The sequence below is a fragment of the Hyla sarda genome, chromosome 4 (genome assembly GCF_029499605.1).
Source record: "Hyla sarda isolate aHylSar1 chromosome 4, aHylSar1.hap1, whole genome shotgun sequence".
In the NCBI taxonomy this organism is placed as follows: Eukaryota; Metazoa; Chordata; class Amphibia; order Anura; family Hylidae; genus Hyla; species Hyla sarda.
In genome coordinates, this window is record NC_079192.1 from 28576197 (window position 1) to 28699915 (window position 123719).

The window sequence follows — 123719 nt, forward strand, 5'->3', positions numbered from 1 at the left end:
TGACCTCCAGCTGTTTCAAAACTATAACTCCCAGCATGCCCGGACAGCTGAAGGCTGGGAAACACTGGGCTAGATCTAAGGATGAACATTTCCCAACACCCCTGCTTTACTGCCGGGTGTGTCAACAAAAGCTTTTCTTTGCACACCACGTGTAACACACGACATCTATTTGCGTATAGACCAACTCAAACAGGAAGATGGAAGTTTCCATTGACAGAGATGATAGAACAGAATCTCTCGGAGGATGTAAAAAATAAATAAATAAATAAAAAAAGAATAAAAATTTAAAAAACATAATAAAATTTAAATACAGCTTATTGTTTCCATCAATGACCGGTATGGAGAACAGAAAAGGGAGTGAGCACAGAGGGGGACAACATGTGCAATGGCCTTATGGAATTTATCTGGATAACCACCATTTTTTTAAATATAAAATAGTATTTTTATTTTTCCACAATATTACCGTATATACTCGAGTATAAGCCGACCCGAATATAAGACGAGGCCCCTAATTTTACCCTAAAAACCCAGGAAACGTTATTGACTTCACTATAAGCCTAGGGTGGGAAATACATCATTCCCCCCATGTAATCATCCAGACCCCCGTCATCATCCCCCCCCCCTTCATCATCACCGCCTATCAATCCCTTCATCAGTGGTCTTCAACCTGCGGACCTCCAGATGTTGCAAAACTACAACTCCCAGCATGGGTGTTGTAGTTTTGAAACCTCTGGAGGTCCGCAGGTTGGAGACCACTGCGGCCTTCATCATCATTGATGGGCGGAGAGTTCACGCGAGTATAAGCCGAGGGGGGCGTTTTCAGCACGAAAAATCATGCTGGAAAAACTCACCAATTCCGCTTCCTCTTCCTTGGGTTGCTTCTGGCTTGTGCGGATTTTGTGTGGTATTGAGTCGGAATTGGTGCGGAAATTCAGAAGTATGGATTCCCATACAACAGTGGTTCTCAACCCAGGGGTACTTAGCAGTTCTCTAGGGGGTACTTGAAAAAAAATCTGTAATGGCAGCCACAACCACTGGTTACTTGTCTGGACCACTTTGAAACAAATGGTAGCGGAGCGGAGCAGGAGGACAGCAAAGGGAAAGGCACAGGCACTGGGCTGCTGTGGGCAGTAACTACCATCAGATTTGTTGCTCCACTGTCCCTGCAGACCGGGGTCCTACTGCTATGAGACCAGAGGAATAGGTCCCCAGACCGGAGGAGCAGTGGAGCACCAAAGCAGGACAGTATGGTGGCCTACAACTATATATAGGGGCAGTTTGGGGGCCTAAAGCTATATTTGGGGGCACAGAGGGGGAGTAACAACTTTATGGGGACGCAAAGCGGCTACCATTACTGTGTGTGACTTGTACTGCAGAAAGGAGCCGACAATGTTTGTTTGGCTGGTTCTGTGGAGACATCTTGTATGGGAGAAATCTTAATGGCGGTCTAGGCCAAATAATGAAGAAAAGTAAACAACTCCGGTTAGAAAAGACGTCACCTGTAAATCGGGGGACTGGGGAGAATGGGAGAGGAACAGGGGGGCCTGTTATAGAGGAAAGTAAAGCATATGAATTCTACTATAATCATTAGAAAATGTCTCTAATATGGGGGTACAATTTTTTAAGAATGGGCTGCCAAGGGGTACTGAGGCAAAAAAAGATTGAGAACCACTGCCATAGAAGCCTATTGGGCTATTATTTGAGGCGGAATTCCGCAAGCAGAAATTCCCCCCATGTGAATACACCCTAAGGGTCTATTTACACGGCAGAATTTCCACCGGCGGAATCCGCCGACAGAGTTCCACCTGAAATGAAAACCCCATACACTTCTATGGGTTTCTGCACTCCCGTTCACACTTTGGAATTTCTGCTTGCGGAATTCTGCTAGTGGAGAGTGCGAAAACCCATAGTATATGGGGTTTTCATTTCAGGCAGAATTTCACAGGAAATTCTGCCGTGTGAATAGACCCTTAGGCTACGTTCACATGGTGGAAATTCCGAGCAGAACCCGGCGGAAAAATTCCACTTGGAAGATCCACTGCAGCAGAGTCCCATTGTTGTCACATTCTGCAAAATTTACGCCATGTGAACTTGACCTGAAGAAGAAGATCTCAATGTGACGACCACAGCAAATTCATCAGATCTCTACTGCAAACAACCTTCTTATTCCACCAAATGAAGACTGAGGTAAAGTACCGTCCCATGCACTTTTATGGGTACCCTGTTATCGCTTTGCACTACACAGAGCTATAATATGGCTGTGTGCATGATGTCCAAGATTGATATTGATCTGATCAGTCACATAATGGGGTAGAATGTGTATCACGGCGACGCAATGGATTCTGACGTATAATGGAGTCGATCAGGATCCTGTCAAGATTTCAGTAAAGATTTCCATCATATTAGGTGTATTATAGTGAATTTATGAAAAATTTCATTTGAGCTGCGGGGATTACAGTCTACGTGGCCCCATATAATACCGTCTTTCTGTGTGCACTGTGTATATAGACATGACTATGGGCCTATTATACTGACGGGATATTATACGGCCCAGGACTCGCTGACACATTGGGCCTGAAGCTGCTGTGACAGGACATTCCAGGACGGGGTCATCCTCACAGAGACAGCTGCAGCTTAACGCAACAGGGGCTGGGAAATGTGAGGCTCCGGCGCACCCTGGAGGACACAAAGGAGAACGTCACGTCATTATGTTACAGCTCTATGGGGGAGATTTATTAAAGTCTGTGCAGAAAAAAAAAAGTTGACCAGTTGCCCGTAGCAACCAATGAAATAGCTTCTTTCATTTTCAAAAGGGCCTCTGAAAAACGAAAGCAGCGATCTGATTAGTTGCTATGGGCAACTGGTCAATTTTTCCTTTGCACAAGTTTTGATAAATCTCCCCCTATATGGGGGAGATTTATCAAAACCTGTCCAGAGTAAAAGTTGCTGAGTTTTCCATAGCAACCAATCAGATCGCTGCTTTCACTTTTGAAAAGGCCTCTGAAAAATGAAAGAAGCGATCTGATTGGTTGCTATAGGCAACTTAAATCATGTGGTCTCAAATTGTGGCCCTCCAGATGTTGGAAAACTTCAACTCCCAGCATGCCCGGACAGCCGTTGATGCCGGGAGTTTATATTTTCCAACATCTGGAGGGCCACAATTTGAGACCACTGACTTAAATAGACTTTTACCTTTTGATCAACACAACATGTATAGAACTTTTGTAAGCGCAAAATACCTTTTATTGTGACACAAAGAAAAATGGGAACAAAAAAAAGTTGACATCTGTTGGATGAAAAATTATTCAGCAAATCCCCCCCCCCCCCCCCCCGAGTCAATACTTGGTAGAGCCACCATTCTCTAGACTTAGGCTGGGTTCACACCACGTTTTGTTCATATGGGGACCAGATCTGGCTGGGGGATGGGAAAACCAGGCGCTCCAGTACCCCAGCCGGACCCATCCCGCATCTCATTAATTTGAATGAGCCAAAGGGGGGCCAGTTAGTGACTCTGAACGGCTCATTTTTGCCCTCTATCCGGTTTTGTGACCGGACCTAAAACCGTAGTATACGGATCCGGTGACCGTATGAACAAACCGTGGTGTGAATGTGTACTGTCCCAGTACAGGACATAGTTCTGTACTACCCTTAGGCCCTGTCAGGTTGAGACCCTCAGTGACCTGGGGGCTACCCTGCAGGGTCTCCCCCTGTTGTTCCAGAATGTTGTCTATATCACTTTAATGCCTAGACAGTATCCTTATGTATAGGTAGTACAAAGGACCTGTGTAAGTCTGTCACATGTTATGTTATGCAGTCACATGATTTGTTGTCACATGTTCTCCCAGAGAGCACCAGCTTAAAATATGACCCGCAGCTTAACCAATGGGCTTTAGTCCAGCCCCCCACTATATAAAGGGGCGGCCATTACAATTCACTCTCTTCCTTTACTGAGAACCAGCCACCAGAGATCTCAACTCATCTTATTCCAGTGATCAGCATCTGGAAGACCCCAAAAGCCTAAGTCATTCCAGTATGTCAAGCTAACTACAAGTATATTGGTCCAACAAGCTGCGAGGTCCTCTGGGTCCTGGCCTCCTCTCTATGAATTCTGACCTTAGCTGTGAAGATAATTCCATCCGTCTTATACTCAGTAAAGCCCCCGTTTGACCATAACTGGTTGTGGACTCTCATTTCACTACTAGCAACTGGGATAGCAGAGGAACCGGGCGTGTGGTGTTCCGGAACCCTAAAACCACACTGGCATCATGAACACTAGAGGTTAATAACATATTGCCCCTGGGGTTAATACCATCTGATCCCACCACTCACACCACTACACCCGTAGGTCTCCACAACCTTGGCGTCACGAACAGGATATGGGTGTGTGCCTTAACCACTCAGCCACCCAGTCAAATCAAGTCAGGCCACCCATCAATAGTATGGTGTGTGCCATATGCAGGTTGCCGCATGTCCTACCCCCCAAGTCTGAACTGTGTCTAATTGAAAATTGCATGCCTTTGCAAAAAAGTGTGCACCAGCAAAGTGTACAGGACTGTGTCATTGAAATAAGATATTGTGTTGGCGCTGAAGAAGTAGAGGGGGAGGTGAAAATTACAGTATTGTCAATGGTAAAGAAATCTGCAAAAGTTGGATTTACAATGTGCAAGATTAGAACAGAAGCCATGTTGCGCGCCAAAATGTCTGTTGTACCTGCAAGGGTTAAAGATGTGCTGGAAAAGCATGCAAAAGGTTCCTGCCAGAGCCAGCGTCCCGTCCCCGGGTGTGGAAACAATGTCGTGGTGTCCAGCCCAAAATGGAGCTTGAAAGGTCCGCCCCTTGTTGCCAGGGGGGGCGGATGAAGAGGTCCTATATTGTGTTATCAATGTCAAATGTCAAATAAAATGTATAAAGTTATTGTACACTAAAAGTCAATGTGTACAGTCATTTATGATGTCTGGTTATCTCCTTACAGGGGTTTGTCCTGATACGGTCGGTAGGAGCACATGTCACCTCTTCACCAGCATCTTGTACATGTATAAAATAGTATGTATAGTACACTAAATTACACAGTCGTGTACACAATAAATGTACACATAGTTATGTACACACAAGTCAAGTATACCTCAGTCACATACAGTAGTACTGTATCACTCACAATACACAGTCTACTAACAGTCATATGTCAAATGTATACAATGTCATGTATCATTATGTTCGTGTGCAGGATACTTTCCTGGCCAGAAAGTACTCCTGATACTCACCTAAATGCAGGTAGTCAATACAAGGTAACGTGAATGTCAAAATGTTATCTAGCATAAATATGTCTAGAATAAACTAAAAATAGTGTTCTGGGGAGATGTGTTTTAAATGCCAAGGGACCCCAGTAGTCAAGGCATTGGGCAGAGAGCCTCAGGCAACCCAATCCAAAAATGTCTAAGTCTAAAGTTCTAAGTCTAGTCATGTATACAATGTCTAGTATATAGTCTAGTCATGTACAGTACATCATATACATTGTCAAAATGTTATGTTATGTCTAGTAAATTGTTATGTAATTCAGTAAGTGCAAATTCAAAGGTCCTTACAAGTAAAGTAAACTTATATGCACAAGTTGAATGTCATCTCTAATCCTGTTCAACCACAAGTCAGAGCGTGTATGGACAATTTATACAAAGACTCTAATGTTATCCGTTATTTCACCAGCCTGAAATGGACGTTTGTGTACTAAATGCCTCAGGACTGCATCTGGTCCTGTGGCCACTTTGTTCCTCAACCCTGACAGAACCTAGGTCAAGGACGACTTATGTTAAGTAGGGGGCTTTGTAATGTCCCAGTACAGGACATGGTCCTGTACTACCCTTAGGCCCTGTCAGGTTGAGACCCTCAGTGACCTGGGGGCTCCCCTGCAAGGTCTCCCCCTGTTGTTCCAGAATGTTGTGTTTATCACTTTAATGCCTACACAGTATCCTTATGTATAGGTAGTACAAAGGACCTGTGTAAGTCTGTCACGTGTTATGTTATGCAGTCACATGATTTGTTTTCACATGTTCTCCCAGAGAGCACCAGCTTAACTTATGACCCACAGCTTGACCAATGGGCTTTAGTCCAGCCCCCACTATATAAAGGGGCGGCCATTACAATTCACTCTCTTCCCTTACTGAGAACCAGCCACCAGAGATGTGATCAGCATCTGGAAGACCCCAAAAGCTACAGTCATTCCAGTAAGTCTCAAGTCTATGTCTGCTGTCAGTGAAACTAGTCAAGTCCTGCATATAGTCAAGTCCAATCTCGAGTCAAGTTAATTACAAGTATATTGGTCCAGCAAGCTGCGAGGTCCTTCTGAGTCCTGCCCACCTCTCTGGGAAATCTGGCCTTAGCTGGGAAGATAATTCCATCTGTCTTATACTCAGTAAAGCCTCCGTTTGACCATAACTGGTTGTGGACTCTGATTTCACTACTAGCAACTGGGATAGCGGAGGAACCGGGCGTGTGGTGTTCCGGAACCCTAAAACCACACTGGCGTCATGAACACTAGGAATTAATAACATCTTGCCCCCCGGGGTTAATAACATCTAATCCCACCACTCACACGGCTACAACCGTGGGTCACCACAAATGCACCCTTACAGCTGACGGTCTTTTGGGGTATGTTCTCCTCCAGCTTTATACATCCTGAGATGGAATTGTTTGTCCATTCTTCTTGGGAAACAGCTGAAGCTCAGTCAGATTGGATGGAGATGCCTTAGATTCTCAATTGGATTCAGGTCTGGGCTGTGACTGGGCCATTTTAGGACATTTCAGCATGCTTTGATGTAAACCATTCCATTATAGCTTTTTATTTCTTCGACCAAAACTCCTTCTTCCAAAACAAAGTGATGTCCAGCACAATCCTGATGCAATGCGATTTAAGGTTCAAACAGACATGGACGGTGCACAGGTGACTCGTTTCAGCCGCAATGGGTATGACTAAGGCAGCACATTGCGGCCGAAACACGTGACCTGTGCACCGTCCATGTCTGTTTGAACCTTAAATAAAATCGCATTGCATCGGGATTGCGCTGGACATCACTTTATTTTGGAGTTTATTATCCTGTGGAACTTAGGTCTGGTTCCATCCGAGTCGCAGCAAGTGGCGTATGTGGGTGAGCTGATTGACTCCTTCTTCCACATGTTTGCTGTGTTGGTCGTGCCACATTCTTTCTTTTATTCTTTTCACTCTCTGGATGAATTTTATGTTGCTCTGTGAGATGTCCAAAGCTTGGGATATTTTTTTTTACACCCTAATCCTGCTTTATACTTCTCTAAAACATTATGCCTGACCTTTTGGTGAGCTCCTTGGTCTTTGTGCTGCTAATTGTTCAGTATTGCTCTCTACCAAACTCTAGGCCTTCACAGTTCTTGTGTATTTGTATTGAGATTAAATTGGAGACAGGGGGACCCTATTTATTACTTAACGTGACTTGTGTAGGTAATTTGTAAGGGGTTTCACAGTCAGGTTTACAGTACAGAATTTCCGACCAGAATTCCACTCAGGAATTTCGGTCAGTAATTCTGCTACATGAAGGTTAACATGCAGGTGAATAGGTTTTCCATTAACCCATTCACATTGCGTAATTTTCTGGCCGGAATTTCCGATCTAATAATTCCGCCAAAACGTTGAACCTGCTCAATGTTCTGGCAGAATCCGCACCACAGACTTTGCCGTCTATTGGGACGGCAATGTCCATGCGTTCCTAGCGCATTTGGAATCTCAAGACATATTTTGTCCAGCCGAAAATTCGGAAGTGTGAACCCGGCCTGTGTATGTTCACACTATGGACTCTCCACCAGGTGATATTCTGAACAGAGACTGCTAAAATTCATGGGTGCTAGGACTGTGCAGACCAACATGTAGATTGTTTTGTAGGATCCAGAATTATGAATTTCTGTAATTCCAAATTGTTAATGAGTCAACGTAAAAAAAAAATCTTTTCACACCAATACTAAAATTATGCAAGAATTTCCAAGTAACATACATAATGTACATAACATATATCACACCAGCGATCTCTAGAGAACTTTCCAGAATCTTAATGACAAAAATAGCAACAAACATTTGAGTTATTCATTGTAAAGGATATGATGTTTTCTTGTATATGGGTGTGAATTTGCCACTGCGGGATATGTGGTCTAAAAGAGAGGAATGCTGTGGATGATGATCTTTGTACAGCGCTCCAGAATAAGTTGTCCCTATATAAACAAAGAAGGCATATATGGTAAAAATTTGATTTCTGTGGGAGACGCCACCTGCTGGTTCTATGTGGTAATTCTTTTTGAAATTTCTGCAATTCTTTTTGCTTACTTAATTGCTGTAAACTCGTGTTCTACAAATAAGGGGTTAATCCCAAGAATTACAAGACGTCCACTATCCATAGAGGCGCTGAACTTGGCTATCTTTGGAACTCCCTTAGTAAGCGCTGTGCTGCATGCTAGCTGGGAGTTGTAGTCCGCATTATTTGTCACATGGCAGGGTGGTGTAGCTAACCCGATGTTCTCTGTGAACCCAACAGCTTTCCCTGCTGCCCTATAAAAAGGCTCTCAGAGGCTGTTTTTGGGCAGTGTACCTCTTGGTGAGAGGTCGTTGACTGCTAGACATTCCTATATGATGCACTTGAAGACATCTAGTCAGTTCTGACCTCGCTGTTGAGGTGTTGGGGGCAGTGGTTATGGGAGGGCCTGCATGGCGAACAAGCTTTGGACAGCCCAGACAGACCACCAGTAGAGAGGATGGTTTAATCCACTGACAAGCACAAGCAGCTCTCACAGTTTCCTTGTCCACCATCCAGACACAGGTGAGCCCTTCATTTCACACCTCAGTGTCTTCATTACACCCCCCCCTGTCTCTTCTTTACACTCTCCTGTCTCTTCATTACACACCCCATCTCTTCATTACACTCCCCTGTCTCTTCTTTACACACCCCGTCTCGTTATAACACCCCACTTTTTCTTCATTACACCCCTGTCTCTTCATCACACACCCCTGTCTCTTCATTACACACTCCTTTCTCTTCATTACACCCCCATCTCATTATTACACCCCCCCCTTCTCTTCATCACACACACCCCTGTCTCTTTATTACACCCTTGTCTCTTCATTACACACACTTGTCTGTTCGTTACACACACGTTTTTTCATCACAAACCCCTGTTTCTTCATAATGCACCCCTGTCTCTTCATTACACCCTCTCTCTTTATTACCCCATCTTTTCATTACTCACCCATTTTTTTTCATTACACACCTATGTCTCTTCATTACACCCCCTGTCTATTCATTGCACAACCCAATCTCTTCATTACACACCCTTGTCTATTCATTGCATACCCCTATCTCTTCAATCCTCTTGCGACCCCCTTAGAGTAGTGGTCGACCATGGTGAGAGCATAAGTGTACCCGGACCGGGTAGGAGACAACTTGACATGGTCTAGGGCGACCAACTGGTTAGGCCTTTCACTCTGGATGGAATGGAGGGGGGCTCTTGCCTCTTTGCTCACGTTCTTGGTGATGTTGCAGACTGCATACTCACTGCACCATTGTTACGCCGAGCGCTCCGGGTCCCCGCTCCTCCCCGGAGCGCTCGCTTCTCTCTCGCTACCGCAGCGCTCCGGGCAGCTCCACTGACCCGGTGCGCTGCGATACCGTCTCCAGCCGGGATGCGATTCGCGATGCGGGTAGCGCCCGCTCGCGATGCGCATCCCGGCTCCCGTACCTGACTCGCTCTCCGTCTGTCCTGTCCCGGCGCGCGCGGCCCCGCTCCCTAGGGCGCGCGCGCGCCGGGTCTCTGCGATTTAAAGGGCCACTGCGCCGCTGATTGGCGCAGTGGTTCCAATTAGTGTGTTCACCTGTGCACTCCCTATTTATACCTCACTTCCCCTTCACTCCCTCGCCGGATCTTGTTGCCATTGTGCCAGTGAAAGCGTTTCCTTGTGTGTTCCTAGCCTGTGTTCCAGACCTCCTGCCGTTGCCCCCGACTACGATCCTTGCTGCCTGCCCCGACCTTCTGCTACGTCCGACCTTGCTTCTGTCTACTCCCTTGTACCGCGCCTATCTTCAGCAGTCAGAGAGGTTGAGCCGTTGCTAGTGGATACGACCTGGTCACTACCGCCGCAGCAAGACCATCCCGCTTTGCGGCGGGCTCTGGTGAAAACCAGTAGTGACTTAGAACCGATCCACTAGCACGGTCCACGCCAATCCCTCTCTGGCACAGAGGATCCACTACCTGCCAGCCGGCATCGTGACAGTAGATCCGGCCATGGATCCCGCTGAAGTTCCTCTGCCAGTTGTCGCCGACCTCACCACGGTGGTCGCCCAGCAGTCACAACAGATAGCGCAACAAGGCCAACAGCTGTCTCAACTGACCGTGATGCTACAGCAGCTACTACCACAGCTTCAGCAATCATCTCCTCCGCCAGCTCCTGCACCTCCTCCGCAGCGAGTGGCCGCTTCTGGTCTACGACTATCCTTGCCGGATAAATTTGATGGGGACTCTAAATTCTGCCGTGGCTTTCTTTCCCAATGTTCCCTGCACTTGGAGATGATGTCGGACCAGTTCCCTACTGAAAGGTCTAAGGTGGCTTTCGTAGTCAGCCTTCTGTCTGGAAAAGCTCTGTCATGGGCCACACCGCTCTGGGACCGCAATGACCCCGTCACTGCCTCTATACACTCCTTCTTCTCAGAAATTCGAAGTGTCTTTGAGGAACCTGCCCGAGCCTCTTCTGCTGAGACTGCCCTGTTGAACCTGGTCCAGGGTAATTCTTCCGTTGGCGAGTACGCCGTACAATTCCGTACTCTTGCTTCAGAATTATCCTGGAATAATGAGGCCCTCTGCGCGACCTTTAAAAAAGGCCTATCCAGCAACATTAAAGATGTTCTGGCCGCACGAGAAATCCCTGCTAACCTACATGAACTCATCCATCTTGCCACTCGCATTGACATGCGTTTTTCCGAAAGGCGTCAGGAGCTCCGCCAGGATATGGACTTTGTTCGCACAAGACGTTTTTTCTCCCCGGCTCCTCTCTCCTCTGGTCCCCTGCAATCCGTTTCTGTGCCTCCCGCCGTGGAGGCTATGCAGGTCGACCGGTCTCGCCTGACACCTCAAGAGAGGACACGACGCCGCATGGAGAATCTCTGTCTGTACTGTGCCAGTACCGAACACTTCCTGAAGGATTGTCCTATCCGTCCTCCCCGCCTGGAAAGACGTACGCTGACTCCGCACAAAGGTGAGACAGTCCTTGATGTCTACTCTGCTTCTCCACGTCTTACTGTGCCTGTGCGGATATCTGCCTCTGCCTTCTCCTTCTCTACTATGGCCTTCTTGGATTCCGGATCTGCAGGAAATTTTATTTTGGCCTCTCTCGTCAACAGGTTCAACATCCCAGTGACCAGTCTCGCCAGACCCCTCTACATCAATTGTGTAAACAATGAAAGATTGGATTGTACCATACGTTTCCGCACGGAGCCCCTTCTAATGTGCATCGGACCTCATCACGAGAAGATTGAATTTTTGGTCCTCCCCAATTGCACTTCCGAAATCCTCCTTGGACTACCCTGGCTCCAACTCCATTCCCCAACCCTGGATTGGTCCACTGGGGAGATCAAGAGTTGGGGGCCCTCTTGTTTCAAGGACTGCCTAAAACCGGTTCCCAGTACCCCTTGCCGTGACTCTGTGGTTCCCCCTGTAACCGGTCTCCCTAAGGCCTATATGGACTTTGCGGATGTTTTTTTCAAAAAACAAGCTGAGACTCTACCTCCTCACAGGCCTTATGATTGTCCTATTGACCTCCTCCCGGGCACTACTCCACCCCGGGGCAGAATCTATCCTCTGTCCGCCCCAGAGACTCTTGCTATGTCGGAGTACATCCAGGAAAATTTAAAAAAAGGCTTTATCCGTAAATCCTCCTCTCCTGCCGGAGCCGGATTTTTCTTTGTGTCCAAAAAAGATGGCTCTCTACGCCCTTGCATTGACTACCGCGGTCTTAATAAAATCACGATAAAGAACCGCTACCCTCTACCCCTCATCTCTGAACTCTTTGATCGCCTCCAAGGTGCCCACATCTTTACCAAACTGGACTTAAGAGGTGCTTATAATCTCATCCGCATCAGAGAGGGGGATGAATGGAAAACGGCATTTAACACTAGAGATGGACACTTTGAGTATCTGGTCATGCCCTTTGGCCTGTGCAACGCCCCTGCCGTCTTCCAAGACTTTGTTAATGAAATTTTTCGTGATCTCTTATACTCCTGTGTTGTTGTATATCTGGACGATATCCTGATTTTTTCTGCCAATCTAGAAGAACACCGCCAGCATGTCCGTATGGTTCTTCAGAGACTTCGTGACAATCAACTTTATGCCAAGATAGAGAAATGTCTGTTTGAATGCCAATCTCTTCCTTTCCTAGGATACTTGGTCTCTGGCCAGGGACTACAAATGGATCCAGACAAACTCTCTGCCGTCTTAGATTGGCCACGCCCCTCCGGACTCCGTGCTATCCAACGTTTTTTGGGGTTCGCCAATTATTACAGGCAATTTATTCCACATTTTTCTACCGTTGTGGCCCCTATCGTGGCTTTAACCAAAAAAAATGCCAATCCCAAGTCTTGGCCTCCTCAAGCGGAAGACGCCTTTAAACGGCTCAAGTCTGCCTTTTCTTCGGCTCCCGTGCTCTCCAGACCTGACCCATCTAAACCCTTCCTATTGGAGGTTGATGCCTCCTCTGTAGGAGCTGGAGCGGTCCTTCTACAAAAAAATTCTTCCGGGCATGCTGTTACTTGTGGTTTTTTTTCTAGGACCTTCTCTCCGGCGGAGAGGAACTACTCCATCGGGGATCGAGAGCTTCTAGCCATTAAATTAGCACTTGAGGAATGGAGGCATCTGCTGGAGGGATCAAGATTTCCTGTTATTATTTACACCGATCACAAGAACCTCTCCTATCTCCAGTCTGCCCAACGGCTGAATCCTCGCCAGGCCAGGTGGTCTCTGTTCTTTGCCCGATTTAATTTTGAAATTCACTTTCGGCCTGCCGATAAGAACATTAGGGCCGATGCTCTCTCTCGTTCCTCGGATGCCTCGGAAGTTGAACTCTCTCCGCAACACATCATTCCTCCTGACTGCCTGATCTCCACTTCTCCAGCCTCCATCAGGCAAACTCCTCCAGGAAAGACCTTCGTCTCTCCACGCCAACGCCTCGGAATCCTCAAATGGGGTCACTCCTCCCATCTCGCAGGTCATACAGGCATCAAGAAATCTGTGCAACTCATCTCTCGCTTCTATTGGTGGCCGACTCTGGAGACGGATGTCGTGGACTTTGTGCGAGCCTGCACTGTCTGTGCTCGGGATAAGACTCCTCGCCAGAAGCCCGCTGGTTTTCTTCATCCTCTGCCTGTCCCCGAACAGCCTTGGTCTCTGATTGGTATGGATTTTATTACAGACCTACCCCCATCCCGTGGCAACACTGTTGTTTGGGTGGTCGTTGATCGATTCTCCAAGATGGCACATTTCATCCCTCTTCCTGGTCTTCCTTCAGCGCCTCAGTTGGCTAAACAATTTTTTGTACACATTTTTCGTCTTCACGGGTTGCCCACACAAATAGTCTCGGATAGAGGCGTCCAATTCGTGTCAAAATTCTGGAGGGCTCTCTGTAAACAACTCAAGATTAAATTAAACTTTTCTTCTGCATATCATCCTCAATCCAATGGACAAGTAGAAAGAATTAACCAGGTCTTGGGTGATTATTTACGACATTTTGTTTCCTCCCGCCAGGATGATTGGGCTGATCTTCTACCATGGGCCGAATTCTCGTATAACTTTAGAGTCTCTGAATCTTCCTCCAAATCCCCATTTTTCGTGGTGTACGGCCGTCACCCTCTTCCCCCCCTCCCTACTCCCTTGCCCTCTGGTTTGCCCGCGGTAGATGAAGTGACTCGTGATCTTTCCACCATATGGAAAGAGACCCAAGTTTCTCTTTTACAGGCTTCATCTCGCATGAAAAAGTTTGCCGATAAGAAAAGAAGAGCTCCCCCCATTTTTGCTCCCGGAGACAAGGTATGGCTCTCCGCTAAATATGTCCGCTTTCGTGTCCCCAGTTACAAACTGGGTCCACGCTATCTTGGTCCCTTCAAAGTCTTGTGCCAAATTAATCCTGTCTCTTACAAACTTCTTCTTCCTCCTTCTCTCCGTATTCCTAATGCCTTTCATGTCTCTCTTCTTAAACCACTAATCATCAACCGTTTCTCTCCCAAATTAGTTTCTCCCACTCCTGTCTCCGGTTCTTCTGACGTCTTCTCAGTGAAAGAGATACTGGCCTCCAAGACGGTCAGAGGAAAAAAGTTCTTTTTGGTGGATTGGGAGGGCTGTGGACCTGAAGAGAGATCCTGGGAACCTGAGGACAACATCCTAGACAAAAGTCTGCTCCTCAGGTTCTCAGGCTCTAAGAAGAGGGGGAGACCCAAGGGGGGGGGTACTGTTACGCCGAGCGCTCCGGGTCCCCGCTCCTCCCCGGAGCGCTCGCTTCTCTCTCGCTACCGCAGCGCTCCGGGCAGCTCCACTGACCCGGTGCGCTGCGATACCGTCTCCAGCCGGGATGCGATTCGCGATGCGGGTAGCGCCCGCTCGCGATGCGCATCCCGGCTCCCGTACCTGACTCGCTCTCCGTCTGTCCTGTCCCGGCGCGCGCGGCCCCGCTCCCTAGGGCGCGCGCGCGCCGGGTCTCTGCGATTTAAAGGGCCACTGCGCCGCTGATTGGCGCAGTGGTTCCAATTAGTGTGTTCACCTGTGCACTCCCTATTTATACCTCACTTCCCCTTCACTCCCTCGCCGGATCTTGTTGCCATTGTGCCAGTGAAAGCGTTTCCTTGTGTGTTCCTAGCCTGTGTTCCAGACCTCCTGCCGTTGCCCCCGACTACGATCCTTGCTGCCTGCCCCGACCTTCTGCTACGTCCGACCTTGCTTCTGTCTACTCCCTTGTACCGCGCCTATCTTCAGCAGTCAGAGAGGTTGAGCCGTTGCTAGTGGATACGACCTGGTCACTACCGCCGCAGCAAGACCATCCCGCTTTGCGGCGGGCTCTGGTGAAAACCAGTAGTGACTTAGAACCGATCCACTAGCACGGTCCACGCCAATCCCTCTCTGGCACAGAGGATCCACTACCTGCACTTAAAATGTTCTTTATCTCAATATTCATTCATATACAAACTTGCAATGAGATATACAGAACATAATCACCCGGTGCTCAATGAACTGTTCAGAGATCAATCCACTCGGTGTCTTCAGAACTCTCCATCCGAGACTTGCTGCTTGTTGGACGGTAAGTTCCTGGCCATGTGGACGATCATCCGAAACAGTACATCGGTGTTGGCATTTGACTTTCCGCTTCTGTACTTGATGGTAAAGTTGTAGTTGGCCAATCTGGAGGTCTAACACTGCTTAATGGAACCCAATTTGGCAGTATTCAGATGGGCCGATGGGTTATTATCCGTGTAGACAGTGAATGGTGGGGCAGCCAAATAGTCCTTAAAATTTTCAGTCACGGCCCATACAAGGGAGAGGAGTTCCAGCTTTAAGGAGCTGTAGTTTGCATCATTCTTCTCTGCTCCTCGCAGGTTACAACTAGCATAGGCTATCACTTGCTCTTGCCCTTTTTGGACTTGGGACAGGACAGCTCCCAGACCTTCTAAGCTGGCATCAGTATACAACCGGAACGGCTGACTGTAGTCTGGATACGCCAGGCTGGGTGGTTCTATCAACAGGTGTTTAAGAGCTCGGAATGCTGTCTCTTGCTCTTCAGCCCCTTCAACAGGTAGTCTTCCAATGTAGTTCTCCTTTGCCATACCCCTGAGGAGAGCTGTGAGCGAAGTGGGGAATGAAGCGCCGGTAGTAGCTGGCAAATCCCAGGAAGCTCCTGATATCTTTCACCGTGCGCAGGGTAGGTCAGTTCTTGATGATCTCCACCTTCTCAGGATTAGGCTGGACTCCCTCAGCGCTGACAACCTGACCTAGGTAGTGTACTTGAGGTTTAAGCAGATGACACTTTTACGGTTTAATCTTCAATCCATGCTTGATCAGGACTTGGAAGACGTCTGACAGAAGACTGAGGTGCTCGTGGTAGGACTTGGAATACATAATGACATCGTCCAGGTTCAATAGGGCACTTTGAAAATTTAGATGGCCTAGGCACCGCTCCATCAGACGCTGGAATGTAGCAGGGGTATTTCATAGCCCAAACGTTATACTCTTAAACTCAAACAGTCCCATGGGTGTCACAAAGGCGGTCTATTCTTGGTCGTCCGCGTCAATAGGCACTTGCCAATATCGACTGGTTAAGTCCAGAGTGGAGAAGTAAGCAGCCCACCTGAGGGCTATAAATGACTCTTCAATTCTGGGTAGAGGATAAGCATCTTTGTGGATGACATTGTTCAACTTCCTGTAGTCAATACAAAAGCCAATAGTTCGATCTTTTTTCTTGACCAACACGAGGGGCGCCGCCCAGGGATTCTGACTCTCTTGAATGACATCCGCCTCTTTCATGTCGGCCAGCATCTTCTTGACAGTCTGATACATGCCTGGTGCGACTGGACGGTGTCTTTCTTTAAAAGGTGAGCTGTCCCTGGTGAGAATTCTGTGCTGGATCATGGATGTACGCCCAAAGTCCGTGGGGTGTTTACTGAAAGTCTCGTGGTTCCTTCTAGCAATGTTGATGACTCCTTTGACTTGATCCCTTGGGGTAGTCTCGTCTCCTACTTGGAGTTGCGCCCACCAGGGCTCAGGAGTACTTGCACCGGATACTTCAGCTACTTGGGCCGCACGCTGTCGGGCCACCTTGCGTTCTGTTAGAATGTCCCTTGACTCTAGAAGACACCCGGGCAACTGGGTTGTACTTAGGTAACACAGTAGCGGCGTCAGACAGATAGACCAACCGGACGGGGACTCTCCCGTTGGTAACCGTGACAAGACTTCTCGCAGCTCGTACAAGGGGATGATCTTCCAGCTGCATAGACTCCAGCAGGGCTTGATAGTCCTTGTCCCTTACTCCAGGATGACCTGGGCACCAGATGATGGTCTCGGTATTGGGTTGTAGGGTCACCAACCTGATATCTTGGACTCGTACCCTGCAGATTTTACCTTGTTGGTTGGCAAACTTCTGCTCCCCAGTAGAAGTTTCAAGTGGTGCTGCGCAGCCCTTCTGACCTGAGGGAGACATGTATGGGAGAGAGGCATGCAAGGAATCTAGTATGTCAGAGAAACAGTTTTTCATGATATTCATCCCCAGTATAAACTCAGCAGACCCTTTATCAGACACATTAGTTACAATCACTCCCTGCCCTCTAAGTTAATGTTCTCCCAACTGAATGGTTGGTTCCCAATATCCAAGCCTGGGTATTGGTTTCCCGTTACCTGTCAATACTCTAAAATCAACATCATCGGGTTCACACAATAAATTGTCATTCCAGTGCGTATAGAAAACACTTTTAGGTATAGTAGACAATTGCGACCCTGTATCTATCAGCGCCTCCAACTGTACACCTTCTACAATAATCTTTACATAGGGGTAGGAGGCGACATAAAGTGAGAGTCCTGTCTTAGGTCGTTCAGGGTTTGGACCTGATGACTGTTTTCCTGAGGGCCGGTCCGCGACCTCAGGGGAAACCCGTTTAAATCCCAACACTGCATTTTCCAATGTCCCGGTTTATTGCAATAGGTACAAAAGAGTCTTTGAGTCCCCGAGGGCCTATTAGATGGAGGATTGCTAGGGGTTAAAATTGCGGGGAGCAGGAGCGGGTTTCCTAGGCATGGGCGGTTCATGGTCAGGTGGAGCTGCCCGGGTTGCAAGCTCCTTCACCGCCTTAGTCAATTGTTCGATGTCCTGCTTCACACTGTAATTCTGAGGTTGTAGTTGTTACGTTATGCGCTCCGGCCGCACAAGCTGGCCGTGAGCGCATGGTCCCCTTACCTGCTGTAGCCCCAGTCCGTCACTCTCTGGGTGTTTCTCCTGCCTCCGCCTCTGTTTCTCTGCTCCAGCGTGTGTGCCCCCCGTCCCCTAGGGCGCACACGCCAGGACTTAAAGATTTAAAGGGCCAGCAGCACCTTAGACTCCGCTCCCTGGTACGGTCCAAGTCATCTGCCACACAGGTCCAGCGGATCCACATCCACCGAAGTTCCTGTCTTCAGAAACGTGAGTGTTAGTAACCGGCAAGGTAGGTGGCACTGGGACGGGGTATGGTGATGGAGGTGGTATGGGCCTAGCTACCGCACCTAGTGGCTCTGGGACAGGTGCGCAAACTCCCTCTGACTCAGTCCCAGACTCAATCCCTTGAACAGCTAGTCTTAAAAGCAGGGAAGGACAGACTGCGGTTTTGGACTGCTAACATTCTCAACTGGGCTTTGTCCCACTTATTATGAGCTCCATCAATAAATCTATCAATCAATACCTTGTTGCCCTGCTCGGGAGTTATGCCAACTAGTTTTTGAGCAGTCTCTAGGGAATTCTGTAGGGCTACGGCATAAGCTCTTAAAGTCTCACCTGGCTTTTGTTACCTCTTGTCATACAACCGGAGATGTACCTCTGATGGCGAATGTGACTCAAATACCTGGTAGAGTCCTTCAAAGATCTGCGCTACAGTCGCCTTCTCGGAGGCTGGCCAGGTGCGGACTTTCTCCAGTGCTGGTCCCTGTAGTTGTCCTGTGAGCAACTGTTGATTAGGAGGGAGAGAATAAAAGACAAACAAACTATGGATCCTCTCCTTGAAATCCCTCAGGGTGAAGTGGTCTCCATTATAGGTAGGGAGGACAGGATTCCCCATGAATACCGGTGCTGATGCTGGAACACCCAGGTTGTTGATGTGGACTACAGGCAGGATTGGTGGCATTTCGGCCACTGGGGCAACAGATGATCCAGCTGCTGGAGATGAGGGGGCACTGTCGCCTGGTTGATCTGGAGAGCTGGGTGCCGACATCTTGTAGACTTTTTGAGTGAGCTGTCACCTTAAGAAGAATTGAGTGCGCTGTCACTTTAAGATGAATTGAGTGCACTGGCTCTTTAGGATAATTTGAGTGTGCTGTCACTTTAAGATGATTTGAGTGCGCTGGCCTTTTAAGATAATTTAGTGCGCTGTCGCTTTAAGATGCTTGGTGATATGCTGCAGTGAGTTAAACTTGACTGACTGGGACCTCTGAGTGGCGCTCCTCCACTATGTGGCACGTACCCAATAAAGCTACTGGGCACTAGGGGGTTAATGTGACTCGCCACCAGTTGCTGAGGGAGATTGTTGTTTTTTGCAGAGTCTGCGCTGCAACGGGTGCTTGACTATAAACCGCAGAGCCGGACGCAGCCGCCGGACTTCCAATATGGCTGCGCCCAGGGGACTACCTGTTTTGGTCCGGTCGGGAAAGTCTTCTTCTGTGCAACAGATCCTTAGTTCCTCCTAGCAACACTGAAGAGGCGTCACCGCTGGGGACTGATGGAGCTGCGATCGCTTGCGCGCGCGGGAAGACCAGATTAACTCTTTCAGGTACTGATTTCTCACACTGCACAGTGACACTTAACAGTCTTTCCTTCACCTCCCCCCTATTTCACAGGTGCCGCTAATAAATGCTTTGCAATGACAACAGTCCTGTACACTTTTTCTGGCGCAAATTCTATCACATCGGCATGTGACTATTACAGACACTCTAGGACACTTCAGACTAGGGGGGAGGACTTGTGGCTTGTGGTAAATGGCGCACACCCGTATCCTGTTCGTAGGACACCAAAAAGTTATGGTGTCGGGTGTGAGGTGCAGGTAGATGCAGGACAGATGTTATGGCCCAAGGGGCAGATGGTATTAACCCCTTTTTGTCATGATGCCAGGGCGTGGTTTAGCTGTAACCACCCAAAGGTAATTCCGCTGATCCTGGGTTAGGCAGGGGCAATAAACACACCAACACCAGATTAAGGGTTACAGCAGCTTTACTGAGGTAAAACAGGTGATACAGTCTTTGCAGTACAGTCAAATATCCCAGGGAGGTGACCAGTGACACAGAGGGACCTCGAAGGCTTGCTGGGACTTGCAGTAGTTAGACTGTCTTTAGTGCAGGCCACAATGAATACAGATGGACTTGACTTGACAGAGACGGTGACTAACAATAAGATGACTGAGGACCGACTTGTGGCTGCCGGACTTTAGGCTTGAGGCCTCCAATGCTCTGGACACAGACACTGAGATGACTGCACTGGACCTCAGCATACAGCAGAAGAGGGAGATTGCAGCCCCTCCCCTGGTAATATATGAGGGGCTGTTTAAGGAGCCCATAGGTCACTTGGGGGTCACCTGGCCACTGGAGCAATCTGGGTAAAAACCATGTGGTACAAACATTAAAGCAACAGTACATTAAATGAGGCAAACCTATATACATAATGGGGGTATGCTGCAGGGGAGCCCTGGGGACATGCAGGGACTCTGCCTGACAGGGCAGGAGGACAGTACAGGGCCACATCATCCTGTACTGGGACATCACATGATAGTGTGAGGTAAAGTATAGGTGCAGCATAGGAGAAGTCTAGAGATGGCGGTGAGAGGTTGTGATAGTCTGAGGTAGAGTACAGGGGCAGCACAAGAGAAGTCTAGAGATGGCGGTGAGAGGTTGTGATGGTCTGAGGTAGAGTACAGGTGCAGCACAGGAGAAGTCCAGAGATGGCGGTGAGAGGTTGTGATGGTCTGAGGTAGAGTACAGGTGCAGCACAGGAGAAGTCTAGAGATGGCGGTTAGAGGTTGTGATGGTCTGAGGTAGAGTACAGGTGCAGCACAGGAGAAGTCTAGAGATGGCGGTGAGAGGTTGTGATAGTCTGAGGTAGAGTACAGGGGCAGCACAGGAGAAGTCCAGAGATGACGGTGAGAGGTTGTGATAGTCTGAGGTAGAGTACAGGGGCAGCACAGGAGAAGTCTAGAGATGGTGGTGAGAGGTTGTTATAGTCTGAGGTAGAGTACAGGGGCAGCACAGGAGAAGTCTAGAGATGGCGGTGAGAGGTTGTGATAGTCTGAGGTAGAGTACAGGGGCAGCACAGGAGAAGTCCAGAGATGGCGGTGAGAGGTTGTGATGGTCTGAGGTAGAGTACAGGGGCAGTACAGGAGAAGTCTAGAGTTGGCAGGGAGAGGTTGTGATAGTCTGAGGTAGAGTACAGGGGCAGCACAGGAGAAGTCTAGAGATGGCGGTGAGAGGTTGTGATAGTCTGAGGTAGAGTACAGGGGCAGCACAGGAGAAGTCTAGAGATGGCGTGAGAGGTTGTAATGGTCTGAGGTAGAGTACAGGTGCAGCACAGGAGAAGTCCAGAGATGGCGGTGAGAGGTTGTGATGGTCTGAGGTAGAGTACAGGTGCAGCACAGGAGAAGTCTAGAGATGGCGGTGAGAGGTTGCGATAGTCTGAGGTAGAGTACAGGGGCAGCACAGGAGAAGTCTAGAGTTGGCAGGGAGAGGTTGTGATAGTCTGAGGTAGAGTACAGGGGCAGCACAGGAGAAGTCTAGAGATGGCGGTGAGAGGTTGTGATAGTCTGAGGTAGAGTACAGGGGCAGCACAGGAGAAGTCCAGAGATGACGATGAGAGGTTGTGATAGTCTGAGGAAGAGTACAGGGGCAGCACAGGAGAAGTCTAGAGATGGTGGTGAGAGGTTGTGATAGTCTGAGGTAGAGTACAGGGGCAGCACAGGAGAAGTCTAGAGATGGCGGTGAGAGGTTGTGATAGTCTGAGGTAGAGTACAGGGGCAGCACAGGAGAAGTCCAGAGATGGCGGTGAGAGGTTGTGATGGTCTGAGGTAGAGTACAGGGGCAGTACAGGAGAAGTCTAGAGTTGGCAGGGAGAGGTTGTGATAGTCTGAGGTAGAGTACAGGGGCAGCACAGGAGAAGTCTAGAGATGGCGGTGAGAGGTTGTGATAGTCTGAGGTAGAGTACAGGGGCAGCACAGGAGAAGTCCAGAGATGACGGTGAGAGGTTGTGATAGTCTGAGATAGAGTACAGGGGCAGCACAGGAGAAGTCTAGAGATGGCGGTGAGAGGTTGTGATAGTCTGAGGTAGAGTACAGGGGCAGCACAGGAGAAGTCTAGAGATGGCGGTGAGAGGTTGTGATAGTCTGAGGTAGAGTACAGGGGCAGCACAGGAGAAGTCCAGAGATGGCGGTGAGAGGTTGTGATGGTCTGAGGTAGAGTACAGGTGCAGCACAGGAGAAGTCCAGAGATGGCGGTGAGAGGTTGTGATGGTCTGAGGTAGAGTAGAGGGGCAGCACAGGAGAAGTCTAGAGATGGCGGTGAGAGGTTGTGATAGTCTGAGGTAGAGTACAGGGGCAGCACAGGAGAAGTCTAGAGATGGCGGTGAGAGGTTGTGATAGTCTGAGGTAGAGTACAGGTGCAGCACAGGAGAAGAGATGGCGGTGAGTAACACAGACTAATATTAGTTATATTTCAGACAGGAGGCTCGTATCTTGTGCATTAATCTTTCTTTATTAATGCCCATAGCAGAAACTCAAACGTTCATTTTTTAATGTATTTAAACAGAAAAACTTTCTCAAACTACAACTCCCAGCAGTCCCTTGGAATCTCTTTGGCCAATCCTAGCCCAGATGGCTCCTATAAAAGGGACTGCATTAGAAAACTCCTCCTCTTTCTTTCTGCTCATAGCTACAGAGAAGTATATGTTCATTCATCTCTTATTGATTGTGGTATATTCATACATTATATTCATTTCTACATTGTTTTGGGATACCCTGGGGTATTCCTCTTCTATGTACACACTCTCGCAGCAGTGCCTGTGCTCCCACTGATTGTAGTAGTCAGCGCTGAGTCCAGAATCCAGCACGGACATTGCGCTACTACTGCCCTTGTTCTCTAGTTTACTCGGGCGCTCATCCGGATATATTACCGGTCACCGCGCTCGCTTCCCCTCACGGCAGGCAGCTTCCCCACCCTTACACTTACTCCCAGGCGCCATCTTACCTGGGCGCCATCTTGTCCCGTCCTTCTTTTCCTCCTTGCTCCTTCCCGCCGCGTCTACTTCGCGCGCGACTTACGTGCTGAGGGGCGGGCGCTCCAGGAGGCGCGCTCGCCGTTCCTCCAATTACAGCTCTTAGTGACGTTGTCTAGCGAGACTACGTTGCTTAGCGCTGAGGCTCGGCTGATACCTCCCACCGCATCGCCAGTTCAGCGAGAGATGTGTGGAGGATAGGAGCCTGAGCTGTGAGGAGCGATTTTTTACACGTTTCAAAGTTCTATTTATATATCATCAGGCAGGATTTATTCCTACCTGTGTGCCACAAAACTTATACGCTATATATAGTCTCAGTCTAGTTGCAGTTAGGCTAGGCTGACTACCCGCCCATTACTATACTCTTACTATTGTAATATCTACTAGATTTATGCCTTCCACCTTATTGGTAAACATGTCTGATGAAGGTAATACCTCAACGCCTGGACCTTTATCTACCCCTGATACGGCGCAATGTATGAGCGCTGCTCAAATCCAAGACCTCATCAACAAATCTGTATTTGTATCCGCTGTACTACCATCTGGCTCGCAGCAGTCATTACCCCGGTTGCCAGTATCATTATCACACAGTACTGAGCCTATGGGTAAGAGAGGTAAAGCCTCACAAAAGCGCAAGCACACTGTGCCTACATCCGACTCCCTGGCAGGGGAAGTACAATTCATGCCCCAGGCAGTACCCAGCACGGACTGCCAACCCACCCATCCTCCAGACTCACTCCGACCCTCGGGCCTTGAGGAGTTAGCTGTCAAGAGGCACAGGTCCGCCAGGCGGACCAAACCTAATTCTTTTGTGGATTCATCGGAAGAGGAGTCATCCGCGGAATCTGTGGCGACTGACGTCACTGAGTCTGCTTACGTAGAGCAGGATGGTGGGACTATGGCGTTCTCTACCGACGTTACCCCTGAAACCCAGGGCGATATCATACTAGACTCTCTCGGAGAGCCCTTCTTTGACCCAGACGCGATTTCACATCCTCGTTCTGGAGACTGGGCACCCCTTCCACAAGTGTCAAACGTTATCGAATACTGGATTTGTAGATCCCTCGGGAGGTCCAATAGAAACAAGCTAAGGGTGGAATGCCCCAGACCCTCGATCCCCAAAAAGGTGGCTACCACCCCCGAGGTTGATCCCATTCTAATGAAGTATCTCACGAAATCTGGCAAGTACGTCAAAAAAGGAATAGAGCGGTCCTTTAAATCCATCAAGGACCGTATTCTTGACATCCTCGGTCTTCTAACAAAAATTCTTAACCTGTCTGAGCAACCGGCTGCAACCAACCAGCCGGTGGATTTAAACCAACTCAGGGGTTGGGCCCAATGAGCAGTTTGTATGCTAGGGTGTGCCAACACCTCGTGCTTGACAGAAAGGCGTAGGTCGATACTCAGGAGGCTAGACCCTCAACTATCGCACCTAGCAGAGACCGAAGATATTAATAAATTTGTAGGTCTTTTCACCAGTTTGGATAAGGCCCAAACGTCTTTGAAGAAGACTGGTCTCTCAAACAAAATTTTTTCCAAGGCCGGCAGAAGTAGGGGCCGATCTGCCGGCCGTTCTACCTACTATAGGCCATCACCTAGAGCTCCTGCACAACAGTACGTTCAGGCTCCACCATCCTACCCACTACCAGTGGTGCAACCCGCGCCGTTCTTTACTCCACGAGGTAGACCATGGAGAGGACGTGGCGGCAGAGGCTATCCCCGCTCCCGACCATCTATTGGTGAGTACTCCAATTCACACACATTCTCACATTCCTGTGGGGGGCAGGTTGAAGTGTTTTACCCACGCCTGGTCTGCGATTACAGCAGACGCGGGGATTCTCAATACAGTGGCGGGATATCAGATAGAATTCCACTCCCTGCCGGAGCTGAATGTTATCCCGTTCCCCATACAGTTTTCAAATCTAAACGTTGCTCTTATAGACAATGAATTGCAAGACCTCCTGTCCAAACAGGCGGTAGTAGAAGTCGATCCACTTTCCCCGGGGTTCACCAGCAAGCTCTTCTTAGTCAAGGAGAAAGGTGGCGAATATCGCCCCGTGATAAATCTACGGAATCTAAACCAACACGTAGTGTATCGACACTTCAAAATGGAAGGGATCCACTTCCTTCGGGATCTTTTATGGCCGAGGGACTGGCTTGTAAAGGTGGACCTAAAGGACGCCTATCATACCGTCCCTATCCACCCATCTTCTCAGCAATTTCTCCGCTTCCTCTGGAGAGACCGGATGTGGCAATTCACTTGCCTTCCTTTCGGCCTCTCGTCCGCCCCATGGTGTTTCACCAAATTGTTGAAACCAGTGGTGGCATCTCTACGAAGCAGAGGAGTGCGGCTGATCATATACCTGGACAACCTACTTATCATGGCTCATTCCAGAACTCAGGCCACCACTTACATGAAATGGATGGTCTCTCTACTTCAGAACTTAGGATTCCTGATCAACCACGAGAAATCAATTCTCGTTCCGGCTCAAGAGATGGAGTTCCTAGGCTTCTTGGTAGATACCAATCAAGAGGTTCTCCGACTTCCCACATCCAAACTGGCCCTTATCCGCAAGGAGATCAGGGCAGTGCTACGCAAGGGTCGTGTGTCCTTACGTATAATCGCGCGACTGGTGGGGCTGTTATCTGCCTCTATCCAGGCAATCTTTCCGGCCCCACTCCACTACTGAGCCCTTCAGAGGCTCAAAACCCGACATCTTTATCAAGGTCTCAGGTATGCGGATGAGGTATCTCTCTGTCCGGAGGCCGTGGAGGAATTGCAGTGGTGGCTTCGTCATGCAGTTGAATGGAACGTCAGGACCATTTTCAATTCCAGTCCAGACATCATAATAGAGTCAGATGCGAGTCGCCAGGGCTGGGGCGCTCGGTGCGGAAACTCCTTGTTACGCCGAGCGCTCCGGGTCCCCGCTCCTCCCCGGAGCGCTCGCTACACTCTCGCTCCCGCAGCGCCCCGGTCAGATCCACTGACCGGGTGCGCTGCGATACCGCCTCCAGCCGGGATGCGATTCGCGATGCGGGTGGCGCCCGCTCGCGATGCGCACCCCGGCTCCCGTACCTGACTCACTCTCCGTCGGTCCTGTCCCGGCGCGCGCAGCCCCGCTCCCTAGGGCGCGCGCGCGCCGGGTCTCTGCGATTTAAAGGGCCACTGCGCCGCTGATTGGCGCAGTGGTTCTAATCAGTGTGTTCACCTGTGCACTCCCTATGTATACCTCACTTCCCCTGCACTCCCTCGCCGGATCTTGTTGCCATTGTGCCAGTGAAAGCGTTCCCTTGTGTGTTCCTAGCCTGTGTTCCAGACCTCCTGCCGTTGCCCCTGACTACGATCCTTGCTGCCTGCCCCGACCTTCTGCTACGTCCGACCTTGCTTCTGTCTACTCCCTTGTACCGCGCCTATCTTCAGCAGTCAGAGAGGTTGAGTCGTTGCTAGTGGATACGACCTGGTCACTACCGCCGCAGCAAGACCATCCCGCTTTGCGGCGGGCTCTGGTGAATACCAGTAGTGACTTAGAACCGGTCCACTAGCACGGTCCACGCCAATCCCTCTCTGGCACAGAGGATCCACCTCCTGCCAGCCGGCATCGTGACAGTAGATCCGGCCATGGATCCCGCTGAAGTTCCTCTGCCAGTTGTCGCCGACCTCACCACGGTGGTCGCCCAGCAGTCACAACAGATAGCGCAACAAGGCCACCAGCTGTCTCAACTGACCGTGATGCTACAGCAGCTACTACCACAGCTTCAGCAATCATCTCCTCCGCCAGCTCCTGCACCTCCTCCGCAGCGAGTGGCCGCCTCAGGCCTACGACTATCCTTGCCGGATAAATTTGATGGGGACTCTAAGTTTTGCCGTGGCTTTCTTTCACAATGTTCCCTGCACTTGGAGATGATGTCGGACCAGTTTCCTACTGAAAGGTCTAAGGTGGCTTTCGTAGTCAGCCTTCTTCTGTCTGGAAAAGCTCTGTCATGGGCCACACCGCTCTGGGACCGCAATGACCCCGTCACTGCCTCTTTACACTCCTTCTTCTCGGAAATTCGAAGTGTCTTTGAGGAACCTGCCCGAGCCTCTTCTGCTGAGACTGCCCTGCTGAACCTGGTCCAGGGTAATTCTTCCGTTTGCGAGTACGCCGTGCAATTCCGTACTCTTGCTTCAGAACTTTCCTGGAATAATGAGGCCCTCTGCGCGACCTTTAAAAAAGGCCTATCCAGCAACATTAAAGATGTTCTGGCCGCACGAGAAATTCCTGCTAACCTACATGAACTCATTCATCTAGCCACTCGCATTGACATGCGTTTTTCCGAAAGGCGTCAGGAGCTCCGCCAGGATATGGACTTTGTTCGCACGAGGCGTTTTTTCTCCCCGGCTCCTCTCTCCTCTGGTCCTCTGCAATCCGTTCCTGTGCCTTCCGCCGTGGAGGCTATGCAAGTTGACCGGTCTCGCCTGACACCTCAAGAGAGGACACGACGCCGCATGGAGAATCTCTGCCTGTACTGTGCCGGTACCGAACACTTCCTGAAGGATTGTCCTATCCGTCCTCCCCGCCTGGAAAGACGTACGCTGACTCCGCACAAAGGTGAAACAGTCCTTGATGTCAACTCTGCTTCTCCACGTCTTACTGTGCCTGTGCGGATATCTGCCTCTACCTTCTCCTTCTCCACTAAGGCCTTCTTGGACTCCGGATCTGCAGGAAACTTTATTTTGGCCTCTCTCATCAACAGGTTCAACATCCCAGTGACCAGTCTCGCCAGACCTCTCTACATCAATTGCATTAACAATGAAAGATTGGACTGTGCCGTGCGTTACCGCACGGAACCCCTCCTAATGTGCATCGGACCTCACCACGAAAAAATTGAGTTTTTGGTCCTCTCCAATTGCACTTCCGAAATTCTCCTTGGACTACCCTGGCTTCAACACCATTCCCCAACCCTGGATTGGTCCACAGGGGAGATCAAGAGTTGGGGTCCCTCTTGTTTCAAGGACTGCCTTAAACCGGTTACCAGTACTCCTTGCCGTGACCCTGTGGTTCCCCCTGTCTCCCTAAGGCCTATATGGACTTTGCGGATGTTTTTTGCAAAAAACAAGCTGAGACTCTACCTCCTCACAGGCCTTATGACTGTCCTATTGACCTCCTCCCGGGCACTACTCCACCCCGGGGCAGAATTTATCCTCTCTCTGCCCCAGAGACTCTTGCTATGTCTGAGTACATCCAGGAAAATTTAAAAAAGGGCTTTATCCGCAAATCCTCCTCTCCTGCCGGAGCCGGATTTTTCTTTGTGTCCAAAAAAGATGGCTCCCTACGTCCTTGCATTGACTACCGCGGTCTTAATAAAATCACGGTAAAGAACCGCTACCCTCTACCTCTCATCTCTGAACTCTTTGATCGCCTCCAAGGTGCCCACATCTTTACCAAACTGGACTTAAGAGGTGCTTATAATCTCATCCGCATCAGAGAGGGGGATGAATGGAAAACGGCATTTAACACTAGAGATGGACACTTTGAGTATCTGGTCATGCCCTTTGGCCTGTGCAACGCCCCTGCCGTCTTCCAAGACTTTGTTAATGAAATTTTTCGTGATCTCTTATATTCCTGTGTTGTTGTGTATCTGGACAATATCCTGATTTTTTCTGCCAACCTAGAAGAACACCGCCAGCATGTCCGCATGGTTCTTCAGAGACTTCGTGACAATCAACTTTATGCCAAAATGGAGAAATGTCTGTTTGAATGTCAATCTCTTCCTTTCCTAGGATACTTGGTCTCTGGCCAGGGACTACAAATGGATCCAGACAAACTCTCTGCCGTCTTAGATTGGCCACGCCCCTCCGGACTCCGTGCTATCCAACGTTTTTTGGGGTTCGCCAATTATTACAGACAATTTATTCCACATTTTTCCACCATTGTGGCTCCTATCGTGGCTTTAACCAAAAAGAATGCCAATCCTAAGTCATGGTCTCCTCAAGCGGAAGACGCCTTTAAACAGCTCAAGTCTGCCTTTTCTTCAGCTCCCGTGCTCTCCAGACCTGACCCATCTAAACCCTTCCTATTGAAGGTTGATGCCTCCTCAGTAGGAGCTGGAGCGGTCCTTCTACAAAAAAATTCTTCCGGGCATGCTGTTACTTGTGGTTTTTTTTCTAAGACCTTCTCTCCGGCGGAGAGGAACTACTCCATCGGGGATCGAGAGCTACTAGCCATTAAATTAGCACTTGAGGAATGGAGGCATCTGCTGGAGGGATCAAGATTTCCAGTTATTATTTACACCGATCACAAGAACCTCTCCTATCTCCAGTCTGCCCAACGGCTGAATCCTCGCCAGGCCAGGTGGTCTCTGTTCTTTGCCCGATTTAATTTTGAAATTCACTTTCGGCCTGCCGATAAGAACATTAGGGCCGATGCTCTCTCTTGTTCCTCGGATGCCTCGGAAGTAGAGCTCTCTCCGCAACACATCATTCCTCCTGACTGCCTGATCTCCACTTCTCCAGCCTCCATCAGGCAAACTCCTCCAGGGAAGACCTTCGTCTCTCCACGCCAATGCCTCGGAATCCTCAAATGGGGTCACTCCTCCCATCTCGCAGGTCATGCGGGCATCAAGAAATCCGTGCAACTCATCTCTCGTTTCTATTGGTGGCCGACTCTGGAGACGGATGTTGTGGATTTTGTGCGAGCCTGCACTGTCTGTGCCCGGGATAAGACTCCTCGCCAGAAGCCCGCTGGTCTTCTTCATCCTCTGCCTGTTCCCGAACAGCCTTGGTCTCTGATTGGTATGGACTTTATTACAGACTTACCCTCATCCCGTGGCAACACTGTTGTTTGGGTGGTCGTTGATCGATTCTCCAAGATGGCACATTTCATCCCTCTTCCTGGTCTTCCTTCTGCGCCTCAGTTGGCAAAACAATTTTTTGTACACATTTTTCGTCTTCACGGGTTGCCCACGCAGATCGTCTCGGATAGAGGCGTCCAATTCGTGTCTAAATTCTGGAGGGCTCTCTGTAAACAACTCAAGATTAAATTAAACTTTTCTTCTGCTTATCATCCTCAATCCAATGGGCAAGTAGAAAGAATTAACCAGGTCCTGGGTGATTATTTACGGCATTTTGTTTCCTCCCGCCAGGATGACTGGGCAGATCTTCTACCATGGGCCGAATTCTCGTATAACTTCAGAGTTTCTGAATCTTCTTCCAAATCCCCATTTTTCGTGGTGTACGGCCGTCACCCTCTTCCCCCCCTACCTACTCCCTTGCCCTCTGGTTTGCCCGCTGTGGATGAAATAACTCGTGATCTTTCCACCATATGGAAAGAGACCCAAAATTCTCTCTTACAGGCTTCATCACGCATGAAGAAGTTTGCTGATAAGAAAAGAAGAGCTCCCCCCATTTTTTCTCCCGGAGACAAGGTATGGCTCTCCGCTAAATATGTCCGCTTCCGTGTTCCCAGCTACAAATTGGGACCGCGCTATCTTGGTCCTTTCAAAATTTTGTGCCAGATTAATCCTGTCTCTTATAAACTTCTTCTCCCTCCTTCTCTTCGTATTCCTAATGCCTTTCACGTTTCTCTTCTTAAACCACTCATCATCAACCGTTTCTCTCCTAAACTTATCTCTCCCACTCCTGTCTCCGGTTCTTCAGACATCTTTCCTGTAAAGGAGATACTGGCCTCCAAAAAGGTCAGAGGAAAAACCTTCTTTTTGGTTGACTGGGAGGGCTGTGGTCCTGAAGAGAGATCCTGGGAACCTGAGGACAATATCCTAGATAAAAATCTGGTCCTCAGGTTCTCAGGCTCCAAGAAGCCTGAGAACCGGGTCTCTGCGATTTAAAGGGCCACTGCGCCGCTGATTGGCGCAGTGGTTCTAATCAGTGTGTTCACCTGTGCACTCCCTATGTATACCTCACTTCCCCTGCACTCCCTCGCCGGATCTTGTTTCCATTGTGCCAGTGAAAGCGTTCCCTTGTGTGTTCCTAGCCTGTGTTCCAGACCTCCTGCCGTTGCCCCTGACTACGATCCTTGCTGCCTGCCCCGACCTTCTGCTACGTCCGACCTTGCTTCTGTCTACTCCCTTGTACCGCGCCTATCTTCAGCAGTCAGAGAGGTTGAGCCGTTGCTAGTGGATACGACCTGGTCACTACCGCCGCAGCAAGACCATCCCGCTTTGCGGCGGGCTCTGGTGAATACCAGTAGTGACTTAGAACCGGTCCACTAGCACGGTCCACGCCAATCCCTCTCTGGCACAGAGGATCCACCTCCTGCCAGCCGGCATCGTGACACTCCTCCACAGGAGGGACGTGGTCCGCAGCAGAGTCTTTGCTACATATCAATGCGCTGGAACTTTTGGCGGCGTTTTTCGCCCTCAGGAGCTTCGTACCACACGCATCCAACTGCTGTGTGTTATTGCGCATGGACATTGTGACGGCAGTTCAATACGTCAACCGCTTGGGGGGGTTCGAGGTCCAGAATCCTCGCAGACATCACAAAGGAGTTCTGGCATTTTTGCCTAGCCCGCGATATTGTCCCGATAGGGGAATACCTTCCGGGAGTATCGAATTCAGTGGCGGGTTGGAATTCCTGCTATCTGATCTATTCCAGCGATTGGCAGCTGGATCGGTCGGTTTTTCTAGCCTTGCAGCAACTTTGGGGCCCATTCCTTATGGACCTATTTGCTTCTCGACTCAATCACCAACTGCCCCAATTCTACAGTTGGAGGCCGGATCCGGAAGCATGTGCGGTCGGCGCCTTTCGGCAGCATTGGCAGGAGGGGACGCACTATGCGTTCCCTCCGTTTCCAATGATTCCCAGGGTTCTCCTACATATGGTGAACCAGGGGGCGACTATTGTGTTGATCACTCCATGGTGGCCGACACAACCGTGGTTTCCCCTTCTTCTGGGGTTGACTATCGACTATCCCCAATTGCTTCCTCACTTCCCTCATCTCCTCACCAATCCAGTCAAGGGTCTCCATCCTCTGTTGATGGAGGACAACCTACCACTCCTCGCGTGGTTGGTTTCGGGGTGCCGGAATCGGATAGTGTCCTTTCAAAATCAGCTAGGGATCTCCTCGCCTTGGCCTGGGCCCCCGGGACTAGATCGGCATATAGATCAGCCTGGGGACTCTGGGTTCTTTGGTGTGATCAACGGCAAATTGATCCCGTTCAGGCGCCTGTTTCTGCAGTTGTCAACTACTTGGCGGAATCTTTTGAGTCAGGTAAATCGTTTAGCTCTATTAATGTTTACCGGTCAGCTATCTCAGCTTACCATTGTCCGGTGGATTCTTTGCCTGTTGGCAAACATCCGCTGGTGTGCCGGCTCCTACGGGGTGTTAAGTTTAAACGCCCCCCCGTCCAAAATATCAAGCAACCTGGGATGTCTCCAGACTGCTAGACATGTTTTCTGCTTGGGCCGATAATGATGACCTTTCTTTAAAGCTTTTATCCTTTAAGTTAACGGTTCTCTTGTGTCTCGTCTCCATAAAATGGGTTTCGGACGTTAAAGCCCTGGACGTCTCGAGACGTCAATTTTCACCTCAGGGTGTTATGTTTTCGGTCGTTCGTAGGACCAAAACGGGTATCCAGTCGGTCTTTTATCCGTTTTTTCCTGTGCATCCTCGTCTCTGTGTTGTCCGTTGCCTTCAGTCATACGAGGCACACACAGCTTCTCTACAGTCGCCGGATTTTTCCCAGCTCCTTATCTCTTATGTCCGTCCTCATATGCCGGTTACATCAGCTACCTTAGCTCGGTGGGTACGATCCGCCATGGCTTTGGCTGGGATAGATGTCTCTTTGTTTGGTGCCCATTCTTCCAGAGGGGCTATGGCCACCAAGGTGGTTACTTCGGGGGGGGTTCTCTCTCTTATCTGTTGTTGGCGGCTGACTGGTCATCTGAGACGACTTTTCGTCAGTTTTATTTCAGACCGGAGCATCACGTGTCCATGTCGGTTTTGTAATCCGTAGGATATAACTGTCCTGCTTGCGTTGTACCTTTCATTCCAGGTCGTTGATATGTTTATACCAGCTTTGAACTTGTACAAGATACGAGCCTCCTGTCTAAAATATAAATCGAGATTTTCCTAGCTTGTGACGGAAAATATAAGTTATATGAAGACAGGAGGCGAGTATCTTCCCTCCCGATCCAACCCTATTATGGTGTTCTTCTTTCTCTTCTTTTTTAGGTTATTGAAGGTCAACGGATTCTGCCTGGCGGCAGCTGAGATGTTCCTGTTCTGTCCCCGTTGGGACGGGTTGTACGGTTCCATTGTCCGGAGGTCTGTAGTTCCAGTTTTGGCGATACGTCGGCGCCGCAGAGGTGTCAGTGTTTGGTTGTCCTGTGATTGCGGTGGCGATCGCTTAAAGAAAGAGGAGGAGTTTTCTAATGGAGTCCCTTTTATAGGAGCCATCTGGGTTAGGATTGGCCGAAGAGATTCCAAGGGACTGCTGGGAGTTGTAGTTTGAGAAAGTTTTTCTGTTTAAATACGTAAAAAAATGAACGTTTGAGTTTCTGCTATGGGCATTAATAAAGAAAGATTAATGCACAAGATACTCGCCTCCTGTCTTCATATAACTTATATTTTCCGTCACAAGCTAGGAAAATCTCGATTTATATCAGTAATCTATGGCACTAGACATGCTGTTATCTATCAAGCTGTAAACACTGAGGCCGTATCTGACATGTATATGTTATATTAAAGTGACAGTAGAAATGGCGCATCCAAGACCCCAGTGCCCACCATTAGTCAGATACTGATGTACAGATACATACATTTGCTTCTGTATGACACACAGCATTTCCGTCATCAAATATAGGTATATGCAGCTAAAAAAAAAAAATGTACATAGGTTAAAAATGTTCTTGTGACACTAGACTACTTCCTCTACAAACCCACACAGGAAATCTGAGAAGCTGAGCTCACCCTCACAGACTCTCCAAGCGAGAAGTACAAACCTGGACCTCCAGAGCGGACCACAAGTGACAGAGCCTCCGGAGCAGAGGAGGGGTCCGATCAGTCATTAGAAGCCCTGGCACCAATGCAGTCTGGAGGTCCTGGCACTCTGTGATGAGCGTGCCACCACACGACCAATGAAGACCGAAAGGTGGTGGCGATGAGGCTTTAGGATTCAGAAGACAAAAAGTAGCCGGTACCAAACCGCCATGGGGTCCCGCATTAAGTAAGAAGCTGATATAATGTCTATGTCATTCAGTCCGTGTATCTTCCTCATCATCTTCCTCTTTTTTTCTGTGACTTTCTAGTAAGAGGCCTCAGATTTTGTAGTTTTGTTTATGGTGGAGTCTATGGTGTCATTGTAAGGGGGGTTCTTCATTTTTCCATTTTCTTTGTCATAGTAATGAATTAAGACCAGTGGTCTCAAACTGTGGCCCTCCTGATGTAGCAAAACCTCAACTTCCAGCATGCCCAGACAGCCAACGGCTGGAGAGCCACAGTTTAAGACCACTGATGTACACCCTTTGCTATGACACTTGGTTTTTGCTCTGATATACATTATCTGCTGTGAGACCTTATATAAACCCCAGATCTAAAGATCAAGTCATGAGGTAGAAAAAGCTGCCTGTAGAGCTCAGAGACAGGATTGTGTGGAGAGGCAAATCTGGAGAAGGGGACAAAAACATTTCTGCTGCACTGAAAGTTAAATGAAAGTAACTTAATACGACCAGGACTCTTCCACAAAACTAATCTTGGAGAAAGGCCTCGGTAAGAGAGATGACCCAATGGTCATCTCTCCACAAGCTGGGCCCCAAAAAGGCACCTAAAAGATCAGACTGTAAGAAATAAAATTCTCTCATCTGGAGGATACCAGGCACTGCCCATCACTTGCCCAATACCATCCCTACAGTGATCATGGTGTGGGCAGCATCATGTCTGGGGGAAACCAGGCACTGCCCATCACTTGCCCAATACCATCCCTACAGTGATCATGGTGGGGGCAGCATCATGTCTGGAGGTAGCCAGGCACTGCCCATCACCTGTCCAATACCATCCCTACAGTGATCATGGTGGGGGCAGCATCATGTCTGGAGAAAACCAGGCACTGCCTATCACCTGCCCAATACCATCCCTACAGTGATCATGGTGGGGGCAGCATCATGTCTGGAGGAAACCAGGCACTGCCCATCACCTGCCCAATACCATCCCTACAGTGATCATGGTGGGGGCAGCATCATGTCTGGAGGAAACCAGGCACTGCCCATCACCTGCCCAATACCATACCTACAGTGATCATGGTGGGGGCAGCATCATGTCTGGAGGAAACCAGGCACTGCCCATCACCTGCCCAATACCATCCCTACAGTGATCATGGTGGGGGCAGCATCATGTCTGGAGGAAACCAGGCACTGCCCATCACCTGCCCAATACCATCCCTACACTGATCATGGTGGGGGCAGCATCATGTCTGGAGGAAACCAGGCACTGCCCATCACCTGCCCAATACCATCCCTACAGTGATCATGGTGGGGGCAGCATCATGTCTGGAGGAAATCAGGCACTGCCCATCACCTGCCCAATACCATCCCTACAGTGATCATGGTGGGGGCAGCATCATGTCTGGAGGAAATCAGGCACTGCCCATCACCTGCCCAATACCATCCCTACAGTGATCATGGTGGGGGCAGCATCATGTCTGGAGGAAACCAGGCACTGCCCATCACCTGCCCAATACCATCCCTACAGTGATCATGGTGGAGGCAGCATCATGTCTGGAGGAAACCAGGCACTGCCCATCACCTGCCCAATACCATCCCTACAGAGATCATGGTGGGGGCAGCATCATGTCTGGAGGAAACCAAGCACTGCCCATCACCTGCCCAATACCATCCCTACAGTAATCATGGTGGGGGCAGCATCATGTCTGGAGGAAACCAGGCACTGCCCATCACCTGCCCAATACCATCCCTACAGTGATCATGGTGGGGGCAGCATCATGTCTGGAGGAAACCAGGCACCGCCCATCACCTGCCCAATACCATACCTACAGTGATCATGGTGGGGGCAGCATCATGTCTGGAGGAAATCAGGCACTGCCCACCACCTGCCCAATACCATCCCTACAGTGATCATGGTGGGGGCAGCATCATGTCTGGAGGAAACCAGGCACTGCCCATCACCTGCCCAATACCATCCCTACAGTGATCATGGTGGAGGCAGCATCATGTCTGGAGGAAACCAGGCACTGCCCATCACCTGCCCAATACCATCCCTACAGAGATCATGGTGGGGGCAGCATCATGTCTGGAGGAAACCAAGCACTGCCCATCACCTGCCCAATACCATCCCTACAGTAATCATGGTGGGGGCAGCATCATGTCTGGAGGAAACCAGGCACTGCCCATCACCTGCCCAATACCATCCCTACAGTGATTGTTACGCCTAGCGCTCCGGGTCCCCGCTCCTCCCCGGAGCGCGTACGGCGTCTCTCTATCCGCAGCGCCCCGGTCGGTCCCGCTGACCGGGAGCGCTGCACTGTCATGGCCGTCGGGGATGCGATTCGCACAGCGGGACGCGCCCGCTCGCGAATCGCATCCCAGGTCACTTACCCGTTCCCGTCCCCTGCTGTCATGTGCTGGCGCGCGCGGCTCCGCTCTCTAGGGCGCGCGCGCGCCAGCTCCCTGAGACTTAAAGGGCCAGTGCACCAATGATTGGTGCCTGGCCCAATTAGCTTAATTGGCTTCCACCTGGTCCCTGACTATATCTGACCTCCTCCCATGCACTCCCTTGCCGGATCTTGTTGCCTTGTGCCAGTGAAAGCGTTTTGTGTGTCCAAAGCCTGTGTACCAGTACTTCTGCTATCCACCCTGACTACGAACCTTGCCGCCTGCCCCCGACCTTCTGCTACGTCCGACCTTGCTTCTGTCTACTCCCTTGTACCGCGCCTATCTTCAGCAGCCAGAGAGGTTGAGCCGTTGCTAGTGGATACGACCTGGTCACTACCGCCGCAGCAAGTCCATCCCGCTTTGCGGCGGGCTCTGGTGAAAACCAGTAGTGACTTAGAACCGGTCCACTAGCACGGTCCACGCCAATCCCTCTCTGGCACAGAGGATCCACCTCCTGCCAGCCGGCATCGTGACAGTGATCATGGTGGAGGCAGCATCATGTCTGGAGGAAACCAGGCACTGCCCATCACCTGCCCAATACCATCCCTACAGTGATCATGGTGGGGGCAGCATCATGTCTGGAGGAAGCCAGGCACTGCCCATCACCTGCCCAATACCATCCCTACAGAGATCATGGTGGGGGCAGCATCATGTCTGGAGGAAACCAGGCACTGCCCATCACCTGCCCAATACCATCCCTACAGTGATCATGGTGGGGGCAGCATCATGTCTGGAGGAAACCAGGCACTGCCCATCACCTGCCCAATACCATCCCTACAGTGATCATGGTGGGGGCAGCATCATGTCTGGAGGAAGCCAGGCACTGCCCATCACCTGCCCAATACCATCCCTACAGAGATCATGGTGGGGGCAGCATCATGTCTGGAGGAAACCAGGCACTTCCCATTACCTGCCCAATACCATCCCTACAGTGATCATGGTGGGGGCAGCATCATGTCTGGAGGAAACCAGGCACTGCCCATCACCTGCCCAATACCATCCCTACAGTGAAGCAGTGCAGGAACTGTCCAGAGTAGGAGCAAATCCCTATAGCAAACCTCTCCGGCTCCGGACAGTTCCTGACACAGACAGAGGTGTCAGCAGAGAGCACTGTGGTCAAACTGGAAAGAGCTACACAACTTCCTCTGCAGCATACAGCAAATCATTTACAAATCAATATAACTCTCTGGCACAATAAATATGAATTTTTGTTTCCTCCTCCAGAATACCCCTTTAAACCAGACATTTTTAGGATGCAGCAGATTGTGAAATAGTCTGAGTCACTGATAGAAATCTGGCACATCGTTAGGCTGTCTGGTTCATGTTCACACTGTTTGTATTATAAAGTGATTTGCTCCCGTTTTGTGGCATTATAAACCTGCATTTCTGGTCTATTATTAGGGTGGAATCATTCTTCTGTATCATTTTGTTTTGCAGAGAGAATCCAGACAGAATATTTGAAGGATTCTTTGATGTTTTGTGTCCGACATCTCAGGATAAAGGTCAGAAGTTTCGCTGTGAGATATATATATATATATATATATATATATATATATATATATATATTTATATACTTTACTGGTGCATTTTAATAGGGTTGTGATGTCCTCATCCTATTTCAATGGGCATTCTATACCAGTATTTAGAGCATAGGTGTGTATTACGAGGTTCTGCAGCAGCTGAGGTGTGCATTATATTGTTTGCTGCTATACTATCTGCTATATCTGTAGGTATTGATTGGATCCTCATTATAGAGATGAGTAGATTGAGGATTACAAAGAACTCTGCAAAAATGAACAGAATTAAGGGAAAGTAGTTTCATATAAATGAAAAGACATACCGGATTTTTCGCCCTATAGGACGCACCGGCATATAAGACGGTGCGTCTTATATGCCGGTGCGTCCTATAGGGCGAAAAATCCAATGTTAAAGGTGCAAAATCTAGAAAAAAAAAGATTCTGCACCCAACAGTAATCCGTTGGCTGTCCGGGCATGCTGGGAGTTGTAGTTTTGCAACATCTGGAGGTCCGCAGGTTGAAGACCACTGGTATAGGAGGTAATACTCACGTGTCCCCGTCGCTCCGGACCCATCACCGCTGCCCTGGATGTCGCTCCATCGCTGTCGCCGCGTCCCCAGGGTGTCCTTGACGCTCCGGACGTCTTCTTCCCCGGGATCTACGCTCTCCGTCGCCGTCATCACGTCTCCGTCATCACGTCGCCACGCACGCCGCTCCTATTGGATGACGGGACGGCGCGCGTGACGACGTGATGACGTCGAAGGAGAGCGCCGCCATGCAGGGGATCCTGGCACGGAGCAGACACCGAGAAGGCAGGTAAGGTCCCTCCCGGTGTCCTGAAAGCTGTTCGGGACGCCGTGATTTCACCGCGGTGGTCCCGAACAGCCTGACTGAACAGCCGGGTTACTGTCACTTTCGCTTCAGACGCGGCGGTCAGCTTTGATCGCCGCGTCTGAAGGGTTAATACAGGGCATCACCGCGATCGGTGATGTCCTGTATTAGCCGCGGGTCCCGTCTGTTGATGCCCGCCGGGACCGGCCCGATAGGGGTGTGTTCGCCGTATAAGATGCACCGACTTTTACCCCCCCAGTTTTGGTGAAGAAAAAGTGCGTCTTATACGGCAAAAAATACGGTATGTATATATATATGAGTGTATTTCTGATCAGAGGAGTCTTCTTCTACAATCTTCTACATTAGTCCGGGGAGACGTCTCTTCATGTCTAAGATCTGAGCACAGATGGAGAATGAGGGACTCTCCGTCCTCCTGTCCAAACTTGTATCATCACATCATAAGCCTGCGAGTGATGTTCTACCCAAATACGGCCTGCAGAGCCACTGTATCTAAGCCTGTCGTGTGATACTGTCTGTCCAACTACTGTATCTAAGCCTATCATGTGTGATACCGTCTCCTAAGCTGGTTATATAAGTGTACCATAGGTTTACTGTCTGCTCAGCTGCTGTATCTAAGAATATAATGTGATATTGTTTAGGAGCAGATATATCTAGACCTATCGTCTGATACTGTCTTCTGAGCTGATATATATAGGTGTATCTTATACTGTCTGCTAAGCTGTATCTAAGCCAATCATGTGTTATACTGTCTGCTGTGCCACTGTATCTAAGCTTATCATGAGTAATACATACTGCTGAGCTGCTGTATCTAAGACTACGGTGTGATACTGTCTACTGAACTGGTTTATTTAAGCGGATGTTATTGTGGTGGCCCAGTACGGGAGTTGTTACCCCGTACCCTTGCTGTCCTGTCAGGCAGCCTCCCTGCAGTGTCCCCTGGGCCCCCCTTACACCCATCCCCTCATGTTCATATGTTTTGCCATTTGTTATGCTGTGAAGTATGTAAGGAAGTGTTATAACTTTAAGAAATGTTCCCATGTGATCTTTAGATGTCATGTGACATATCATGTGATTGTTACCCAGGAGGTATCAGTGACCAGGTGACTTAAGGGTGACCAATGGGACCCCACCAGAGTCTCCTCTATAAAAGCCCTGGGAGGAGTCTCTTCTCTCTCTTTCTGCTAAGCTGAGGTCCAGTCGCATCTAGGAGAGTGTCTGGAGTCATAGGAGCCTCAAGTCCAGTCCTGCAGCCACAAGCTACAAATAAGCTACAGTCACAGCTTTGTCAGTCACAAGTCAAGTCAGTCACAGTCATCTGCTGTCTAGTCAAAGTGGCCTGCACTAAATTGTCCAAAACCACTGCAAGTCCCAGCAAGCCCTTAAGGTCTCTGAAGTCACTGGTCACCTCCGTGGGCCTGGCGGAACTGTATAAACTGTTCCATGCGTCACTCAGTAAATCTACAGTTGTCCGTAACTTAGAGTCAGAGTCATTATTGCCGCCGTGCCTAGCCCAGGATCCAGTCTTATACTTTTGGGTGGTATTGAGGATAAACCACACCCTGGCGTCACGAATACAAGGGGTTAATGCCATGTGCCCCTAGGGTAATTCCATCTGTCCTGCATCACACCCCTTACCACATTATATTGTTGGCTAAGCTGTATCTAAGCCTATCATTTGTACCGTCTCCTAAGATGGTTTACAGTATATAAGCGTACCATAAGTATACTGTTTGCTGAGCTGCTGTATCTAAGACTATCATGAGTAATACATACTGCTGAGCTGCTGTATCTAAGCCTATCATCTGTACCGTCTCCTAAGATGGTTTACAGTATATAAGCGTACCATAAGTATACTGTCTGCTGAGCTGCTGTATCTAAGCCTATCATTTGTACCGTCTCCTAAGATGGTTTACAGTATATAAGCGTACCATAAGTATACTGTTTGCTGAGCTGCTGTATCTAAGACTATCATGAGTAATACATACTGCTGAGCTGCTGTATCTAAGCCTATCATCTGTACCGTCTCCTAAGATGGTTTACAGTATATAAGCGTACCATAAGTATACTGTCTGCTGAGCTGCTGTATCTAAGCCTATCATCTGTACCGTCTCCTAAGATGGTTTACAGTATATAAGCGTACCATAAGTATACAATCTGCTGAGCTGCTGTATCTAAGACTATCATGAGTAATACATACTGCTGAGCTGCTGTATCTAAGCCTATCATCTGTACCGTCTCCTAAGATGGTTTACAGTATATAAGCGTACCATAAGTATACTGTCTGCTGAGCTGCTGTATCTAAGCCTATCATCTGTACCGTCTCCTAAGATGGTTTACAGTATATAAGCGTACCATAAGTATACTGTCTGCTGAGCTGCTGTATCTAAGCCTATCATGTGTACCGTCTCCTAAGATGGTTTACAGTATATAAGCGTACCATAAGTATACTGTCTGCTGAGCTGCTGTATCTAAGACTATCATGAGTAATACATACTGCTGAGCTGCTGTATCTAAGACTATCATGTGTACCATCTCCTAAGATGGTTTACAGTATATAAGCGTACCATAAATATACTGTCTGCTGAGCTGCTGTATCTAAGCCTATCATCTGTACCGTCTCCTAAGATGGTTTACAGTATATAAGCGTACTGTCTGCTGAGCTGCTGTATCTAAGACTATCATGAGTAATACATACTGCTGAGCTGCTGTATCTAAGCCTATCATCTGTACCGTCTCCTAAGATGGTTTACAGTATATAAGCGTACCATAAGTATACAATCTGCTGAGCTGCTGTATCTAAGACTATCATGAGTAATACATACTGCTGAGCTGCTGTATCTAAGCCTATCATGTGTACCATCTCCTAAGATGGTTTACAGTATATAAGCGTACCATAAATATACTGTCTGCTGAGCTGCTGTATCTAAGCCTATCATCTGTACCGTCTCCTAAGATGGTTTACAGTATATAAGCGTACCATAAGTATACTGTCTGCTGAGCTGCTGTATCTAAGCCTATCATCTGTACCGTCTCCTAAGATGGTTTACAGTATATAAGCGTACTGTCTGCTGAGCTGCTGTATCTAAGACTATCATGAGTAATACATACTGCTGAGCTGCTGTATCTAAGACTGTCATGTGATACTGTCTACTGAGCTGTTGTATCTAAGCCTGTCATGTGTGATATTGTCTTCTGAGCCATCGTACCTAAGCCTATTATGCGTTACTGTCTACTAAGCCTTATATCCAACCTTGTCATTCTGCTAAGCTGCTGTATCTAACCCTATCCTGTGTGATACCTTCTAAACTTATCATGTATATTGATGGTATAGTTAACTGAACTGCTGTATCTAAGCATGTCCTCTATAACTGCCTGTCCTCTATAGCTGCTGTATCTAAGCCTGTCCTCCTAGCAACCAATAACAGGGCCCACTCATATGCAGTATGGTCACCTATGCTCCAAGAAGAAGCAAACCTGTGATGTCTCCAGCTGCCACTAGAGGGAGCTCCTTATAGAGGTTCACAAGCCTAGTATTGGGCGAGGGAGCTGTATAACTCTGTATGCTGTCAGCTCCCCCTAGTGGCAGCTGTAAGAAGTTAAAATCCTGTTATATAACTTCACAGCTGTGTGAAGAGAAGCAGGAGATCTGAGCCTCAACCATCCCAAATAAGACCTGTTTAGTCATTGAACCCTATACTTGTTCTATTTCAGATCCTGAGCTAAAGAGACAATTCCCTGAACATTTCGATGATCAGGTAAGAAACTGAAGTTTTTTGGGGAAATGGGAAAGTACTTGGGGGGTACTGACTTTCCTCAAGGAGACCCCCAGATGGTGTAAAGCAATGGTCTCCTAACTGTGGACCTGCTCCGGCTGTTGCAAAACTACAACTCCCAGCATGCCCGGACAGCCGTTGGCTGTCCGGGTATGCTGGGAGTCGGAGTTTTGCAACAGCTGGAGGTCCATTATTTAGAGACCTCTGGTCTTACAGACTCAATGGGAAACAACATATGCCAATAAGCCCTACTCAATAGTGCCACCTAATGGCGGTAGCTTTAAAAAACGGCAAAATTAGGTTTTCTGGGCAGACAAGTTTCTATAGCAACCAAACAATCTGTATATAATGTCTCCTGATGTCTCCATCTCATCCCAGGACTCTGTAGTGACTCTGACTAAGTTCTGCTTCCCCTTTGACGTGGAGAGGTAAGTACCCTAATTATGTCTGTCACCCCCCCCCCCCTTTGACTTCTCCCCCACTTTGATACCTTTGTCCCCCCCCCCCCCCCCCCCTCACTCCAGATGGCAGAACATGTCCGTCCAGCACTTCAGCTTCACTCTGACCGACCTTCAGGGTTACCAGCGCTTCGGGTTTTGTCGCCTGTCTGTAAATGCCAAAAGCTGCACTTGTATCCTCAGGTAAGTGATCCCCAGGAGGGAGGAGGACCGTAAGTGTCTATGTGTATGAGGGGATGTCTCCAGGGTGGACTTGGTGTAGTCATGTGCGAAAGAGGCGAAAGGGAGTTCAGCAAAGAGGGGGTTAATGGGGTGCATCAGAGGGTAGGTAGAAGGTAACGTGTGGGCGAGGGGGCGTTAGTGGGGTGTTATATAGAGAGGAGCGGTACAACCTACCCACCCATGAGGGCACTTACAGGTGAAAATCGAAAAAATCTGAATATCGTGCAAAAGTTCATTGTATTTCATGAATGTAACTTAAAAGGAAATAAAGCTTGAAGTGCCCCCAAAATCTCCTGGAAGACGGATGCGTTGACTCTGGACTTAAAAGGGTACTCCGGTGCTAAGACATCTTATCCCCTATCCAAAGGGGACGCAACACCCCGTTAGAATCAGTCCCTGGAGCACGTTCGCTCCGGGTCTGATTACTGGTGATCACGGGGGCCGGAGCATCTATCTCATATCTATCTATCTATCTATCTCATATCTATCTATCTATCTCATATCTATCTATCTCATATCTATCTATCTCATATCTATATCTATCTCATATCTATCTCATATCTATCTATCTATCTATCTCATATCTATCTATCTATCTATCTCATATCTATCTATCTATCTCATATCTATCTATCTCATATCTATATATCTCATATCTATCTATCTATCTATCTATCTCATATCTGTCTATCTATCTCATATCTATCTATCTCATATCTATCTATCTCATATCTATCTATCTATCTATCTATCTCATATCTATCTATCTCTCATATCTATCTATCTATCTATCTATCTATCTCATATCTATCTATCTCATATCTATCTATCTATCTATCTATCTCATATCTATCTATCTCATATCTATCTATCAATCTCATATCTATCTATCTATCTCATATCTATCTATCTATCTCATATCTATCTATCTCATATCTATCTATCTATCTATCTAATATCTAACTATCTCATATCTATCTCATATCTATCTATCTATCTCATATCTATCTATCTATCTCATATCTATCTATCTATCTATCTCATATCTATCTATCTATCTCATATCTATCTATCTATCTATCTATCTCATATCTATCTATCTCATATCTATCTATCTATCTCATATCTATCTATCTATCTCATATCTATCTATCTCATATCTATCTAACTATCTATCTAATATCTAACTATCTCATATCTATATCATATCTATCTATCTATCTCATATCTATCTATCTATCTATCTATCTATCTCATATCTATCTATCTATCTATCTCATATCTATCTATCTATCTCATATCTATCTATCTATCTCATATCTATCTATCTCATATCTATCTATCTCATATCTATCTATCTATCTATCTATCTCATATCTATCTATTTATCTATCTATCTATCTCATATCTATCTATCTATCTCATATCTATCTATCTCATATCTATCTCATATCTATCTATCTCATATCTATCTATCTATCTATCTCATATCTATCTATCTCATTTCTATCTATCTATCTATCTCATATCTATCTATCTCATATCTATCTATCTATCTCATATCTATCTATCTATCTATATATCTCATTTCTATCTATCTCTATCTATCTCATATCTATCTATCTATCTCTATCTATCTCATATCTATCTATCTCTATTTATCTCATATCTATCTTATTTCTATATTTTTCATATCTATCTCATATCTATCTATCTCATATCTATCTATCTATCTCATATCTATCTATCGATCTCATATCTATCTATCTATCTCTATCTATCTCATATCTATCTATCTCATATCTATCTCATATCTATCTATCTCATATCTCTCATATCTATCTATCTCATATCTATCTATCTATCTATCTCATTACTATCTATCTCATATCTATCTCATATCTATCTATCTCATATTTATCTATCTATCTATCTCATATCTATCTATCTATCTATCTCATATCTATCTATCTCATATTTATCTATCTATCTATCTCATATCTATCTATCTCATTACTATCTATCTTATATCTATCTCATATCTATCTATCTCATATCTATCTATCTCATATCTATCTATCTATGTCATATCTATCTATCTATCTCATATCTATCTATCTCATATTTATCTATCTATCTCATATCTATCTATCTCATATCTATCTATCTCATATTTATCTATCTATCTCATATCTATCTATCTCATATCTATCTATCTCATATTTATCTATCTATCTATCTCATATCTATCTATCTCATATTTATCTATCTATCTCATATCTATGCGTTTTCGGCCGTAAGCTGTTTCTCGAGCGCAGGCAAAAACGTGGTCGACCACGTTTTTGCCTGCGGTCGGGAAACCGAATGCGGCCAAAAACGCAGCCGACCGGCGGCTGTGGTTTCTTCCGGTCGGCTCATAGACATGCATTAAATACGGTTCCCGAATACGGCTGAGTGCCGGCGCCACGATTGATCCTTCTGTTCTCCCAGGAGATAACCCAACACCAGAAGTGTCTGACCGATTCCCCCATCTTGTTCATGTGTCTGGGGGAAACAGCAGGAATAGTGAGCGCTACAGAAGATCTACTCTGTACACTTTACCACTATTAACCTTTGTCTCTTATCTTCTAGTTGTCTTCCATGGTTTGAACTCTTCTATAAACTTCTCAATAATATTGCGGAGCATCTAGTGAAGGATCAGGTACTGTATGTCTCCTTGTGTCCCTTCTTAGGGTTCACCATCACCCCTAACCTCTGACCCTGTGCCCTCCTCCTCCTCATCTACAGGTCAGCGAGGTGACGGAGCTCCTGCAGACCCTGTACGACCACCCCATACCGGAGGTGAACGACCCTCTGAACATGGACATGGTGAGTTCTGTATCCCAACAGCCAAGGACTGATATAGATGTCTGAGGAGAACATCAAGAAGTCCTCAGATGTCCCATGTCTTACACTCTTCCATCCCTCCACAGTTTTCATATTTTGTTGTCCCGGATCCTACAAAACTTCCGTCAATCCCAGAAAACGTGAGTTGCTTCTCTGTTGCATTGTCCTGTACATTCCCAGAATCCTCTGTTCTTTCCATGTGTCTTACAGATGGTGCAGGGTCTGTTACCATAGAGAGGACAATTATTCATAAATATGTGACCCCCTTTATATGCCAATCCATCATGTGACATATCAAAAGCAAGAAAAATTAAAGGGGTATTCCAGGCAAAAACCTTATATATATATATATATATATATATATATATATATATATATATATATAGATATGTATATATATCAACTGGCTCCGGAAAGTTAAACAGATTTGTAAATTACTTCTATTAAAAAATCTTAATCCTTCCAATAGTTATTAGCTTCTGAAGTTTTCTGTCTAACTGCTCAATGATGATGTCACGTCCCGGGAGCTGTGCATGATGGGAAATTATCCCCATAGGAACTGCACAGCTCCTGGGACGTGAGTCATCATTGAGCAGTTAGACAGAAAACAACAACTCAACTTCAGAAGCTAATAACTATTGGAAGGATTAGGATTTTTTAATAGAAGTCATTTACAAATCTGTTTAACTTTCCGGAGCCAGTTGATATATATATATAAAAAAAAGTTTTGGCCTGGAATACCCCTTTAACTATCTATCCAGTTATAGCCATTTTTATTGTAGTGATAAAATTGTATTTTAAAGTCCTTTTACATATATGGTGCTTTGCATAAGTATTCACCCCCTTGAACTTTTTGCCCATTTTACTACCTATACAAACTGGAATTTAATAGACTTTTACCATTTGACCAACACAACATGCAAAGTACTTTGAAAGTGCAAAATACCGTATTTTTCGCCGTATAAGACGCACTTTTTCTTCCCCAAAACTGGGGGGGGGAAAAGTCGGTGCGTCTTATAAGGCGAATACACACCTATCGCAGCGGTCCCTGCGGCCATCAAAGGCCAGGACCCGCGGCTAATACAGGACATCACCGATCGCGGTGATGCCCTGTATTAACCCTTCAGGCGCGGCGATCAAAGCTGACCACCGCGTCTGAAGCGAAAATAACACTAACCCGCCTGTTCAGTCGGGCGGTTCGGGACCGCCGCGGTGAAATTGCGGCGTCCCGAACAGCTTACAGGACACCGGGAGGGACCTTACCTGCCTCCTCGGTGTCTGCTCCGTGCCGGGATCCCCTGCATGGCCGGCGCTCTCCTTCCTCGTCATCACGTCGTCGCGCGTGCAGTCCCGTCATCCAATAGGAGCGGTGTGCGTAGCGGCGACGGAGAGCGAGGATCCCGGGCAGCAGAGACGTTCCGGAGCGACGGGGACACCACGGGGACGCGGCGACAGCGATGGAGCGACATCCAGGGCAGCGGTGACGGGTCCGGAGCGGCGGGGACACGTGAGTATTACCTCCTATACCAGTGGTCTTCAACCTGCGGACCTCCAGATGTTGCAAAACTACAACTCCCAGCATGCCTGGACAGCCAACGGCTGTCCGGGCATGCTGGGGGTTGTAGTTTTGCAACATCTGAAGGTCCGCAGGTTGAAGAGCACTGTCCTATACTTTACATTGTATTTGGTTCAGAATCTTTATTTTCTAGATTTTTATCCTATAAAATTAGGTGCGTCTTATATGACGAAAAATACGGTACCTTTTATTGGGACTAAGTATTTACCATGGGCCTCTTGGTTGCTTCTGTGATTGATTTTCTCTTGCCTGGCTTGTCAGTTTGGATATATGTCTTGGTAGGTTTGTGGTTGTGCCATATTCATTCCATTTTCGGATGATATATTATATGGTGCTTTGTGAGATGTTCAAAACATAGTTTTTCATAACTGAACCCTGCTTTGTACTTCTGTTCAACTTAATCTCTGACCTGTTTGGTGAGCTCCTTGGTCTTCATGCTGCTGTTTGTTCAGTAATGCTCTCTAACAAACTCTGAAGCCTTCACAAAACAGGTGTACTTGTACTGAGACAAAATTGCAGACAGGTGGACCCTGTTTACTAATCATGTGACCTGTGAAGACAATTTGTATATACCACGGATTTAGGTCCAGTGGGAAAACCGCATACGGGGCAAAAATGAGCCGACCGGAGTCAGCGTTTCACTCCGGTCGGCTCATTGAAATACATTACATACAGGTCGCATACGGCTGGGATACGGGAGCGCCCGGTTTTAGCTCCACCCAGCCTTATACGGTCCCGTATTGGTAAAAACGTAATGTGAACCCAGCCTAATATTTTCTCCCACTTCCAAATGATGGACTATTTTGTATTGGTCCATCACATAAAATAACAATTAAATACATTTTAAAGGGCTACTCCGGCCCTGAGACATCTTATCCCCTATCCGCCGCTGGGGACCCCGCAATCTTGTATTCGCCACCCACCTGTTTGAGCTGCAAGCCGCGGTGCCAGCTCACAAACAGTCGGGTGGCGACCACAGGGCCGGAGTATCGTGACGTCATGACTCCGCCCCTGTGTGACGTCACCCCCCGCTATGCAAGTCTATGGGAGGGGGCGTGACATGTCACGCCCCTTTGGATAGGGGATAAGATGTCTCAGGGCCAGAGTACCCCTTTAAAGGGGTACTCCATCCCTAGACATCTTATCCCCTATCCAAAGGAAAGGGGATAAGATGTCTGATCGCGGGGGTCCTGCCGCTGGGGACCCCCGCAATATAGCATGCAGCACCCGTCGTATCTGCTTCTGGATGCTCTGGAGGTTCTTGCTCCCGACCACGGGGACGGAAGATCGTGACGTCACGACTCTTGTGTGACGTCAGCCCCCTCCCCCTCAATGCAAGTCTATGGGAGGGGGCGTGACAGCCGTCACGCCCCCTCCCATAGACTTGCATTGAGGGGGCGGGGCCTGATGTCACACAGGGGCAGAGTCCTGATGTCCAAGAGGGTGAATACTTATACAAGGCACTGTATTTTTGGCCAATAAGTGTTGTATTGAGTTTAGTGCAACATACTGTACACGGTTTTCTTGCTTCATATTGACCTTTTACAGAATCATGAGGTGAATACCACTATGTCTTACACATCTTGGACCTTCTTTCTCTAGAGAAACCTCACAGAGTTCCTGGTGGCTGTGCAGGTGGACACCATGTTGCAGTTGTACGCCAGCTTGTTATGCGAGAGACGGATCCTCATAACTTCTAGCAAACTCAGTACGGTAAGACATAGACAATTGTCAACATATGAGTTAGGAGCAGAACGAGACTTCACGACCAAGAGAGGAATAAGGACCAGAAATGAAACAATGGAGTAAACCACAACCAGGAAAAGTCAGCATGGAGCAACAGTGGAAAAGACAGAAAGTTGGCACTTACATGCCCATCTGGCGACCAAAAGTAAGGGGCACAGTGAATAAGGGAGACACCAGCCTCAGGAACAAGACATTTTAGTTAGAAATGGTTGGTGTAGTACATAAAGGAATTGTAGATGTTTAGCATAGTACAAATATTGGTGTTGGATCCTCATACGTAAGTCATTTGTCTTCTCTGGCAGCTCACAGCCTGTGTCCACGCCTCTGCGGGTGTCCTGTATCCCATGTACTGGCAGCACATCTATATACCTACACTACCACCTCATCTCCTGGATTACTGCGGGTCTGTTAGCCATCGAATACTTTGCCATGTGTATTTCCACACTACTCCTCTACCCTCACCTAACTCCATGTCTGCTTTCCTTCTAAGCGCCCCCATGCCCTTCCTGATTGGGGTTCACAGCAGTTTAATGGAGGTAAGTAGTTCATTCATGTATTCATGACGTTTGTTAAAAATTCCAAAATGTATACTGAACTGACTATTCGTTCCTTCCTCTACAGAAAGTAAATACCGGAGTCCTGGAAGACGCTGTTGTATTTGACATGGACACAAACAACTTGGAGACACCTTTTCAGGACCTGGACAATCTCCCTCAACATGTGGTAAGACCAGAATGTTCCTTTATATTACTACATAGGTTTTCTCCCTGCCCTGTGGATGTTTATTCAATGTGCTCAATAAAATACATGAATGGTTTAACTTTCTGTTTTACATTGTTATCTAATTCACAAATATAGACAAACACAATCAGTCCATATTTATAATGTGCAAAAGTCCTGGAAATTCCAAGAGATTTATTCACTTTTTCTCCCTGCATTGTGGATATTTACTCAATGTGCCTAAAGGGGTACTCCATCCCTAGACATGTTATCCCTATCCAAAGGATAGGGGATAAGATGTCTGATTGCACTGCTCGCTGCTGCACCCGGCATTCGTTTGAGCATCGGGTGCAGCGTCGGAGCCCTGGAGGCTCGTGGTGCCACGGCCACGCCCCCTCAATGCAAGTCTATGGGAGGGGGAGTGACGGCCGTCACACCCCCTCCCATAGACTTGCATTGAGAGGGCATGGCCGTAACGTCACGAGCGGGGCGTGGCCGTGATGTCACGAGCCTCCACCCCGAATCGTCGGTCATCCGGCATGGAACGAAGTTCGCTCCGTGCATGGATGTCTGGAGTGCTGCAGCCAAGATCGCGGGGGTCCCCAGCAACGGGACCTCCACGATCAGACATCTTACCCCTATCCTTTGGATAGAAGATAAGATGTCTAAGGGCTGAGTAACCCTTTAATTGTGTTTGTCTATTATTGTGATTTAGATAAGAATAAGGTCATGATTTATTAGTATTGAAAATAGAAATCCAGTTAATTCCAAAGGGTTCACTCTCTTTTTTCACCCCACACTGTGGATCTTTACGTGCTCAATAAAAGACATGAATGGAACAACCCTTTGTGTGTTATTAGGTTGTGGTTGTCTAAAATTGACTATAATTGCAATATAGATAAAAATCAGATCATATTATATAAGTAATCAACACAGAAATTCACTTTCTTTTCCACCCTACACTGTGGGTGTTTACATGTCAGTTTATTAGGTATAGGTGTTAACTAAAGGTGAATGTGTGAAATGCAGAATGGGAGAGAAGTATAGAATTGTTGTATGGTGATTGTACAGTCAAGGGAGACTAAAATAATGGAGGTGCTGGTAAATTTACTTATTTACAGAATGAGTGATAGAATAGGTACTTGGTGTGTCAGGTTTATTTATTAAAAATAAGTAAATATGTAGAGTTCATATGGAGAGTTCATAGACCACATCTTAGGGCCCTAGTAGTTGACTCTATGGCTTAAATGATATATGATATTAAACTTGATCATAAATAAAAGATAATAAAAATATAATAAAATAAATGAATAAGGATCAACTCCTAAAAGAAATAAAATACAGTGTGCACAAATATGCAAGAGTACTTTGAACTGCAATATTGCCACTTATAGGGAGTCTGTAAAAGAGGAACAGCCTAGATATGTCCATGGTAACGCATTTTGGGGTTTACTAATGACCCCTTCCTCAGTAGCAATATAGTGAGCTACTGAGGAAGGGGTCATTACTGAACTCCAAAACTCGTTAAGCTTAGTGAACCACAACTACTATCACCTCCATATCTTCTATCCTCTTGCCAAGATCATTTGGAATTGAATCAAAGCAACATCCATTAAATGGACATTAACCATCAGAACATCCTTTGCGCGCGCTCTAAGTCCTTCTTTACCACAAGGACACCTCTCCACAATGGATTATCCACAGGGCTTTGCTTCTCTCCTCAGCTTCCCTGCTCGCTTGTACGCTCAAATTTTGCATAGCAGTGGCCGAGCACATTGCTGGTGCGTGAGCAGAGACGAGGACAGATCTACAACCAGTAAACCAACACTTTTCTACCAACACTCTCGCCTTAGAGAGTGCCTGACATATCGGCAGCCAGCGATCCAAGTTTAATATCATATATCGTTAAAGTCGTAGAGCCAGCCACAAGGGCCCTGTGGTGTGGTCCATGAACTCTTCATAAGAACTCTCCATAATTAGGACATCGTGAGGACTGATAACCCCTTCTTATCCATATCCTGGCATGTAAAATGATAATACCTCCATACAAGTCGTTCCATATGTGGCTAATGGTTGGCACACAGCCTTGCAGCCTGACTTCTAATAGACCCTAAAGATTACGGTCGTGGTCTCCTTGACATATCTGTTTGTCTGTCTCCTCAGGTCTCGCTGCTGAAACTGCGACTGACAAAACAGTCTGCCTTAATGGGTGACGGGGTGTCACGTGCATTCCTTGGCGCCCAAGCCTTGCTGTTTGGCAGCTACAGGGAAGCCCTCATCTGTACACCGGTATGTGTTACATCAACAGTGGCGCCATAGGTTTTACCAAGAATTGATGTAGGACTATAAGGGTTTTTACTTACCAGCAATTGAAATATGTTAGTGCAAAGTAATACTATAGTCTGCTGTCCCTTAGGTCAGTATTAAAGGATTTCGGTACATTGACGACATTTCTCTAGAATATAGTGTCAATGTGTGGGCATTGATAACATAGACTTACTGGCCACTTTATAAGGTACATCTGTTCAATTGCTTTTTAACACAAATAGCTAATCAGCCAATCACATGGCAGCAACTCATTGCATTTAGGCATGTAGACGTGGTCAAAACAACTTGCTGAAGTTCAAGCAAGAGCATCAGAATGAGGAAAAAAGATCACCACTGGGATGTAGTGGAACGGAAGATGTGCAGCTGACAAATCTACAGCATCTGTGTGATGTCATCATGTCCAAATGGAGGAACAGTGTGATGTCATCATGTTCATATGAAGGAACAGTGTGATGTCATCATGTCCATATGGAGGGACTGTGTGATGTCATCATGTCCATATGGAGGGACTGTGTGATGTCATCATGTCCATATGGAGGGACTGTGTGATGTCATCATGTCCATATGGGGGAACAGTGTGATGTCATCATGTCCATATGGGGGAACTGTGTGATGTCATCATGTCCATATGGAGGGACTGTGTGATGTCATCATGTCCATAGGGAGGAACTGTGTGATGTCATCATGTCCATAGGGAGGAACTGTGTGATGTCATCATGTCCATATGGAGGGACTGTGTGATGTCATCATGTCCATATGGAGGGACTGTGTGATGTCATCATGTCCATATGGAGGGACTGTGGGATGTCATCATGTCCTTACGGAGGGACTGTGTGATGTCATCATGTCCATATGGAGGGACTGTGGGATGTCATCATGTCCATATGGGGGAACAGTGTGATGTCATCATGTCCATATGGGGGAACTGTGTGATCTCATCATGTCCATATGGAGGGACTGTGTGATGTCATCATGTCCATAGGGAGGAACTGTGTGATGTCATCATGTCCATATGGAGGAACAGTGTGATGTCATCATGTCCATATGGGGGAACTGTGGGATGTCATCATGTCCATATGGGGGAACTGTGTGATGTCATCATGTCCATATGAGGGAACTGTGTGATGTCATCATGTCCATATGGAGGGACTGTGTGATGTCATCATGTCCATATGGAGGGACTGTGTGATGTCATCATGTCCATATGGAGAAACTGTGTGATTTCATCATGTCCATATGGAGGGACTGTGTGATGTCATCATGTCCATATGGAGAAACTGTTTGATTTCATCATGTCCATATGAGGGAACTGTGTGATGTCATCAAGTCCATATGGAGGGACTGTGTGATGTCATCATGTCCATATGGAGGAACTGTGTGATGCCATCATGTCCATATGGAGGAACTGTGTGATGTCATCATGTCCATATGGGGGAACTGTGTGATGTCATCATGTCCATATAAGGGAACTGTGTGATGTTGTCATGTCCATATGGAGGAACTGTGTGATGTCATCATGTCCATATGGAGGAACTATGTGATGTCATCATGTCCATATGGAGGAACTGTGTGATGTCATCATGTCCATAAGGAGGAACTGTGTGATGTCATCATGTCCATATGGAGGAACTGTGTGATGTCATCATGTCCATATGGGGGAACTGTTTGATGTCATCATGTCCATATGGGGGAACTGTGTGATGTCATCATGTCCATATGGGGGAGCTGTGTGATGTCATCATGTCCATATGGAGGAACTGTGTGATGTCATCATGTCCATATGGAGAAACTGTGTGATGTCATCATGTCCATATGGAGGAACAGTGTGATGTCATCATGTCCATATGAAGGAACTGTGTGATGTCATCATGTCCATATGGAGGAGCTGTGTGATGTCATGTCCATATGGAGGAGCTGCGTGATGTCATCATGTCCATATGGAGGAGCTGTGTGATGTCATCATGTCCATATGGGGGAACTGTGTGATGTCATCATGTCCATATGAGGGAACTGTGTGATGTAATCATGTCCATATGAAGGAACTGTGTGATGTCATCATGTCCATATGGAGGAGCTGTGTGATGTCATGTCCATATGGAGGAGATGCGTGATGTCTTCATGTCCATATGGAGGAACTGTGTGATGTCATCATGTCCATATGGAAGAACTGTGTGATATCATCATGTCCATATGGAGGAGCTGTGTGATGTCATGTCCATATGGAGGAGCTGTGGGATGTCATCATGTCCACATGGAGGAGCAGTGTGATGTCATCATGTCCATATGGAGGAGCAGTGTGATGTCATCAAGTCCATATGGAGGAACTGCGTGATGTCATCATGTCCATATGGAGGAGCTGCGTGATGTCATCATGTCCATATGGAGGAACTGTGTGATGTCATCATGTCCATATGAAGGAACTGTGTGATTTCATGTCCATATGGAGGAGCTGTGTGATGTCATCATGTCCATATGGAGGAGCAGTGTGATGTCATCAAGTCCATATGGAGGAACTGTGTGATGTCATCATGTCCATATGAGGGAAATGTGTTTAATGCATCATGTCCTTATGTCCATATGGAGGAACTGTGTGGTGTCATCATGTCCATATGGAGGAACTGTGTGATGTCATCATGTCCATATGGAGGAACTGTGTGATGTCATGTCCATATGGAGGAACTGTGTGATGTCATCATGTCCATATGGAGGAACTGTGTGATGTCATCATGTCCATATGGGGGAACTGTGTGATGTCATCATGTCCATATGGGGGAACTGTGTGATGTCATCATGTCCATATGGGGGAACTGTGTGATGTCATCATGTCCATATGGAGGAACTGTGTGATGTCGTCATGTCCATATGGAGGAACTGTGTGAGAAGGAACTGTGTGATGTCATCATGTCCATATGGAGGAACTGTGTGATGTCATCATGTCCATATGGAGGAACTGTGTGATGTCATCATGTCCATATGGGGGAACTGTGTGATGTCATCATGTCCATATGAGGGAACTGTGTGATGTCATCATGTCCATATGGAGGGACTGTGTGATGTCATCATGTCCATATGGAGGGACTGTGTGATATCATCATGTCCATATGGAGAAACTGTGTGATTTCATCATGTCCATATGGAGGGACTGTGTGATGTCATCATGTCCATATGGAGAAACTGTGTGATTTCATCATGTCCATATGGAGGGACTGTGTGATGTCATCATGTCCATATGGAGAAACTGTGTGATTTCATCATGTCCATATGAGGGAACTGTGTGATGTCATCAAGTCCATATGGAGGAACTGTGTGATGTCATCATGTCCATATGGAGGGACTGTGTGATGTCATCATGTCCATATGGAGGAACTGTGTGATGCCATCATGTCCATATGGAGGAACTGTGTGATGTCATCATGTCCATATGGGGGAACTGTGTGATGTCATCATGTCCATATAAGGGAACTGTGTGATGTTGTCATGTCCATATGGAGGAACTGTGTGATGTCATCATGTCCATATGGAGGAACTATGTGATGTCATCATGTCCATATGGAGGAACTGTGTGATGTCATCATGTCCATAAGGAGGAACTGTGTGATGTCATCATGTCCATATGGGGGAACTGTGTGATGTCATCATGTCCATAAGGGGGAACTGTGTGATGTCATCATGTCCATATGGGGGAACTGTGTGATGTCATCATGTCCATAAGGAGGAACTGTGTGATGTCATCATGTCCATATGGGGGAACTGTGTGATGTCATCATGTCCATATGGAGGAACTGTGTGATGTCATCATGTCCATATGGAGGAACTGTGTGATGTCATCATGTCCATATGGAGGAACTGTGTGATGTCATCATGTCCATATGGAGGAACAGTGTGATGTCATCATGTCCATATGAAGGAACTGTGTGATGTCATCATGTCCATATGGAGGAGCTGTGTGATGTCATGTCCATATGGAGGAGCTGCGTGACGTCATCATGTCCATATGGAGGAGCTGTGTGATGTCATCATGTCCATATGGGGGAACTGTGTGATGTCATCATGTCCATATGAGGGAACTGTGTGATGTAATCATGTCCATATGAAGGAACTGTGTGATGTCATCATGTCCATATGGAGGAGCTGTGTGATGTCATGTCCATATGGAGGAGATGCGTGATGTCTTCATGTCCATATGGAGGAACTGTGTGATGTCATCATGTCCATATGGAAGAACTGTGTGATGTCATCATGTCCATATGGAGGAGCTGTGTGATGTCATGTCCATATGGAGGAGCTGCGTGATGTCATCATGTCCATATGGAGGAGCTGTGTGATGTCATCATGTCCATATGGGGGAACTGTGTGATGTCATCATGTCCATATGAGGGAACTGTGTGATGTAATCATGTCCATATGAAGGAACTGTGTGATGTCATCATGTCCATATGGAGGAGCTGTGTGATGTCATGTCCATATGGAGGAGATGCGTGATGTCTCCATGTCCATATGGAGGAACTGTGTGATGTCATCATGTCCATATGGAAGAACTGTGTGATGTCATCATGTCCATATGGAGGAACTGTGTGATATCATCATGTCCATATGGAGGAGCTGTGTGATGTCATGTCCATATGGAGGAGCTGTGTGATGTCATCATGTCCATATGGAGGAGCAGTGTGATGTCATCAAGTCCATATGGAGGAACTGTGTGATGTCATCATGTCCATATGGGGGAACTGTGTGATGTCATCATGTCCATATGAGGGAAATGTGTTTAATGCATCATGTCCTCATGTCCATATGGAGGAACTGTGTGGTGTCATCATGTCCATATGGAGGAACTGTGTGATGTCATCATGTCCATATGGAGGAACTGTGTGATGTCATGTCCATATGGAGGAACTGTGTGATGTCATCATGTCCATATGGAGGAACTGTGTGATGTCATCATGTCCATATGGGGGAACTGTGTGATGTCATCATGTCCATATGGAGGAACTCTGTGATGTCATCATGTCCATATGGGGGAACTGTGTGATGTCATCATGTCCATATGGAGGAACTGTGTGATGTCATCATGTCCATATGGAGGAACTGTGTGAGAAGGAACTGTGTGATGTCATCATGTCCATATGGAGGAGCTGTGTGATGTCATCATGTCCATATGGAGGAACTGTGTTATGTCATGTCCATATGGAGTAACTGTGTGATGTCATCATGTCTATAAGGAGGGACTGTGTGATGTCATCATGTCCATATGAGGGAACTGCGTGATGTAATCATGTCCATATGAAGGAACTGTGTGATGTCATCATGTCCATATGGAGGAGCTGTGTGATGTCATGTCCATATGGGGGAACTGTGTGATGTCGTCATGTCCATATGGAGGGACTGTGTGATGTCATCATGTCCATATGAGGGAACTGTGTGATGTAATCATGTCCATATGAAGGAACTGTGTGATGTCATCATGTCCATATGGAGGAGCTGCGTGATGTCATCATGTCCATGTGGACGAACTGTGTGATATCATCATGTCCATATGGAGGAACTGTGTGATATCATCATGTCCATATGGAGGAGCTGTGTGATGTCATCAAGTCCATATGGAGGAACTGTGTGATGTCATCATGTCCATATGGAGGAACTGTGTGATATCATCATGTCCATATGGAAGAACTGTGTGATGTCATCATGTCCATAGGGAGTAGCTGTGTGATGTCATCATGTCCATATGGAGGAGCAATGTGATGTCATCAAGTCCATATGGAGGAACTGTGTGATGCCATCATGTCCATATGGAGGGACTGTGTGATGTCATCATGTCCATATGGAGGAACTGTGTGATGTCATCATGTCCATATGGGGGAACTGTGTGATGTCATCATGTCCATATGGGGGAACTGTGTGATGTCATCATGTCCATATGGGGGAACTGTGTGATGTCATCATGTCCATATGGAGGAGCTGTGTGATGTCATCATGTCCATATGGGGGAACTGTGTGATGTCATCATGTCCATATGGGGGAACTGTGTGATGTCATCATGTCCATATGGAGGAGCTGTGTGATGTCATGTCCATATGGAGGAGCTGTGTGATGTCATCATGTCCATATGGGTGAACTATGTGATGTCATCATGTCCATATGGAGAACTGTGTGATGTCATCATGTCCATATGGAGGAGCTGTGTGATGTCATCATGTCCATATGAAGGGAAATCTGAGAAATTTTTCCAGCACCTTGTAGAAAGTATAAGGGTGGTCCGACCCAGAACTAGCAAGGTGTGGCTAATAAAGTTGCCAGTGAGTGTATGTAAACCCCCCGTGTCCGGTTCAGCCAATATTAAGTCATCTACAGTGATAACAACCTGTAATGGTTGGTGTGGGACATGTATCCCAGGAGGCCGAGCACTTTACTTATTTATCATCTATATGTCTAATGGAACAACATCTCCGGGCAACACCTTGTGAATTATTAACACAACAAGATCTCCGTCTATCTTAGGCAGTGTTTTCCAGTGTTGTGGGCCTGCCTGGTTATATTATGTAGACACTATATGGCAGTGGTTAATGCTTGGTGGTAATACTGGGTACTGTACGGTGGTAACTAGTAGGCATTGTCTGGGATGTTAGGGTATGTCAGAATTGTGGATGTAATCATCTGCAAAAAAGTATCATTATTACTCACTACATCCAACTCTATCTGTAATCACTCCATCCATTGTCCTGTACACTGTACTATGTCTGCATCAACTACAACCTACTCCACCTGTATTATTTATACTTTATCCTTCCTACATTCCCTACATCCTACTCCACCTGTATTATCTATACTTTATCCTTCATACATTCCCTACATCCTACTCCACCTGTATTATCTATACTTTATCCTTCATACATTCACTACATCCAACTCCACCTGTATTATCTATACTCTATCCTTCATACATTCACTACATCCTACTCCACCTGTATTATCTATACTTTATCCTTCACACATTCCCTACATCCTACTCCACCTGTATTATCTATACTTTATCCTTCATACATTCACTACATCCAACTCCACCTGTATTATCTATACTCTATCCTTCATACATTCACTACATCCTACTCCACCTGTATTATCTATACTTTATCCTTCATACATTCACTACATCCAACTCCACCTGTATTATCTATACTTTATCCTTCATACATTCCCTACATCCTACTCCACCTGTATTATCTATACTTTATCCTTCATACATTCCCTACATCCAACTCCACCTGTATTATCTATACTTTATCCTTCATACATTCACTACATCCAACTCCACCTGTATTATCTATACTCTATCCTTCATACATTCACTACATCCTACTCCACCTGTATTATCTATACTTTATCCTTCATACATTCACTACATCCAACTCCACCTGTATTATCTATACTTTATCCTTTATACATTCACTACATCCTACTCCACCTGTATTAGCAATACTTTATCCTTTATACATTCACTACATCCTACTCCACCTGTATTATCTATACTTTATCCTTCATACATTCCCTACATCCTACTCCACCTGTATTATCTATACTTTATCCTTCATACATTCACTACATCCTACTCCACCTGTATTATCTATACTTTATCCTTTATACATTCACTACATCCTACTCCACCTGTATTAGCAATACTTTATCCTTCATACATTCCCTACATCCTACTCCACCTGTATTATCTATACTCTGTCCTTCATACATTCACTACATCCTACTCCACCTGTATTATCTATACTTTATTGTCACGATCCGGACTGGTAAGCGGGTAGTGGATCCTCTGGATCAGTGAGGCGATGACGCGGGCCGCGCCGGAGGACCGGTTTTAAGAAGTTACCGGTTTTCACCAGAGCCCGCAGCAAGGCGGGATGGGCTTGCTGCGGCAGTAACTCCCAGGTTGTATCCCCCGATAGCGACTCGACCTCACTGACAGCTGAGACTGGCATGGTACAGAAGGACTAGACAGAGGCGAGGTCAGACGTAGCAGAAGGTCAGGGCAGGCGGCAAAGGTTCGTAGTGAAGGGCAACGGCAGAAGGTCTGGAAACACAGGTTATGGCACACACAAAACGCTTTCACTAGGCACAAGGCAACAAGATCCGGCAAGGACAGGAAGGGGAAGTGGGTTTTTATATGTTTGGCACTAAAGAAACAGATGGGAGGTGATTAGCACTGATTTGGAACAGATTGGGCCAGGCACCAATTAATGGTGCACTGGCCCTTTAAATCTGAGACCCGGCGCGCGCGCGCACCCTAGAGGGCGGGACCGCGCGCACCGGGGCTGAGACAGAGGACGGGGCAGGTAATCAGAACGGGATGCGACCCGCAAGCGGACTAGTGCCGCCATGCGAATCGCATCCCTGCCGGCAGCACTGTAGCAGCACTCCCGGTCAGAGTGAGAGACCGGGGCGCTGCAGGAGGGCAGATGCCATGAGCGCTCCAGGATGGATGCGGGACCCGGAGCACTCGGCGTTACAGTACCCCCCCCTTTGGTCTCCCCCTCTTTTTGGATCCTAGAAACATGTGGACGAGTTGGTTATCAGGGACACTAGTGGCTGGCATGCCGAAGGTAGGGACAGGAGCAGGGGAGATCAGAGACTCTGGAGGTATGATGTGCTGAGGAAGAGCTTCGGCTTGCTTCTTTGAGAAATCGGAATAGTCCTGACAGACCTCAGAAAGACCTGGCAATGGTGTGGTACCTGGGAGCAAATCGATAGGACAGTCATAAGGTCTGTGTGGAGGTAAGATCTCTGCTTGCTTTTTACAGAAGACATCAGCATAGTCCTGATAGGCCTTAGGAAGACCTGGCAATGGAGTTGTAATGGAGACTTGGCAAGAAGGAACTGAGTGAAGACAACGCTTGTGGCAAGAAGATCCCCAACTTTTAATGTCCCCAGTGGCCCAGTCGAGACTAGGCGAGTGACGTTGGAGCCAAGGCAAGCCCAGAAGAATTTCAGAAGTACAGTTGGGCAGCACAAAAAATTCAATATGTTGGTGATGGTGAATTCCCACAGTCATGAGCAGAGGTTGAGTGCGGTAACACACAGTGCAGACCAGCCTTTCTCCATTGACAGATGAAATGATGAGAGGTTTGACGAGACGGGTAACAGGTATACAGAATTTATCGATGAGAGAGGCTTGAATGAAATTTCCTGCTGAACCAGAGTCCATAAAGTCCGCAGCGGGGAAGGAAGTCTTAGTACTTGCTGTTAGAGAAATCTGTACTGGTGTAGTCAAACGTGGAGAGGATGAGTTTACACCAAGTGACGCCAATCCCACGTGAACAGCGTGCGTGCGTGCGTTTCCCAGACGCGGAGGACGAATAGGGCAGTCCAGCAGGAAATGTTCGGTACTGGCACAGTACAGTCATAAATTTTCATTTCTGCGACGAGACCTCTCTTCTTGGGTCAGGCGAGACCGATCCACTTGCATAGCCTCCTCGGCGGGAGGCACAGGAGTAGATTGCAGAGGATTCTGGAAGAGTGGTACCCAGTGATCAAGGTCCTTTTCTTGGCAGAGCTCCTGGCGTCTTTCAGAAAAACGCATATCAATGTGGGTGGCCAACTGGATAAGTTCTGACAGGGTAGCAGAAATTTCTTGTGCGGCCAGCACATCTTTGATGTGACTGGATAAGCCTTTTTTCGAAGGTCGCGCAGAGGGACTCGTTATTCCAGGATAGCTCAGAGGCGAGGGTGCGGAACTGGATGGCGTACTCGCCCACAGAAGAACTCCCTTGGACAAGGTTCAATAGGGCTGTCTCGGCTGAAGAAGCCCGAGCTGGCTCCTTAAAGACACTGCGTACTTCAGAGAAGAAGGACTGGATAGTAGCTGTGGCAGGATCGTTCCGGTCCCAAAGCGGTGTGGCCCAGGACAAGGCCTTTCCAGATAGCAGGCTGACCACGAACGCCACCTTAGACCGTTCTGTAGGGAATTGGTCTGACATTATCTCCAGCAGCAGGGAACACTGGGACAGGAACCCACGGCACAATTTAGAGTCCCCATCAAACTTGTCAGGTAGGGACAAGCGAAGTCTGGAAGTGGCAACTTGCTGCGGAGGAGAAGCAGAAGCTGGCGGAGGAGATGGTTGCTGCTGTAGAGGCAGAAGCTGCTGTAGCATGGCGTTCAACTGCGACAGCTGTTGTCTTTGTTGGGTGACCACGGTGGCGAGGTCAGCGAGACTTGGCAGTGGCACCTCAGCGGGATCCATGGCCGGATCTACTGTCACGATCCGGACTGGTAAGCAGGTAGTGGATCCTCTGGATCAGTGAGGCGATGACTATAATCTATCCTTCATACATTCACTACAGCCTACTCCACCTGTATTATCTATACTTTATCCTTCCTACATTCCCTACATCCTACTCCTGTATTATCTATACTCTATCCTTCATACATTCATCCTACTCCACCTGTATTATCTATACTCTATCCTTTATACATTCACTACAACCTACTCCACCTGTATTATCTATACTTTATCCTTCATACATTGACTACATCCTACTCCTGTATTATCTATACTTTATCCTTCATACATTCACTACATCCTACTCCACCTATATTATCTATACTCTATCCTTCATAAATTCACTACATCCTACTCCACCTGTATTATCTATAATCTGTCCTTCATACATTCCCTACATCCTACTCCACCTGTATTATCTATACTCTATCCTTCATAAATTCACTACATCCTACTCCACCTGTATTATCTATACTTTATCCTTCCACATTCATACATCCTACTCCTGTATTATCTATACTTTATCCTTCATAAATTCACTACATCCAACTCCACCTGTATTATCTATAATCTATCCTTCATACATTCACTACAGCCTACTCCACCTGTATTATCTATACTTTATCCTTCCTACATTCCCTACATCCTACTCCTGTATTATCTATACTCTATCCTTCATACATTCATCCTACTCCACCTGTATTATCTATACTCTATCCTTCATAAATTCACTACATCCTACTCCACCTGTATTATCTATACTTTATCCTTCATACATTCACTACATCCTACTCCACCTGTATTATATATACTTTATCCTTCATACATTCACTACATCCTACTCCACCTGTATTATCTATACTTTATCCTTCTTACATTCACTACATCCTTCTCCTGTATTATCAATACTTTATCCTTCATACATTCACTACATCCTACTCCAACTGTATTATCTATACTTTATCCTTCCTTTATTCCCTACATCCTACTCCACCTGTATTATCTATACTTTATCCTTCATACATTCACTACAACCTACTCCACCTCTATTATCTATACTTTATCCTTCATACATTCACTACAACCTACTCCACCTGTATTATCTATACTTTATCCTTCATACATTCACTACATTCTACTCCACCTGTTTTATCCATACTCTATACTTCATACATTCCCTACATCCTACTCCACCTGTATTATCTATAATCTATCCTTCATACATTCACTACATCCTACTCCACCTGTATTATCTATACTTTATCCTTCATACATTCACTACATCCTACTTCACCTGTATTATCTATACTCTATCCTTCATACATTCACTACATCCTACTCCACCTGTATTATCTATACTTTATCCTTCATCCATTCACTACATTCTACTCCACCTGTATTGTCTATAATTTATCTTTCTTACATTCACTACATCCTTCTCCTGTATTATCTATACTTTATCCTTCATACATTCACTACATCCAACTCCACCTGTATTATCTATACTTTATCCTTCCTTTATTCCCTACATCCTACTCCACCTGTATTATCTATACTTTATCCTTCATACATTAACTACAACCTTCTCTACCTGTATTATCTATACTTTATCCTTCATACATTCACTACAACCTACTCCACCTGTATTATCTATACTTTTTTCTTCATACATTCACTACAACTTACTCCACCTGTATTATCTATAATCTATCCTTCATACATTCATACATCCTACTCCACCTGTATTATCTATAATCTATCCTTCATACATTCACTACGTCCTACTCCACCTGTTTTATCCATACTCTATACTTCATACATTCCCTACATCCTACTACACCTGTATTATCTATAATCTATCCTTCATACATTCACTACATCCTACTCCACCTGTATTATCTATACTTTATCCTTCATACATTCACTACATCCTACTTCACCTGTATTATCTATACTCTATCCTTCATACATTCACTACATCCTACTCCACCTGTTTTATCTATACTTTGGGGGAGATTTATCAAAATCTGTGCAGAGGAAAAGTTGACTAGTTGCCCATAGCAACCAATCAGCTCGCTTCTTTCATTTTTAAAAAGGCCTCTGAAAAATGAAAGACGTGATCTGATTGGTTGCTATGGGCAACTGCACCACTCTTCCTCTATACAGGTTTTGATAAAATTCCCCCTTTATCCTTCATCCATTCACTACATTCTACTCCACCTGTATTATCTATACTTTATCTTTCTTACATTCACTACATCCTTCTCCTGTATTATCTATACTTCATCCGTCATACATTCACTACATCCTACTCCACCTGTATTATCTATACTTTATCCTTCATACATTCACTACAACCTACTCTACCTGTATTATCTATACTTTATCCTTCATACATTCACTACATCCTACTCCACCTGTATTATCTATACTTTATCCTTCATACATTCATACATCCTACTCCACCTGTATTATCTATACTTTATCCTTCATACATCCATACATTCTACTCCACCTGTATTATCTTTAATCTATCCTTCATACATTCACTACATCCTACTCCACCTGTATTATCTATACTCTATCCTTCCTACATTCATACATCCTACTTCAACTGTATTATCTATACTTTATCCTTCATACATTCACTACATCCTACTCCATCTGTATTATCTATACCTTATCCTTCATACATTCACTACGTCCTACTCCACTTGTATTATCTATACTTTATCCTTCCTACATTCATACATCCTACTCCACCTCTATTATCTATACTTTATCCTTCCTACATTCACTACATCCTATTCCTGTATTATCTATACTCTATCCTTCCTACATTCACTACATCCTACTCCACCTGTATTATCTATACTCTATCCTTCATACATTCACTACATCCTACTCCACCTGTATTATCTATACTCTATCCTTCATACATTCACTACATCCTACTCCACCTGTATTATCTATACTCTATCCTTCATACATTCCCTACATCCTACTCCACCGGTATTATCTATACTCTATCCTTCATACATTCACTACATCCTACTCCACCTGTATTATCTATACTTTATCCTTCCTACATTCCCTACATCCTACTCCACCTGTATTATCTATACTTTATCCTTCATACATTCACTACATCCTACTCCACCTGTATTATCTATACTTTATCCTTCCTACATTCCCTACATCCTACTCCACCTGTATTATCTATACTTTATCCTTCATACATTCATACATCCTACTCCACCTGTGTTATCTATACTTTATCCTTCATACATTCCCTACATCCTTCTCCACCTGTATTATCTATACTTTATCCTTCATACATTCACTACATCCTACTCCACCTGTATTATCTATACTTTATCCTTCATACATTCACTACATCCTACTCCACCTGTATTATCTATACTTAACTCTATCCTTCATACATTCACTACATCCTACTTATAGTAACATAGTTCATAAGGTTGAAAAAAGACCGGAGTCCATCAAGTTCAACCTATATCCCTAATGAGTCCCTACTGAGTTGATCCAGAGGAAGGCAAAAAAAAACTCACACTAGAGGTAACAATTCCTTCCCGACTCCAATATGGCATCAGAATAAATCCCTGGATCAATGTTCTGTCCATATAAATCTAGTTTACATAACCAGCAATGTTATTATTTTCCAAAAATGCATCCAGACCCCTTTTGAACTCTGTTACAGAGTTCACTATGACCACCTCCTCCGGGAGAGAATTCCACAGTCTCACTGCTCTTACAGTAAAGAACCCCCGTCTGTGCTGGTGTAGAAACCTTCTTTCCTCTAGATGTAGAGGATGCCCCCTTGTTATAGATACAGTCCTGGGTATAAATAGATAATGAGAGAGATCTCTGTACTGTCCCCTGATATATTTATACATAGTTATTAGGTCTCCCCAAAGCCTTCTTTTTTCTAAACTAAATAACCCTAATTCTGATAATCTTTCTGGGTACTGTAGTCCTCCCATTCCCCGTATTACCCTGGTTGCCCGTCTTTGAACCCTCTCCAGCTCCACTATATCTTTCTTGTACACTGGTGCCCAGTACTGTACACAGTATTCTATGTGTGGTCTGACTAGTGATTTGTACAGCGGTATAATTATTTCCTTGTCGTGGGCATCTATGCCCCTATTGATGTCCCCCATGATTTTATTTGCCTTGGCAGCAGCTCCCCGACACTGGTCACTACAGCTAAAGTTACTATTAACTAAGACTCCTAATTCCTTTTCCATGTCAATCGTCCCAATAATCGTACATAATCCCAGCCCGGATTTTTCCTCCCCATGTGCATTACCTAACATTTATCCGTGTTTAACCTCATGTTGTCCATTACACCCCCCCCCCCCCCCCCCCCCCGTATCCCCTGATGACGCCTCCTTTCTCCACCTCGTTATTTAGGGGGAGCCCATTTCCTTCTGTCAGGACACATTTGTAAACCACAAGTGCAGCTCCATGAGGACCTTCCTGCAGAACGCCGTGCACCTGCAGCTCTTCACCCAGGTGGGCCAAATGTTGCCGGCGCCATAAGCATTTATCATAGGGATGCAATTAATAGGCTGCAAAATATGAACCATTAGGTGGTGCTATAAACTACTGCATCAAATGTGCTCCACGTGTTTGGTACTTTCTAATGTTTGCTAAATATCATCATCTTCATCATCATTTTTCATTTTTATAATATAGAAAAAGTTATATTATTTGGTATCACAATCACTATTTTATTACTTAAATAATGATTATTATTATTAGGGTTTTCATTAAAAGCTTTTCCATGATTACCATTAACTACTTAAATTTTTATATATATATATATATATATATATATATATATATATATATATATACATATATATATATATATATATATATACACTCTCCAAAAAAATATAATTTTATATATATATATATATATATATATATATAATTTATTTATTTGTTTATTTATTTTATTTATATCTCTTTTTTATAATTTTTTTTTTTTTTTTTTTAAGGCTCTGTGTTCACATGGCAGAATTTTCCAGCAGAATTCCACATGAATATTCTGCCCGGAAATTCCACTGCAGCAGAGTCCTATTGATTTCAATGGGATTCTGCTGCACTGTGCACACGGCAGAATTTTCACGGCATATGTTCCTGCTGCGAAAATCCCGATTCTGGCGTCCGCAGAAATTATGTACATGTCTTTAGTTTCTGCGGATTTTGCTCAGAAATGCATTGCTGCCTATGAGACGGCGCATTTCCGAGCGGTCCTAGCGCCTGCCAGAAAATTCAACTGTGCAGAATGTCCGTCAGTATTTCCCGGGCGGACAATTTGCTAATTTTCAGCCATGTGACCATAGTAAGCTGTAACTTTTTTATTTTTCATCTTCAGAGCTTCCCTTGAGATGAGTTGTACATTTTAAAGCACCATTCATTTGACTATATAATGTACTGACAACTAAGAAGTATAAAAGTATAAATATAAAAACAGGTTTTTTTTCACATTTTGTTTTGTTGCATCCCTTGAGTTAAAATAAAAAAAATAAACATATTTTCTCCCATCATCCTGCACCCAATACCCTATAATAAGAATGTGATAACGGAATTTTAGAAATGTCTCCAAATTTATTGAAAAAGAAAAGTTAAAATTCAGACCCTTTACTATCACACTATATATTAAAGGGGTTATCCAGGAAAAAAAACTTTATATATATATATATATATATATATATATATATATATATATATATATATATATATTCAACTGGCTCCAGAAAGTTAAACAGATTTGTAAATTACTTCTATTAAAAAAATATTAATCCTTTCAGTACTTATGAGCTGCTGAAGTTGAGTTGTTGTTTTCTAAGTGCTCTCTGATGACACCTGTCTCAGGAACTGTCCAGAGCAGAAGCAAATCCCCATAGCAAACCTCTTCTACTCTGCGCAGTTCCCGGGAAAAGCAGGGATGTCAGCAGAGAGCACTGTTGCCAGACGGAAAACAACAACTCAACTTCAGCAGCTGATAATTATTGGAAGGATTAAGATTTTTTTAATAGAAGTAATTTACAAATCTGTTTAACTTTCTGGAGTCAGTTGATATATAAAAATGTTTTTTTTCCTGGAATACCCCTTTAAGCTCTGGCTCCTTCCATTTCTCCTGATCATCTCTGAGAGGTTTCTCCACCTTTGGTTGAGTCACCTGTGGTAAATTCAAATGACTGGACAGGATTTGGAAAGACACAGCCCTCTCTATATAAGGCAGTGTTTTCCAACAGGGTGCCTCCAGCTGTTGCAAAACTACAACTCCCAGTATGCCCGGACAGCCTTCGGCTGTCCAGGCATACTGGGAGTTGTAGTTTTGCAACAACTGAAGGCACCCTGGTTGGGGAACTCTGATATAAGGTCTCTAACAATGTATATCAGAGCAAAAACCAAGGCGGAAAACCAAGGGGGAAAGAACTGCCTGTAGAGCTCAGAGACAGGATTGTGTGGAGGCACAGATCACGAGAAGGGGACAAAAACTTTTCTGCTGCACTAAAAGTCCCCAGTAGCTCGGTGGCCTCCCTAAATCAGTTAAATCAACTGGTGCCAGAAAGTTAAACATATTTGTAAATTACTTCTCTTAAAAAATCTTAATCCTTCCAGTACTCATTAGCTGCTGAATACTACAGAGGAAACTTTTCTTTTTGGAACACAGTGCTCTCTGCTGACATCACAAGTACAGTGCTCTCTGCTGACATCTCTGTCCATTTTAAGAACTGTCCAGAGTAGGAGAAAATCCCCATAGCAAACATATGCTGCTCTGGACAGTTCCCAAAATGGACAGAGATGTCAGCAGAGAGCACTGTGCTCGTGATGTCAGCAGAGAGCTCTGTGTTCCAAAAAAAAAAGAAATGAATTTCCTCTGTAGTATTCAGCAGCTAATAAGTACTGGAAGGATTAAGATTTTTTTAATAGAAGTGATTTACAAATCTGTTTAACTTTCTGGCACCAATTGATTTAAAGAAAACAAAAAAAAAAAAGTTTTCCACCCGAGTACCCCTTTAAAGAATACTCTGGACCTCAGACTGGGCCAATTGTTCACCTTCCAATGAGAGAAGAAGCAACATAACAAAATCATAAACTCTCTGGTCACAGAATCCCTTTTTCTGACCTTTTCCTCTTAGTTTATTGACGGTCGGTTGGAGAAGTTGAATTCCGGAGAAGATTTTACTGACGTGTTTGAGCAGGAGGTCACCATCTGCGGCCTATCAGGTACCATATCCTAACCAGCACCGGCCTCGCAGATTACCAAAAAGAAAAGGGTTGTCTACCCCTAAAGTCTCTATTTTTTTGTACCTATACATGACATATGCCAATCTATACCTTTCTATAGTGACATATGTCGGAGCCTTCCATCAGAGCTATCTGTCTAGTTATCTTCCCGGCATATAGCTTCCATGAAAGGTCCAAATGCAATAAGAAACCACACACACACCATAGCTCAAGGTGTCACTTATCTTTCTGAATCGTCGGTCAGGAATATCACTGACGGGAGGTGTAGCTGAGCTGACATGGTGACATATGGTATCCCCCATACAGCATTATACACCCGCCACTGTAAGCATGGTGTGAATATTAATGTATTAATAATATTTTCTATACATTTTCAGGGGCTTCCAAGTCTTATCAGATGTGGCTGGAAAATCTCAAGGTACAACTATGGAGAAGCCAATGGTATTTAAGAGACTGAAAACAAAAATGACTGAAAACAATGCTATCATTTATATAACATTATCTTAAGTTATTTTATCAGAATCAACCTCTTTCAATATGTGACCAATTGCAAAATTCCACTTTAACACTGGTGATTGTCATCTGCCGGTGTACTGTGTGTTCTTGAACTCAACGGTGCCGAGCCACATTCTTTGCTCCACATTTTCACTGTAGGCCCCTCCTCTGCTGCAGTTCCTGCTCTGCCCTTTAGGGGCTGCGCTCATGTACTGCTTGTAACTTAAAGGGTCAGTGCGCGGTTCTCTAAAGTTTCCCTCACCAATCTCTGTCAGGCACCACATATATAAGGTTACTTCACCCATCTCCTGATGCCTGAGCAATATGGTAGCTTGTCTACTAGTAAAGGTGTCTGTTCTGATCAGCTGTCTTCCTGTGTTCCTGACCTGAGCCTGTTTTCTGACTCTGCTGCTGCCTGATCCTGCTGTACCTTGCTGCTTCTCCAGTGCATGACCTGGACTGTCAACCACGCCTGTGTTCTCATCAAGCCTGCATCACCTAGCTGCACTTGAGCTTCTCCGCTATGCTGTTCTAGAACTCAGCTTCTCAGCTCCTAGAACTCTGCTATAATGCAAACTCAGCTTTGCTACTTATTACTGCTGTACTGTGCTACTACCGCCTACAGCATCATCTTGCCCCTCCTGCTTGTATCCCCAGTGTTTGGCACCAGGGTGTTCTGGCCAGCTATGGCCAGTGGCCACCTATTCGGAACAAGCGACCTGGTATTTTATCTGAATCAAAAGTCCAGCTTCTACATTCTGGAGTGGGATAAAAGCTGAAAATCAAGGAATATTTAGACACCACTCCCAAATTTGGCCCAAAGTCAAACCGGTCATTGGCACAGAGAAACCAAACCCGTTGTAGTTTTGCCACAGCTAGAGGCACACTGGTTGGGAAACACTGTTCTTTATTTACTAGTGTTCACCCCAAAAAGACCCAAAACTATCTCCTTTCCCCCTGAACCTTGGCACTTGGGAAATGGGCTCTGTGATATTGTATTATATGAAAACATTCTCAATAATGTCCTCTGTTTGTACCTCTACCCTAGAAAGGAGGAGGCACATTGATCAATAACATGAAGAATCGCACCCACCCCACAGTAAGAAACATGCTGAGATATGTAAGTCATGGGGACCTCGGATATTTGGGGTTCAAGGACTGCTGGCCTGTGTCATACTAACCTGATCTTCAACCTGTATTTTAGGCCAAGGGACAAGCCAAAACCGGTCTACAGGGAATGAAGCGGCGCATCAAACACAAGGTGAGAAAAAAAGATCATGATTTACTTTGGTCTGCAGAACTTGGCAGGCCAGGGGCCAACCATCTAAGGTTAGCTTCACATTTGTGTTGGAGCTCCATTGCAGAGTATGTTCCATGGTATAGACCTTGATGGTCCCTTGCACAATGGACACCAACTTGTCCTAACAGGTCCCATTGACTTTGAATTGGGTCTATCTGACCCAATATGCTCAGATAGACCAGACTGATGTCCGTTGTTTTGCAGAACATCTACATATGGACATCTACAATGCATGGCCAGCTATACCATGTCTGTCTGGGTCCATTCTCACCTACATGGTGGACAGTCTCAGCACTGACTGGACTGTTGCCCCTGTTGTCATTGGTTTGGTGCTTCTAAGGCTAGGTTCGCACCCAGAGCTGACTGGATGAGTCGGAGCTAGGACCTATCTTCCTCATAGACGACAATGTACTCCAAGTGAATTCTGCATGAAGAATGGCTGAGATCAATTTTTGGGGGCAAAATTTCATTGATGGAAACTCCACTGCTGAAATTCTTTAATGTGGATTGTGCAGCAGAATCTCATTGCATAGTGTGAACCTGGCCTGACTGTATTTTGACTTGTGTTCCCCCTCAGGACCATCAGATGCAGCGTGGAGGTTCATTCAAAGTGGGCAAATGTCCTACCGTGAACCACGAGAAACTGCAGAATCGGCTGCCCATTACACAGCACTTTGGACAGGTAAGTGAATATCCCAGCCACAATGTAGAGGGCAGGTAGATGTAGGGTAAATTCCCACATGGCAAACTTTTACACCACAGAATCCGCCTCAAAAAATATGTCTTACATAAGGATTTGTTGCGTAATAGTTTGAGATATCACCCATGTATTTTGCAGCAGATTTGCCCATTGCGTCAAAATATTCCAATTGTGAAACCACTGTAACAATATGTTGGCTTAGTACCGTATATTTCAGGACATTTGCTAAAAATTCCTATTTCTTACAGTCTCGCCCCAGGAGACCAGGAAAGAAGTTCACAGAGGGAGATGATAGCTGGGAATGCCAAACGTGAGTGAATCGTCCTGGAATTCAGTGGATAATCCTACATAGCACAGACAAGTCCATGTAAACCAAACACAATAAATTATATTGAATAATGTCATCCAAATTACCATATTATTCTACAGTAACCACAGCCGTGTCCTGATAAAGCCATAAATAGAGGTCAAATAGTAATAATGAGAACAACATGGCGGTCATTTTCATTACTGTCCTCCATCCTCCCTAGCTCTATCCCCCATACATTGTTGTAGAACCTTCTTTACCATCGTAGACCTAAATCAGTGTATTTTCTCTCAGTCCTGGTGTAGAAGTAAATGTGGTAGATCCTGGATCTGGTGAGGACGAGTTTCCTCTTCTAGATGAGGGGATGGACCTGCTAAATGAAATTTTTGAAACCCTAAATACGAGAGCTCCAGATGAGGGACGGGCCTTATACGGTGCGCACAGCCTGGACTGCTTCAACCTGGACGATAGTCGATACTTCACAAGGGTGAGTGACGGACAACATTTATTGGAAAGTGGAGGCTCAGTAACTTCTCTAATTCTATCCCCCTTCTGGCAAAATAGGCAGCCGCCTAGAGCGCCCTCTTGATGGGGGCGCCGCTCTGCCTGCTGCAAGAAAGTTAGTAACCAGCTATCATCTGAAGCACCTGCTGCTCATCCATAACAACAATGTGTCACCCCAGTAGTAAGAATATTACATTAGGAGGAGGTTTGTTACAATGTGTCACCCCAGTAGTAAGATGATCACATTAGGAGGAGGTTTGTTACAATGTGTCACCCCAGTAGTAAGGTGGGGCATGTCAAAGGGCGGAGCCAATGGGCAGGGTCAAGGGGAGGCAAAATTAGCTTTCGTCTAGAGTGGCAAAAATCTTTGCACCAGCCCATGGCAAGCCACCACATATGGCACAGTGGGTCCACACCCATTGGGTGTTAGAATGACTACCTGGACAACCTTTCCTTATGTCTACAAGTAATGACTAACGTGTTTTTCCTCCCCTACCACCCCCCCCCCCCCCCCAGTTCCAGTCTCTATGTGCCCCTAGTGATGAGGACCTCCAACTGAGTTTGAGTCAACCTAGAACTTCCAATCTCTGGTACCTACAAGAAGTGGATGAGGGATCAGTAGACAGCAAAGAACCTGAACCTGAGTTGCCTTCTCCAACATTTGGGAACATGGGGAATGCATCGGAGACCATGGAAGTCACATCAACGACAGAGACAATAAAGGACAATGCAAAGCTCTTCGTATCGACACCTGTCCAGAATCCAGAGGAGTCTTTCACAATTTCAGAGCCAACCAAGGTTACACCATCAGTTCCTCAGGCTAGTTTGCCAATAGTCCAACCAGAGGAAGAAGTAATTTCTTCAGGTCGAGAGCTTGAAGTTATGAAGGAAGAGTCCAAAGAGCAGAAAGATGTCTTACCCGTAGAGCCATGTGTGACAACAACGGATACAAAGGCCACAAACCCCCCGAGCAGAACTCCCATTATCGTATCGGGACCCAGTGTCCGCTCAGCCATCTCTCGTTTTCAGGCTAGTCCTATTGACCCCAGGTTGGTATGGACCGGGACTAAGAATGAATCCATAGAGGTGCAAAGAGTAGTCGGTCATGCTTGGTCATTCAACACAACCAGGCCCGTCTACAATAGCCCAAAACCAGTCTCCACTTATACTAGCCGCCCTGTTTTCAATAGGAGTCAGAGCACGCCAAAAGTGGATTTACCCAAGAGCCCCACATCGGGCGTCCCTAAACCCGCCTTTCAATTACATAGCGAGGAAGGGGATGACCCACCCAGGAAAGTTCTGCCTCCACAACCTATCACCTTGAGTTCATCTTCACTTCCAAAAGTTTCAGAGTTAAAGAAAAAGTTTGAAACCTAAAAGGTGTACTCCACTGGAAAACATTTTTTTTTTTAAATCAGCTTGTGTCAGAAAGTTACTTTTATTTAAAAATCTTAATCCTTCCAGTACTTATCAGCTGCTGTATGCTACAGAGGAAGTTCTTTTCTTTTTGAAAATATCCATGTCCATGTCAGGAACTGTCCAGAGCAGGATAGGTTTGCTATGGGGATTTGCTCCTACTCTGGACAGTTCCTGACGCGGACAGAGGTGTCAGCAGAGAGCACTGTGGTCAGACAAAGGAAATTCTAAAAGAAAAGGACTTCCTCTGTAGTATACAGCAGCTGATAAGTACTGGAAGGATTAAGATTTTTTTAACAGAAGTAATTTACAAATCTGTTTACCTTTTTGGCACCAGTTAATTAAAAAAAATAGTTTTTCACTGGAGTACCCCTTTAATACTACAGTATCTCTCCAGCTGTGGCAAAAACTACAACTCCCAGCATGTGCAGATAGCCGCAGGCTGCTCTGTGGTGGGTTCTGAGTAAGGCAACTACCCAATGACATGCATGTATTCTGATAAGGCATGGGGGCTGTCTTATTGAGACATCTGCTTTAAGGGGGATGTACAGAATTAGAGAAACATGGCTGCCATACGTGTCCACAGACTTATGTGGCGTTGCCCCTGCGATGCCAGACATAGCCTATAGATAAGTGTGGCGCTGTTTCTCATCAACCCTCTGACGTGTCTGCTTGTACGGTACAAAGACTTATGAAGCAGAGGTCATATATTCATGTTGGAAATAATATTTTATTAAACCTTTTTTATTATATTGAAAGGTGATTTTAGTTGTGTACATTATTATAAAGTCTTAGGGGGCTCATATATTAACCCCTGCGACTTTTTTTTTTTGTTTTAAATGGCGCTCCTGCGGCGCACACCGTGATGATGCTGAAGTTCACTTCTTATTCTATTTTTTTTTTTTTTTATTCACAATGAGGGAGATTTATTAAAACCTGTGCAGAGGAAACATTGACCAGTTGCCCATAGCAACCAATCAGATCGCTGCTTTCATTTTTGAAAAGGCCTCTGAAAAATGAAAGAAGCGATCTGATTGGTTGCTATGGGCAATGTTTCCTCTGAACAGGTTTTAATAAATCTCCCCCATTGATGTATGTAACTATTATAAGCTCTGCAATAGACCTTATGGCTTCATAATGAATGTCTCTTTTTATCAATTTACATTTCGACATCATTTCAATGGGAGTTTCGGAATAAGTAACCAAGAATTTCCTATATGAATCCCATCTTGGCTCAACCAAAATGCCATAGAATTTTATATATTGGGCCCCCCTCCATGTCTTGCAGTAACATTTGGACCGGTTAGTGCCAGGCTCCTGATTATATACAGTGTATAGCCATCTATATAGATGGCTGTATACTGTATGGGGCAGGAGGGGGTTAACTAGGGAGCGCCAGATAACCTCTTCAGTGCTGGGCCGACACAGAGCACTCAGCCCAGCATTGGGGACACTATCCAGCGATTTATAGGAAAGGGTCCCCTTAACCCTTTCCTGACTGGGCAGGAGGTATACAATACGACCACTCCCGCTGGATTTCTGACCATTGTCGCCCGTTCCTGCCACATGTGCCCAATCCCGCCTGCCATTTCGTCAGTCCCCTTGTGGCATTTCATCAGTCCCCTGTGGTATTTCAAAGGTTTGCGGGACTGTGCGGGATTTTGTGGGACCCGCTGTATATGTTCTGTGACCGCCTACTCCCACCCGGCACAAGACTAAAATCTACCCGCAAGTTTTATTTTGGGTCCTTCGGGACCCACTGGATCCAAATTCCACTGCAGTCCTCTAGCACAAAGGGGGGAGTCCTGTGACCCGCTGTATACTGTAGCCCGCTGGCCCTGCTCAGAGCAGCACTGCCACCATTAGTGACAGGAGTGCCGGGATTTATGGGTGACTTTTAAAGCATTTGCACAGTAGACTAATTGGCACAAACAGACATTGTATTAGCTCCTCCTGGAACTTATAGGGGGTTCTCCACCATAAAGTGATTTAAGTATGTATCTGCCAGACAGTAATGGACATGCTTAGGAAGGATCTGCGCTTTTCTTGGGGCTAAATGGCTAAGTTGTGAGATTACCATAACGCTGTGGCTAGCTTTTTGCGAACTGCCTATTTCCTGTTGGAGTTCGTTCTCTCAAACTACAAGTCCCATAGTTCCATGTTTGTAAGTGTGAGGTCCCTTTTCTTCCTCCCACACATCAGCCACCCCAGCCATTGAAACACACCTGAGCTGCCTTCAATTCAATAGACCGGTGTTTTCCTACCAGGGTGCCTCCAGCTGTTGCAAATTGTTGCAGAATAATCTCCCACCCAGTGGTCGCTCCACACATTGTAGCAAAGACAGGCACCCTATAATCACCTGACTAGTGATGTAATGTCTCAGGCTGCACTGCACTGGAAAACATGGGACGACAATTATTTTGTATGCTGGTAAAACTGTAAAAATAAATATAGGGGCAAAAATCATAGAAGAATTGCGAGACCACCATGAAACACAGGTACAGACAATATATTTTGAACTACACTAACTTGGCAGCCCTAGTAATAAAAAATCCAGGAACACCCCTTTAGGGTGTAAATATTAATAGACTAGTTCAAGAAATATCCAAAATTTTAAGTTTTTCGCTCATCTTTAGGTTGAACACTGGCTAGACTTGTTGCCCATAGCAACCAATTGGCATTCGGATCTCAATCTGTATGAGCCGCTGTCAAGGAATGCTGGAAGTTGTAGTTTTTTTAACAATAGGTGGCACACTGGTTGGGAAACAATCACTTACAGGGTAACTACCTCCAATACTTGCAGACCTTAAGGGGGAGATTTATCAAAACCAGTCCAGAGGAAACGCTACCCAGTTGCCCATAGCAACCAATCAGATCGCTTCTTTCATTTTCAACAAGGCCTCTGCAAAATGAAAGAAGCGACCTGATTGGTTGCTATGGCCAACTGGGCAGCTTTTCCTCTGGACAGGTTTTGATAAATGTCCCCCTAAGGGTGTGTTCACACGCTATTACTAGCAGCGGGTTGCCCAATGCGGTAATCCCGCCGCGAGTTACGCTACCATTGATATAAATGGGTTCACAGACAGTCCGTAATAGTGTCAGATTTGCAGACTGTCCACGGACCCATTCAAATGAACGGTAGGGTGACTCTCCTGCAGCGGGAAACCCGCTGCCAATTACTAGCGTGTGAACGCACCCTAAAAGTCACTAATTTTTGCTCAAATCATTTAGACTCGTAGAATGTAGCGCGGGGATTTATCAACTGCAATTTTTTAAAATTTTATTTCTTATTATAATTTTTTTTAAACATTGGCAACATTTTTGTGCAATCTTACGCCAGCCCCTACCACACTTAGAAAATTTTGTACATCGAAGCTACTTTGCTATTTATGAAGAACGTGCACCTCTTTGATAAATGGAGGGGTGGGGGGGGGGGGATGTGATGTGCACCAAGGAAAATGGTGGGGGTGGCTTATACAATGGTAAATTCCCTCTCATGTCCTGGCCTTGGTTGGTATTAGACACACTCTCCTATAGCAACAATTCCTCCAAAGCACAACGGGAGTAAGATGGCGCCGTCCGGCGCCATCTTACTCCCGTTGTGCTTTGGAGGAATTGTTGCTATAAGATAGTGTGTCTTTTGTATATGATGTGGAGCGGCTGCAGGCACCTTTATTCCCATTGTTACACTTGGCGGAGTGTAACCATCCTTGGTAAGCGCTAGTTCTCACTAGTGTGTACTGATCCAGACGGTTAGAGATGAGCGAACTTACAGTAAATTCGATTTGTCACGAACTTCTCGGCTCGGTAGTTGATGATTTATCCTGCATAAATTAGTTCAGATTTCAGGTGCTCCCGTGGGCTGGAAAAGGTTGATACAGTCCTAGGAGACTCTTTCCTAGGACTGTATCCACCTTTCCCAGCCAACTGGAGCACCTGAAAGTTGAACTAATTTATGCAGGAAAAGTCATCAACTGCCGAGCCGAGAAGTTCGTGACCAATCGAATTTACTGTAAGTTCGCTCATCTCTACTGACGATATTACACCACGCAGCACTGCCTCTCCTTTCTATTGTTGGTTGGTATTCGGGCCCGTGTACGGTGGCACCTAGGAAAATAGATGGAGGTCATCTAGATTAGTTTTGGGGGTCTATACTTACTTTGCAAATATCCAAATGGAGAAGGCGCACCTCGATCCTGACTTCACCCGTGCTCGGATCTGCCGGTTCCGCCCCCGGCTGCGCAATCAAGGAACAAAGAAGAAGTATCCAGCATCCAGGTGAATTCAGAGAGTATACTTTATTTGGAAATTTGCAGATACACGTACAACACTCTGACGCATTTTGCGCGTTAGCGCTTAGTCATAGAGTCTCCATGACTAATCGCTAACACGCAAAATGCGTCAGAGTGTGTTCGTGTATCTGCAAATCTCCAACTAAAGTATACTCTTGGAATTCACCTGGATGCTGGATACTTCTTCTTTGATACTTACTTTGCGGTCTAGTGTATCTGTGTAGGAATATATCGAACATCAGCACAGTGATCTACGAGGATTGTCAGGGCCATGCTTAGAGTTGGACTTCCTTTTCACAGGGCTCGTCTGCCAAGCATGCCCTCAGCCTGTAAGCGCTTTCTCTATGCCCTTTTGAAGTATTGCAATAAATCCTGCTTTTATGGTTTCACACTGTGCTGGAATTTCTTTTGCTTGGATTTTGTTCTATGCGACCCAGCATCTCAGAGTCACGTGTGAACCTGGACTAATAACCTTTCCGAGCACACAAAACCCGTTAAAATGAGATGTAAATATAGCCCTGCAGATCCCGGTGCAGAAGGGTTTTCATCAAGTCTCCAGTACAGCTTAAATGGGCACTATCATTAAAACAAATTTTTGCTATTGCACTCCTTATGTAAGTAAAAAATCTTTGTAATGTACTTTATTTAGAAAAAAAAGCTGTGTTTAAAAAAAGCTGCCACTAGGTGTCCCCCTACTTGTCCAGAGCACTTTTCCTCCCATCTTTTGCACAGACTTCGGACTCCTGCTGGCCTGGCAGAAAATCCAAAATCAGGAAATGCTGAGAGGGGGTGTGTGCAGTCTCAGCCAATCATAGCTCATCTCACACTGAACTGCTCTGGGTTGTGTGTAGCAGAGTGAGGGAGGAAGGTCTCCCCTGTATGGCTTCAGATGATGTCACGCCTGCTGGGGAATGCCCCTTCCCAGTCTGTGAATCTGACTGTGAGACTGAAGAAAATACAGAGCAATATCAAGGTAGAAAACTAAAAAATTATAAAAATAAAGGCAGGGGATGGTTTATTATGATACGAGAAGTGACCTGGGAGGATTATAAAATTTAACAAGATCACGAGAGGTTCTCTTTAAGCCTACCTGTCATATCACAAAAAAATAATGCTTACATATTTTACTCAGTAGGGGGGAGATTTATCAAAACCTGTGCATGGGAAGAGTGGTGCAGTTGCCCATAGCAACCAATCAGATCGCTTCTTTCATTTTCCACAGGCCTCTAAAGAGGCCTGTGGAAAATGAAAGAAGCGATCTGATTGGTTGCTATGGGCAACTGCACCACTCTTCCTCTGCACAGGTTTTGATAAATCTCCCCCTAGGTCATGCAGATTTGCCCTCACTCACCATGCATTCACTTCCTCCATGCGTCTGCCATGCGCTGTGCTGGGTTTCTTCATCCAATCGCTGCAGGCTGCCCTGTAACCCCCCCCTCCTCTCTGTTTTCATGCTGCAGTCTGATAGGACAGGTGTGAGCACAGAGGAGTGCTAGTCCCCTCCTCACTACTAAACGGTGCTTCAGCTGGGACAAAGATGATGCTGGAGTTAGAGAGGATTTAGTTCTGGATGGTATGGGGCCCCCTAGTGTTTTTTTTTCCAATTTTTTTTTAGCTGCCCCGATTTCTATAAAAGGGGATAAAACATAATTATGTAGTTATTAGAAAGGTTAATATTTTACCAAGATGGACAATATATAAAAAGTTTTTGATTCTGACAGTACCAATTTAAGTTAATAAAAAAAAAAAAAAAAAACACAAAACAATGAAAGTCATGATAAAATACTTTAATTTTATTTACAACTAAAATGTATATTAAAAATAAAATCACAGGATCAGTACAAAACAGGACTGGGATATTCTGCAAACAATGAAACGTAAATGGTTATTTGGCGTAACAGGGCGAGGGGTGCAGGAAGAAAAGTCCTCAGTATGAGGTGGTTAAGGCACGAGGTTGAGAAGCACTTTTGTGGATGCCTACCCAAGAACAGCACCTCCAGAGGCCACCACTGTATAGACCTCCAGCCTGTAACGTCACTAGTAAGGATCTGATCCATTGTGTGGACCTACAGCTCATGATGTCACTAGCAAAGATCTTATCTACTTTGTAAATTTCCAAAATGTGATGTCACTAGTAAGGATCAGAATTAATTGTGTGGACCTCCAGCTTATGATGTCACTGGTAAGGATATGGTCCATTGTGTGGACCCCCAGAATGTGATGTCACTAGTAAGGACCTAATCTATTGTGTGGACCCCCAGCTAATGATATCACTAGTAAGGATATGGTCCATTGTGTGGACCCCCAGAATGTGATGTCACTAGTAAGGATCAGAATTCATTGTGTGGACCTCCAGCTTATGATGTCACTGGTAAGGATATGGTCCATTGTGTGGACCCCCAGAATGTGATGTCACTAGTAAGGACCTAATCTATTGTGTGGACCCCCAGAATGTGATGTCACTAGTAAGGACCTGATCCATTGTGTGGACCCCCAGAATGTGATGTCACTAGTAAGGACCTAATCCATTGTGTGGACTTCCAGAATGTGATGTCACTAGTAAGGACCTGATCCATTGTGTGGACCCCCAGAATGTGATGTCACTAGTAAGGACCTAATCTATTGTGTGGACCCCCAGAATGTGATGTCACTAGTAAGGACCTGATCCATTGTGTGGACCCCCAGAATGTGATGTCACTAGTAAGGACCTGATCCATTGTGTGGACTTCCAGAATGTGATGTCACTAGTAAGGACCTGATCTATTGTGTGGACCTCCAGCTTATGATGTCACTGGTAAGGATATGGTCCATTGTGTGGACCCCCAGAATGTGATGTCACTAGTAAGGATCTGATCCATTGTGTGGACCCCCAGAATGTGATGTCACTAGTAAGGATCAGAATTCATTGTGAGGACCTCTAGCTTATGATGTCACTAGAAAGGACCTGATCCATTGTGTGGACCTCCAGAATGTGATGTCACTAGTAAGGATCTGATCCATTGTGAGGACCTCCAGCTAATGATGTCACGAGTAAGGACCTGATCCATTGTGTGGACCCCCAGAATGTGATGTCACTAGTAAGGACCTGATCTACTGTGAGGACTTCCAGAATGTGATGTCACTAGAAAGGACCTGATCCATTGTGTGGACCCCCAGAATGTGATGTCACTAGTAAGGATCAGAATTCATTGTGTGGACCTCCAGAATGTGATGTCACTAGTAAGGACCTGATCCATTGTGTGGACCCCCAGAATGTGATGTCACTAGTAAGGATCAGAATTCATTGTGTGGCCCTCCAGCTAATAATGTCTTTAGTTTGGCTGCCTCGCTGTCCAGAACTATATTAGCAGAGGACAAAATCTGAAGTAAGGGGCAAAATGTGAAAAACAACAAAAAAAAAAAATAAAAAAAATCTATATAAAAATTTCTTTTTTTTTTATATAGATTTTTTTAATCTGCCCTGTCATAGGCAACTGTATCCTCACCTAATAAAACTAACATTTGTGGATAAAATCATGAAAATATATATATTAATTAAACATTAATAATTACAATAAGAGACATCGTCGTACAGTTTATAACCATCTTTGATTTTTTTTTGGTGCATAAATACAAAAAAAAATATTATTATGCAGTATATTAGAAAGGTTAATATTTTACCAAGATGGACAATATATAAAAAGTTTTTGATTCTGACAGTACCAATTTAAGTTAATAATAAAAAACACAAAACAATGAAAGTTATGATAAAATACTTCAATTTTATTTACAAACTAAAAAGTATATATATATATCACCGGATCAGTACAGGACTGGAATATTCAGCAAACAATGAAACGTAAATGGTTATTTGGCGTAACAGGGCGAGGGGTGCAGGAAGAAAAGTCCTCAGTATGAGGTGGTTAAGGCACGAGGTTGAGAAGCACTTTTGTGGATGCCTACCCAAGAACAGCACCTCCAGAGGCCACCACTGTATAGACCTCCAGCCTGTAACGTCACTAGTAAGGATCTGATCCATTGTGTGGACCTACAGCTCATGATGTCACTAGCAAAGATTTTATCTACTTTGTAAATTTCCAAAATGTGATGTCACTAGTAAGGATCAGAATTAATTGTGTGGACCTCCAGCTTATGATGTCACTGGTAAGGATATGGTCCATTGTGTGGACCCCCAGAATGTGATGTCACTAGTAAGGACCTAATCTATTGTGTGGACCCCCAGAATGTGATGTCACTAGTAAGGACCTGATCACATTCTGGGGGTCCATACAATGGATCAGGTCCTTACTAGTGACATCACATTCTGGGGGTCCACACAATAGATTAGGTCCTTACTAGTGACATCACATTCTGGGGGTCCATACAATGGATGTCACTAGTAAGGACCTGATCTACTGTGTGGACTTCCAGAATGTGATGTCACTAGAAAGGACCTGATCCATTGTGTGGACCTCCAGCTAATGATGTCACTAGTAAGGGTATGGTCCATTGTATGGACCCCCAGAATGTGATGTCACTAGTAAGGATCTGATCCATTGTGTGGACCTTCGTTTATGTCGTCACTAGTAAGGGTATGGTCCATTGTGTGGATCCCCAGAATGTGATGTCACTAGTAAGGATCAGAATTCATTGTGAGGACCTCTAGCTTATGATGTCACTAGTAAGGACCTGATCCATTGTGTGGACCCCCAGAATGTGATGTCACTAGTAAGGACCTGATCCATTGTGAGGACCTCCAGAATGTGATGTCACTAGTAAGGACCTGATCCATTGTGTGGACCCCCAGAATGTGAGGTCACTAGTAAGGACCTGATCCATAGTGTGGACCCAGAATGTGATGTCACTAGTAAGGACCTGATCCATTGTGTGGACCCCCAGAATGTGATGTCACTAGTAAGGACCTGATCCATTGTGTGGACCCCCAGAATGTGATGTCACTAGTAAGGACCTGATCCATTGTGTGGACCCAGAATGTGATGTCACTAGTAAGGACCTGATCCATTGTGTGGACCCCCAGAATGTGATGTCACTAGTAAGGACCTGATCACATTCTGGGGGTCCATACAATGGATCAGGTCCTTACTAGTGACATCACATTCTGGGGGTCCACACAATAGATTAGGTCCTTACTAGTGACATCACATTCTGGGGGTCCATACAATGGATGTCACTAGTAAGGACCTGATCTACTGTGTGGACTTCCAGAATGTGATGTCACTAGAAAGGACCTGATCCATTGTGTGGACCTCCAGCTAATGATGTCACTAGTAAGGGTATGGTCCATTGTATGGACCCCCAGAATGTGATGTCACTAGTAAGGATCTGATCCATTGTGTGGACCTTCGTTTATGTCGTCACTAGTAAGGGTATGGTCCATTGTGTGGATCCCCAGAATGTGATGTCACTAGTAAGGATCAGAATTCATTGTGAGGACCTCTAGCTTATGATGTCACTAGTAAGGACCTGATCCATTGTGTGGACCCCCAGAATGTGATGTCACTAGTAAGGACCTGATCCATTGTGAGGACCTCCAGAATGTGATGTCACTAGTAAGGACCTGATCCATTGTGTGGACCCCCAGAATGTGAGGTCACTAGTAAGGACCTGATCCATAGTGTGGACCCAGAATGTGATGTCACTAGTAAGGACCTGATCCATTGTGTGGATCCCCAGAATGTGATGTCACTAGTAAGGATCAGAATTCATTGTGAGGACCTCTAGCTTATGATGTCACTAGTAAGGACCTGATCCATTGTGTGGACCCCCAGAATGTGATGTCACTAGTAAGGACCTGATCCATTGTGAGGACCTCCAGAATGTGATGTCACTAGTAAGGACCTGATCCATTGTGTGGACCCCCAGAATGTGAGGTCACTAGTAAGGACCTGATCCATTGTGTGGACCCCCAGAATGTGATGTCACTAGTAAGGACCTGATCCATTGTGTGGACCCAGAATGTGATGTCACTAGTAAGGACCTGATCCATTGTGTGGACCCCCAGAATGTGATGTCACTAGTAAGGACCTGATCCATTGTGTGGACCCCCAGAATGTGAGGTCACTAGTAAGGACCTGATCCATTGTGTGGACCCCCAGAATGTGATGTCACTAGTAAGGACCTGATCCATTGTGTGGACCCAGAATGTGAGGTCACTAGTAAGGACCTGATCCATTGTGTGGACCCAGAATGTGATGTCACTAGTAAGGACCTGATCCATTGTGTGGACCTCCAGCTAATCATGTCACTAGTTTGGCTGCCTCGCTGTCCAGAAACATTTTAGGACAAAATCTAAAGTAAGGGGCAAAATGTGAAAAACAACAAAATACAAAAAAAAAAAAAAATTCTATATAAAAATGTCTATACAATTTTTTTCCCTTTTATCTGCCCTGTCATAGGCATCTGTATCCTCACCTAATAAAACTAACATTCGTGGATAAAATCATGAAAATATATTTATTTATTTATTAATTAAACATTAATAATTAAAATGAGACATCGTCGTACAGTTTATCACCATCTTTGATTTTTTTTTTTTGGTGCATAAATACAAAAAAATTTTTTTCGCTATCTACAAAATGCATTAAAAAGACGTGAACCATCATGTGGATCGGACGAAACAAAAAAAAAAAAAAAGTTTGTGCCATATGTGATGTTTTACCCCAGCAGCCATTTATTAATATTTTTTTATTTATTTATCTAATACTGTTTTATGATGAAGAAAGGGAAAGCATTAGACCCCCAACATCATCTCATTCATCGCGTGACTGCCCAGTGGTCTCCAAAATGTGGACCTACAAAACTACAACTCCCAGCATGCCCGGACGGACAGGAGACACTTTATGCCTAAATATAAGGGTTCCTAAAGAAACTCGTCTGGCCAAAAAAAGCTGCTTTATAAAGAAACCTCCAATAGGTGGCACTATTGAGTATAACTGAGTATATACTGTTTCCCAAAGAGCATTGCCAGGCCTGTAAGATTCTCTACAGAACTGGTCTACAGCTGTTGCAAAACTACGAATCCCAGCATGCCCAGACAGCCGTTGGCTGTCTGGGCATGCTGGGAGTCGTAGTTTTGCCACAGCTTGAGGTCCGCAATTTGGAGACTATTGGTCTATGGGGAGATCAGATTGACGATGAGCATGGTGGTCGTGACCTATATTCATGGCTCAAGGGGCGTATAGGACATAAGGTATGGAGGACCAAACGTAGACATGGTCAACAGCTGTCCACAGGTCTTCACGGTAACAATGTTCTACACCACCCGCGGGCAAATCCGTGTATATACCATACTTTGCCCTCTTCCTCTTGACTGGCCTCAGTAGTTGAATGGCTATCCAGGCTCTCATTGGGAGTCTCTGATACCTGCTCCGGTCTCGTGTCATATCAGCCGCTCTTCTGGAGGAAGTTTCAAGGCAGCGTTGGTCTCCACCCGAGATCCGACCTGCTCCTCGCTACTTGGCCGGTACGTTCCCTCCGTCTGACGCTTCTCTTTCACTTTGATTAGGAAGAATACGCCGATGCAGATTAAAAGAATACCGCCAACTACAGACGGGACGATGATGGCCGCCAGCCGCTCGGATTCCTGGAAAAGTAGATTGAATGGTTGTTAATGGGGTTGGATGTTCCTTGGATATATCCCTCACCAGACAAGACTGGGGATCATGGCAACAAATCTGCACCATATGGATGGAATAGTAACTGGAAGCAACCAGATATATCTGCTAATATATATATATATATATATATATATATATATATATATATATATATATATATATATATATATATATATATATATATATATATATATATACACACACACATATACACACACACACACATACATATACAGTGGTCCCTCAACATACAACGGTAATTGGTTCCTGATGAACCATCGTTTGTTGAACCCATGTTGAGGGCTTCGTACCATGGATTATACTCACGTATGCCTGCCGCACCGGTCCGTCAGTTAGCCATTCCTCCGATGCTGTGTCACTACGTCGCCGTCTCTCTCAGTCGCCATCATCACGGGGCGACGGCGACAGAGAGCGACGGTGCAGGGCAGCAATGAAATGACGGGCAGGAGCGGCAGGGACATGCAAGTATCATTCAGCAGGGCACATTTAACGGCTATCTGGCGGCAGCAGAAGAAGTTAGCGCTGCTGGATAGCTGATTTAGCGATAGCCCGACACACAGAAGCATCATATGTCGGGGGACCACTGTATATATATCTCCTAAAGAACTAGAAATATAACAGATGTTTCCATGACCACTGGTTTGGGATCCATTGGTTAAGATCCTTAAAGGAGTACTCCCCCACTAGACAAGTTATCCTCTAATAAATAAGCATATATACACGGGCCCTGATTTACTAAGAGTGGAGTTTTCTTTGAGGGTTTATTCCCTCAACAACAAAAAACGTGGTCTCAAATGGCTGGAGGTGCTCAACCCCACATGCGTTTGTGCATTTATACTGGGGGAGCAGATCCGGCCCTTGTATTCCATTGCTAGAGGCGATCCCCAGCATAAAAATGCATACAATGGAGGATGCCTGCAGCGGACTACAAGTGCCACAATAGGATCCTACACCAGATAAGCGGTGTGGATGTGTAACAATTAGAACAATACAATAAAGGAATATGGGTGCACTACTGTGGTAGATGTATACAGTGACATTGGCTAATCCCTCAACACTGATGTTAAAATTGAGACATTCGCCAGTATATCCTTATATGAAGGACATACCAGAGGCCGCAAACCTTAGCGTTGGTGTGCGGGCTCTGGTATGTCCATCATATAAGGATACACTGGCGAATGTCTCAATTTTAACATCAGTGTTGAGGGATTAGCCAATGTCACTGTATACATCTACCACAGTAGTGCACCTAAATTCCTGAATAGGGTTAATTCCCTCCAATTTTTTTTTCCAGGGTATTTACTAATGTTTCCCTACATTTTATTTTATTTACTTTTTAAAACGTGCTCTGATCTTACGGATTTTCCTCAGCAAAAATCCACCACATTTTTCAGTGGAAACCTTAGTAAATATGTAGTTTTTTTGTGAAAATGTCGGGACACTCCCCCTTTTTGAGCTTTTTTTCAATTCTGGCGCAGACAATCTGGCGCACAATCCGACAAAACATGTCGGGTTTACAATAGTAAATCAGGGCCCATATGTACACACACTACACAGCAATCACGCCCCCTCCCATAGACATGAATGGAGCTTGTCAGTGTTTCCCCCTGTTCAATGAGATTTTGAACATCTTTATTGAAATTGGAAGAGACCCGACCATGCTGCCTCCCATAACCTATAGATCAAATCTCACTCACCGTGAGCCTGCTCGGGGCCGGTGTGGTGGCAGTCTCATTTTGAGCTAAAAAAAAAAGTAAATAAAATAAAATTATACATCAAGAACTAAGACATCCGAGAAAGAAGCTCAATAATAAGAATACTATATATACACACACTATAGAATACTATATTACTATAATACTGCTCCGATGTACAAAAATAAAGTTACTATAATACTGGCCCCTATGTACAAGAATATAACTACTATAATACTGCTCCTATATACAAGAATATAACTACTATAATACTGCTCCTATATACAAGAATATAACTACTATAATACTGCTCCTATATACAAGAATATAACTACTATAATACTGCTCCTATATACAAGAATATAACTACTATAATACTGCCTCTATATACAAGAATATAACTACTATAATACTGCCTCCTACATACAAGAATATAACTACTATAATACTGCTCCTATATACAAGAATATAACTACTATAATACTGCCCCCTATATACAAGAATATAACTACTATAATACTGCCCCCTATATACAAGAATATAACTACTATAATACTGCTCCCTATATACAAGTATATAACTACTATAATACTGCTCCTATATACAAGAATATAACTACTATAATACTGCTCCTATATACAAGAATATAACTACTATAATACTGCTCCTATATACAAGAATATATCTACTATAATACTTCTCCTATATACAAGAATATATCTACTATAATACTGCTCCTATATACAAGAATATATCTACTATAATACTGCTCCTATATACAAGAATATAACTACTATAATACTGCTCCTATATACAAGAATATAACTACTATAATACTGCTCCTATATACAAGAATATTACTACTATAGAGGTCATACCTATGTTCGTATACTCTATGACAATCCTTTACATGTCTACAATATATAATTTATAGCAGGGATTTGTTTAGGACAAAGTTGCCCACTTCCCCACCCAGCTCCAGAGGGCATAGGAGGCAAACTTGGCACGTGTAAATTCCAGGTGCCAGGCATGTAAGAATGGAGAACACCTACCCCCCGGGGGGGTTAGGTTTGTGTAATAAGCAGAAAAATAAGGTTGAATTTCTCAATGACTGTAATGGAGTCCGGGGGCCACGGTCGTCTGGAGAACACAATGTTTTCCTCACCTACTTATTAACCTTGGTAAGACGTTGGGCTCTCACTAAGGTTAAACATTACGAGGCTCCTCCAGTCTTGAGACCCTTATGAGGACTTTAGAGGTGGTTGAAGGAAAAGCTTGAAGAATCTGGATTGTGCCAGGAGATGAGGGGTTACAATTAATAACGGGCCGGGTGCCCAGAACCACAAGAGATCCCAGACTCAGATGCCATAAGTCACGTGGCAGCCGCTGGCAGCACATCGCACCGCTGTCAGTCTATTCTGGCTTGTGCAAGGTGCTGCAGACATGTCGGCCTCCTGCCCCGGGCAGGTTCAGTCAATCTATGCAGAACACAAACCGAGCGGTGAGGGCACACAACCCTCTGTAATAGACCGCCACACAGTGTAGGGGGGGAAGCTACCGGTCCATGGGAACTGACTCGGAAGATGCCCATACGGGTGCCCGGTCAATGTTCACTACAATAGTGATGATTTATTCCAAGGACAGGCCATCAATGCCCAATAGGTGGGGTCAGAGACATAATTGACACATGGAACGGGACAGCCAGTGCCTAAGGCGACACATTGCAAGGGCGGCATCCATTAAGGGGACTGTTTTAAATTATTTATACATTTTTGCCTGATCAAATCCTGCAACATTAAAGAGGTATTCTGGCTTTATACATCTTATCCCCTATCCAAGGGATAGGTGAGAAGATGTATGATCACAGGGGTCCTGACGCTGAGGACCCCCGCGATCTCGGTGCAGCCCCCGGCATTGTGTGCCGAGCGCTGCCTCCGAGACGGGGACGTGAAGTCACGTCAAGCCCCCTCCATTCATATCTATGGGAGGGGGTGTGGCATTCTGTGATGGGGACGTGACGTCACGGCCACACCCCCTAGTGACATCACACCACACCCCCTCCATTCATGTCTATAGACCTGAATAGACATGAATGGAGGGGGCATGGTGTGATGTCACGTCCCCGTCTCATGATCATAAAGTGATAGACCGGGAATGACCAGGAGGGATTAAAGGGGTACTCCAGCGTTCTGAACATTTTGTTCGGAAGGCTCAGAGCCGGAGGCAGTGGTTGTGAGGGTACGGCCACACCCTTGTGCCATCACGCCCCCTCCATTCATGTCTATGGGAGGGGGCGTGTCGGCCAACACGCCCCCTCCCATAGACATGAATGGAGGGGGTGTGCATTGAAGTCACGACTACTGTCGCAGGAACCCGGCGTTTGTTTAGAATGCAGGGTGCTGGGGGAGATCATGGGGTGTGGGGCCCCAGCAGCAGGACCCCCACGATCAGACATCTTATTCCCTAGACTTTGGATAGGGGATAAGATGTCTAGCAGCGGAGTAGCCCTTTAAGATCTAGGAGACCGGGTGAAATTTGTGCCCAGAATATGAACTTACCCGAAAAATACAGTACATCAAAAAATACTATAGTCCTGGATTTTTTTTTTAAATTTCAATAGATTTAGGGTACGTTCCCACACGGCGTATTTTGCTGCGTATTTGGTGCTGCGTATTTTCCTACCCATTGACTTCAACAGAGAAGCAGCAAATACGCAGCAAATACGCCGTGTAGGAATGTACCCTTAAAGGGGTTATCCAGGAAAAAAAATCAGTAATATCTATCTATCTATCTATCTCTCCCTCCCTCCCTCCCTCTCTCTCCGATACTGTTTTCCATAGACTTCAATGTTAAGTTTACTATATCCGTTTTTTTTCTTCCATTTTTTTGGACAGAAGAAAAAATACTGCACGTGCGTTTTTTTCTGCCGTTAAAAAAACGGAAATGAGCGCAGACGGGTACAAACGGATGTAAATTGATTGTAAAAAAAAATCCCATTGACATGAATTGGATTTTTTTTTTTATACCAGTTTTTAATCCGTTTACAGCCTGCAAGATCGGAACCGAAACGGAGATAAAAAAAATAAATAAAAAAAACGGGGACAGACGACAAGGCGAAGCGGATGTGTTTTATCAATCACGCAATAGTTTTAGTCTCTGACCCGGTAAGACGGCTCACTATCCTGAGGAGAACAGGTTCTCCAAGATGTGGAAGAGGCTCCATGATGTCCAGGAATCTGACATGTATCACACAGGATAGGTACTAAAGCTCAGCATAACGTATCACACAGCATGAACTTCGATATACTGTCTGCTGAGTTATGTATCTAAGTATAGCAAGTGTGATACTGTGTGCTGAGCTGGTATGTCTATTGTGTGAGATATTGTCTACTGAGTTATGTATCAAAGCAAACCAAGTGTGATACTGTGGGCTGAGCTGGAATGTCTATATCTGTTGTGTGAGATATGCTTAGATATATCACTCTGTAGACAATATCTCACACAATAGACATACCAGCTCAGCCCACAGTATCACACTTGGTTTGCTTAGATACATAACTCAGTAGACAATATCAAGTGTGATACTGTGTGCTGAGCTGGTATGTAAGTTTATTGTGTGAGATATTGTCTACTAGTTATGTATCTAAGCCTATGATAACTGAGATGGTCTGCCAAGCTGTGTACAGTACAGACCAAAAGTTTGGGCACCTTCTCATTCAGAGTTTTCTTTATTTTCATGACTATGATAATTGTAGATTCGCACTGAAGGCATCAAAACTATGAATTACCACATGTGGAATTATATACATAACAAAAAAGTGTGAAACAACTGAAAATCTGTCATATTCTAGGTTCTCCAAAGTAGCCGCCTTTTGCTTTGATTACTGCTTTGCACACTCTTGGCATTCTCTTGTTGAGCTTCAAGAGGTAGTCACCTGAAATGGTTTTCACTTCACAGGTGTGCTGGTGTGGGGGGAGGAGGCGCGTCGGTGTGGGGGGAGGAGGCGCGTCGGTGTGGGGGGAGGAGGCGCGTCGGTGTGGGGGGAGGAGGCGCGTCGGTGTGGGGGGAGGAGGCGCGTCGGTGTGGGGGGAGGAGGCGCGTCGGTGTGGGGGGAGGAGGCGCGTCGGTGTGGGGGGAGGAGGCGCGTCGGTGTGGGGGGAGGAGGCGCGTCGGTGTGGGGGGAGGAGGCGCGTCGGTGTGGGGGGAGGAGGCGCGTCGGTGTGGGGGGAGGAGGCGCGTCGGTGTGGGGGAGGAGGCGCGATGGTGTGGAGGAGGAGGTGCGATGTGTTTAGGAGGAGGTGCGATGTGTGGAGGAGGAGGTGCGATGTGTGGAGGAGGAGGTGCGATGTGTGGAGGAGGAGGTGTGATGTGTGGGGCGATGGTGTGGGGGGAGGAGGCGCGTCGGTGTGGGGGGAGGAGGCGCGTCGGTGTGGGGGGAGGAGGCGCGTCGGTGTGGGGGGAGGAGGCGCGTCGGTGTGGGGGGAGGAGGCGCGTCGGTGTGGGGGGAGGAGGCGCGTCGGTGTGGGGGGAGGAGGCGCGTCGGTGTGGGGGGAGGAGGCGCGTCGGTGTGGGGGGAGGAGGCGCGTCGGTGTGGGGGGAGGAGGCGCGTCGGTGTGGGGGGAGGAGGCGCGTCGGTGTGGGGGGAGGAGGCGCGTCGGTGTGGGGGGAGGAGGCGCGTCGGTGTGGGGGGAGGAGGCGCGTCGGTGTGGGGGGAGGAGGCGCGTCGGTGTGGGGGGAGGAGGCGCGTCGGTGTGGGGGGAGGAGGCGCGTCGGTGTGGGGGGAGGAGGCGCGTCGGTGTGGGGGGAGGAGGCGCGTCGGTGTGGGGGGAGGAGGCGCGTCGGTGTGGGGGGAGGAGGCGCGTCGGTGTGGGGGGAGGAGGCGCGTCGGTGTGGGGGGAGGAGGCGCGTCGGTGTGGAGGAGGAGGCGCGATGGTGTGGAGGAGGAGGCGCGATGGTGTGGAGGAGGAGGTGCAATGGTGTGGAGGAGGAGGTGCAATGGTGTGGAGGAGGAGGTGCGATGGTGTGGAGGAGGAGGTGCGATGGTGTGGAGGAGGAGGTGCGATGGTGTGGAGGAGGAGGTGCGATGGTGTGGAGGAGGAGGTGCGATGGTGTGGAGGAGGAGGTGCGATGGTGTGGAGGAGGAGGTGCGATGGTGTGGAGGAGGAGGTGCGATGGTGTGGAGGAGGAGGTGCGATGGTGTGGGGGTGCTTTGCTGGTGACACTGTTGGGGGATTTATATGGCTACCACATCATCTTGCAGCGGCTGCTATTCCATCCGGTTTGCGTTTAGTTGGACCATCATTTATTTTTCAACAAGACAATAGGGGGAGATTTATCAAAACCTGTGCAGAGTAAAGGTTGCCCAGTTGCCCATAGCAACCAATCACATTGCTTCTTTCATTTTTCAAAGGCCTTGTTAAAAATGAAAGAAGAAATCTGATTGGTTGCTATGGGCAACTGCACCACTCTACACTGGTTTTGATAAATCTCCCCCAATGACCCCAAACACCTCCAGGCTGTGTAAGGACTATTTGACCAAGAAGGAGTGATGGGGTGCTGCGCCAGATGACCTGGCCTCCACAGTCACCGGACCTGAACCCAATCCAGATGACCTGGCCTCCACAGTCACCGGACCTGAACCCAATCCAGATGACCTGGCCTCCACAGTCACCGGACCTGAACCCAATCCAGATGACCTGACCTCCACAGTCACCGGACCTGAACCCAATCCAGATGACCTGGCCTCCACAGTCACCGGACCTGAACCCAATCCAGATGACCTGGCCTCCACAGTCACCGGACCTGAACCCAATCCAGATGACCTGGCCTCCACAGTCACCGGACCTGAACCCAATCCAGATGACCTGGCCTCCACAGTCACCGGTCCTGAACTCAATCCAGATGACCTGGCCTCCACAGTCACCGGACCTGAACCCAATCCAGATGACCTGGCCTCCACAGTCACCGGACCTGAACCCAATCCAGATGACCTGGCCTCCACAGTCACCGGTCCTGAACCCAATCCAGATGACCTGACCTCCACAGTCACCGGACCTGAACCCAATCCAGATGACCTGGCCTCCACAGTCACCGGACCTGAACCCAATCCAGATGACCTGACCTCCACAGTCACCGGACCTGAACCCAATCCAGATGGTTTGGGGTGAGCTGGACCACAGAGTGAAGGCAAAAAGGGCCAACAAGTGCTAAGCATCATGGGAACTCCTTCAAGACTGTTGGAAAACCATTTCAGGTGACTACCTCTTGAAGCTCATGAAGAGAATGCCAAGAGTGTGCAAAGCAGTAATCAAAGCAAAAAAGGTGTCTAGAACCTAGAATATGACAGATTTTCAGTTGTTTCACACTTTTTTGTTATGTCTATAATTCCACATGTGTTAATTCATAGTTTTGATGCCTTCAGTGCGAATCTACAATATTCATAGTCATGAAAATAAAGAAAACTCTGAATGAGAAGGTGCCCAAACTTTTGGTCTGTACTGTATGTAGGCCTATCACACTAGCTATGCTTAGATACATAATAGGCTTACATACACAGCTCGGCAGACCATATCATGTGTCGAGCTGTGTATCTAAGCCTATCATGTTGGATACAAAGCAATATGTAATACAGAGCTCACCAGACCATATCACACATTAGGCTTAGATATATCAGATCATAAGACAAATTGATATGATTGGCTTAGATACACAGCTCAGCAAATGTGTGATACTGCCTGTTGATATGTTGTATCTAAGCCTATCATCTGTGATAACGTCTGCTGAGCTGTTGTGTTTAAATCTCACGTGGGATGTTGTGCTACTGGACCAGTGTATCTAAGCCGGTCACGTGTAATACAGTCTGCTGAGCTATGTTTCAGACATGATATAGTCTGCGGAGCGGTGTATGTAAGCCTATTTTGTGCGATACTGTGTGCTGGGTTATGTATCCAAGCAAGAGTGATATTGTGTACTGAGCTGGTATGTGTGAGCCGATTTATGTATCTAAGCAAGCGTGATACTGTGTGCTGAATTTGTATGTCTATTGTGTGATCTGGTCTGCCGAGCGGTGTATGTAGTCGTATCACACACGATAGGCTTAGATATACGAGTTTAGCAGAAAGATTTACACAGGATAAGCTTAGACATACCGGCTCAGCACACAGTATCCCACACAATAAGCTTAGACATACCTGCTCAGCACACAGTATCCCACACGATAAGCTTAGACATACCGGCTCAGCACACAGTATCACACACGATAAGCTTAGACATACCGGCTCAGCACACAGTATCACACACGATAAGCTTAGACATACCGGCTCAGCACACAGTATCCCACACAATAAGCTTAGACATACCTGCTCAGCACACAGTATCCCACACGATAAGCTTAGACATACCGGCTCAGCACACAGTATCCCATACAATAAGCTTAGACATACCGGCTCAGCACACAGTATCACACACGATAAGCTTAGACATACCGGCTCAGCACACAGTATCCCATACAATAAGCTTAGACATACCGGCTCAGCACACAGTATCCCACACAATAAGCTTAGACATACCGGCTCAGCACACAGTATCCCACACGATAAGCTTAGACATACCGGCTCAGCACACAGTATCACACACGATAAGCTTAGACATACCGGCTCAGCACACAGTATCACACATGATAAGCTTAGATATACCGGCTCAGCACACAGTATCCCACACGATAAGCTTAGACATACCGGCTCAGCACACAGTATCCCACACAATAAGCTTAGACATACCGGCTCAGCACACAGTATCACACACGATAAGCTTAGATATACCGACTCAGCACACAGTATCCCACACGATAAGCTTAGACATACCGACTCAGCACACAGTATCCCACACGATAAGCTTAGACATACCGGCTCAGCACACAGTATCACACACGATAAGCTTAGACATACCGGCTCAGCACACAGTATCCCACACGATAAGCTTAGACATACCGGCTCAGCACACAGTATCCCACACAATAAGCTTAGACATACCGGCTCAGCACACAGTATCCCACACGATAAGCTTAGACATACCGGCTCAGCACACAGTATCCCACACAATAAGCTTAGATATACCGGCTCAGCACACAGTATCCCACACGATAAGCTTAGATATACCGGCTCAGCACACAGTATCCCACAAGATAAGCTTAGATATACCGGCTCAGCACACAGTATCCCACACGATAAGCTTAGACATACCGGCTCAGCACACAGTATCCCACACAATAAGCTTAGACATACCGACTCAGCACACAGTATCACACACGATAAGCTTAGACATACCGGCTCAGCACACAGTATCCCACACGATAAGCTTAGACATACCGGCTCAGCACACAGTATCACACACGATAAGCTTAGATATACCGGCTCAGCACACAGTATCACACACTATAGGCTGTACATACTGTCTTCTGAACTGTGGGGGAGATCAAAACCTGTGCAAAAGTAAAGTCGCCCATAGCAACCAATCAGATCGCTTCTCTCATTTTGCAGAGGACTTGTTAAAAATGAAAGAAGCGAGCTGATTGGTTGCTATGGGCAACTCAGCAACTATCTTTTGCACAGATTTTGATAAATCTCCCCATGTATCTAATGTGATCCCATGAAACAGATCGCATCACACGTTAAAGGGGGACTCCAGTGAAAAACTTTTTTCATACCAACTCGCTCCAGAAAGTTAAACAGATTTGTAATTTACTTCTATTACAAAATCTTAATCCTTCCAATAGTTATCAGCTGCTGAAGTGGAGTTCTTTTCTGTCTGACATAGTGCTCTCTGACAACTCTGTCTCAGGAAGTGTCCAGAGCAGGTGCAAATCCCCATAAAAAAAACACTAATGCTTCAGACAGTTTCTGAGACAAGCAGAGGTGTCAGCAAAGAGCACTTGTCAGAAAGAAAAGAACAACTCAACTTCAGAAGCTAATAAGTACTGGAAGGATTAAAGTGGTTCTCCAGTGGATTTTTTTAAATTTATTTATTTTTTTTAAACCAACTGGTGCCAGAAAATGAAAACAGATTTTTAAATGAATGCAATGAAGAAAGCATTCACCGGAGACAGCTCGGTCTGGGAGTCCGGTTCACGGAAAGCTGAGTCTCAGCATTGGCACAGGTAGATGGACGCTCGGAGGCTACGCCGGCTGTTTCACACGTGAATGCGTGCTTCTTGAGGCCGGAAGAAGCACGCTGTGAAACAGCCGGCGTAGCCTCCGAGCGCCCATCTACCTGCGCCGATGCCGAGACCCAGCTTTCCGTGAACCGGACTCCCACACCGAGCTGTCTCCGCTGAGCGGTGAGTGCACGTATGTGCTTTCTTCATTGCATTTATTGATACTTGCACCCCGCAGGAGACGTTGTTGTAGGCCACAGATACTACACTGTATCTCTACTACAGGTGAAGTAACTCGCTCGTGTGCCCTCTCCTTTTCTGCTTCTCCACACCTATAGTAAATTACTTCTATTAAAAAAAAAAAAATAAATCTTAATCCTTCCAGTACTTATTAGCGGCTGTATACTACAGAGGAAATGCTTTTCTTTTCAGATTTCTCTTCTGTCACGACCACAGTGCTCTCTGCTGACCTCTGCTGTCCATTTTAGTAACTGTTTGCTATGGGAGATTTTCTCCTGCTCTGGACAGTTCCTAAAATGGTCAGCAAACAGTTCCTAAAATGGACAGCAGAGGTCAGCAGAGAGCACTGTGTTCGTGACAGAAGAGAAATCCAAAAAGAAAAAAAAAGCATTTCCTCTGTAGTATACAACCCCTAAAGAATACTGGAAGGATTAAGATTTTTTTAATAAAAATAATTTACAAATCTGTTTAACTTTTTTGAGCCAGTTAATATATTTAAACATTTTAAAAAATAATAAAATAATAATAATATAAAAATTAAAAAAAAAGTTCTCCTGGAATACCCCTTTAATTAAGCGTTTTAATAAATGGTTCCTCAGACAGCATCACCATAGGCTTAGATCAATGTTTCTCAACCAGGGTGCCTCCAGCTGTTGCAAAACTACAACTCCCAGCATGCCCGGACAGCCAGAGGCTGGGAGTTGTAGTTTTGCAACATCTGGAGGTCTCCAGGTTGGAGACCACTGGTGTATACTATATAATTAGAGATGAGCGAACTTACAGTAAATTCAATTCGTCACGAACTTCTCGGCTCGGCAGTTAATGACTTATCCTGCATAAATGAGTTCAGCTTTCAGGTGCTCCGGTGGGCTGGAAAAGGTGGATACAGTCCTAGGAGACTCTTTCCTAGGACTGTATCCACCTTTTCCAGCCCACCGGAGCACCGGAAAGCTGAACTAATTTATGCAGGATAAGTCATCAACTGCCGAGCCGAGAAGTGACGAATCGAATTTACTGTAAGTTCGCTCATCTCTATATATAATGCTGGGAGTTGCAGTTTTGCAACAGCTGGAGGCCCCCTGGTTGAGAAACACTGGCTTAGATACACCAGACAGTATAATAAAAAAAATTATATATATATATATATTTTTTTTTTTAATAATAAATAATAATAATAATAATATTATTATTATTATTAATAATTATAAAAAATAAATAAATAAAAAGGTTTCTCCTGGAATACCCCTTTAATTAAGCGTTTTAATAAATGGTGACAGCATCACCATAGGCTTAGATCAATGTTTCTCAACCAGGGTGCCTCCAGCTGTTGCAAAACTACAACTTCCAGCATGCCCGGACAGCCTCTGGCTGTCCGGGCATGCTGGGAGTTGCAGTTTTGCAACAGCTGGAGGCCCCCTGGTTGAGAAACACTGGCTTAGATACACCAGACAGTATAATAACTTAGATACAGGCTGCAAACTCCTCCTCCATACTGCCACCACCCAATGTATCAGGACACAATAATAATAGTAAGTGAGGAGAGGACACACAGGCTGGGGCTGTAATCCTTCTCCATAGATGTTTATGAGTTCAGCCATTGTACTATTACCACATGTCACCATCAGTCATCCAGGTGTGGTACAAGACGTGAGGACGCCGTTCCGCCCGCCTCCACATAGGCACACAATCACTGCGCCATCAGTACGCCAGCGGTCATATATTATCCCTCACTAAAAGGCATATGTGGAGGTGCCCAGATATAGTACAGATATGTCAGCAGCCGGCGGCCATTGCTATATTACCACACAGCTATTGGCATTTATGACTTCCATCTATGTTGGGGGGTCTGGTCTGCGGTCTGTATGTGTTTACACCATCTGGTCTGGGGCCTGTATTGGTTTATGTCATCAAATCTGGGGCCTATATGGAGTCTGATGTGTGGTCTGGATGTGTTTAGGGGATTTGGACTGCGGTCTGAAGGTGCTTAGGTCATCAGATCTGGGGCCTGTATGTTGTTAGGGGGTCTGGTCTGCAGTCTGGATGGGTTTAGGGGATTTGGACTGCGGTCTGAAGGTGCTTAGGTCATCAGATCTGGGGCCTGTATGTTGTTAGAGGTCTGGTCTGCAGTCTGGATGGGTTTAGGTTATTTGGACTGCGGTCTGAAGGTGCTTAGGTCATCAGATCTGGGGCCTGTATGTGGTTAGGGGGTCTGGTCTGCAGTCTGGATGGGTTTAGGTTATTTGGACTGCGGTCTGAAGGTGCTTAGGTCATTAGATCTGGGGCCTGTATGTGGTTAGGGGGTATGGTCTGCAGTCTGGTTGTGTTTAGGGGATTTGGACTGCGGTCTGAAGGTGCTTAGGTCATCAGATCTGGGGCCTGTATGTTGTTAGGGGGTATGGTCTGCAGTCTGGTTGTGTTGAGGAGGTCGGGACTATGGTCTGAAGGTGCTTAGGTCATCAGATCTGGACCTGTATGTTGTTAGGGGGTCTGGTCTGCAGTCTGGTTGTGTTTAGGGGATTTGGACTGTGGTCTGAAGGTGCTTACGTCATCAGGTCTGGGGCCTGTATGTTAGGGGTCTGGTCTGGGGTCTGTATATGTTTGAGGGGTCTGGGACTTTCACTGCTTTATGCCATCAGTTCTGGGTCTGTATATTGGTAGAGGACTGGTGTGGTCTGTATGAGTTTAGGGGGTCTGGTCTGCAGTATGGATGTGTTGAGGGGGTCGGGACTGTGGTCTGAATGCCTTAAAGGGGTACTCAACTGAAAAACATTTATTTTTATTTTTTTTAAATAAACTGGTGCCAGAACATTAAACAGATTTATAAATTACTTCTATTTAAAAATTGTAAGCCTTCCAGTACTTATCAGCTGCTGTATGCTTCACAGGAAGTTCTTTTCTTTTTGAATTTCTTTTCTGTCTGACCACAGTGCTCTCTGCTGACACCTTTGTCCATGTCAGGAACTGTCCAGAGTAGGAGCAAATCCCCATAGCGAACCTTTCCTGCTCTGGACAGAGGTGTCAGCAGAGAGCACTGTGGTCAGACAGAAAAGAAATTCAAAAAGAAAAGAACTTCCTGTGGAGCATACAGCAGCTAAGTACTGGAAGGCTTACGATTTTTAAATAGAAGTAATTTACAAATCTATGTTACTTTCTGGCACCAGTTTATTTTGAAAAAAAAAAAAAATAGTTTTCCACCGGAGTACCCCTTTAAGGCATTAGGGGTGTGGTTTGCAGTTTGTATCTGTTTAGACAGGTCTGGTCTGCGGTCTGTATGCATTTAGGGGGTCTGATTTGTGGTCTTTAAACATAGCAACCAATCAGGTCGCCTCTTTCATTTTAAACAAGGCCTCTGAAAAGTCAAAGAAGCGATCTGATTGGTTGTTATGGGCAGTATTTGATAAATCTCCCCCCTATGTGTTTAGGCCATCTGGTCTGAGGCCTGTATTTGTTGATGCCATTATATTTGGGGTCTGTATGTATCTGGTCTTTGGCGTATATTTGTTTATGAGCCCTGGTCTGCAGACTATGGGGAGAATTATCAAAACTTGTGCAGAGGTAAAGTGGACCAGTTGCCCATAGCAACCAGATTGCTTTTTATTAAAAAGGCCTCTGAAAAATGAAATAAGCGATCTGATTGGTTGCTATGGCAACTGCACCACTTTTCCTCCGCACAGTTTTTTTTTTTATAAATCTCCCCCTATGTGTTTAGGGGTCTGATCTGCAGTCTGTATGTGTTTAGGTAATGGTGTGTGGTCTGTATGCCTATAGGAGGTCTAGTCTGCCATCTATAAGCATTTAGGCCATCAGATCTGGGGTCAGTACGTTGTTAAAGGAGTACTCCACTGCTCAGCGTTTGGAACAAACTATTCCGAATGCTGGAGTCGGGAGCTCGTGACGTCATGGCCCCGCCCCCTCAATGCAAGTCTATGGGTGGGGGCGTGACAGCCCTCACGCCCCTCCCATAGACTTGCAGTGAGGGGGCGGGGCGTGACGGCACGAGCTCCCGGCACAGGCTCCAGCGTTCGCAACAGTTTGTTCAAAACTCTGAGCAACAGAGTACCCCTTTAAGAATCTGGTCTGTGGATTGCATTTGTTCAGGAGTCCTGGTCTGTGGTCTATGTGCGTAGGGGTCTGGTCTGCAGTCTGTATGACTAAATTCTTTCTGGTCTGGGGCCTGTATTAGCTTATGCGTTCAGATCGGGGGTCTGTATGTTGTTAGAGGCCTGGTGCCTGGTCTCTATGGGTTTAGGGGGACTGATCTGCAGTATGTATGCACTGAGGGGGTCTGATTTGTGGTCTGAATTGTAGGGTGTGAAGTTTTTATTTGTTTAGGGTAGTCTGGTCTGCAGTCTGTATGTGTTTAGGCAATGATGTGTAGTAGGTATGTATTTAGGGGGTCTGGTCTGGGGTCTGTAAGCTTCAATCTATGTGTTTAGGGGTCTTGTATGCAGTCTGTACGAGTGAATTCTATCTGGTCTGGGGCCTGTATTAACTTACGCCATCAGATCTGGGGTCTGTACGTTGTTAGAGGACTGGTGCGTGAACTGTATTGGTTTAGGGGGACTGATCTGCAGTCTGTATGCACTGAGGGGGTCCGATTTGTGGTCTGAATTATATGTTGTGAAGTTTTAATGTGTTTAGGCAATGACGTGTAGTAGGTATGTATTTAGGGGGTCTGGTCAGTGGTCTGTAAGCTTCAATCTATGTGTTTAGGGGTCTGGTCTGGGGTATGTGAGCTTCAATCTATGTGTTTAGGGGTCTGGGGTATGTGTTTATGGTTCTGGTTTGCAGTCTGTACGAGTGAATGCTATCTGGTCTGGGGCCTGTATTAGCTTATGCTATCAGATATGGAGTCTGTATGTTAGGGGGTCTGGTGTGTAGTCTGTATCTACAGGTGGCGGCGTGTAGTCTGTAGGTGGGCAGTGCTTATAGCCCAGAAACTACAGTGTGCTGCACGCACCACCTTCTATTCTTCTCCAACATCCTCTCTCAAAAGTTGGCAAATAAGGTAAAAAGCGATCAGCCAAGCGGGACGTCGTCTACGCTGAGATACCGCCGGACCCTCCTCCCACCTAAACATTTCCCAACTTCCAGTTATATGTGTAAGCTCAGGTATGCCTGTCACGTGCAGCACTTAATCCCCCCAATCTGTATCTCTCTGCCATATACCAGTCTCGTGACTGAACACTACTTGATCCCGAGACAGACAGATATACAGCAGGGTTATTAGATGGCGCAGGTACAAAGGCTTTACAGGAGGCAGCTGGAGGCTTGGCAGCCGGTCCCGGACAGAACGGGAATCTGGAAGGACGGCGGTCGGATCTCAGCTTATAAACAATAAACTACCTGACACCCGCACAGACATTTCCCCGACGTTCCTTCGATATCAGGAATAACAACCATAAAAGTATCATACATACAATGAACAACAGCAAAAAGGTATACAAAAGCAATGTGTCACTGTATGAGTGTCAGGGGGGGGGGGGGGGGGGTCACATACTTTATATATAGTCACCCTCCCCCACCGCGGCAATGATTCACAATCTAATGACACATCGGGAATTTACATAAGGCAGAAACCGTCTGGAGGAGGAAGAGACGTTGAAAGAGAATAAGTCACAGAAGGATGAGAAACTGTGACACAATGATGTGGACATCAACAAAAGTGTATACCAGTGGTCTCCAACCTGGAGGCCTCCAGATGTTGCTAAACTACAACTCCCAGCATTATATAGTATACACCAGTGGTCTCCAACCTGGAGGCCTCCAGATGTTGCTAAACTACAACTCCCAGCATTATATAGTATAACACCAGTGGTCTCCAACCTGGAGGCCTCCAGATGTTGCTAAACTACAACTCCCAGCATTATATAGTATACACCAGTGGTCTCCAACCTGGAGGCCTCCAGATGTTGCTAAACTACAACTCCCAGCATTATATAGTATACACCAGTGGTCTCCAACCTGGAGGCCTCCAGATGTTGCATAACTACAACTCCCAGCATTAAATAGTATACACCAGTGGTCTCCAACCTGGAGGCCTCCAGATGTTGCCAAACTACAACTCCAAGCATTATATAGTATACACCAGTGGTCTCCAACCTGGAGGCCTCCAGATGTTGCATAACTACAACTCCCAGCATTAAATAGTATACACCAGTGGTCTCCAACCTGGAGACCTCCAGATGTTGCCAAACTACAACTCCCAGCATTATATAGTATATACCAGTGGTCTCCAACCTGGAGACCTCCAGATGTTGCCAAACTACAACTCCCAGCATTATATAGTATACACCAGTGGTCTCCAACCTGGAGGCCTCCAGATGTTGCCAAACTACAACTCCCAGCATTATATAGTATACACCAGTGGTCTCCAACCTGGAGACCTCCAGATGTTGCTAAACTACAACTCCCAGCATTATATAGTATACACCAGTGGTCTCCAACCTGGAGGCCTCCAGATGTTGCCAAACTACAACTCCCAGCATTATATAGTATACACCAGTGGTCTCCAACCTGGAGACCTCCAGATGTTGCAAAACTACAACTCCCAGCATTATATATATAGAGATGAGCGAACTTACAGTAAATTCGATTCGTCACGAACTTCTCGGCTCGGCAGTTGATGACTTTTCCTGCATAAATTAGTTCAGCTTTCCGGTGGGCTGGAAAAGGTGGATACAGTCCTAGGAAAGAGTCTCCTAGGACTGTATCCACCTTTTCCAGCCCACAGGAGCACCTGAAAGCTGAACTCATTTATGCAGGATAAGCAATCAACTGCTGAGCCGAGAAGTTCATGACGAATCGAATTTACTGTAAGTTCGCTCATCTCTAATTATATAGTATACACCAGTGGTCTCCAATCTGGAGACCTCCAGATGTTGCAAAACTACAACTCCCAGCATGCCCGGACAGCCGTTGGCTGTCCGGGCATGCTGGGAGTTGTAGTTTTGCAATATCTGGAGGTCCGCAGATTGGAGACCACTGGTGTATACTATATATACAGTCTCAGTGCAGTATTATATAGTATACATATGACACTATACAGTGTAAGGGGAGGGGGGGGAGGTCACATTTTGTGCAGTCTACAGGGGCATTTTTGTCACATTTGTAAGCTGATTTGCACAATAGCAGTAAAACTAAATTTTTGCTGCGATCTTGAGAAAACCAACAATTTCAGCATGAAACGCAATGTGTGAACAAACCTTTATGGGAGATATATAATTTCTATATATTCTGATTCCATAGAGGTTGCAGCAGTATACAGATAGAGCTGGAGGGGAGGTGAATAACTACTATATAGCCAGAACCCATAAAGATAGCAGCAGCAGTATACAGATAGAGCTGGAGGAGAGGTGTATAACTACTATATATCCTGATCCTATAGAGATAACAACAGCAGTATACAGATAGAGCTGGAGGGGAGGTGTATAAATACTATATATCCTGATCCCATTGAGATAGCAGCAGCAGTACACAGATAGAGTTGGAGGAGATGTGTATAACTACTATATATACTGATCCCATTGAGATAGCTGCAGCAGTATACAGATAGAGCTGGAGGAGATGTGTATAACTACTATATAGTCTGATCCCATAGAGATAGCAGCAGTATACAGGTAGAGCTGGAGGAGATGTGTATAACTACTATATATTTTATACTTTATCCAGATCCTATAAATATAGCAGCAGTATACACAAAAGGGAAGATTTATCAAAACCTGTGCAGAGGAAAGCTTGCCCAGTTGCCCATAGCAACCAATCAGATCGCTTCTTTCATTTTTAACAAGGCCTCTGCAAAATGAAAGAAGCAATCTGATTGGCTGCTATGGGCAACTAGGCAAGCTTTCCTCTGCACATGTTTTCATAAATCTCCCCCCCCCCATAGAGCGGGAGGGAAGGTGTTTAATTACTATATATCCTGATCCCATAGAGATAGCAGCAGTATACAGATAGAGCTGGAGGGGGAGGTGTAAAACTATATAACCTGATCCCATAGAGACAGCAGCAGCAGTATATAGAGAGGTTCAGGAGAGGTATATAACTAATTTATGATCCCATAGAGATAGCAGCAGTATAAAGATAGAGCTAGACGGGGAGGTGTATAGCTACTGCATATCCTCATCCTATAAAGATAGCTGCATCACTATACAGGTAGAGCTGGAGGGAAGGTGTATCACTACTATATATCCTGATCCCATAGAAATAGCAGCAGTATACAGATAGAGGTGAAGGGGAGGTGTTACTAAATATCCAGATCCTATAAATATAGCAGCAGTATATAGATAGAGCTGGAGAGAACAGGAGGAATCTGATAGGCAATGAGGTCATTCTGTAGTCACAGGAAGTCAGCTGACCCAGGACTGATCACATCCTCCAACACATTAAACACTCATTTTTTGTTGGTCAGACTGGTGATCACATGACCCAGTTACAGTGAAAAATCACATGCAGCTGTGCTGGCATAAAACAGATGGCACTGTAGGACTAATGATGATGGGTGTGCATGATATGGGAAAAAATAAATAAAACTTGCTTCTTTAAATATATATATACACACACACATATATATACACACACATATATACACCTAACCACTCACCTAATGCCAGGCACAGACCGGACAGAGCGACGAAGAGCGGCAGCAGCAGTGTAGACGGATCCATCAAGGCCAATATTCCACTCGGTCTATAAGCGCCCAGGGGTGCAACTCCTAGGAAGAAAGAGGCATTAAATATGGCGGAAAATTACTTAGCATACCATAGATCAGTGTTTTCCAACCAGGGCGCCTCCAGCTGTTGCAAAACTACAACTCCTAGCATGTTGGACTATATAGTAGTATATAGTGTTTCCCAACCAGGGGTGCCTCCAGCTCTAGCCAAACTACAACTCCCAGCATGCCCGGACAGCCTTCGGCTGTCTGGGCATGCTGGGAGTTGTAGTTTTACAACAGCTGGAGACACAATGGTACATGTCTGTACCCTCTTTTTTATTTGCTCCCAAGATGCAGTTTTTGTGGCTTCTTTCAACCCCCCCCCCCCCCCCCCCCCCAAAAAAAAAAAAAAAAAAGAAAACAATAGTGTGTACAGGCATTCTAGTTTTGGCGTTTTATCCTCTACGTTTTTATCCCTCAATATATGCAAAATTTGGCGCAGTTGGGTCAAAAAGAAGCAGAATTTGGCTTTTTGTGACGCTTGGGGATTTATCAATAGTGACTTTTTTTTTTTTTTTTTTTTTTTTTTTTACAAATGTTAAACATTTTTGCGCAAACACCTCCCCCCAAAAAAAATATATAAAAATACACACCATTTCCCCCCCCAAAATAAAAATTAATTAATAAATACATTTTATTATATATATAATTTTTTATTTTTTTTTGAGTTTCTTACAACTCCCATAAGACAGTGTTTCCCAACCAGAGAGCCTCCAGCTGTTGCAAAACTACATCTCCCAGAATGCCCAGACAGCCGAAGGCTGGGAGTTGTAGTTTTGAAACAGCTGGAGGTGCTCTGGTTGGGAAACACTGTCATAATGAAATTAGATCAAAAATACATAAATATACACATAAATCTAAATTTTAAAAGGGAGAACTAGAAGTCCCAGCAGACCTAGTGCACAGGTGGAAGGGATGGCTGCACCTGTCCCCAAACACACCCGAATCTCCCCCACACACACCCGATCACCTGTCACCCGCCGTCACGCGCCGCCCTCATCTGTACCTGATCGATAATAATACAAATTGATACAGAACGCGTCTCACCTGCCCGAAACTCGCCGGCCCCGCCCACACACGCGGCCCCGCCCACACACCTGAGACAACACTTCCGGGAACACCCGAAACCGCCCATGCACGTCATATCCGGAGTCACCTGTACAAGAGGTGTGAGGGAAGCACTTCCGGGAGCTCACCTGTACAGATGACGTCATCTATGGGATACATTTCCGGGGGTTCACTTGTACAGAGCTGTATACACTATCTACCAGTATGATCAGTATATACCTGTACATAGCTGTATATACTATATACCAGTATGATCAGTATATAGGGGCAGTATATACCTGTACAGAGCTGTATATACTATATACCAGTATGACCGGTGTATACGGGCAGTATATACCTGTACAGAGCTGTATACACTATATACCAGTATGATCAGTATATATAAGGGCAGTATATACATGTACAGAGCTGTATATACTATATACCAGTATGATCGGTGTATACGGGCAGTATATACCTGTACAGAGCTGTATACACTATATACCAGTATGATCAGTATATAGGGGCAGTATATACCTGTACAGAGCTGTATACACTATATACCAGTATGATCAGTATATATAAGGGCAGTATATACCTGTACAGAGCTGTATACACTATATACCAGTATGTCCGGTGTATACGGGCAGTATATACCTGTACAGAGCTGTATACACTATGTACCACTATGATCAGTATATAGGGGCAGTAAATTCCTGTATAGTGCTGTATACACTATATACCAGTATGACCGGTGTATACGGGCAGTGTATACCTGTACAGAGCTGTATACACTATATACCAGTATGACCGGTGTATACGGGCAGTATATACCTGTACAGAGCTGTATATACTATATACCAGTATGACCGGTGTATACGGGCAGTATATACCTGTACAGAGCTGTATACACTATATACCAGTATGACCGGTGTATACGGGCAGTATATACCTGTACAGAGCTGTATACACTATATACCAGTATGATCGGTGTATACGGGCAGTATATACCTGTACAGAGCTGTATGCATTATATACCAGTATGACCGGTGTATACGGGCAGTATATACCTGTACAGAGCTGTATACACTATATACCAGTATGATCGGTGTATACGGGCAGTATATACCTGTACAGAGCTGTATACACTATATACCAGTATGATCGGTGTATACGGGCAGTGTATACCTGTACAGAGCTGTATACACTATATACCAATATGATCGGTGTATACGGGCAGTGTATACCTGTACAGAGCTGTATACACTGTATACCAGTATGACCGGTGTATACGGGCAGTATATACCTGTACAGAGCTGTATACATTATATACCAGTATGACCGGTGTATACGGGCAGTATATACCTGTACAGAGCTGTATACACTATATACCAGTATGATCGGTGTATACGGGCAGTATATACCTGTACAGAGCTGTATACACTATATACCAGTATGATCGGTGTATACGGGCAGTGTATACCTGTACAGAGCTGTATACACTATATACCAATATGATCGGTGTATACGGGCAGTGTATACCTGTACAGAGCTGTATACACTATATACCAGTATGACCGGTGTATACGGGCAGTATATACCTGTACAGAGCTGTATACACTATATACCAGTATGACCGGTGTATACGGGCAGTATATACCTGTACAGAGCTGTATACACTATATACCAGTATGATCAGTATATACCTGTACAGAGCTGTATATACTATATACCAGTATGATCAGTATATAGGGGCAGTATATACCTGTACAGAGCTGTATACACTATATACCAGTATGATCAGTATATATAAGGGCAGTATATACCTGTACAGAGCTGTATACACTATGTACCACTATGATCAGTATATAGGGGCAGTAAATTCCTGTATAGTGCTGTATACACTATATACCAGTATGATCGGTGTATACGGGCAGTGTATACCTGTACAGAGCTGTATACACTATATACCAGTATGACCGGTGTATACGGGCAGTATATACCTGTACAGAGCTGTATACACTATATACCAGTATGATCGGTGTATACGGGCAGTGTATACCTGTACAGAGCTGTATACACTATATACCAGTATGACCGGTGTATACGGGCAGTATATACCTGTACAGAGCTGTATACACTATATACCAGTATGACCGGTGTCTACGGGCAGTATATACCTGTACAGAGCTGTATACACTATATACCAGTATGATCGGTGTATACGGGCAGTATATACCTGTACAGAGCTGTATACATTATATACCAGTATGACCGGTGTATACGGGCAGTATATACCTGTACAGAGCTGTATACACTATATACCAGTATGATCGGTGTATACGGGCAGTATATACCTGTACAGAGCTGTATACACTATATACCAGTATGATCGGTGTATACGGGCAGTGTATACCTGTACAGAGCTGTATACACTATATACCAGTATGATCGGTGTATACGGGCAGTGTATACCTGTACAGAGCTGTATACACTATATACCAGTATGATCGGTATATACGGGCAGTATATACCTGTACAGAGCTGTATACACTATATACCAGTATGACTGGTGTATACGGGCAGTATATACCTGTACAGAGCTGTATACACTATATACCAGTATGATCAGTATATACCTGTACAGAGCCGTATATACTATATACCAGTATGATCAGTATATAGGGGCAGTATATACCTGTAAAGAGCTGTATATACTATATACCAGTATGATCGGTGTATACCTGTACAGAGCTGTATATACTATATACCAGTATGATCAGTATATAGGGGCAGTATATACCTGTACAGAGCTGTATACACTATATACCAGTATGATCGGTGTATACGGGCAGTATATACCTGTACAGAGCTGTATACACTATATACCAGTATGATCGGTGTATACGGGCAGTATATACCTGTACAGAGCTGTATATACTATATACCAGTATGATCGGTGTATACGGGCAGTATATACCTGTACAGAGCTGTATACACTATATACCAGTATGATCGGTGTATACGGGCAGTATATACCTGTACAGAGCTGTATACACTATATACCAGTATGATCAGTATATAGGGGCAGTATATACCTGTACAGAGCTGTATATACTATATACCAGTATGATCGGTGTATACCTGTACAGAGCTGTATATACTATATACCAGTATGATCAGTATATAGGGGCAGTATATACCTGTACAGAGCTGTATATACTATATACCAGTATGACCGGTGTATACGGGCAGTATATACCTGTACAGACCTGTATATACTATATACCAGTATGATCAGTATATAGGGGCAGTATATACATGTACAGAGCTGTATACACTATATACCAGTATGATTGGTGTATACGGGCAGTATATACCTGTACAGAGCTGTATATACTATATACCAGTATGATCGGTGTATACGGGCAGTATATACCTGTACAGAGCTGTATACACTATATACCAGTATGATCAGTATATAGGGGCAGTATATACCTGTAAAGAGCTGTATACACTATATACCAGTATGGTGAGTATATAGGGGCAGTATATACCTGTACAGAGCTGTATACACTATATACCAGTATGATGAGTATATAGGGGCAGTATATACACTATATACCAGTATGATCGGTGTATACGGGCAGTATATACCTGTACAGAGCTGTATACACTATATACCAGTATGATCAGTATATAGGGCAGTATATACCTGTACAGAGCTGTATACAGTATATACCAGTATGATCGGTGTATACGGGCAGTGTATACCTGTACAGAGCTGTATATACTATATACCAGTATGATCTGTGTATACGGGCAGTATATACCTGTACAGAGCTGTATACACTATATACCAGTATGATCAGTATATATAATGGCAGTATATACATGTACAGAGCTGTATACACTATATACCAGTATGATCAGTATATAGGGGCAGTATATACCTGTACAGAGCTGTATATACTATATACCAGTATGATCGGTGTTTACGGGCAGTATATACCTGTACAGAGCTGTATACACTATATACCAGTATGATCAGTATATAGGGCAGTATATACCTGTACAGAGCTGTATACAGTATATACCAGTATGATCGGTGTATACGGGCAGTGTATACCTGTACAGAGCTGTATATACTGTATACCAGTATGATCTGTGTATACGGGCAGTATATACCTGTACAGAGCTGTATACACTATATACCAGTATGATCAGTATATATAAGGGCAGTATATACATGTACAGAGCTGTATACACTATATACCAGTATGATTGGTGTATACGGGCAGTATATACCTGTACAGAGCTGTATATACTATACACCAGTATGTCGGGTGTATACGGGCAGTATATACCTGTACAGAGCTGTATACACTATATACCAGTATGACCGATGTATACGGGCAGTATATTCCTGTACAAAGCTGTATACACTATATACCAATATGACCGGTGTATACGGGCAGTATATACCTGTACAGAGCTGTATACACTATATACCAGTATGATCGGTGTATACGGGCAGTATATACCTGTACAGAGCTGTATACACTATATACCAGTATGACCAGTGTATACGGGCAGTATATACCTGTACAGAGCTGTATACACTATATACCAGTATGATCGGTGTATACGGGCAGTATATACCTGTACAGAGCTGTATATACTATATACCAGTATGATCGGTGTATACGGGCAGTATATACCTGTACAGAGCTGTATACACTATATACCAGTATGATCGGTGTATACGGGCAGTGTATACCTGTACAGAGCTGTATACACTATATACCAGTATGACCAGTGTATACGGGCAGTATATACCTGTACAGAGCTGTATACACTATATACCAGTATGACCGGTGTATACGGGCAGTATATACCTGTACAGAGCTGTATATACTATATACCAGTATGAACGGTGTATACGGGCAGTATATACCTGTACAGAGCTGTATATACTATATACCAGTATGATCGGTGTATACGGGCAGTATATACCTGTACAGAGCTGTATACACTATATACCAGTATGATCAGTATATAGGGCAGTATATACCTGTACAGAGCTGTATACACTATATACCAGTATGACCGGTGTATACGGGCAGTATATACCTGTACAGAGCTGTATACACTATATACCAGTATGACCAGTGTATACGGGCAGTATATTCCTGTACAGAGCTGTATACACTATATACCAATATGACCGGTGTATACGGGCAGTATATACCTGTACAGAGCTGTATATACTGTATACCAGTATGATCTGTGTATACGGGCAGTATATACCTGTACAGAGCTGTATACACTATATACCAGTATGATCAGTATATATAAGGGCAGTATATACATGTACAGAGCTGTATACACTATATACCAGTATGATTGGTGTATACGGGCAGTATATACCTGTACAGAGCTGTATATACTATACACCAGTATGTCGGGTGTATACGGGCAGTATATACCTGTACAGAGCTGTATACACTATATACCAGTATGACCGATGTATACGGGCAGTATATTCCTGTACAGAGCTGTATACACTATATACCAATATGACCGGTGTATACGGGCAGTATATACCTGTACAGAGCTGTATACACTATATACCAGTATGATCGGTGTATACGGGCAGTATATACCTGTACAGAGCTGTATACACTATATACCAGTATGACCAGTGTATACGGGCAGTATATACCTGTACAGAGCTGTATACACTATATACCAGTATGATCGGTGTATACGGGCAGTATATACCTGTACAGAGCTGTATATACTATATACCAGTATGATCGGTGTATACGGGCAGTATATACCTGTACAGAGCTGTATACACTATATACCAGTATGATCGGTGTATACGGGCAGTGTATACCTGTACAGAGCTGTATACACTATATACCAGTATGACCAGTGTATACGGGCAGTATATACCTGTACAGAGCTGTATACACTATATACCAGTATGACCGGTGTATACGGGCAGTATATACCTGTACAGAGCTGTATACACTATATACCAGTATGACCAGTGTATACGGGCAGTATATACCTGTACAGAGCTGTATACACTATATACCAGTATGACCGGTGTATACGGGCAGTATATACCTGTACAGAGCTGTATACACTATATACCAGTATGAACGGTGTATACGGGCAGTATATACCTGTACAGAGCTGTATACACTATATACCAGTATGACCAGTGTATACGGGCAGTATATACCTGTACAGAGCTGTATACACTATATACCAGTATGATCGGTATATACGGGCAGTATATACCTGTACAGAGCTGTATACACTATATACCAGTATGACCAGTGTATACGGGCAGTATATACCTGTACAGAGCTGTATACACTATATACCAGTATGATCGGTGTATACGGGCAGTGTATACCTGTACAGAGCTGTATACACTATATACCAGTATGACTGGTGTATACGGGCAGTATATACCTGTACAGAGCTGTATACACTATATACCAGTATGACCGGTGTATACGGGCAGTATATACCTGTACAGAGCTGTATATACTATATACCAGTATGACCGGTGTATACGGGCAGTATATACCTGTACAGAGCTGTATACACTATATACCAGTATGACCAGTGTATACGGGCAGTGTATACCTGTACAGAGCTGTATACACTATATACCAGTATGACCGGTGTATACGGGCAGTATATACCTGTACAGAGCTGTATACACTATATACCAGTATGATCGGTGTATACGGGCAGTGTATACCTGTACAGAGCTGTATACACTATATACCAGTATGACCGGTGTATACGGGCAGTATGTACCTGTACAGAGCTGTATATACTATATACCAGTATGACCGGTGTATACGGGCAGTATATACCTGTACAGAGCTGTATACACTATTTACCAGTATGAACGGTGTATACGGGCAGTATATACCTGTACAGAGCTGTATACACTATATACCAGTATGACCGGTGTATACGGGCAGTATATACCTGTACAGAGCTGTATACACTATATACCAGTATGATCGGTGTATACGGGCAGTATATACCTGTACAGAGCTGTATACACTATATACCAGTATGATCGGTGTATACGGGCAGTGTATACCTGTACAGAGCTGTATACACTATATACCAGTATGATCGGTGTATACGGGCAGTGTATACCTGTACAGAGCTGTATACACTATATACCAATATGACCGGTGTATACGGGCAGTGTATACCTGTACAGAGCTGTATACACTATATACCAGTATGATCGGTATATACGGGCAGTATATACCTGTACAGAGCTGTATACACTATATACCAGTATGACTGGTGTATACGGGCAGTATATACCTGTACAGAGCTGTATACACTATATACCAGTATGATCAGTATATACCTGTACAGAGCCGTATATACTATATACCAGTATGATCAGTATATAGGGGCAGTATATACCTGTAAAGAGCTGTATATACTATATACCAGTATGATCGGTGTATACCTGTACAGAGCTGTATATACTATATACCAGTATGATCAGTATATAGGGGCAGTATATACCTGTACAGAGCTGTATACACTATATACCAGTATGATCGGTGTATACGGGCAGTATATACCTGTACAGAGCTGTATACACTATATACCAGTATGATCGGTGTATACGGGCAGTATATACCTGTACAGAGCTGTATATACTATATACCAGTATGATCGGTGTATACGGGCAGTATATACCTGTACAGAGCTGTATACACTATATACCAGTATGATCGGTGTATACGGGCAGTATATACCTGTACAGAGCTGTATACACTATATACCAGTATGATCAGTATATAGGGGCAGTATATACCTGTACAGAGCTGTATATACTATATACCAGTATGATCGGTGTATACCTGTACAGAGCTGTATATACTATATACCAGTATGATCAGTATATAGGGGCAGTATATACCTGTACAGAGCTGTATATACTATATACCAGTATGACCGGTGTATACGGGCAGTATATACCTGTACAGACCTGTATATACTATATACCAGTATGATCAGTATATAGGGGCAGTATATACATGTACAGAGCTGTATACACTATATACCAGTATGATTGGTGTATACGGGCAGTATATACCTGTACAGAGCTGTATATACTATATACCAGTATGATCGGTGTATACGGGCAGTATATACCTGTACAGAGCTGTATACACTATATACCAGTATGATCAGTATATAGGGGCAGTATATACCTGTAAAGAGCTGTATACACTATATACCAGTATGGTGAGTATATAGGGGCAGTATATACCTGTACAGAGCTGTATACACTATATACCAGTATGATGAGTATATAGGGGCAGTATATACACTATATACCAGTATGATCGGTGTATACGGGCAGTATATACCTGTACAGAGCTGTATACACTATATACCAGTATGATCAGTATATAGGGCAGTATATACCTGTACAGAGCTGTATACAGTATATACCAGTATGATCGGTGTATACGGGCAGTGTATACCTGTACAGAGCTGTATATACTATATACCAGTATGATCTGTGTATACGGGCAGTATATACCTGTACAGAGCTGTATACACTATATACCAGTATGATCAGTATATATAATGGCAGTATATACATGTACAGAGCTGTATACACTATATACCAGTATGATCAGTATATAGGGGCAGTATATACCTGTACAGAGCTGTATATACTATATACCAGTATGATCGGTGTTTACGGGCAGTATATACCTGTACAGAGCTGTATACACTATATACCAGTATGATCAGTATATAGGGCAGTATATACCTGTACAGAGCTGTATACAGTATATACCAGTATGATAGGTGTATACGGGCAGTGTATACCTGTACAGAGCTGTATATACTGTATACCAGTATGATCTGTGTATACGGGCAGTATATACCTGTACAGAGCTGTATACACTATATACCAGTATGATCAGTATATATAAGGGCAGTATATACATGTACAGAGCTGTATACACTATATACCAGTATGATTGGTGTATACGGGCAGTATATACCTGTACAGAGCTGTATATACTATACACCAGTATGTCGGGTGTATACGGGCAGTATATACCTGTACAGAGCTGTATACACTATATACCAGTATGACCGATGTATACGGGCAGTATATTCCTGTACAGAGCTGTATACACTATATACCAATATGACCGGTGTATACGGGCAGTATATACCTGTACAGAGCTGTATACACTATATACCAGTATGATCGGTGTATACGGGCAGTATATACCTGTACAGAGCTGTATACACTATATACCAGTATGACCAGTGTATACGGGCAGTATATACCTGTACAGAGCTGTATACACTATATACCAGTATGATCGGTGTATACGGGCAGTATATACCTGTACAGAGCTGTATATACTATATACCAGTATGATCGGTGTATACGGGCAGTATATACCTGTACAGAGCTGTATACACTATATACCAGTATGATCGGTGTATACGGGCAGTGTATACCTGTACAGAGCTGTATACACTATATACCAGTATGACCAGTGTATACGGGCAGTATATACCTGTACAGAGCTGTATACACTATATACCAGTATGACCGGTGTATACGGGCAGTATATACCTGTACAGAGCTGTATACACTATATACCAGTATGACCAGTGTATACGGGCAGTATATACCTGTACAGAGCTGTATACACTATATACCAGTATGACCGGTGTATACGGGCAGTATATACCTGTACAGAGCTGTATACACTATATACCAGTATGAACGGTGTATACGGGCAGTATATACCTGTACAGAGCTGTATATACTATATACCAGTATGATCGGTGTTTACGGGCAGTATATACCTGTACAGAGCTGTATACACTATATACCAGTATGATCAGTATATAGGGCAGTATATACCTGTACAGAGCTGTATACACTATATACCAGTATGACCGGTGTATACGGGCAGTATATACCTGTACAGAGCTGTATACACTATATACCAGTATGACCAGTGTATACGGGCAGTATATTCCTGTACAGAGCTGTATACACTATATACCAATATGACCGGTGTATACGGGCAGTATATACCTGTACAGAGCTGTATATACTGTATACCAGTATGATCTGTGTATACGGGCAGTATATACCTGTACAGAGCTGTATACACTATATACCAGTATGATCAGTATATATAAGGGCAGTATATACATGTACAGAGCTGTATACACTATATACCAGTATGATTGGTGTATACGGGCAGTATATACCTGTACAGAGCTGTATATACTATACACCAGTATGTCGGGTGTATACGGGCAGTATATACCTGTACAGAGCTGTATACACTATATACCAGTATGACCGATGTATACGGGCAGTATATTCCTGTACAGAGCTGTATACACTATATACCAATATGACCGGTGTATACGGGCAGTATATACCTGTACAGAGCTGTATACACTATATACCAGTATGATCGGTGTATACGGGCAGTATATACCTGTACAGAGCTGTATACACTATATACCAGTATGACCAGTGTATACGGGCAGTATATACCTGTACAGAGCTGTATACACTATATACCAGTATGATCGGTGTATACGGGCAGTATATACCTGTACAGAGCTGTATATACTATATACCAGTATGATCGGTGTATACGGGCAGTATATACCTGTACAGAGCTGTATACACTATATACCAGTATGATCGGTGTATACGGGCAGTGTATACCTGTACAGAGCTGTATACACTATATACCAGTCTGACCAGTGTATATGGGCAGTATATACCTGTACAGAGCTGTATACACTATATACCAGTATGACCGGTGTATACGGGCAGTATATACCTGTACAGAGCTGTATACACTATATACCAGTATGACCAGTGTATACGGGCAGTATATACCTGTACAGAGCTGTATACACTATATACCAGTATGACCGGTGTATACGGGCAGTATATACCTGTACAGAGCTGTATACACTATATACCAGTATGAACGGTGTATACGGGCAGTATATACCTGTACAGAGCTGTATACACTATATACCAGTATGACCAGTGTATACGGGCAGTATATACCTGTACAGAGCTGTATACACTATATACCAGTATGATCGGTATATACGGGCAGTATATACCTGTACAGAGCTGTATACACTATATACCAGTATGACCAGTGTATACGGGCAGTATATACCTGTACAGAGCTGTATACACTATATACCAGTATGATCGGTGTATACGGGCAGTGTATACCTGTACAGAGCTGTATACACTATATACCAGTATGACTGGTGTATACGGGCAGTATATACCTGTACAGAGCTGTATACACTATATACCAGTATGACCGGTGTATACGGGCAGTATATACCTGTACAGAGCTGTATATACTATATACCAGTATGACCGGTGTATACGGGCAGTATATACCTGTACAGAGCTGTATACACTATATACCAGTATGACCAGTGTATACGGGCAGTGTATACCTGTACAGAGCTGTATACACTATATACCAGTATGACTGGTGTATACGGGCAGTATATACCTGTACAGAGCTGTATACACTATATACCAGTATGATCGGTGTATACGGGCAGTGTATACCTGTACAGAGCTGTATACACTATATACCAGTATGACCGGTGTATACGGGCAGTATGTACCTGTACAGAGCTGTATATACTATATACCAGTATGACCGGTGTATACGGGCAGTATATACCTGTACAGAGCTGTATACACTATTTACCAGTATGAACGGTGTATACGGGCAGTATATACCTGTACAGAGCTGTATACACTATATACCAGTATGACCGGTGTATACGGGCAGTATATACCTGTACAGAGCTGTATATACTATATACCAGTATGACCGGTGTATACGGGCAGTATATACCTGTACAGAGCTGTATACACTATATACCAGTATGATCGGTGTATACGGGCAGTATATACCTGTACAGAGCTGTATACACTATATACCAGTATGATCGGTGTATACGGGCAGTATATACCTGTACAGAGCTGTATATACTATATACCAGTATGACCGGTGTATACGGGCAGTATATACCTGTACAGAGCTGTATATACTATATACCAGTATGATCAGTATATAGGGGCAGTATATACCTGTACAGAGCTGTATACACTATATACCAGTATGACCGTTGTATACGGGCAGTGTATACCTCTTTAGCAGGCAGCTGATATATATCTAGTGTGGACACTGACAGCAGATGACACATTTACATAGACCCCCTGTTATCCAATCACATGTCACTAGGAAGTGTGTGCAGAGTAAATCTCGTGGTCTCGGACATCTTGGCGCGGTGCAGTGATGCGGGGGGCTGCGCCCTGGGCTCCTGCTGTTCCATTCACAAAGCAGCCGTCCTGACCGCAGCCCAAAATCTGGGAGACGAGAACTAGCGGCTGCCAGGGACCAATGCCTCATTATAGGGGGTATCAGGACCAGTGCCCCATTATTGGGGGTATCAGGACCAGTGCCCCATTATAGGGGGTATCAGGACCAGTGCCCCATTATAGGGGGTATCAGGACCAGTGCCCCATTATAGGGGGTATCAGGACCAGTGCCCCATTATAGGGGGTATCAGGACCAGTGCCCCATTATAGGGGGTATCAGGACCAGTGCCCCATTATAGGGGGTATCAGGACCAGTGCCCCATTATAGGGGGTATCAGGACCAGTGCCCCATTATAGGGGGGTATCAGGACCAGTGCCCCATTATAGGGGGTATCAGGACCAGTGCCCCATTATAGGGGGTATCAGGACCAGTGCCCCATTATAGGGGGGTATCAGGACCAGTGCCCCATTATAGGGGGGTATCAGGACCAGTGCCCCATTATAGGGGGGTATCAGGACCAGTGCCCCATTATAGGGGGATATCAGGACCAGTGCCCCATTATAGGGGGTATCAGGACCAGTGCCCCATTATAGGGGGTATCAGGACCAGTGCCCCATTATAGGGGGTAGCAGGACTAGGGGGTAGCAGGACCAGTGCCCCATTATAGGGGGTATCAGGACCAGTGCCCCATTATAGGGGGTATCAGGACCAGTGCCCCATTATAGGGGGTATCAGGACCAGTGCCCCATTATAGGGGGGTATCAGGACCAGTGCCCCATTATAGGGGGTATCAGGACCAGTGCCCCATTATAGGGGGTAGCAGGACTAGGGGGTAGCAGGACCAGTGCCTCATTATAGGGGGTATCAGGACCAGTGCCCCATTATAGGGGGTATCAGGACCAGTGCCCCATTATAGGGGGTCAGCATCTTATCTGTATCTGCTGTGTAATATGTCACTATAAGGGAGAACAATGTAAAAAATCTGAATAAAAATACTGAGCAGGTCAAGTGGTGCCACTCCCTGCTGTACCCATACACTGATCTGTGCCCAGCCCCCTGCTGTACCCATACACTGATCTGTGCCCAGCCCCCTGCTGTACCCATACACTGATCTGTGCCCAGCCCCCTGTTGTACCCATACACTGATCTGTGCCCAGCCCCCTGTTGTACCCATACACTGATCTGTGCACTGCACCCTGCTGTACCCATACACTGATCTGTGCCCAGCCCCCTGCTGTACCCATACACTGATCTGTGCCCAACCCCCTGTTGTACCCATACACTGATCTGTGCCCAACCCCCTGTTGTACCCATACACTGATCTGTGCCCAGCCCCCTGCTGTACCCATACACTGATCTGTGCACTGCCCCCTGCTGTACTCATACACTCATCTGTGCCCAACCCCCTGTTGTACCCATATACTGATCTGTGCCCAACCCCCTGCTGTACCCATACACTCATCTGTGCCCAACCCCCTGCTGTGCCCATACACTGATCTGTGCCCAACCCCCTGCTGTACCCATACACTGATCTGTGCCCAACCCCCTGCTGTGCCCATACACTGATCTGTGCCCAACCCCCTGCTGTACCCATACACTGATCTGTGCCCAGCCCCCTGTTGTACCCATACACTGATCTGTGCCCAACCCCCGCTGTACTCATACACTGATCTGTGCCCAACCCCCTGCTGTACCCATACACTGATCTGTGTCCAACCCCCTGTTGTACCCATACACTGATCTGTGCCCAGCCCCCTGTTGTACCCATACACTGATCTGTGCCCAACCCCCTGCTGTACCCATACACTGATCTGTGCCCAACCCCCTGCTGTACCCATACACTGATCTGTGCCCAGCCCCCTGTTGTACCCATACACTGATCTGTGCCCAGCCCCCTGCTGTACCCATACACTGATCTGTGCCCAGCCCCCTGCTGTACCCATACACTGATCTGTGCCCAACCCCCTGTTGTACCCATACACTGATCTGTGCCCAGCCCCCTGTTGTACCCATACACTGATCTGTGCCCAACCCCCTGCTGTACCCATACACTGATCTGTGCCCAACCCCCTGCTGTACCCATACGCTGATCTGTGCCCCGCCCCTACTGTACCTATGCATTGATTTGTGCCCAGCCCCCTGCTGTACCCATACTGATCTGTGCCCAGCCCCCTGCTGTACCCATACACTGATCTGTGCCCAACCCCCTGCTGTACCCATACACTGATCTGTGCCCTGCCCCCTGCTGTACCCATGCATTGATTTGTGCCCAGCCCCCTGCTGTACCCATACACTGATCTGTGCCCAGCCCCCTGCTGTACCCATACACTGATCTGTGCCCAGCCCCCTGCTGTACCCATACACTGATCTGTGCCCAACCCTCTGCTGTACCCATACACTGATCTGTGCCCCGCCCCTGCTGTACCCATGCATTGATTTGTGCCCAGCCCCCTGCTGTACCCATACACTGATCTGTACCCAACCCCCTGCTGTACCCACACACTGATCTGTGCAAAACCCACTGCTGTACCCATACACTGATCTGTGCCCCGCCCCCTGCTGTACCCATGCATTGATTGGTAACCAGCCCCCTGCTGTACCCACACACTGATCTGGGCCCCGCCCCTGCTGTACCCATGCATTGATTGGTGCCCAGCTCCCTGAGCATTGATTTGTGCCCATAGTAAACACCTTTGTACAAGGGTTATAAGTAGGTGTACAGTGTGTGGCATTATTATATTCAGGGGCACAGTGTGTGGCATTATTATTCAGGGGCACAGTGTGTGGTAGTATTATAATTAGAGGGCACAGTTTGTGGCAGGGTTATATTCAGGGGCACATTGTGTAGTAGTATTACATTCAGGGGCACATTGTATGGTAGTATTATATTTAGAGGGCACAATTTGTGGCAGGGTAATATTCAGGGGTACAGTGTGTGGCAGTATTATATTTAGAGGGCACAGTTTGTGGCAGGGTTATATTCAGGGGCACAGTGTGTGGTAGTACATTTAGAAGGCTCCGTGTGTGTCATCATAATCAGGGGCACACTGTGTGGTAGTATATTTTGAGGGCATAGTGTGTGGCAGGGTTATATTCAGGGGCACAGTGTGTGGTAGTATTATATTCAGGGGCACAGTGTGTGGCAGGGTTATATTTAGGGATACAGTGTGTGGTAGTATATTCAGGGGCACAGTGTGTGGTAGTATTACATTCAGGGGCACTGTGTGTGGTAGTATTATGTTTACATGGCTCAGTTTGTGGCAGGGTTATATTCAGGGGCACAGTGTGTGGTAGTATTATATTCAGGGGCACAGTGTGTGGTAGTATTATATTCAGGGGCACAGTGTGTAGCATTATTATATTTAGAGGGCACAGTGTGTGGTAGTATTATATTCAGGGACACAGTGTGTGGTAGTTTTATATTTAGAGGGCACAGTGTGTGGCAGTATTATATTCAGGGGCACAGTGTGTGGTAGTATTATATTCAGGGGCACAGTG

At 45.5% G+C, this 123719-nt stretch overlaps 2 protein-coding genes across 3 annotated transcripts; one reads left to right on the plus strand and one right to left on the minus strand.

Annotated features, from left to right (window-relative positions):
* Positions 1-3107: 3107 nt before the first annotated feature.
* LOC130367671 (DENN domain-containing protein 1B-like) lies at positions 3108-75749 on the plus strand. Of its 2 annotated transcripts, none has more exons than XM_056570246.1 (23): positions 3108-3224; positions 33903-34181; positions 38059-38123; positions 42702-42745; positions 43142-43191; positions 43288-43404; positions 46075-46144; positions 46231-46311; positions 46416-46469; positions 49508-49618; positions 49954-50054; positions 50142-50187; positions 50273-50374; positions 52535-52660; positions 67417-67518; positions 70164-70251; positions 70650-70690; positions 71816-71887; positions 71972-72028; positions 72645-72749; positions 73016-73077; positions 73369-73561; positions 74095-75749. In XM_056570246.1, the coding sequence occupies exons 2-23, from the start codon at positions 34165-34167 to the stop codon at positions 74953-74955; spliced, it is 2565 nt and encodes an 854-aa protein (XP_056426221.1). In that variant the 5' UTR covers positions 3108-3224; positions 33903-34164; the 3' UTR covers positions 74956-75749. The 2 variants fall into 2 exon arrangements, with proteins under 2 accessions (XP_056426221.1, XP_056426220.1); XM_056570245.1 differs by lacking the exon at positions 3108-3224 and adding an exon at positions 19471-19538.
* Positions 75750-85720: 9971 nt separating this feature from the next.
* On the minus strand, positions 85721-107866 carry CRB3 (crumbs cell polarity complex component 3). Its single transcript, XM_056569749.1, has 4 exons — positions 107770-107866; positions 106612-106722; positions 88621-88664; positions 85721-86868 (listed from the first exon to the last, which is right to left on the minus strand). Exons 1-4 carry the CDS (start codon positions 107864-107866, stop codon positions 86665-86667), a joined length of 456 nt encoding a protein of 151 aa, XP_056425724.1. The 3' UTR covers positions 85721-86664.
* Positions 107867-123719: the final 15853 nt, after the last annotated feature.

Bases quoted from the DNA above. Each gene is read 5' to 3' on its own strand.
- LOC130367671 (XM_056570246.1), top strand. The intron at 43,192-43,287 runs GTAAGTACCCTA...CCCTCACTCCAG, and splicing joins TTCCCCTTTGACGTGGAGAG to ATGGCAGAACATGTCCGTCC. The intron at 43,405-46,074 runs GTAAGTGATCCC...CTTATCTTCTAG, and splicing joins AGCTGCACTTGTATCCTCAG to TTGTCTTCCATGGTTTGAAC.
- CRB3 (XM_056569749.1), bottom strand. From the start codon at position 107,866: ATGACGTGCATGGGCGGTTTCGGGTGTTCCCGGAAGTGTTGTCTCAGG. The intron at 106,723-107,769 runs GTGAGACGCGTT...CTTTCTTCCTAG, and splicing joins GGCCGGCGAGTTTCGGGCAG to GAGTTGCACCCCTGGGCGCT. The intron at 86,869-88,620 runs GTGAGTGAGATT...CTACTTTTCCAG, and splicing joins CGGCCCCGAGCAGGCTCACG to GAATCCGAGCGGCTGGCGGC.